General features: G+C 37.1%; 6 protein-coding genes, 1 long non-coding RNA gene and 2 pseudogenes across 8 annotated transcripts; 2 read left to right on the top strand and 7 right to left on the bottom strand.

Annotated features, from left to right (window-relative positions):
• Positions 1-2952: 2952 nt before the first annotated feature.
• On the bottom strand, positions 2953-3514 carry LOC100436283 (interferon alpha-5-like; annotated as a pseudogene).
• Positions 3515-26004: 22490 nt separating this feature from the next.
• On the bottom strand, positions 26005-29246 carry LOC100434796 (interferon alpha-5). Its single transcript, XM_063714116.1, has one exon. It carries the CDS (start codon positions 26868-26870, stop codon positions 26301-26303), a length of 570 nt encoding a protein of 189 aa, XP_063570186.1. The 5' UTR covers positions 26871-29246; the 3' UTR covers positions 26005-26300.
• Positions 29247-52573: 23327 nt separating this feature from the next.
• KLHL9 (kelch like family member 9) lies at positions 52574-56971 on the bottom strand. Its single transcript, XM_009244387.4, has one exon. It carries the CDS (start codon positions 56397-56399, stop codon positions 54546-54548), a length of 1854 nt encoding a protein of 617 aa, XP_009242662.1. The 5' UTR covers positions 56400-56971; the 3' UTR covers positions 52574-54545.
• A 14916-nt stretch (positions 56972-71887) lies between these two features.
• IFNA6 (interferon alpha 6) lies at positions 71888-72457 on the bottom strand. Its single transcript, XM_002819745.4, has one exon. The coding sequence runs from the start codon at positions 72455-72457 to the stop codon at positions 71888-71890; it is 570 nt and encodes a 189-aa protein (XP_002819791.4).
• An 18045-nt stretch (positions 72458-90502) lies between these two features.
• LOC100433301 (interferon alpha-1/13) lies at positions 90503-91365 on the bottom strand. The gene has a single exon (XM_002819743.6). The coding sequence runs from the start codon at positions 91286-91288 to the stop codon at positions 90569-90571; it is 720 nt and encodes a 239-aa protein (XP_002819789.2). The 5' UTR covers positions 91289-91365; the 3' UTR covers positions 90503-90568.
• Positions 91366-97502: 6137 nt separating this feature from the next.
• Positions 97503-124989, bottom strand: LOC129047830 (uncharacterized). 2 transcript variants are annotated; one of them, XR_008509612.2, is made up of 5 exons: positions 124802-124989; positions 124516-124595; positions 102346-102466; positions 101426-101575; positions 98777-99155 (listed from the first exon to the last, which is right to left on the bottom strand). It is a non-coding gene; the product is annotated as an uncharacterized LOC129047830 (long non-coding RNA). The 2 variants fall into 2 exon arrangements; XR_010136462.1 differs by lacking the exons at positions 98777-99155; positions 124516-124595; positions 124802-124989 and adding an exon at positions 97503-97787 and having other exon boundaries at positions 102346-102468.
• IFNA2 (interferon alpha 2) lies at positions 105841-106987 on the bottom strand. Its single transcript, XM_002819742.5, has one exon. It carries the CDS (start codon positions 106916-106918, stop codon positions 106352-106354), a length of 567 nt encoding a protein of 188 aa, XP_002819788.1. The 5' UTR covers positions 106919-106987; the 3' UTR covers positions 105841-106351.
• Positions 124990-131483: 6494 nt separating the features above from the next.
• On the top strand, positions 131484-132548 carry IFNA8 (interferon alpha 8). Its single transcript, XM_002819741.4, has one exon. The coding sequence runs from the start codon at positions 131544-131546 to the stop codon at positions 132111-132113; it is 570 nt and encodes a 189-aa protein (XP_002819787.2). The 5' UTR covers positions 131484-131543; the 3' UTR covers positions 132114-132548.
• A 6246-nt stretch (positions 132549-138794) lies between these two features.
• Positions 138795-143113, top strand: LOC100435535 (interferon omega-1-like; annotated as a pseudogene).
• The last annotated feature ends 1066 nt before the right edge of the window (positions 143114-144179 follow it).

Raw genomic sequence — 144179 nt, 5'->3', positions numbered from 1 at the left:
AGGAGTGTTTTATTTCCAATTATGTGGTCAGCTTTAGAATAAGTGTGATGTGATGCTGAGAAGAATGTATATTCTGTTAATTTGGGGTGGAAAGTTCTGTAGATATCTATTATGTCTGCTTGGTCCAGAGCTGAGTTCAAGTCCTGAACATCCTTGTTAATTTTCTGTCTCGATCTGTCTAATATTGACAGTGGGGTATTAAATTCTCCCACTATTATTGTGTGGGAGTCTAAACCTCTTTGTAGGTCTCTAAGAACTTGCTTTATGAATCTGGGTGCTCCAGTATTGGGTACATATATAGTTAGAATAGTTAGCTCTTCTTGTTGCATTGATCCCTTTACCATTATGTAAAGCCCTTCTTTGTCTTCTTTGTTTTTTTGATCTTTGTTGGTTTAAAGTCTGTTTTATCAGAGACTAGAATTGCAACCCCAGCTTTTTTTTTTTTTTGCTTTCCATTTGCTTGGTAAATATTCCTCCATCCCTTTATTTTGAGCCTATGTGTCTTTGCATGTAAGATGGGTCTCCTGAGTACAGCACACTGATGGGTCTTGACTCTTTATCCAATTTGCCAGTCTGTGTCTTTTAATTGGGGCATTTAGCACATTTACATTTAAGGTTGATATTGTTATGTGTGCATTTGATCCTGTCATAATGATGCTAGCTGGTTATTTTGCCCATTAGTTGATGCAGTTTCTTCATAGTTTCGATGGTCTTCACAATCTGATATGTTTTTGTAGTGACTGGTACCGGTTTTTCCTTTTCATATTTAGTGCTCCCTTCAGGAGCTCTTGTAAGGCAGGCCTAATGGTGACAAAATCTCTCAGCATTTGCTTGTCTGTAATGAATTTTATTTCTCCTTTGCTTATGAAGCTTAGATTTACTGGATATGAAATTCTGGGTTGAAAATTCTTTTAAGAATGTTGAATATTGGGCCCCACTCTTTCTGGCTTGTAGAGTTTCTGCAGAGAGATCCACTGTTGGTCTGATGGGCTTCTCTTTGTGGGTAATCCGACCTTTCTCTCTGGCTGCCCTCAACATTTTTTCCTTCATTTCAACCTTGGTGAATCTGACAATTATCTGTATTGGGTTTGTTCTTCTCGAGGAGTACCTTTGTGGTGTTCTCTGTGTTTCCTGAATTTGAATGTTGACCTGTCTTGCTAGGTTGGGGAAGTTCTCCTGGGTAATATCCTGAAGAGTGTTTCCCAACTTCGTTCCATTCTCCCCGTCGCTTTTAGGTACACGAATCAAACGTAGGTTTGGTCTTTTCACATAGTCCCATATTTCTTGGATTCTGTTCGTTCCTTTTCATTCTTTTTTTCTCTAATCTTGTCTTCACACTTTATTTCATTAAGTTGATCTTCAGTCTCTGATAACGTTTCTTCCACTTGATTGATTTGGCTATTGATACTTGTGACCAATCTTTTTTTATTTCCTTAAAGCATTGAGAAAGTGATTCTTTCATCCAGTTTTCCATTTTATTTTATGAAGGAAGTTTGTCAGGTTTTACTGACATTTAACATAGTACTAATCAAAATTATAATTATTGTAACTTTATACGTTATAATTTTATATTATAAATTATTAAGTATATTAACAACTTTTCAATGCATGAAATCAATCTGCAGACATATATAGTTTCAAATGGATAAACTATGAAGGTAAAATGAAATGTAATCCACATTTTTTTTCATGTCTAACCTTATTTCTTTCCTTTATTTTAAAGGGAAACCTCTCACAACTATTTCTTATCTATTTTGTTACAGGTTTCTCTTCTTTGATTCATGCTTCCACCTACTACAATATGGTTTATACTGATTAATTCTACCAATGCAGCTCTCACTAAGATCTCCACTGCCATTTATTTTTCTGATGTAGTAGACAGTTTTAATCCATATTTCCCCTAAGTCTATTGATTCTTCTTCTAAACACATTTATTTTCAAGACACACATTTATCACCATTATGTCTTTCCTTCACTAATGTGTAGTTTTCCACCTTTGCTTCCTTTGTGTCTCTTATATCCCCTGTCTTTAAAGGTGGAAGGTCCTCAGAATCAATTTTAAGTTCTTTTTTCCTTTACTTTTCTTTTTCCTCCCCACATGACTGCCTCTATTTTTGGGATTTCCATTGCCAGTTATGAACCTTCATTGTATTTCTTGAAAATTGCAAATTCATATATCTGACTGGAAATACACATTTGCAATTATATGTTTAGAAGTCAATTTATAGAGGATATTGCTTTTTTATTTTTATTTCTGGACATGCCTAAATCCATCCTCTTCTACTAGAAATTCATTGCTTTTTTTCCTATCTCACATTATAGCATTTAACATAACTGATATCAATTGAGAATGATGATTATTGTTTTTAAGTTTCTTTCCTCACAAAAATCAAAGGTACATGAGAACAGGAAATGTATTTGTTTTTTTCAATTTTATATCCTGAAGGCAACATACAACATACAGTCTGGTATAGAAAAATCTATTTTGACTTATAACCAATAGTAGGTAACTGAATTGTATAATCTATTTTTTAATCAGGTTAAATAATCAGGCTTGGAGTTTCATTTTAAAGAATAAAATACAAGTTTTCCATAGTAAAAATTTAATGAAAAAAGCAAAGTGATATATTGACTAAATGTAAAGAACATTTATTGTTATATTAACCACAAAATAAAAATACATGATATAGTAAAAGAAGATTTTAAATATTATAAATAGTTAAATAATTATTTAGATAAATAGATAAATAGATCCATCATCATGATCATCTGTAAGGAACTAGTGCCTGTACATCTGAACATGATGTTGCTTAACATTCCTGAAAACATTTTAAAATTTTGATTCAGCTCATGTCATGGATATAGCAAAAATGAGAAATGGCAGAATTCATGAAAGTGTGAGATGACGTATTAATCATGGAAATGATTCTCATTTCCATGTTGAACCAGTTTTCATTCCTTCCTCCTTAATCTTTCCTGCAAGTTCATTGATAAAGAGAAGGATCTCATGATTTCTGCTCTGACAACCTCCCAGGAACAAGGGCTATATTTCTTCTTTGTCAGATAAAGAGTGATTCTTTGAAAGTATTTTCTCACAGCCAGGATGGAGTCCACATTCACCAGGGGAGTCTCTTCCACCCCAACCCTCTGCATCACACAGGCTTCCAGGTCTTTCAGCTGCTGGTAAAGTTCAGTGTAGAATTTGTCTAAAAGGGCCGCATCCCAAGTATCAGATGAGTCCTTTGTGCTGAAGAGGTTGAAGGTCTGCTGCATCTTCTCACGGAAGAGGAAGATAGCTTGAACCTTCTGGAAGTGGTTGCCATCAAACACTTGATAATGGGAAATCAAAGTCATGTCTGTCCTTCAGGCAAGAAAAAGAGATTCTCCTCATTTGTGCCAGGAGTATGAAGGCCCTCCTGTTACCCAGGCTGTGGGCCTGAGGCAGATCACAGCCCAGAGAGCAGATGGACTTGCAGCTGAGCACCATCATGGCCATCAGTAAACTAAAGGGCAAGTCAATTGGGGATGTTTCAGATGCTACTGGGCTGGCTGAGAGAGTAACTCTGAACTTTGGGTTTTAGGTTATCTGAAGACCTTATTTTGTGCATAACCTTAAATAGGGAACACACTAGTGTCTATTTTCTGAATGCCCCCTCTTAATTTCTGTTTCTGTTTTTGTTTTCCTTTATGCTCTCTCTGCAGGCCTGTAGAACAGTTTCTTAACTACTTCTTTTTATTATTACCTCCTCTTCTCCTTCCCCATAGTCTTTTTAGAAATTTCTCTGTAATTCAAATTCCCACTAATATTTAATAACATAGATATACTATATATCTGTTGATGTTCTATGCACACATCTTTATATATAAGCAGTATAAAGTTTAATGTTTTAATTCAATGGAGGGTTAAGAATGACCAAACATTTTAAGCTAAAAGTTAATAGTTAAATTTAAAACCCATGGATATTTAACTTAACTCCATAGCTACATTTTTAAAGTGATTTTTATATAATTTATTCACTTACATAAATTGTAATGTGTCAAATTACATGACCAAATTAACAAGTTATAAAAACATATAATAATAACTAATATAATAAAATACTTAAAGTCATTCAAACCTGCCAAAGACTGTTAAAATTTAAATTATTTTTTAACATTAACTGTTAGTGCACTTAACTTTTAATTTTGCTTCATAGGGGAAAACTTTCGACTTCAGTAGCTGCTAGATATTCATCCAGATATTGTCAAGATTGTTCTCTTTTCAATGCTGAAACAGTTAATGATGTGATGAACAATATCAGTATAATTAAATAATATAAAGTATTTTTAATTCTCAAAGCCCACAGCACATTCAGAATTGCTAAGGATCAGACATAAACAACATCCACGAGATGGCAAATGACAGCACATATGTATGCACTGGACACCTCTCATGATATGACTTTGACATCTAGTAAACCTTGAAAAGTCCTCTACTCACAGCACCCATTTGCCATAGGTTTGCAGCACTGACCTTATATACCTTTTGTGTATCTTCCATGGACTCAATGTCAATGCTTCTCATGTGATACACAAGAATATTCAATCAAAAAAATGTTAAGGGATAAGTATTTTTTCAGATAGAGTTGAGCTTTAGAGGGCCACAAACCATTGAAATAGGTAAGATTTGTTCCTGCTCCCAAGAATTAACTAATTGTTCCTTTGAGAGCAATATCATGCCCAATGAGATTACACAATTGAGAAAAAATCAATTGGATTAAAAAAATTTGTACATTAAAATTCAAATTTCCAAAGAAATTGCAAAGGTTCCAATACTAGTTGATTCTTATCTAACTAAATGAAACAATTTTTTTCCTAAATGTTCATAATGGGAGGTAAATGTGATAACATATATGGGCTGTACAATTGTTTTACATGCCATGCCAGACACCAGGGATCTTTGTTTCTAATTTTCATTTTCATTGAAAGCAAAAGTTGTTACTTTTTGCATCCTAAAGAATGGAGACCAGAAGAAAACAAACGTGTATCTAAATGTGGTTAAAATGTTAAAAGGAAAAAATATCTTAATGGAAAAAAATAATGACGAAATAGAATTTACCTACGTTAATTCCAGTCAAGGTGGAAATTAAAGGAACGGGAAGAGCAGAAGCAAAATTGTGAAAGAGATGTAGATCAAAGGGAGCAAATGGGCATGGGCTGGAAGAATAGTAATCATTCCTGGTCAGGGGTGTGTTTTCAGCTTTGCTGAATCCAACCTTCACAGAGTGTCATGGGACACATACCAACCACAAGAGTTTATACATAAAAAAGGCAAAATTTTGAGAGTACAATATACTCTCTGCATAATAGGTAAGTGATGATGTACCAAGTTCTCCCTTAGTGTATAAATAAACTCAAGACATCAACATTTTTCTTATCACGTCTCTTACAAGAAACAAGGGAATTGATAATTTCAAAGGACACTTTCCCCAACCTAGTAAAGTTTGATAATAAAAATAGTGATTAATAGGAACCAAATAGCTAAATTGTTGAATGCGTTTATTTTTAGTCAGACATTGTTCTTAGCACTTACAAAATTGATGCTCCCTTTACCAATAATGAATACTCTTGTTTTTCATATTAACTGAACATCTACCATGTGTCTACCCCTATTAATTCACTGGCGATATCAGTGACCGAAGAAGACTGATAGGTTCTACTGTTATTCCTATTTACAAAATAAAAAATAGAAGTATAAGTAACTATCGAATTATGAAGCCATTGTTTGAGCCCAAAATCTGACTGAGCCCTCAGTTCTTACATGCTTCCCGGAATATTTCTGGTCATAAGAACTAGAGCGACTTCTAGATTGATCAAAATTTTCCCAGTAGAGTCCGGCCTAGGTAATGACAGGGTCTTTCTCTTCAGCTGTTTGTTAGTCTTCTTCACTAAAATTCCCCATTTGATCATGCCAACATGTTATATTACAATTAAATTGCGTCCCATTTTGCTTACACATTATACTCTAGTTTTGTTTCCTTGAGATTGTATTTTAATATGCTTGAATGTATTTGTCAAACACTTGGTTCATTGCAGTAAATATATTCATAAGCAATTGTTTGAAACCCTACATATTTCTACTCAGTTATTCAAATATCCATAGTGCTTTAGATTTCTACCTGTTTAGTGCAATCCTAATTAAGACTAAGTCATGATCAGGATATTGAAATGAGCTAAATCAGAACTAAACCAAGGTAAGGCACAGAGTTCAGGGAAAGCTCATCTGGAAGGGCTCTCTAAGGAGATTAAAGGTGTGGAAATACAAACACTTCTGGGGAAATGGCAAAATTCCAGTGCATTAGAGGAGGAGGACTGAGATGACAGAAGATTCTGAGTCACCTGACTTTTCAGCCGGTTGATGCCTTTTATGTTGTAGGTCAGCTGAGTTTGCTGCTGTGTTGATTGTGCTGACTTACTTTGAGGAACTGGTAAACAAAAACATTATGCTGACACTTGGTATTACAGTAAGGAAGACTTAATTTAGGACTCTTGCAACAGATGCCAAAAGTATCACAATAGGGGAGAGAGATCAATCTGAACTCAGTTCTGAATATAACAAAGACAGCCTTGGATTTGTAGCCAACAAACAGAATGAGAAAGTCTGTGGATAGAAAATCACTAAGAAAATCCTTGCTAAATCAACTTAACAGAATTTTTGCCAAAGTAAATCCAGGGCAGTCAGATATCTAGGGTATAGGAATTCTCATAAAATTGACTTAGGAAGATTCTTGCTACATCTGGACTAGGCAGAACTAAGAGTGGACTCCAAGACATGGTCTATGCAAAAAGAGAGCTCAGAGGAGCCTGACTAACATTTGGTGAAGAAGAGAGCCTTTCAGAACCCTAAAGGGATAAAGAGTAAGAGACAGAACTATCTTCTAAACACTTAAAATGGCATATGAAATTTTACATCTTTTATGGAAAAATGGGAATTTAATGATGATTTCAATTAATGAAATACACTAGTAAAAATTTAAATCATCTGTATAAGAATTTTGGACTTTTTAACTTTTATTTTGAAACAATTTTAGATATGCAGAGTTGTAAAGGTAGTACAGAGAGTCCCCTATTCCCTTCACTCACTTCTCCTAATGTTAACAGCTTATATAGCCATGGCACAACTATCAAAACTAAGAAGTCAAGATTGGTGTACTAATCCTAATTAAACTTCAGACTTCACTCAGATTTCCTCAATTTTTTATTGATGTCTTTTTCCTATTCAAGGAATCTATCCAGGATCCCATATTGCATTTCATTGTCATTTCTCTTTATTCTTCTCTAATCTGCCATACACACTCAGTCTTTCCTGACTTTCATGACCTTGAAACTTATTAAAGAATATTAGTCAATTGTTTTTGTAGAATGCCCATCAATTTGGATGTGAGTTCATTTTCTCATTATTATATTAAAATTATAGATATAAAAGATGAATACAATAGAGTGAATCTCATATCAAGTGATATAGGAGATATATAATATCAATATGTTGCCTTATTACTGCTGATATTAAACTTATTCACTTGGTAAAGTTTGGATCTGCCTGTTTTCTCTGATACAAAGTTGCTGTTTTTCCTTTCCATACTCTTTATATTGGTAACACGTCACTAATGTGAGCTTACACTCAAAAGGAGGGAAATTAAGCTCCACCCCATGGAAAGAGAAGTATCAAGGACTTTGTTGACATATGTTAAAGCTTCACAGTAATTTAAAAATCTTTTGGAGGGAAATACATTGAGGATATGCAGTTATCCTCATTCTCTTCAAGGCTTTGCTTATTGATTTTATGATTCAACAGTAGATCTTGCCTGTTGCAATTATATTTATGATGTTCTGACTATGATATTCTATTTTCCTCATTCCTTCTACATTTATTATTTGAAATGCTTTTGAAAGATGGAGTTGGCCCTCCTTCCCAATAAATGTGTTTATTTACTCATTACTTATATTAGTATAAACTCATGGATATTTATTCCATTCTTTATGTGATAATAAAATACTATCATTATCTATTGTGTTACTCTAGTTGTCCCAGCTTTGGCTATTGGAAGCTCATTAAGGCTGGCTTCTGTGTCCTTTTGACATGTACCTATACATTTTGTTTTTGCACACTTCATCTTCTGGCACCACAAGATACTCCAGTATCCTTGTATTTCCATGACACAGACCAAGAATCAGTCATTTCTCCAAGACGTATTAATGCCTTTTATTGGAGATTGGTATTTTAGAAGACAAGATCTGAGAGCTACATGTGCTTAGCACTACTAGGATGTCACTGCTTTTAGGTGCTTTCAGTGACAGAGATAAGAATATAAGTAGTACATATATGTATACTAATTTTTTATATACACATACCTATATTTATTTCTGTCCACACCTATATCTAAATAAAGACTAAAACAAACATGAGACTATACAAATATCTTTGATTCTAATCCAACACAATAAGGTTAATTCTAGCCTTTCCATTTTCATTATTTGAAACTTCTTTTTCCAACTCTAAGATACTTGGTTTTTGTTATTTACAATATTTTTACCTATTTACTCAAGTCTAACAATACACATAATGTTTCGGAACTACTAACAGAATTTCTGTGAGAAACAATTCTACCAACTAGCATACAGTGTTTGTGTATAACCCTTTTGTGTTTCACCTTAAAGTATCTAGTCACCACATGGCTGGACAGAGTATTTGTCACTTTCAGAGTGGTTATGTCATACATCAATTACATTAATTTGTCATCATTTAATTCAATCCTGGTATCTACTGCCAATGTGGTTGAGTTTTTAAAAATTTACATACAGTAAAATTCATACCTTTTGGTGCATAGTTCCACAGGTTTTAACAAATGGACAGAATTATAGTTCATTTATTTTTACCTCAAGTTTTCTTGTAACTTTAAAGTTGAACAAAAAGTTTTTACCATTGTATACCGTGAAAATTGCCTTGATATACAGAATCTGTTGTTGCAAATGACAGGATCTCATTCTTTTTATGGCTTAATAGTACTCCATTGTGTATACGTACCACTCTTTGCATATTTGAGATAACAGCCATTTATCAGATATGTCCTTGAAAACATATTTCTCCCAATATGTAGCTTTTCATATTTTCTTGACAGCGTCTTTTGAAAAGCATAAATTTTTAATTTTAATGAAATCCAGTTTACAAATTTTTTCTCTAATAGATCATGGACCATGTCTTTGTTGTTCTATCTAAAGTCATTGCCAAACACAAGGTCATCTAAATTTTGGCTTTTCTTAACATATTTATGATAAAGACAACTGGATCTTATATTTTACTCTGACAACAACTTAGGCACATTCATTGTATTTTCTTTTCTTTCTTTTTTTTTTTTTTTTTTTTTTTTGAGATGGAGTCTCGCTCTGTCACCTAGGCTGGAGTGCAGTGGTGTGATCTTGGCTCACTGCTACCTCCACATCCTGGGTTCAAGCGATTCTCCTGCCTCAGCCTCCCGAGCAGCTGAGACTACAGGTGTGCATCCCCATACCCGGCTATTTTATTATTTATTTATTTATTTTTCTAGTTTTAGTGGAGACAGGATTTCACTATGTTGATCAGGGTGGTCTCAAACTCCTGACCTCAAATGATCTGCCCACCTTGGCCTCCCAAAGTTCTGGGATTACAGGGGTAAGCCACCATGCCCAGTCTCATTGTATTCCTTTTCTTTTAGATAGAGACTGGTTCCTTGAAGTACCTCTTCACAGCCAGCAGGAAATATTCACTTAGCTCAGAGATTTCTTCTACTTTTTTCTCCTGACTTCAATAGGTCTTCAGGTCTTTCTGCTGCTGCTGATATGCAGGGAGGAATTTCCACCAAGTGTCTCATTCAAAGCAGCAACGGCATCCTCTGCACTGAAGAGATTAAAGATTTGCTACAGCACCTCAAGGAGTAAAGCAGTGGCCTCAGCCTTCTGTAACTGGCTCCATCCAGTTCCTTTGTACTGCCCCCAGGAAGTACAAAGTCATATCTGTTCATTAGACAGGAGGAAAGAAAGTCTCCTCATTGTCTCTGAAGCATAAATATTCCCCTGCTGATCAAACCTTGGCTCTTTGGTGGTTCACAGCCGTGAATGCTGCAGGGAGGCCTAAGAACATTGCTAGCACCATTGTTATAAAGATGGAGGAGGCCACTGAAAATCTTGTAGATGCTACTGGCCTGGCTATGTGTGTAGTGTGTGAATCTTGGTCCTCAAGCTCTCTGAAGATCTTTCACCATGTTTCCCTTTTAAATCAGGAACACAATAGTTTTCACTTCTGGAAGGCCTGCACCTGGGACAAGTTTCCAGGATTGTAGCAGAGGTGGCTCTCTCTTCCACTCTTTTCTTACTAGGCATAATGACTCTTTCAGTTGGTGCCAATATTCATTGTGCAAATCCTAGTTATTTTCAGGTATAATGGGTGAGGGAATTTAAATTCCAAAACCAGCATTATTTTCATCTTTTCATGGTACCATCTCACCTCAAAAGTAATTGTCATGTCTCTAATGACACCCTATGTTCTGAAGTGACAAAGTCTAGCTTGATCAATATGCACACAGCCATGCGTCCTGACCTCCAACTCTTCCCGACTCAACCCCCTTTGGCAGGGCATAGGTTACTTCTGTCAGTAAGATATTCCTGTATTAGGTGGTTTCAAGTGTCCTCAAAATATTCCCCTAGCTTTCTTACTATTACCTAAGCACTACCTCAGTTTACTAAGTGTGAATATAACTGAGAAAGTAGTGAGATGTAACCTTATATCCTCCTGATACTGGTATCAGATAGTTTGACAGACTACAGATGACTCCATCAAACAAATATTTTCTGCATTCCCATGCTCTCATTACCAGATATGCAATACAAATCACGATTTATACCTCCACCCATGTGCATTTATCATTAACTCTAGACCCATATACTCAATTGTCAATGAGATTTCTACACTTACATTGTTTTCCAGTCACCTTAGAAAGGATGTCTACTATTTTTTTTCCAACATGATTCATAGCTAAAATTTTTGTTATATATACACATCATTGCCCTTTAGTTCTTTTTTCAGTATTTCTTTTTTTAATTTCATTTTTAACTTTTATTTTAGGTTTGGGTATACATGTGAACACATGTCTACATAGGTAAACATGTGTCACAGGGGTTTGTTGTATATATCATTTCATCACTCAGGTATTAAGCCTAGCACCCAATAGTTATCTTTTCTGCTCATCTCCTTCCTCCCACTCCCGACCCTCAAGTAGACCCAAGTGTCTATTGTTTTCTTCTTTGTGTTCATAAGTTCTTGTCATTTAGCTCCCACTTATAAGTGAGAACATGCAGTATTTGTTTTTCTGTTCCTGAATTAGTTGGCTAAGGATAATAGCCGCCAGCTCCATCCATGTTCTCACAAAAGACATAATCTTGTTCTTTTTTATGGCTGCATAGTATTCCGTGGTGCATATGTACCACATTTTCTTTATCCAGTCTGTCATTGATGGACATTTAGGTTGATTCCATGTCTTTGCTATCGTGAATAATGCTGCAGTGAGCATTTGCATGCATGTGTCTCTATGGTAGAATGATTTATATTCCTCTGGGCATATACTCAGTAATAGGATTTCTCAGTTAAATGGTAGTTCTGCCTTTAGCTCTTTGAGGGATCGCCACACTGCTTTCCACAATGGTTGAACTAATTTACATTCCCACCAACAGTGAATAATTGTTCCCTTTTCTCTGCAACCTCACCAGCATTTATTTTTTGACATTTTAATAATAGCCATTCTGATTGGTGTGAGATAGTATCTCATTGTGTTTTAATTTGAATTTATCTAATGATCAGTGATATTGAGTTTTTTTGTCATTAAAGTGAAAGAAGAGAAGTGATTTTCCACCGACATAATCACCAAGTGTAAGTTCACAAAATATAATGCAGCAAAATTGGGAACTAGGGACTCTGGCAGAGGGGACGAATGAAGGCCAATGTTGAGACACACAAAGGCAGGAAAATGGCTCCATCTTTAGGGTGCTCAGGATGCTCTTTGGCAGAATAAGGGATATTAGCCTTGCCTGAATATTCTACCTAGTTAACAAATCCACTCAGGCAATGAAATGATTGCTTTTAGACACCTAGAATTAAAAGACAGGGGATTAGGTAAGCCAAAAAAGAGCTGCTCTTAATGTAACATTGAGTTTTACTGCATGCTTAATATGGACCATCCAGTGTTCTAAAGTCTGGGACACTAAGGTCCCAGCACTAGGCACGGCGCTGCTCAGCCAGCCTGCTGGTGAATCTGATATAGGTAGCCCAAGGGGCTGTTTTGCAGACCCAAGACCTGGGTGCAGGGCATCCAAGTTGGAAAGGAGGAAGTCAGATTGTCTCTGTTTGCAGATGACATAATTTTACTTATACAAAAACCTAAAAATTTGGGTGCAGGGCATCCAGGTTGGAAAGGAGAAGTCAAATTGTCTCTGTTTGCACGTGACGTAATCTTATATCTAGAAAAACCTAAGGATGCTACCAAAATAACTCTTAGAACTGATAGATGAATTCAGTAACTTTTCAAGATACAAAATTAACATACAAAAATCAGTAGTGTCTCTGCACATGAAAAACTAGCTGGAAAAAAAATCAAGAAGGCTTCCTGATTTTAGTAGCCATAAAAAAGTAATAAAACGCCCAGTAATATGTCTAAACCAGGAAATTAAAGACCTCCAGAAGCTAAACTACCAAACACTAATGAAAGAAATTTAAGAGGATATAAACAAGTAGAAAGAGATCTTGTGCTCATGGCTTGGAAGAATTAATATTGTTAAAATGAGACTACCACCAAAAGCAAAATACAGATTCAATGCAATCCCTAACAAAATACCGATGACATTTTCTATAGAAATGAACAAATTCTAAAAATTTTATGGAACCACAAAAGACCACTAATAGACAAAGAATCCTGAGGAAAAGGACAGTACTATTCAGCCATAAAAGAGAGTGAGATTCAGTCATTTGCAGTAACATGAATGGACATTTATCCAAAGGAAAGAAAATCATTATATATGAGACATCTGCATCCCCATGTTTATTGAAGCATTCTTCCTGATAGCCAAGATATGAAATTAACCTAGTTGGCCAACAACAGATGAATGGATAAACAAAATGTGGTACATATAAAGAACGAAATACTATTCAGCCATAAAAAGAATGAATTGCTGTCATTTGTGGCAACATGAGTGGAACTGAGGACATTATGTTTAGAGAAATGAGGCAGGAGCAGAACATTAAATACTGCATGTTTTCACGCATATCTGGAAGCTCAAAAAAAAGTTGATTTCATAGAAGTAAAAAGTAGAACAGAGGCTACCAGAAGCAAGGAAGTGATAGTGAGAAATTTGTTAACCAATTTCCCATTTAGAAAAAAGAAGTGCAGCTTATGACCAGCACTCGTTTCTTGGGGCAAATGGTAAATGTGATAAAGGACAAAATTACAGCTAGATAGGAGGTTCAGGTCTAGTTTTTTATACCAGGAGTCCCCAACCCCCAGGCCATAGACTGGTACTGGTCCATGGCCTGTTAGGAACTGGGCCACACTGCAGCACAGCAGGAGATGAACCATGAGCAAGCAAGCATTACTGCCTAAGCTCTGTCTTCTGTCAGATCAGCCATGGCATCATATTCTCATAGATCAAACCTTATTGTGAACAGCACATGCCAGGAATCTAGTTGTGTGTTCCTTATGAGAATCTAAGTAATGCCTGATGGTCTGAGGTGGAACAGTTTTTTTCCAAAACCACCGCCTCCCAGTTTGTGGAAGTGGGAAAATTGCCTTCTGCAAACCCAGACCCTGGTGCCAAAAAGGTTTGGAGACCACTATTTTATACCACTGTAGGATATAGTTTACAATAATATATTATATAGTTGTAAATAGCTAGAAGGAGGACACTTGGAGGACTGTTCCCAACACAAAGAAATGATAAATGTTTGAGATGATGGATATGCTAATTACCCTGATCTGATCACTGTACGAGCATTGAAACATCACTATGTTCTGCAATAACAGACACAATTATTTGTCAATTATTAAAAAGAAAAATAGAAATTTAAAAAAATTAATTCAATCATTTCCAACAAACCTTTATTTGTATTACACTCATTGAGTAAAATCTGGAAGGATGAACTATTCTAAACATGCCAACAATCCAAGGTGAAAACCTTATAGAGGGTTGAGACTACTGGCTTGTGTAAAAGGGCCTGTTAAACAACCGAGGAATAGATACGAACAAGGGCAACAAAGTTGTTACAAGTAAATTTAACTGACTGACTTTAAATTCTAAGTAGACAATTTTTTAAAAAAAAATTATAAGGGAATAGATTTGTCCTCCCAATGGAAAAACAAAGTCTAAGGTTTAATGCAAAGAAATATGTTAAAATAAATATTTTTCTGCAAAGAAATATGTTAAAATAAATATTAATCTATCACTTATAGACCCTTGGAAGCCTATTTATTTTTAACCCTTGAGCTATTTTTTGAGTTTAAGAATAAACAAAAAGCACCTAACAATTTTTGGTCTACTGCTAGTACCACCACGTAAGGTCTGACTTATCTCCTTCAGGACTTCACTAATTTATCAGGAGACCTTCTTCAGGCCAGCATGCTGTTCTCATTCCCAAAGATGACAGCACTGTTTCTCACCTCCAGCTCAGAGTGGAATTCATCGTGTGTACTGATAGAGTCCAGTAAAGAATTCTCTTCTGTATCTTTCCATCCAATAGTCGAGTTTTGAGTGCGGAAAGACCTTTTATGACCAAAATGGAAGAATATTATGCAGTTCTTGCACAGAAGTGAAGGGTTTTAAAGAGCTGCTTATCAAGGAAAGTCTGGCTTTAATCCCAGACTCAGCCCAGCTTTCCTACTGTGGTTGATTCACTAGATGAAGGAGATAAGCATTTCCCTGGTTCACACAGCTCACAGCAATCAGAAAACATACCATGCTACCTTTTTGAGGTTAGTAGCCATTTGTCCCCCATATCATTAATGCTTCATTTTTTTTGCCTTGTCAAGTAGAGACCAAATTCACAGAATGTGTGTGTGAAATGTAAGGAGTTGTGACATCATTTTTCTACAACTCAGAAACCTAAGCTTCAATCATTTGATGATATTTAGGTGACACTGGTATAGAACCAGCATGAGTATATAAGGGTACATATCAGAAAGAATCAGTTTTTAATAAAAAAATAAATTTTATTATCAATTTTTTGGATGATTCAAAAGAAAGGAATAAAAGGCGTCCATTAACAAACCTCTCACCTTTGCCCTTCTCTCCTACCCCATACAGAAAACACACTAAGACAGATACACCATGGGAAAAAATAGTCTTTTTAACAAATGGTGTTGGAAAAACTGGATGTGGACAGACAAAGGAATAAAGTTGAACTCCTACTTTACATTATATACAAAAAATAATTAAAATTGAATTAAATGTCTAAAGATAATACCTGAAAACATAAAACTCCTAGAAAAAACCTACAAGAACAGCTTTATAACAATGGATTTAACAATTAATTATTGGATATGGTACCAAAAGCACAGGCAACTAATGTAAAAATAGATAAATGAAACTACATCAAAATTAAAATCTTCTGTGTCTCAAAGATACAATCAAAAGAGTTAAAAGGGCAATCTTAAAAACGGAAGAAAGTATTTGCAAATAATGTATCCAATAAGGGGTAATGACCAGAATCTATAAGGAACTTCTACAATCAACAACATGACAAGTTAACGGGTGCAGCACACCAACATGGCACATGTATACATATGTAACTAAGCTGCACATTGTGCACATGTACCCTAAAACTTAAAGTATAATTTAAAAAAAGCATTTAACTTAATTTTAAAAGGGAAAAGATTTGAATAGACATTTATTTAAAGAAGACATACAAATGTTCAACTAGTATATTTCTATGGTCTGAATGTTCCTCCTAAATTCTGATGCTGAAATCCTAACACTGAGGTGATGGTATTAGAAGGTGGGCATTTTGGCAGCAGATTAAACCATGAGGGCAGATCCCTCATTAATGGGATCAGCGCCCTTATAAAAGGGACCCCAGAGAGCCAACTTTCCTTCCAGCATTTGAGGATACCACAAGAAGACATCATCATTTGAGTCAAGAAATGGGCCCTCAGTGGACTCAGAATCTGCAGGGGCCTGGCTGTTGGACTTTCCAGCTTCCAGAACTGTGAGAAATAAATTTCTCTTATTTGTAAATTATCAAGTTGTTGGTACTTGTTATAGCAGCTCTAACAGACTAAGGTACATATGGAAAGATGCTCAACCTCACTAACTGTTAGGGAATACAAATCAAAATCACAATGAGATAGCACTTCACATCCATCAGGGTGGTTACTATATAAATAGATGATATAGATGTTGATATTGTATAGGTATAGATAGAAATAAATTACAAGAGTTGGCAATGATATGAAGAAACTGAAACCCTTGTGCCCTGTTGATGGGAATGTGAAATGGTGCAGCCTAGTTGCAATGAGAAACAGCACGATGTTCCTCAAAAAATTTAAAATAGAATTACCGTATAATCCAGCAATTCCACTTCTGAGTATATGTCCTAAGAATTTTTTAAATAAGTGTTTGAAGATTTATTTGTACATAATGTTTATAAAAGCTTTCATCAGTATAGCCAAAGGCGGAAGAAACCCAAGTGCTCATCAATGGATGTACGAATAGATAAATAAAATGTGGTATACATGGTATACACATATGATGGAATATTATTCAGCCTTATATGCATTCTATTAAACATAGTACAGAATATTATTCAACCTTATACAATGCAATATTATTCTGCATTATATTATTCAGCAAAATATGATATATACGTATAATAAAATATTATTCAGCCGTATTCTGACACATACTACAACATGAATGAACTTTGAGGACATTACGCTAAGTGAATAAACCAGTCACAAAATAACAAATATTATATTATTCCACTTGTATGAGGTATCTAGAGAAATCAAATTAATAGAAACAGTAGAATAGTGGTTACCAGGGGCTGAGGTGTGGAGGGAGCCAGAAGGAATGTGGCGATGTTGTTAAAAGAGCACAGAATTTCAGTTTTGCAAGTTGGAAAAGTATGGAGATTAGTTCCACAATGGTGGGAATACATTTAACACTATTGAACTGTATACCTAAAAATGGTTAATATGGTAAATATTATGTTAGCTTTATTTTATTTTAATTTTAAAAATATGTAGCAAGGCAACATTATTCCACTGGGAAAAAATGACAAATATAACTTGGCTAAATTCTGCCTAACCAACAGGTGATTACGAGACGAGGTAGAGAGGAATTAAAATTGGACAAGGATGTAGGTCAAAAGCAGTAGATGGGCATATGCTCAAGGAAAAGTCATCATTCCTGGTCTAGGGGCTGGCTTTCAGATTTGAGGAATCCAGCCTTCACATAGTTGAGGACATATCAACCAAGTCAACAGAGTTTACACACAAATGGTAAATTTTTGAGAGTACAGTATTCTCTCTGGATAATGGGTGTTAATCGCACTAAGTTCTTTCTTAGTGGATTAATAAACAGAACAGTAATCATTTTCTTGTCATCACTGTCACAAGAAGCAAGGAAATGAATAATTTCAAAGGATGCTTCCCTCAACTTAGTAGTTAAATAATGAGGAGAGTGTCAATAAGAAGAATAAAATAGCTAAATTCTAGAAGGTGTTTATTGTAAGCCATACATTGTTGTAACACTTACAAATCAGTCCTCATTTTACCCCATTTGAAACTCCACATTTTTCATATTTATTGAAAACTTACCAGTGCTCAGTTCCATTTAGTCACTGTACATATCATTGTGTCTGATGGTTAATTTTAGGTGTCAAGCATGACTGCATTAGGAATACCTAGCAACCTGATCAAGCATTATTTTGGGGTGTATCCCAAGGTGTTTCCAGGGGAGATTATCAGTGCTCTAGGTGGGGAAGATCCACCCTCAATGTAGGCAGGCACCATGCAATCTGCTCTACAGTCCAAAGAAAACAAAAACTCTATCTGTGGGTCTATCTCCTGGAACTGGGATGAACTCTTTCTCCCCTGTCCTTGGACAACAACTCCAAGCTCCCCTACCTGTGTACTCTAGGGCTTAAACCAGAAGCCACCAGGTTCTCAGGACTTTGGTCTGGGACTGAGAGTTACATTATCAGCTTCTCTGGTTCTGAGGGGAGCTTCAGACTTCGAGTGGGCCACACTACCAGCATCCCAGGGTCTCCAGCTTACAGATGGCATGTGGCATGGGAGGGGCTTTTCAGACTTTGTAACTGCATGAGCTAATCCCTCTAATGATATATTTGAAGGATTAGCTCATGCAGTTACAAAGTCTGAAAAGCTTTTTAACTTAAAAAGATTTGAGGGATCACAATAAATGATATAATGTAATTCCACTGATTCTGTCTCACTGGAAAACACCTGAGTAGTGGAAAACACCTGAGTAATACAGTGACCAAAGCAGACAGTGAAGTTTCTATTATTATATCCATTTATAGAAAAAAAAAGGCAGAAGTGCAGGGAGCTATTGAATTCTGGAGCCACTGTCTGAATCCAGAAAATCTGACTGAATCATCAGGTCTTACATACTCCCTGGGAATATTTTGGCCATAAGAACCAGATGTGATTTCTAGACTGATCAGTGCTTTTCCAGTAGAGTCTTGCCTAAGTAATGACAGGCTCTTTCTCTTCAGCCTTTATTCTTCTTCTTCACTGTAAAGTCTCATTTGCTTATGCCAGTCATGTTACATCATGAATAAATTGGGTCCTATTTTACTTACACTTGTTATATCCTACTTTTTGTTTTCCTAAGTATTTACTTCATAGAGCTGAATGCATGTGAAAAATATTTTGTTCATCCCCGTAATATACACAACATACATAATTGTGGCACAGTTATCAAAACTGAGAAATTTACGCTGGTACAATATTACTAAGCTTTAGATTTCAACAATCTGTTATTAATATTATTTTTCTGTTTCAAGAATCAATCCAGGATCCCACATTGCACTTAGTTGTCTTATCTCTTTAGTCTCCTTTAATCTGTAACACGTGACCAGTCTTTCCTAGTCTTTCATGATCTTGAGACTTTTAATTAAAATTGGTCAATTATTTTGTAGAATGTCCACTGATTTGAATTTGTATGGTATTTTCTCATGACTAGATTGAAGTTATAGATTTAAGGGAAGAATACAATGTCATTGCCAAGATGTTGGCCTGCCTGCCTATGTGCACAAATATGTGTGACTCACACAGACACAGAGTCACATGGAGCCTTTTCCACAGGTCCCAGACTGCACATTGAGTCAGTGTGTGAAAGCACCCTAATGCTCTGGCAGGACTCCCTGTCCAGGTATCTTGGTGGCTATCTAAAAAGTTGGTGTGGTGTCCTAGCATCATCAGTGCGACATGTAGCTTGCTTCACATGGAATCACAGTAATTGGAGCTCATTATACCCTTTGAACAGGCTTAGCTGGAATTTCCATTTATATGAGGTTTTATCTGAATGTGCCTTTGATCTTTAAAGATTTCATAATCACCAGCTTCATGATTAACTGTGACAAGTTGTTATATGGCAGACCTTTAGATACTCACATTAATGACTAATGATTCAAATTTGTTATTTATCTAGGTTTCATGTTCTTGTTTCATGGATCCTAATCCTCAGGAAGGGTTCAAATTCTAAATAAGCCTACTCAGTGCAGAGTGCATCAACTGGAAAGAAAAGAAACAGAACTAAACTGCCATTCTCTTCTTCTTCTGAATTAACTAAGTTAAATTAATAAATTTTGTAAAAGTCTTTGCTGTATTAGGAATTGTGATCTTGCAATGTGCATTGCTCTGAAGATAAATCTCCTGCCCAGAGACAGACTTCTGCATAAACAGAAAAGCCTGGTCTCCACAGACTTGGTTGCGGTCTTGGTGCATTTTCGTCATCAGTGGCTCTCTTCCCCTAAAAATGTTTTAATAGCCTCAGAGTAAAATGGAACTGCCATTTATTTTCTTTTTGCTAAGCTAATGTTACATCATTATAACAGGGACATTCCCTCTTATCCAGAAATATTTATAAGAAAAGAAAAACAGCCTTTCATATAAGAGTTTCTGAAAAACCTAGAACTTTCATTCAATGTCTGCTTTAATTTGTGGTTTTGTACTCTTAAGGGGAAATTGATGGACAAAACCCACAAGAGAACTGAGAACAGCTGTATGAAGAGGCAATGCAGGTTAATGAAGAGTGAAGAGAAGAGCACAGTGCAGATTTCTAGAAGAAGAGGAAGGAAATTATTGTGGTATGGGAGTTAAAAATGGGATCCAGAAAAACAGGGAGGAAAGGGGGAAGTGTGCCAGGTCTCAGAACCAGCAAAGGTTGCTATGTATATTTCACTTCAGTTTAGGAGACTAACTTTATATGGAAGTATATTCTGGAATTCTGAGAGCCAGAAAGGGAATGTGCCAGGTGCCAGAATCAGCTAATAAACATCATATATCTTCTGAACTTCAATCTAGATGGTGCTTCTTCTCTCTCAGGTATGTATACAAGCCACCATTTCCTGACTGAATACAAATAGCAAACTTCTTTGAAATAAGGAGGGACAATTTTTCAGCCCCTCCAGATTTTTTGACCGAATTCTAGGTTTTTAGTTTGCCTCCTTTGGAGATCAGTTTCTGAAAGGGAGGACGCAGTTCCTGAGAATGTTATAGAAAGACAAATAATATTCTCTTCTCTAGCTGGATGAAGGAAAATAGGAAAATACCTGCCGTATTTTAAATCCTTACTCTGTGAAGGATACCACACACAGTGCTTTAAACTATATGTGTTCATTTAGGAATAACAACTATATAAATATTTGAACCCATTATATTTATAAAAAACTGAGCTCCTGCAGCCTCTGCACTGTGCTGCCACCACTGCCACTGTGAATGCCTACATGGAGTCCAACACCCCTGCACTCACCAGTGCCCCACTGCAGTCAATGAGCATTTGCCTTCCCAAGCTGCTGCAGCTGCTGACACATGCAAATGAGAAAGGATCCCACTGCCACCACTCTATGAAGCACTGTGGCTGGCACCACCCATCACAGTGTTCTGACCAGTGGTTCAGGAACAAATTAGGCCCCTTCAGCATGGCAGGTTGCTAATCTCCAGGGGCCCCAGAATGAAGCTGCGGGCCTGATAGTAGGCACCCAGAGTAGGATCATGCAGTTCAGGGCTCCTGAGCTGAACCTTGGCCCACTAAAATCCCCATAGATGAAGCCAATTGACTGAACCCACATTATGGCAAAACTAAACCCCAAAGAATGTTAAATAGGATAAAAGAAAAAAAAAGCAATCCAAAGGTTAGCAACTTAAAAGATTGAAGGACCATCAGCCCACAAAGATGAGAAAGAACCAGTTCAAGAACTCTGGCAACTCAGAAAACTAGAGTGACTTCTTACCTACAAACATCCCCACTAGTTCTACAGCAATGGTTCCTAACCAGGCTAAGATGGCTGAATTGACAGAAATAGAATTCAGAATATGGATAGGAATCAAGATCATCGACATATAGGAGAAAGTTGAAACCCAATCCAATCCAAGGAGTCTAAGGATTACAATAAAACAATACAGGAGCTAATAGATGAAATGGTCACTATAAGAAAGAATCAAACTGATTGATAGAGCTGAAAAATACTGTACAGGAATTTCATAATACAATTGCAAGTATTAACAGCAGAATTGACCAAGCTGAGGAAAGAATCTCAGAGCTTGAAAACTGGCTCTTCAAAATAACTCTGTCAGAGAAAAATAAAGAAAAAACAATAAAGAAGAATAAACAAAACTTCCAAGAAATATAAGATTATGTAAAGAGACCCAATCTATGACTTATTGGCATGCCTGAGAGACAGAGAGAGAAACCAAGCAACTTGGAGAACATATTTCAAAATATTGTCCATGAAAATTTTCCCAACCTCACTAATGAGGCCAAGATTCAAATTCAGGAAATGCAGAGAATCCCTGCAAAATGCTACAGAAAAAGACCTTCCCTAGCACACTTAGTCATCAGATTCTCCAAGGCCTAAATGAAAGAAAAAATGCTAAAGGCATCTAGAGAGGAGGGGCAGGTCACCTACAAAGGGAACTGCATCAGGCTAACAGCAGACCTGTCAGCAGAAACTCTATAAGCCAGAAGAGATTAGGAACTATATTCAGTTGTCTTAAAGAAAACAATTTTTAACCAAGAATTTTATATCTGGCCAAACTGCACTTTATAAGCAAAGGAGAAATAAGATCCTTTACAGACAGGCAAATGCTAAGGGAATTTACCACTAAATCTGACTTACAAGAGTTTCTCAAGGGAGTGCTAAATATGGAAAGGAAGTACACAGACTAATGACACTATAAAGCAATCACATGAACAAGTCTGAAAAATAACTATATAACAACATTATGACAGGATCAAATCCACACATATCAATACTAACCTTGAATGCAAACAAGCTAAATGCCCTAATTAAAAGGCAGAGAGTGTCAAGTTAGATAAAGAACCAAAACCCAACACTATGCTATCTTCAAAAGACCCATCTTACATGCAATGACACTCACAGGCTCAAAGTAAAGGGACTGGAAAAAAAATCAGCGAAGCAAATGGAAAATAGAAAAATGCAGGTGTTGCTATTCTAACTTCAGAGAAAACACACTTAAAATTAACAAAGATCAAAAAAGACAAGGAAAGGCATTACATAATGATAAAGGGCTCAATTCAACAAGAAGACCTAATTATCTTAAATATATATACCGAACCTCAGAGACTATTACAAACACTTCCGTGCACACAAACTAGAAAACCTAAAAGAAATGGATAAATTTCTGGAAACATAAACCCTCCCAAGACTGAACCAGGAAGAGACTGAATCTCTGAAGAGATCAAAAATGAGTTCTAAAGTTGAAGTGGTAATAAAAATTCTACAAATCAGAAAAAGGCAAGACCAGATGAATTCACAGATACATTCTACCAGATGTAAAAAAAAAAGACCTGGTAATATTTCTACTGAAATGATTCCAACAAATTGAGGAGGAAGTACTCCTTCCTAACTTATTCTATGTGGCCAGCATCATCCTGACACAAAAACTGGCCAGAGATACAACAAAAAAGGAAAATTTCAGGTCAATATTCTTGATGAACACCAATGTAAAAATCCTTAAAAAAAATACTAGCAAATGAAATACAGCACATCAAAAAGCTAACCCACCACAATCAAATAGGCTTTATCTCTGGGATGCAAGGTTGGTTCAAAATACACAAATCAATAAATGTGATTCATCAAATAAACAGAACTAAAGAGAAAAACACATGATTATCTCAATAGATGCAGAAAAGGCTTTTGATAAAATTCAACACCTTCACATTAAAAATTCTCAATAAACTAAGTATTGAAAGAATATACCTCAATGTAATAAGAGCCATCTATGACAAACCCACAATCAACATCATATTGAATGGGCAAACCTGGAAGCTTTCCCCTTGAAAACTGGCACAAGATAAGGACGTCCTCTCTCACCAGTACTATTCAACATAGTACTGGAAGTCCTGGCCAGAGTAATCAGGCAAGAGAAAGAAATAAAGGACATCCAAATAGGAAGAGAAGTCAAACTATCCTTGTTCATAGACGGTATAATTCTCTACATAGAAAACCCCATAGTCTCTGCCCAAAAGCTCCTTGAGCTGATACACAACTTCAGTAAAGTTTCAGGATACAAAATCAATGTACAAAAATTACTAGCATTCCCATACACCACCAACAGTCAAGCTGAGAGCCAAATCCTAAATGCAGTACATATATACCATGGAATACTATGCAGCCAAAAAAGAACAAGATCTTGTCTTCTACGGGAAGTTGTATGGAGCTGGAGGCCATTATCCTAAGCAAACTAACGCAGAAACAGAAAATCAAATACCACACGTTCTCACTTCTAAGTGGAAGCTAAATATTAAGTTTATATGGACACAAAAAAGGGAACAACAGACACCGGGGCATACTTGAAGATGGAGGGTGGGATGAGAGTGACAATTGATAAACTATCTATTGTGTACTATGCTTATAACCTAGATGATGAAATAATTCATATACCAAATGTCTGTGACATGTAATTTATCTATATAGCAAAACTACACATGTACCCCTGAACCTAAAATAAAAGTTTAAAAGAAAATAACAGTGGTATGTATTGCTTTTTTAATGTAGAAAGTATATTTTCAAAAGAAAACTGAGGCTCAGAGAGATTAAGTGGTTTTCTGAATATCATGCTTACATGTAAGCAGAATGTAATTTCAATGTAAAATCTTTATTGTTATTTACACCTGATGTGTAAGCTTTGTATTCATGATTTCTGTAATAATTATTAAATCTCCTTTTACTACTGAGTTATATGCAACTCTCTGCTGCACTCTGAATTTCTCTTTGGTTCACGTAGTATTTTCAGCTGGTTTTGGCCAAAAGTATAAAGAGATTCATCCAGTTTCCCATTTTATTATTTTTTATTTTTTTACTTTTTTTTTATTATTATACTTTAAGTTTTAGGGTACATGTGCACAACGTGCAGGTCAGTTACATATGTATACATGTGCATGCTGGTGTGCTGCACCCATTAACTCGCCATTTAGCATTAAGTTTGTCATTTTTTCCTGACATGTAACATAGTATTAATCAAAATAATGATAAATTATTATGCAAATAATTATGTTATGATTTAAATACTAAAATATTAAACATATTAACATGACTTGCCAATAGATTGAATCCACAAACTCTATTTTCAAAAAAGAAAAACTATGTACATAAAAAATAATCCACATTCTTTTTCAAGTCCAACCTTATTTACCCCTCCATTTCCATGGCAAACATCTCACAATTATTTCCTACATATGGTTATCACTGATTTCTCTTCTCTGATTCACTCTTCCACCTACTCCAGTATGGTTTGTACTCATTAATTCTGCCAATCCAGCTCTCACCAAGATCTCCACTGCCATCTATTTTTCTGATGTTGTGGGCAGTTTTAATCCACATTTCCCATAAGTCTATTGATTCTTCTTCTAAGTATATTTATTTTCTTAATACATTTTTGTCATCATTCCCTCTTGTCTTTCTAATGTTTAAGGTATTCCACCTCTGTTTTCTTTGTGTCTCTCCTCTTTCCTCTCTTTAATGGTGGAAGGTCCTCAGAATCTAGTTTAAGTCTTATTTTCCACTCTACATTGGTTCCTCACATGACAGCCTCCATTTTTAGGCATTTGGTTGCCAGTTATGATCCTCCAGACTTGTATTCCTTGGATATTGCAAACTCATGTATCTGACTAGCAATGCACATTTGCAATTACATGTTTAAAAGTCAATTTAGAGAGGATAGCTCTGCTTTTATTTTTTTTTCTGGACATGCCTCTATCCACATTCTGCTGAGAGGAATTCACTGTTTTTTTTTTCCTAGCTCACATTATAGCATTTAACATAATTCATATTAATCATAATTATTGTTGTTAAATTTCTTTTTTGGCAAAAATCAAAGATACAAGAGAACAGGAATTGTATTTATTATGTTCACTTTTTTAGTATATCCTGAAGGCAACATAAAACCTGGTGTAGAAAAATCTTCTTTTACTTGAAATTTGAATAAAATAATGATAGGTAACTTAACTGTACCATCTGTTTTTAATTAAGTTCTACAATCAGGCTTGGAGTTTCATTTTAAAGAATAAACAAACAAGTTATTTATAGTAAAAATTTAATGAACAAAGCAAAATAATCAGCTGACAAAACATAAAGAACATATTATATTAGCCACAAAGTAAAGGTGGATGTGATATTACCTGAACAAACATAATTTAAAATAATTTAAATCTTACAAATAAGTAAATATTTAAATAGATTAGATAGAAGATAGATGATAGATAGGAAGATAGATAGATAGATAGATAGATAGATAGAAGATAGATAGATAGATAGATAGATAGATAGATAGATAGAATAGATAGATTGGCATGATCATCTGTAAAGATTTTGTCCCCGTGGAGCTAAAGAAGTGTTGCTCAACACTTCTGAAACATTTGAAAATTTTGATTCAACTCAAGTCATGGATATAGCAGAAATTAATCTTTGAAACAGCAGAACTCATGAAGTGTGAGATGGTGTATTAGTCAATGAGAATAATTTCCATGTTGAACAGTTTTCATTCCTTCCTCCTTAATCTTTCTTGCAAGTTTGTTGATAAAGAGAAGGATCTCATGATTTCTGCTCTAACAACCTCCCATGCACAAGAGCTGTATTTCTTCTCTGCCAGATAGAGAGTGATTCTTTGAAAGTATTTTCTCACAGCCAGGATAGAGTCAACATTCATCAGAGGAGTGTCTTCCGCTCCAACCTCCTGCATCATACAGGCTTCCAGGTCATTCAGCTGCTGGTAAAGTTCAGTGTAGAATTTGTCTAGAAGTGTCTCATCCCAAGTACCAGATGAGTCCTTTGTGCTGAAGAGATTGAAGGTCTGCTGGATCATCTCAAGAAGGACAGAGATGGCTTGAGCCTTCTGGAACTGGTTGCCATCAAACTCCTCCTGAGGAAATCCAAAGTCATGTCTGTCCTTCAGGCAGGAGAAAGGAGAGATTCTTCCCATTTGTGCCATGATCATCAAAGTCCTCCTATTACTCAGGCTGTGAGTCTGAGGCAGATCACAGCCGAGAGAACAGATTGACTTGCAGTTGAGCACCATCAGGGCCATCAGTAAAGCAAAGGACAAGGCCATTGGGGAGGTTGCAGATGCTTCTGGGCTATTGAGATTGAGTGGCCCTGAACCTTGGGCTCTTCTCTGAAGACCTTGCTTTGTGCACAGATCTTAAAAAGGTCACATACTAGTTTCCATTTTCTGAATGCCTTGTGTTACTTTCTACTTCTCTTTTTGCTTTCTTTTATGCTCTTTCTACATGGATGTACAGCAGTGTTTCTCAGTTTACTTTTTTTCATTATTACCTCGTCTTCCTCTGCCACATGTGCTTTTTAGAAATTTTTTTTCCTAACTCAAAGTCCCATTAAATTTTAATAGCACAGATATACTATGTATTGGCTGATGTATCTACATTACAGTACCCATTATCAAGAGAGAATATTGTACTTCTTCAATGCTTTAAAAGCAGTGTAATAGAATGTAAAATAGAATTTATTCAATCCAGGATTAAGAATGAACAAATGAAAATTTTAAGTTAAAAGTTAATAATTAAATTTACGATTTATGGATTTTTAACTTCATAGCTCAATTTGTTTAAGTAACAATGTGATTTATTTACTTATATAAATTGTAGTGTGTCAGATTAAATAAGTAAGTTAACAAATTATGAAAATATGTAATATTGCTTAGTATAATGAAATACTTAAAAATTCAAAATATCTAAAGACTATTAAAGTTGAAATAATTTTTAACATTTATTTTTAGTGTATTTTCAATTTTGCTTCATAGGGAAATTTTAAAAATTCACTAGCTTCTAGATATTGATCTAGATATTGTCAAAAAATTTTTCTCTTCAGTGCTTGACATAATTATTGATGTGTTGAACAACTTTAGTAGAATTAAATAGTAAAAGATAAAGTATTTTTATTGAAACCTCAGAACTCACAACACAGTCATAAATGCTCAGGATCAAACATAAGCAACATCTACAAGACAGCAAATGACAGCTCATATGTATACAGAGGCCACCTCACATGATATGTCTTTGACATCTAATAAATCTTGGAAAGTCCTCCAATAACAGCCACCCATTTGCCATATGCTTGTAGCACTGATCTTGTATACCTTTTGTGTATCTTCCATGAACTCAAGATCAATGCTTCTGATGTTACAAGAAAACCCAATTAGGCTGGGCATGGTGGCGCACATCTGTAATCCCAGCACTTTGGGAGGCTGAGGTGGACAGATCACGAGTCAGGAGATCAAGACCATCCTGGACAACATGGTGAAACCCCGTCTCTACTAAAAATACAAAAATTAGCTGGGCATGGTGGCACGTGTCTGTAATCCCAGCTACTCGGGAGGCTGAGGCAGGAGAATTGCTTGAACCAGGGAGTCGGAGTTGCAGTGAACCGAGATCACACCACTGCACTCCAGCCTCGCAACAGAGCGAGACTCCGCCTCAAAAAAATAAGCAAACAAACAAACAACAACAACAAAAAAAACTCAATTAAAAAGATACTAAGGAATAAGGTTTTGTCAGATAGAGTTGAACTTTAGAGGACCCCAGGAAATAACTTTTACATTCTTGGAAGCAATATTATATACTTAATGAGTATATGCAATGGAGAAAATGTCACCAATTTGATTTTAAAAATATTATTTGTCATGAAAGTTCAGATTTCCAAAGAACCCACAGAGGTTCTAATTCTAGTTGATTCTCTTCAAACTAAAGAAAACCATTTTTGTCCTAAATGTCCATAACATAATGTAAATGTGATAGCATAAATGGGTTGTACAATTGTTTACATAGCATGCAGTATACCAGAGATCTTTCTCATTTTCATTTTCATTGAAAGTAAAGGTTGTCTCTTTTTGAATCCTAAAGAATGGAGACAAAGAGAAAACAAATGTATATCTAAATGTGATTTAAAAAATCCTACAGAATGGAGATACAAAGAAAACAAATGTGTATCTAAATGTGATAAAAGAATCCTGATTCTTTTCTGGTCACTTGGGCTGGGAGATTCTAATCCTAAGTTAATTTGTTTTATTTCCCCCAGCACCATCTCACTCACAAGGCAGTTATAACAGTCAGTAACACTCTTTTCTCTAGCGTGACAATATCCTCTAGGGAGACAATATCTCACTGGGAAAAAAATGATGACAAAATGCAACTTATCTACATTCATCCCAGTAAAGAAGGAGATTAAAGAATGGGGAAGAGGAGAAGCAAAATGGTAGAAGAGATGTAGATCAAAGGGAACAAGTGGGTATGAGCTGGAAAAAAGAGTAATCATTCCTGGTCCATGGAGTGTTTTCAGCTTTGCTGAATCCAGCCTTCACAGAGTCACACCAATCGCAAGAATTTGTACATAAAAAAAGGGCAATTTTTAAAAGAGTACCCTGTACTCTCTGCATAATGAGTAAGTGTTAATTCTCAAGTTCTCCCTTAGTGTATAAATACATTCAAGAGATCAGTATTTCCCTTATTATGTTTTTTACAAGAATCAAGGGAGTTAACAATATTAAAGGATACTTCCCCCAACTTAATAAAGTTCAATAATGAAGATAATGTTTAAAAAAGGAAGGAAGCAGGTAAATTGTTGAAGGTGTTTATTTTCAGTCAGATATTGTTCTTAGAACTTACAAAATTGATGCTCATTTTACCAATAATTAATATCCTCTTTTTGTATTAACTGAACACCTACCATATACCTAGCCCCCATTTATTCACTGGAGATATCAGTGACCAAAGAAGACTGATAGGTTCTACTATTATTCCCATTTACAAAAGAAAAAACAGAAGAACAGTGAGGTATTGAATTTGAGGCCACTATTTAAACCCCAAAATTGGACTCTAAATCCTCAGCTCTTACATGGTCTCTGGGAATATTTCTGGTCATAAGAACTGATTTCTGGATTGGTCAGTGTTTTCCCAGGAAAGTCCTGCCTAAGTAATGACAGGGTCTTTCTCTTCAGCTGTTCTTCTTCTTTACTGAAACGTCCCATTTGCTTTTGCCAACATGTTACATTACAATTAAATTAGACCTCATTTTACTTACACATTATATTCTAGTTTTTTCTTCTTGAGAATGTATTTCCATAAGCTTGAATGTATTTGTAAAATACTTGCTGCGTCATAAGCAACTCTTTGAAACCCTACGTATATCTACTCATTTATTCAAATAGCCATAATACTTCAGATTTCTACCAGTTTAGTGCAAGCCTAAGTAAGACTAAGCCATGATCGGGATATAGATATGATCTAAATCAGAAATAACCCAATAAGCTAAGGTTCAGAGATCAGGAAAAAACTCTCTGGAAGGGCTGCCTAAAAGGATTGGGGGTGTGAAAATGGGAAGCACTTCTGGAGAAATGTAGAGAGTCCAGGGCATTAGAGGAGGAGGACTGCGATGACAAAAGTTTCTGAGTTACCTGACTTTCTAGCTGGCTGATGCCTTTTATGTTGTAGGTCAGCAGAGTTTGCTACTGTGTTGATTGTGCTGACTTACTTTGAGAAACTGGTAGAGAAAAAATTATGCCATCACTTGGTATTACAGTAACAAAGACTTTATTTAGGACCATTGCGACAGATGTCAAAACTATCACAATAGGGGAGACTGGTCAATCTGGGCTCAACTCTGAATATGACACAGACAGCCTGGGATTTGCAGCCAACAAGCAGAATGACAGGATCTGTGGATGGAAAATCACTAAGAAATATGGCCATTGGGAGGGCCATTGGGAAATGAGGGTGCTGCAGGCCTGGGTGAGCTGGGGTCTGTTTGAACATTGGAACCTAGGTTCTCTGAAGACATTATTTCTATGCATGGCTTTCAATAGGGAACATCTAGTTTTTATTTTCTGAACATTTCTCTATATTTATATGTCTACTTTTTGTTTTCATTTACATATTGCATATTAGGCTTAAAAACACAACATCAATTGAGACCCTTAATTTTTGCAATAGAATTTGCACAGTAATCTTCAGGTGTGCCAATCTAAATGTATATTTATCAATTAAATGAGAACAGTCATTGTCATAAAGGCTGAAGTGTATGTAGGAATGTAAATACTTATATACATTTTTTTCATACAAATATTCTTCTTTTCTGTGTCAGGCGAAAAGTTTTCAGCCCTGATCCTAGGTTGCACTATACCCTGCATGCGTTACATAGGCTCTCTCTACCATCTGGGTATCTGTATTTAGTTGAGAATTTATCAGACCAGCTTTGACAATAAACCCTTTAGAAGAAAGAATTGAGTTTTGTCCATTGTTTCATTCATAGCAGATGCTGATGATTATTAGTTAGTGAGCATCTCTGATTTTTCTATTTATTTAAAAATACATTCATGCCATTCCATGTGATTGTGCCTTACTGGAGCCACAGGTCAGGATTAATGTAGAAACAGCCCTTTCTTCCCATCATTTTCTTACTCAATGTCTATAGTGCTCCTCAGGCTGTAATAATACCCCCATCAAGAATCCTGATTCTTCTCTGGTCATTTGGGCTGCGAGATTCTAATCCTAAGTTAGTTTGTTAATTTTCTTTCCCTCCAGCACCACCTCACTCACAAGGCAGTTACCACAGTCAGTAACATAACACCCTTTCCTCTAGAGTGACAATATCCTCAACCCAAACTCTTCCAGATTCATTCTCTGAGGCACAAAGTTTGAACTCCTTTACTAGGGAAAGGTCTTTTTCTTTGAGCCAAAATAATTAATGCTCCAAGATCTTTGCCCTTGCCCTTAGAGTGTTTGTGTGAAGGATTTGGGTTCTCAGTGGTGATCTCCTCCTGTCCAGGGTCTGTGTCCTCAGAGATCAAATGTGTCCACAGTGCTCGGATGTTGATAGCAACTTTCTTTTTATACAAATAGGTAAAGGAAGTATTCAATTGCCATAATTTTAACTTTAGCAAGCAAATAACTTTTATTTTGACAATTATAGCTTTTATCAGTCAACTCTTATTTTCATTTTTCTTTCTTTTTTTTTTTTAGATGGAGTCTTGCTCTGTCACCTAGGCTGGAGTGCAGTGGCGCGATCTCGGCTCACTGCAAGCTCCACCTTCCAGGTTCATGTCATTCTCCTGCCTCAGCCTCCTGAGTAGCTGGGACTACAGGTGCCCGCACCACGCCTGGCTAATTTTTTGTATTTTTAATAGGGATGAGGTTTCACCGTGTTAGCCAGGATGGTGTCAATCTCCTGACCTCGTGATCCACCCGCCTCTGCCTCCCAAAGTGCTGGGATTACAGGTGTGAGCCACCGCGCCTGGCCACTTTCATTTTTCAATACTCGAAACTGTTGAACACTTGTTAGGTTTGACCTTTCTGAGCTGGTCACAGGGGAGTCAAGGTTGATGTTGTCTCTTGTTAGCAACTAATATGACAGAAACTAGTGACTTTCAATTGTTCATCCAGTCAGTGTTTCTTTGGGGTTCTTTGTTCCTGGGTCTCTGCCTTGCTCTAACAGTGTAGGGCAGTTAGGGCCAGGCTATTCTGTCAAGAAGAAATAGCCTTCTTTCTTTTACCTGTACGTGATTTTTTATTTTAATTTTTTGTACTTTTTTGCGCTAGTGATTTCTGGGTAAGATTTTCTTGCTGTTTCTGCATTACATTCTAATTCATGATGAAGTAACAAAAATTAAGGGAAGTAAAAGACAGGCAAAGGGGCCACATTTTTTTTTCTATGATTCCCATGATTTCTGTTATGGGAAGTCACGAATGGAGGAACTGGCTGAAGCTATGGCAGAAGAACATAAATTGTGAAGATTTCATGGACATTTATTAGTTCCCCAAATTAATACTTTCATAATTTCTTATGCCTGTCTTTACTGCAATCTCTGAACATAAATTGTGAAGATTTCATGGACGCTTATCACTTCCCCAATCAATACTCTTGTGATTTCCTATGCCTGTCTTTAATCTCTTAATCCCGTCATCTTAGTAAGCTGAGGATGAATGTTGCCTCAGGAACCCATGATGACTGCATTAACTGCAAAAATTGTTTAAACAATATGAAATCTGAGCACCTTGAAAAAAGAACAGGATAAGAGCAATGTTCAGGGAACACAGGAGATAACCTTAAAGTCTGGCTGCCTGTGGGCCAGGCAGAACAGAGCCATATTTCTCTTCTTTCAAAAGCAAATAGGAGAAACATCACTGAATTCTTTTTCTCAGCAAGGAACATCCCTGAGAAGGAGAATGCGTTCCCAGGGGGAGGCCTCTGAAATGGCCGCTTTGGGAATGTCTGTCTTTTACGGTTGTAGATAAGGGATGAAATAAGCCCCGGTCTCCTGTAGCACTCCCAGGCCTATTAGGATGAGGAAATTCCAGCCTAATAAATTTTGGTCGGACCGGTTGTCTGCTCTCAAACCCTGTCTCTTGATAAGATGTTATCAATGACAATGCATGCCCAAAATTTCATTAGCAGTTTTAATTTCGCCCCGGTCCTGTGATCTCGCCCTGCCTCCATTTGCCTTCCGATATTTTATTACCTTGCGAAGCATGTGATCTCTGTGACCCACACCCTATTCATACACTCCCTCCCCTTTTGAAAATCACTAATGAAAACTTGCTGGTTTTGCGGCTTGGGGGGCATCACAGAACCTGACGACATGTGATGTCTCCCTGGGACACCCAGCTTTAAAATTTCTCTCTTTTATACTCTTTCCCTTTATTTCTCAGACCAGCTGACACTTAGGGAAAATAGAAAAGGACCCACGTGAAATATTGGGGGCTGAATTTCCCCCAATAATTTCAGATTTTTTTTTCTCATTTCAACTTTCCTAGAAAGCAAAACTTGATTGTCATTTGTGGTTTAAAAAAAAAGTACAAATGTCATGAAAATGAAAGGACAAAAGTGCCTTTCTACTGACACATTGCCAGGTGTAAGTTAGTCACATACAATGCAGCAAAATTGAGAGCTAGGGCCTCTGGCAGAGGCGATGAATGAAGGCCAATGTTGAGGCACACAAAGGCAGGGAAATGCCTGCATCTGCCAGAGGCTCAGAGAAGAGCAACTGCTGAATCTATGAACTGCCCTCAGCTTTGCAAGACCAGCCATCTGACTTTTCTGTGAGTTAATCCACATTTTTATTTTTTTGCATAGTATTATAGTATACATTTTTAATTTTTGATTGATACACAATATTTGTACATATTTATGGGATATATGTGCTATTTTGAAACATGCATAAGTCGTAAATGATCAAGTCAGGATATTTAGGAAATCCATTGCCTTGAGCATTCATCATTTCTTTGTGTTGGGAACACTTCACATCCTCTCTCCTAGCTATTTGGAAATATGTAATACATTGTTGTTAACTTTAACAACTGCTATCAAACATTAGAACTTATTCCTTTAATCTAACTGTATGTCCACATGTGACCGGCTCTGAGGAGAAAAAGGAACAGTGACACCAATCACTTCTCAAGAGACAGACAACCAGACCCTAGCTGGTATGACACCAACCCTCTCTGGCAGGATAATGGATATTAATTAGCCTTGGCTGAGTTCTCTACCTAGTTAATAAATCCACTCACGCAATGAAAAGATTGCTTCTGAAAACCTAGAATTTAAGAGAGTGTTAGATGACCCTAGAGATTCTGCTCTTAATCTGGGTAGTAATAATAATCATAATATAAAAATATATTATTGAGTTTCATTGAATGCTTATTATGGACTATCCACTACTCTAAGGTCTTTAAAAATAGTAACTCAGGCCCAGAACATAGGCAGAAAGCTGCTCAGCCAGCCTGAGGATGAGTATGACAGAGGCAGCTCAAGGGGTTGTTTTTGAGTCACAGGACCTGTGTGCAGGGCATCCAGGTTAGAAAGGAGGGAGTCAAATTGTCTCTGTTTGCAGATGACATCTTCTTATATATAGAAAAACCTAAAGAACTTACTAAAAAACTCTTAGAACTGATAAACAAATTCAGTAACATTTCAAGACACAAAATTAACATACAAAATAAATAGTGTTTCTACACACAAAAAACAAACTAGCTAAAAAATAAATCAAGAAGTTACCTGATTTTCAATAGCTACACAAAAATTAATAAAATGCCTAGGAATAAATTTAACCAAGGAGGTGAAAGACCTCTACAAGGAAAGCTAGAAAACACAAATAAAAGAAATTGAAGCAGATACAAACAAATAGAAAAACATTCCATGTTCATAGGTTGAAATAATTAATATTGTTAAAATGTCCATACTGCCCAACCAATCTAAAGATTAAATGCAATCCCTATCAAAATACCAATAATAATCTTCACAGAAAAAAAGATACTAAAATTTGTATGGAACCATAAAAGACCCTGAATAGCCGAAGCAATCCTCAGCAAAAAGAACCACACTGGCAATATCACACTACTGGACCTCAAAATATACTACAAAGCTGTAGTAACCAACACACCATGGTACTGACATAAAAACAGACACATAGACAAATGCAACAGAATAGAGAACAGGAAAATTAATCCACATATCAATAACAACTGATTTTTAATTAAAGTGCCAAGAATACTCACTAAGGAAAGGATAGTATCTTCAATAAATGGTGCTGGGAAAACTGAATACCCATATGCACAAGAATGAAACTAGACCCCCTCCTCTCACACTACACACACACAAAAAAAAACTCAAAATGGAATAGAGACATAAATCTAATACCTGAAACTTTAAAAGTACTAGAAGAAAACATAGGAGAAGTCTAGGAAAAGATTTTATAAGTCAGACCACAATAGTATAGGCAACAAAAGCAAAAATAAACACATTAGATTATATCAAAAAACAAAAGAAACAATCAATAGAGTGACAACCTACAGAATGAAGAAAATGTTTCAAAACCAGTCATAAAACAGGGGATTAATATCTAGAATATACAAGGAACTCAAACATCTCAAAGCAAAATAATAATAATCTGATTATGCAATGGGAAAATGATCTGAACAGACATTTCTCAAAAGAAGACACAAATGGCCAACAAATATGTGAAAAACTGATCAACATCACTATCATCAGGGAAATGCAAATTGAAATCACAATGAATTATCATCCCACCTCAGTTAGAATGGCTGTTTTCAAAACAAAAAACAAACAAAAAATAACAAATGCTGGTATGGATGTGGATAAAATGAAACTATTACACAATATTGGTTGGGATGTTAACTAGTACAGCCACTATGGAGAACAGTGTGGAAGTTCTTTAAAAAACTACAAATAGAACACCCGTATGTTGCAGCAATCCTGGTACTAGGCATTTATCCAAAGAAAAGGAAATCATTTTATCTAAAATCATTATATCTAAGAGGCATCTGCACCCTCATGTTTATTGCAACATTATTTCCAATAGCCAAGACATGGAATCTATTCCCCAACAACAAATAAATGGATAAAGAAAATGTGATATATTTGCACAATGGAATACTATTAAGCTATAAAAAAGAATAAAATCCTGTCATTTGTGGCCACATGGATGGAACTGGAGGACATTATGTTTAGAGAAATGAGCCAGGGACAGCAAATTAAATACTGCATGTTTTCACTCTTATATGGAAGCTAAAGAAACGTTGATCAAATAGAAGTAAAAAGTAGAACAGAGGATACTGTAGGCTGGGAGGGGTAGGAGGATGGGATGGATAGGAGATTTGTTAAAGGATACAAAATTACAGCAATGTAGGAGGCTAAGGTCTAGTATTTTATACCACTGTAGGATATAGTTAGCAATAATATATTATATATTATTAGCTAGAAGGACAGTGACTGTTCCCAACACAAAGAAATGATAAATGTTTGAAATGATGGATATGCTAATTACTCTGATCTGATCACTATATATTATCAGCACTGAAGCATCACTGTATAGTCCATGAATATATACAATTATTATTTGTCAATTAAAAATATAAAAATGAAAAAACTGAAACTTTAAAAAGTCAATTTGATTCTTTCAACAAACCTATTTGTATTATACTCATTATATAACACTTTGGAGAAGAATAACAATCCGGAGGGATAAACTATTCTGAACATGCCAATGATGCAAGGTGAAACCCTTATGGGGACTTGAGATAATTGGCTTGTGTGAAAGGGTCTGTTAGACAAGTGAAGAATAGATATGAACAAGGGCAACAGGTATGTGTTACAAGTCAATGGAACGTATTGACTTTAAATTCTAAGTAGACAGAACATTGTTTAAAAAGTTAAAAGGGAGTGGATTTTTCTTCCCAACTGAAAAACAAAGTCTAAAGTTTAATGAATGATTTCTGCAGTAAAATATGGTAAAATAACTATTAATATATCAGTTGTAGACCATCGGAATCTTATTTTTAACTCTTGAGCTTTTTTGTGAGTTTAAGAATATACAGAAAGCACCCAACAATTTTTATTCTACTGGTGGTACAACCATATCAGGCCTGTCTTATCTCCTTCAGGACCTCACTAATTCCACAGGAGACCTTCTTCAGTCCAGCCTGTTGTTTTTATTCCAAATGATGACAACACTGTTTCTCACCTCCAGCCCAGACCAAAATTCATCTTGTGTAATGGTAGAGTCCAGAGAAGAATCTCTTCTCTGTCTTTCCATCCAATAGTTGAGTTTTGAGCGCTGAAAAGACCTTTTATATAACCAAGATGAGAGAATATTATGCACTTCCTGCACAGAAGTGAAAGCTTTTGAAGAGCTTCTTACCAAGGAGAATTTGGCTTTACCTCTACACTCAGCCCAGCTGCCTACTATGGTTGATTTTACTTAATTTCTAACCCCATACAATTAAAAATCATAAAATAAAACTGTAGCAATGAAATAAATATATCACTAAAATCAGCATTAACTGATAAAATGATAAAAGCATTATTATTTTATCAGAAATGAAGGATGTACTTTTCTTGTTTTTTGGACCCTAATCCTCAGAAAGTGTCCAAATTCTAACTTTAACTGTGCCAACTGAGTGCAGAACGCACCCACTGGAAAAAAACAAAAGGAGAATTGACCCATCAGCGTCCTCTTTCCAAATAACTAAGTTAAATAAATAAATTAGTACATTTTGGCAAAGATCTTCGCTGTCATTAGAAACTGTGATTCTTCAATACAAACATTACCTATATCAGTACTACTGGCATGTCTCTGACCCAGTTACTATTAATTCTACTCAAATAACTGCTGTATCCCTTTTGTTTAATTGTTCTTTCATTTGTTTTATCTTTAAATCAGGCTGCATTATCACCTGAATTATGATATGCCTCGGATTGCATTGGCCCTATGCCTAACTTTCCCTGCACTCTGATGACTTGCTGGGTCGTAGGGAGGAAACAGAAGTTTGCAACGGACACTGGAGTAACCGTTGTCCCTTCCAATACTCTCAGGCTGCTGTGGTATCAGTGTTACCCATGGTAGGGACACTGACTTTGGCCATGCCTCCATGGGAACTCTGTGCTTTCAGCATCCACTTTAATCTTCTCTCTGATCAGAATAATCTTAAATAGTTGATTCAGTGCTCCCACTGGTATTGCTCCATCTCCTGAGGACCTGCTGCTCTTCCAATCAATGTGTTAAGCATCTCTCTCTTCCTTCCAAGTTCTAAAGCTGCTGCTTGCCTTTTCTTCTTCATGTTTCATAATGTGGGCTCTGCTTCTTTCAACAAATGAGAGTCCTGAACCTAGTATAGTCTCTTCCTAGAGGAATCAGAACATAGAAGCACCTAAACAGGGTCACAGATGAGCTCCTGCATTCTTTACCAACACGTTGGGTATAATCACATGGGAAAGATTCTCTCTGTTGACTGTTTTTGTGCCTAGCAGTACTTAACTTCAAGTACTTAACCTTTGCAGTACTGAACTTGCCAGGCAGGGAGAGTCTAGGCATGACCATATTCACTTTGGCTCCTTGATCTCACAAAACCTAGCTGTCTCCAGGTGGCACTGTGCCATGACTTCCTGTATCTCCTCCAAGGAATTCAGGGCAGAAACCAAGGTTCTATGTGTCCTTCTCTAGGGGCACTGCATAGGAAGGGACCTGTGTGAGGCAGGTTATAACAATGCCCCTTGCTGCCAGCTCAGCCACTACCTTATCTCAGTTCTCCAATACTTTAGAATATATAAAAAATTAACTTCTGAATATGATCAGAATATGGCCACAGAGATTTTTCAGGGTAGGATGATAATATGCATGCAATTTTTGCCCACTGAAACGACAAGCAACAAAAAGGAAAATCACATTAAAGAAATAAGCAATATAGAAAATAACCAAGAATTAAAGGGGACTTAATATTTGAAAGTCGTTAAACAATCATACAAACAGAGAGGAAGAGAGAGAACCGGGTATATTAAACTTTTTAATATTTTCCCCTGCTCCTAAACTGAGTACCCCACATTCAGTGGTAAAAGAAAGAGACAAGAGACATATTGTGAAATATAACTGAATTTCCGAGTTTCTCTCCTCTCCCATTTCCCAATTTCTCTCCTCTCCCATTTGAAAAGTGCAATCTGAAGGTTGGGTCTGTAACCTGAGCAAAGAATAAGAAATTCCTCCTAAATTGAAGCCTCTTCCTACTATCTAAGTAATTCTCGCACACACTCCTGATTAACTTCTTCAATTATACTATTTGCAGATCACTTTAATACTTCCCAAATTCTACATAAATAGATACCTTCTCTTGATATCATTTGGCAATAATTGTATCCTCTGATTCCTTTACAAATGTCTTTGCTCTCTTTTATTACTGAGTAAAAGCACAAGGGATGCAAGTCGAGTCATCATTGAAAATAACAGAAAATGTTTTAATTATAAAGTTGGGACATGACCTAAGGAGTGAATGTGTAAAATTAGCAACTTACTATTAAGAAAGAGCTAATGTACCTTAACCAGGAGCTTTTTCTTGATTTCCCTTGTAGTTCTACACCTACATTGGCAGGTTGTACTGATTCCCAGTCTAGCACAAAACATGGAGGGACAAGTCAAGAGGCTGGAGGCAAGGGACACATTCTGACCCTTTCTCTCTCCACATAGCTGCCCATTGTTCAAAGAACATGTGCTTCCTGAATCTGGGAGTGTTTTCTCTCTCTGTGATACAAAAGCTAAGAAAATGGGCTTCTTCCAATATTAGGGTTAATTCTTTCCGAGAAAGATGGCCTTTTACCAATGAACGAAAATCTCCTTCAAGGGAACAGAATTATTTTTTTATTTTTTATTTATTTATTTTTTTATTATTATACTTTAAGTTTTAGGGTACATGTGCACAATGTGCAGGTTCATTACATATTCTTTACAGAACAGAAAAGCCTGCCCTCCATAGACTTGGTGTACGTCTTTGCCAGTAGGTGGCTCTCATCCTCTGTAAATATTTTAATGGCCTCCAGAGTAAAATGGATCTTGCATTCTATTTCCTTTTTCCACAGGGATGGTTACATTATTGTAATGGGGATATTCCTTCTTTTCCAAAACTATTCACCAGGAGGGAAGTAAAAAAAAAAAAAAAGGCCAGTGATTTGGATGTTTCTGAAAAACCTAGAACTCTCACTCAACTTTTGCTTTCAGTTGATGGCTTTGTACTCTTATGGGAAAATTGACAGCCAGAAATCACAATGGAACAGGAAGCAGCTGTATGAATGGCAGTGCAGGTTAATGGTGAGTGAATGAGGAGAGCACCCTGGGATTTCTATGCTGGGGAGGGAGGAAACTAATGTCATACACAAATGAAAGAATGGGATCCTCCAGTAAGTACAGGGGAAGGGAAGAGTGTGGCAGCCATCAGAATCAGCAAAGTATTGTGATTTTTCCATGGCTGAAAATCAAGATAGTCCCATTTCCAATCCCCCTCCCTCCAGAAATATATATATGTATATATATGCTTATATATACTTAAATTTTATGTAACATAAAATAAGTTTATATACTTATATTAAATATACATTACATTTTTAGATTATGTATTTTGTATTTAATATGTGTAAATGTAATTATGTATACTTAAGTATATACAGCTTTAAGTATTATATACTTTTACAATCTCATATAATTTAATATGTGCTTATTAAATTATACTTAACATATTAAAAATATATTAAATTTGTATATTATTAAATATATAAGTATACATAATTTAAGCATATGTATTTAAATACACATAAAGAATATATAGGCCTGGCATGGTGGCTCAGGTCTATAATGTCAGCACTTTAGAAGGCCAAGGCAGGAGGATTGCTTGAGGCCAGGATTTACCAGCCTGGTCAACAGAAGGAGACACCATCTCTACCAAAAAATAAAAAATTAGCCAGGTGTGGTAGTGCACACCTATAGTCTCAGCTATTTGGGAGGGCAAGGTGGGCGGATCACTTGGGCCCAGGAGTTCGAGGATGTAGTGAGGTATGACAGCACCACTGCAGTCCAGCCTGAACAAAAGAGTGAGACTTTTGTCAAAAAAAACCCGAACATATATTTATATATCTTATATATGTTTTTGTATATTTAAAAATCCATATGTAAATATAATGTATAAAAATATGTATACGTTTATATATTTTAATATATATACTTCAATATATACTTTATATAGATTATAACATATATACAATGTTATATATACACATATACAATATAGCATATAACATATATTGTATGTTATTAAATACATTACAATATTTACTTATTTATATGTATTTAAATATGTATATATAAATATGTAAGTGTATATTCTATATATATCTATAGGCAAATATTTATATAATACTATATTCAGTTAGTTTCAAATCACCTTTTTTTTTTAGGGTTGAGTGAGAGTGTTGTAAAGGCTAGGAAAATCGTTTACAAAATATTTTTTACGTGGGCCTAAAAATAATCATCAATGGTGATTTGAAACTAACTGAATCTGAGTAAAGGGATTATTTTATTTATTTATACTATTCACAGAGCAGCCATTTTCTATCACAACTTGCTGAGACACTGGTTCCCTGGAACAAGCTTCATGGGGGCTGTACAATTTTTCCTCTGTGCAAGGCACTACTCTGACAATGGGAACCTGGGCTCTGCTCCTTCACAGTTTTACAGATAGTCCCCTTTCCTAGAGTTTCCATTTGAGGGACATCAACGTGTTAGACCTCAGGAACGTCAGGGGAGCTGCAATCAAAGCTTCTCTTGCTGGATTTGGTTAAATGTGGACTATAGACAGGATTATGTTATTTATTACATTGAAATTAAAGGTAACTATCATTTACCATGTTCAGATTCTCAGCCAGTAATTTGCAAACTTTATTTTATTTCATCTTTGCAATTTCCTATGTGACAACTACTAAAATTGTCTCAATTTTGCAGAAGAGGAAAGGAAAACCTGATGTTGTTTAAGCTCCCAGGAGCCACAGATTTTGTCACCAAGTGGCAGTTTCTACTGCCTCCCAATTTCCCTCTTCATTAGCTTTCAGTTCTTCCTCTTGGCTGCACTGAGCATGCTAGTGTTTAATTAATCACAATCATGTCTTAAATGCCATTCTTTGAATCCGTGGAGGGTAGTCATCACCCTGTTTTACTTATCTCTTAATCTAAATTGCCAAGCCTATTGTCTGTCACATATATGCAGTAAAGACATTTTTAGTGACAGAATAAAGACAACTGGATGACTTAACCCTGGGTTTTCGAGTTTTATGCCACTGTTATCTACAGATTGTAAGCTGTGGCTCTTGTAAAGAAAGGTGGAAGAAATCAAACCTAGTGTATTAGCCACTTAAAAGAGAAATGCAGAGAGGTGAGGAAACACGTATTTCAGTGCAGTTTAAGAAGTAAAAATGTCCAAGATCAAACCTCTAAGTACATTTATTAGAATTTTAAAAGAGACATAGATTGAGACTCAGGTAGGTTGTTATTTCAACACTGAGCCTCATTTGGATGGGTATATCCTATTAGATTGAGAGTTCTGCCATTTTCTGAGTGTGTTTAATTTCCATTGTCATAATACAAAAGAAGTGTTGAGGTCATGACATTATCTGAGACCCATAAATAGAAGAGAAGGTGAACAAAGTGGAAATAAAGTTGAGAAAAGTACAAAAACTGAAAACCCTAATCTGGTTATGTAAGAATCTCACAACAAGAAAGTGCTGAGACAGGTTGGTAAAGACTGGCCTAGCCAGCTGCATCCCACCAATGACCCTGCCAACCTCTTCCCTAGTGACACTGAGGATGACATTCTGCAGTTCTCTCTGCAGCCTTAGCTGTGGCCTAGCCCAGAGCCATGGGCTGCCATAAATAGGTGACCTTCAAAGTTCTGCACCAAATTGGGAGAATCTTTCTTTTCTTCCTGTCTGAAGAACAAGAATGTTTTTAAGTTTCCCCTAGAGCAGCCGCATGGCACCAAATTCCAAAAGGCTCAGGCCACCAATGTTCTTCATGAGATGATCCAGGAGATCTCCAACGTTTTCAGCACAAAGAACTGAAATTCCTCACTGGGCTTGATCAGTAGCTAGAATTTCTGGAGACCTGTTTTGGTATAGGAAATCAAAGAGACCTTGAGCAGAAGGACTCCAGCCTGGCTGTGAAGGAGTATTCACAAGCAATCAGTCTCTATGTGAGAAATAAAGAACACATCTGTTGTGCCTGGGACATTGTCAGACTGCAAATTAAGAAAGGAAAATCAATAAATGCCTTCTCTGTGTTAACAGGCTTATCGGAAATCCCACGAGGTTGGAAAGGAAACTTATATTTAGACCCAGTATCAGTCAATTGGGTCTCATCTACTAATTATGTGGCTTCGAGCTTGTAAATATTCATTCAATTCAAAGACTTTCCTTTCTGCTTCATTTATCAATGTATTGAGTCATTTTTGTAAGACTGTGTTTCAATAAGAAGAAGAAATTGTACTTTTTTGTTTGTTTGTTTTTGACAGTCTCACTCTGTCACCCAGGCTGGAATGCAGTGGCAGAATCTCGGTTCACTGCAACCTCCGCCTCCCAGGTTCAAGTGATTCTCATGCCTCAGTCTCCCAAGTAGCTGGGATTACAGGCATGCACCACCATGCCCAGCTAATTTTTGTATTTTCAGTAGAGACGGGTTTTTGCCATGTTGGCCAGGCTGGTCTGGAACTCCTGACCTCAAGTTATCCACTCACCTTAGCTTCCCAAATGCTGGGGTTGCCGGCATGAGTCACTGCACCTGGCAAAACTGTACTTTTGAATAGGGAGAAATTACATTTTTAGCTTGTAATAATTAAAATTTATCCAACGATAATTGCTATATTTTCAAAATTTATTGTTTATAAATATGGTCAGCTTTGCCTTCTGGTTTCTATTGTTTGGTGAGGATGGAGCGGGTACTTAAATCTTTACAGTAAAAGTCAGGTCTTACTCAAACCCTCAAAGAGATACAAAGTGCCCTTAAACTTTTAATCTGCTTTCAAATCCAAAAGGAACATTAATTCTATTTATTCATAAATCGTTTTAAGTATCTCTGCTCCAGGCAATTTACTTGTCATTGTGAAAATATTGGTAAGTTAAATAAAGACTTTATTTTCTTCAGTGGAGCACTCTTCCTGAGAAGACAGCTCTAAACAATAAGTAGGTAGGTAGGAATCCTAGGGCCATGAAGGAGATGAACAATTCATTATAATAGATTATACCAGCTGAAGTGAATTCAGTTTTACTTATGTTTTCTTAGATAAATCATATCTGATGACTGTTGATTCAGTTTCAGCAGTTGCATGAACTAGAAACTAAAGTGAAATATAGAATCATCCACCTTGAAACTTCAAATAGGTAGCAAATACCTTTTATTCGCTGGCTTTGTGGATGGTGCCAGTTACAATGAAAGAAAGTAGACACATTCTCTGCTTTCAGGGAATGACAGAGCTTCCAGTCTGGTGGGATGTGGGCAAGTGAGCATTTAATTAAAGTAATGCTAATGACTGTGACAGGGAAAGTACCAGATTCTGGAAGCATGTAGGACTTGTTTCTGTCAGGGAAAGCATCCAGGAGAAGTAACTGCTAAGCTGGCATCTCAAGGATCTGTGGGAGTTAACCAAGTAAATGTGTGATGCTCAAAGGGTCAGAAACAGGGAACAGCAGATGTGAATGTGTAGCAGCCAGAGGGCGCATGCAGGAGCAAACAGTGAAGAAGGTTTAGAAATATGTAGAGGTAGAAGGGAGGGAGGGAGAAAGCAGAAGTTAGAATAGGAAGCAGGTGTTGTATTGTAAAAGGCTTTGCAAGCAATTATGGGATTATGATTCACAGAAATGATCATTAGAAATATTGAGATGTTTTAAGCAGTGAATTGATGTCACCAAATACATATTAGAAAAACTCTTACAGCTGCCCTTTGAAAACCAGGTTGGGGTTTGCTTGCACATACTGGTTAGAAAGGTGGGAAGTGGACCCATTAGGACATAGTTATTGTACCCAACGAGATAGGTAATAGGTTTGGAAGGTATTTATTAGGTTGTAGTAAAGAGTAAAGCTGAATGTAAGACTGATGACTAAACAGAGGTGTTAAGATGTGGTGCCTGCTGAATTTTTGGGATGCCATAGAAACAAGCTCTGGACTAAGCCTCCAGATAAAAATATCAAAAATTAAACCAGAGAACTGTCCAGATATAAAAACCCACTGTTGATGATGCTGCTCTAGTAAGAACTAGAAGGAACTTCCATTCTCTGATGCCATTTCTTTTCCTAAAACCTGAACTTCCCACTATAGAAAGCCACCAACTCAGCCAACAAATACAGAAACACCACATAGAGCCTATATCTTCTTGTGGCCACTTTAGGATCAAAAGCTCATGCAGGTGCTCCAGATTGGCAAGTCTTTCTTTGTTCCCATGTCCTATCTACAAGGGAGGCTTGAAATTTACATTATGTTTCCTGTATTGGTGATTTGGTTTTCCATTGATGCATAATTAATCAAAAACTCAGTGGTTTAAAACAACACACATTTATTACCTAACAGTTTTTGTGAATCAATAATTCAAGAGCAGCTTCGGTGGGCTTAGAATCTCTCATGAGTTGCAGTCAAGATGCCAGCTGGGGCTGCAGTTGTCTGAAGGTTCTATTTGGGCTGGCAGATTTTCTAACATGGGTCACTCACATGGCCACTAACAGGAAGTCTCAGCTCTTCATCACAGTCACATGGGCCTCTCCATGGAGCTATGTGGTATGTGCTCACAACATGGCAGCTGGCTTGTACTAGAGGAAGTGACAGAAGAGAGATAAACATGGAGGAAGTGCACAATTTTTTTATGACCTAGTCTATAATTTAAACACCATTGTTTCATTGTATTCATTAGATGGGAATCACTAAATCCAACACATAGTCAAAAGGAGGAAAGAAAAGCGTATGAGAAAATTTGTGAATATATTTTAAAACAACCACAACTAGAATTCATAATGTGAGAGTATCCCTTAATGTAGAAAGGGTGTTTTAGAGATGATGAGTAGGCATGGTTATGATAGATGATGCAACTACAGATAATAAAAGGAAAGTGACTTTGGATTTGGGGGCTGAGTTTCAATGGATCTCCTTGATCTCATAGAGGCATTCCCAAATGGTAGCCATGAACCTGTTGGAAGTGGCTAGACTATCCACGAGGTAAGTGGTAAGGGTGAATGGGAAGTGTAGATATTGCAGCCCAAGAAGTGAACAAAGTAGACATACCAATGGAATCCATAACTTATTCCCCTTGCAGGATAGAGTATAGCTAGTCCAGGGCATGGGAGAGATTATTAATGGAGAGCCAGCCTTGAAAATTAGAAAACTGTTTTTCTGGCTGGGGGCGGTGGCTCACGCCTGTAATCCCACCACTTTGGGAGGCCCAGGCAGGCGGATCATCTGAGGTCAGGAGTTCGAGACCAGCCTGGCTAACATGGTGAAACTCCGTCTCTACTAAAAATACAAAAATTAGCCAGGGGTGGTGGCAGGCGCCTGTAATGCCAGCTACTCCGGAGGCTGAAGCAGGAGAATCACTTGAACCCAGGAGGCGGAGATTGCAGTGAGCCAAGATCACACCACTACACTCCAGCCTGGGTGACAAGAGTGAAACTCTATCTCAAAAAACAAACAACAACAACAAAAACAAAAAAACAACAAAAGCAAAACAAAAACTCTTTTTCCTTAATCTTTGAGTTAATTGATGTCTTCAAGTATGTGTATATACATATATGAAAGGTTTTGTGAAATCTGTGATTTTCTTATCTGGAGAAAGATGGAGAGAGTAATAAAAAATTGAAGTAAACACTGCTTAGTATGAAGAAATAAACATTACACTGACTCACATTAGGTTTTTATACTGAGTATGTTTTGGTTCATGATTTAACATGAATTAGAAATAAGTTTTAATGGATCACTCATTCCTGGCTGGAAGAATGTTTTGACTTCTAAGTGGTAAAGTATACTCCCTAAGTAAGATAAAGCTGTTTGAATCAGTAGAAGTTAGACCTGCCTCCCATCCCCACCACATACGAACATGTACTCTGTTGACTGGCACTTGGTTGAAATGAGGCAAAAAATGATAAACTTCCATTATAAGAGATTGTAAGGCTGTATTGTAATAGCCTTTTGGAAGATGGACCAGTAAAGAGCTAGACATACTCTTTGGACTTAAAATTGGAGAAGGGGCTCTAGACAACAAAACATCTGAAGTTTGGGTTACTTAGTTGCTGTCAACAGCTTTATACACATCTTGTTCTAAGATTGCACAAAATCTAATCTTGCTCCTTCAGTTCTATGTAGAAAAGATATGTGCACTCTTGATATCCTTCAGGAGGCACTATTAAGAGATCACTTGTTATTATACACATCCATCTTGAGGGAAAAAATGCTTGGTTTAAGAGAATATTTTGTTCTGAGACAATAACATGGAGAATGAGGAAATGGGTAGTTGATGCCATTCTTACTGTTCACATAGTCAAGAAATAGGCTTTCTTTGAGCCCATGGATGGCACTAAGAAAAATTTGGATCAGCTGGTCCAAAAGCTGTTTTACATCAAACACATGTATATGCTTATGTGTATGTGTGTCTGGCTGGCCGGGTGAAAATTATGTGGCTATAGCAGTCATGATGTGATCCTCATACCCAAATAAGCAAACCAATATAAAAATTTCTTAAATATTATGAGGTTGTCATATTTACTTATAACTGGATATAATGCATATTACATCCTTTCTTCTGTTGAAAAGATTTACTCTATATATGTCTTTGTGATGAGGCTGTCTGCTAAAAACTAAAAATAAAAATGGTATGGGGAATCCACTCAAAGGAAAAAGCAAGTAGTGGGTATGAATGCTTAGAATCCAGATGAAATGTTGCAGATTTTAAAATTCAATGTATACGAATTTATAAATAAAATAAAGGTCATAGCTATTTAAATCTGTATTTTTAAGTAATATAAAAAATAATTCTTTTTGATCTACCATACCCCCAAAATTACCAAAGGTTTTTAATATTCACTTATTTAATTTATATAAGCTGCCAACTTTGAACTTTCACATGTGCTATAAAAATTTCTGGGTTTTGTTATTACTGTTGTTTTGATAAAGGAGATATATTTTATGTAATCTAGCTAAACAAAGACTTTTAATTTCAACCAGTAGATGGCAGAATAACATTAGCGCCTGGAAAGCAGTTGCTCTGACACTGTTACAGAGGAACGACCTATTCTGTGTACTAGTGCATTTGGCTCATGTACACAATTCAACAGTTATGTGTTCAGTCATCCTTGATGAATATATAAGTCTTTTATTCTAATCATCATCCAGAAATTCAAATATATGCTCAACAACTGAATACTAGAGGATGCAGATAAAGTTATCAAAATTAAGGTGGGAAGAATCTTTAAAAATCCATTTAAAAGTATTTTAATGGAAGGTCTAATGTGGTCATATTAGGAAGCAAATAATAGTATCATGCTGAGATGCCTATTTCTGGCCTATTTTCTGTCACTTATTAATTCTAGAAATATACTTACTGTCCAAAAGGTATGAAACTTGAAAGATCATTTTACTACTTTGCCAAATTGCATTCTAAACTGTAAACCAATTGACGATGCACTCAGCGATATGTAAGAGTCCTTTCTAACCCAATAGTTGAAAACAATTAAAAAACAGACTCTTTTTCAGTATTTGACATGAGAAAAATTAAATTATCATCTCAATAAATTTTACTAAATAAATGAAGAAATGGGTAGTTAATGACACACTGTTCACACAGCGAAGAAATAGCCTTTCTTTCAGCCCATGGATGGTACTAAGAAAAATTTGGATCAGCTGGTACAGAAATCATTTTGTAATGAAGATATACAACCCTAATTTTTTAAGACTCCTAATTAATGAGGAACTTCGTGAACAAGATCAAGGATATTTCCCTGTAACAAAGGAATCCTAAAACTAGAATTACCCCTATTAAAATTACGCATAAGACACAATTTCTCGGTCACTACTATAATTTTGCTGGAAGTATGAACCATGCTTTAATGTTTCATATTAAACTAATAATATGAAATTGGCTTTTATAATATGCAGATAATGGTTAGTTAAGGTGAAAATATGAGAATTGACCAAAAAACTGAAGAATCAATGAGAGTCGGTAGACAGAAAACCATTATGCTAAAACCACATATTTCCTACTTCTACCAAGAGTTCAGAATATAACATAACGAAATCCCATTCAAAGCAGAAATACACAAACACACACACACACACACACATACGTATATATCAAAGACAATTTAACTTGAAAAAAGATCATTGGAAGTGAAGAAAAATACTCTAAATTGATTGCCTATAAGATTTTATGATTTTTTTTGAAAGCATAAAAATTCAGCAAGGAAATGAAGATATTCAAAAAGCGGTTATGGAAAAATTGGATAATTTGAAAATTATTCAAGAAAGCATTAAAAATCACAAAAAAACTAATTCTGCTACCTTACAAAGGAAAAACACTGATTTTTTTGCTCACAGAAAACAAGTGGGCAAATACTTGCTGTAAATAGAGAATAAAGATTAATCTTAATATAGCCGGTTGCAGTGGCTCACACCTGTAATTCTAGCCCTTCGGGAGGCCGAAATAGGAGGATCACTGGAGACCAGGAGTTCAAGAACGGCCTGGTCAACATAGCGAGACCCCATCTCAAAAAAAAATGAATGATTAATCTCAATATAAAAAGGTAATTTTATTAATTTTAAGGAAAATCTCATTCTCATTTTAACTAGAAAGAAAAGCTACTTGAACAGGAGACAAGCAGTAAATGCCACCCTAACATGTCAAGAACTAGTAATCACAAAGCTATAGAGCTATAGGATCAAGAACAAGCAATACCACATCAGTACTATATAACAACCACCACCACCACCACACACACACACACCCCAAATTAAAAAAAACAAAAATATTACCGAAAGGTCAACATACAAAAAAGATGAACACACTTGATCACATTAAATTGAATAAAAAAGTAGAGTATAAAAAAGTATTTATAGCAAATAGGACAATTGCAAAAGATAGGAGCAAATGATTTATGTATGAAAAATACACATGCTCAATAAACAAGAAATTGTAACTAGTAATTAAAGATATGTAAATCCAAACAGTGAAATAACTAGAACTGCAAAGATTTCCTTTGAAATAGTTACTGAACACAGTTCTGCTAAAAATGCATATGGTATAATCCTGGAAATATTTTTTAAGACCCTAAAAAAGCTAACACTATATGATTCTGATTTTACTTAGCATTTATCATAGGGTAGTAGATATGGGCAAAGTTTTATGTAAGAATATTACATCTTGCTTTATTATGGTGAAAATTTATGGTAGACATTTAAATATCTACACATAAGGAAATGGAATAATTTGGCATGTTCATGGAATGAAATATTGTACAGACACTGAACACTTTCAAAGAATAGCCTGAAAATCATTAAGCTGAAGCAAAAGTCAAAAATTATAAAATCCCAACTTTGTTAGTGACAACTATCATTCACTGCTTCTGTGCATATTTTATGCTAATCACTTTATATTATTTCCTTACAAATCTGATATAAATAGAATTATTAATGATCACACCCAACCTGATAGATGTATGACAAAGCTGAAGTTTTACAGAGTTAAACTTACCCCACAATCTTTCAGCAGTTGTTTGTAATCTGTTGAGCTGGGGATGGCACATTTATGTAGTTTTAAAATGTCCTGTAGGAGCTTACTGCCTTTATAGTGAGAACAAAATAATTTTGATTACAAAAATCTGAACATGAGTGAAATGTGTTTGCTTTGCAGGCCAACTACATAAATATTACCGTAAGCAAGTGGGAAAGAAATTTAAGTCTGGATTTATCTGAGTAAAAACGGAATCTGTTTTTCTAAATACATGTGCATTTGATAATTAGGAAAAAAACACCTTATGATTTTTTAATATATACAGCTTTTTAAAAAATAAGAGAAAGTCATGATAATAGGAGTCTTTGGAAGGTGGATTTATTTTCATTATCCAGCTTTTAGCCTAAGGTCTGGCATACTTGAAAAATATTTGACAAACACCTGCACATATGTACATATATATATATATATAAAATATACTGAGTATTAATAGAAATTATCACAGCATGTGGAATCACTGATAAATTACTGTTTGCTTTTATTTTCCTGTACTTTCTATAATAGACATACCAAAAAAGCTAACAAATGTTAATTTTTGAATACTTATCAGAAAAACTAAAACAAGAAATGTTAACAAAATGCTTTATGTGCTTTTAGTTTTTATCCTCTAAATATTTTTCCAGTCTGAACTTTCTTTCAAAAATTGCCAGCTTATGAAAATAAATCTCTTTCCATTTAATCATTTCAACCACCTAAAATTTCTCTCTATAAGGAACTCCAGGTTTAATGAGCAGTACAGGTTGAATATCCCTTATCTGAAATGCTTGGGACCAGAAGTGTTCTGGATTTTGGAATATTTGCATGTACATGACGTATCCTGGGGGAGGGACCCAAGTCTAAACAATATTACTTAAAACTTCAGTTATATTTCACGTTTTAGACACGTAGTCTGAAGGTAATTATATATGATAGTCTTAATAATGTTGTGGATGAAACAAGTCTTCACTGTGTTTTGAGTGTAACCTGTCATATGAGGTCTGGTGTGGAATTTTCTACTTGTGGCATCCTGCTGGCCTTCAAAAAGTTTTAAATTTTGGAGCAATTTGGATTTTTGGATTAGGGTTGCTCAACCTGTATTAGCATAGCATTAGTCACCTACCTGTATGATTACCAAGAGAACTGTCAACTGCAGAATACCGGAAAGCAAAAAAATGAGAGGCAGGGTGTGTGAAGCTGGAGGTGGGGGATGTAGATAGAGCAGTTTACCTGGTAAAGCAATACTTATTTCAACAGGAAGCAACAGGGTCAGACATAAGACGTAATAAAAAGTACTTTTTTTCAATAAAAGGAAAAGCTTGTACAAAATAGAGGCAGGGCAGTACCACTTTGATATGTCAGAATAAGCACTGAAATACTACATAAAAAATAAACCATATCAAAATTATCCCCTAACCCCATCTCTACTAAAAATACAAAATTAGCCGGGCGTGGTGGTACATGCCTGTAATCCCAGCTAATTGGGAGGCTGAGGTGGGAGAATCGCCTGAACAGGGGAGGCAGAGGTTTCAGTGAGCACATATCGTGCCATTGCACTCCAGACTGTGCAACAGTGAGACCCTGTCTCAAAAAAAAAAAAAAAAGACAAATTTGATCTCAAAAATTAACTGAACAGCGTTGCCTTTGTAAAACTACAATAGATTGAGGGAAGACATAAATGCAAGCAAATGCAAGTTAAATTACATTTATTATATAAAGAGATCCTATAACTTGATACGAAAAACAAAGCAACTCCAACAGATAACAGAAGGGCAAAAGGACAGGAACATTTGATCAAAGAAACACAGCTACCCATAACACACAAATATTCAACCTCATTAATAATCAAAGGATTAGGATGCACTTCTTGCTTATTCAATAAAGTTAATAATTTCTAATTTTTCTACTTTTCAAATGTACTCAAATGTGCTATTTTAATAAAAAACTGAGTAATTAAAAAAAAACCAGAAAGTATGAAAATTTCTGCCAATGCAGAAATAATAAAAAGCATTAAAATGAATCAACACTTGTATGGGCAGTAAGGTTCAGACCCCTAGAAGCCAATTCATTTTGCCTTGGTTCCTGAGTTTTATTATGGGATTGTCAATAAAGAGAAAGTTGTTCCTGATTTACACGCTGACAATCTTCCAGGTATAGGGGGTTGTCTGTGTGTGTGTTACACACACACAATGTATATATAAAATTTTTTTCAGGTAGACAATTATTCCAGGAAAGTACCTCTTCAGAATCACTCATTACAGAGAATTCCTGTAACTCCATTTGCTGATAAAAGTCCCATTAAAAATTACCATGTTGTTCTCAACCAGTAGGGATACCTTTGGTATTGAAGAGGCTGAAGGTTGATTTTAGTACTGCTTGTAAGACCATAGTGTTCCAGAGGCTCTGTAGCTGGCTTCTTTGGGAATCTGAAGTTGGTCCTGTCTTTGAGACATGGCCAAAAGCACATTTTTCCTCACTTGATGCAGAAGAAAATGTATCTCCTGCTTGCTCAGATCATAGCCTCGAGGCAGATCACACAGCTCAGGATGCACATGGACTGGAACAGCACCAGGGCAAGCACCCCAAATCAAAAAATAATCATGTTAGGATGACTAAGTTGGGAGGCTGAACTTAAAACCCTATAGCTTTGTTCAGAATATTTTTTTCTTTGCTTTTTTCATTAAGTTTTACTGACCAAAAAGGTGGAAAAAAGAACCTAAATCTTCTGCAGAAAAGCAGTTCTCTGAAACCTGAACTTTACCAATCTGCGTAAAAGTACTCCACAGAAAATACACAAGCAGAAAACAGTAATGTAAGCTTCATCTGAAGTAACGGTTTAGTCACATGACAAATTTGGTTGTTGATTTAGTATGCTGTAGCCCTTATCTATCTAAATTCAGTATGACTATATAGACATTTATTCTCTGGTACTGAATTCCCATTTGAATAGAAACGGCTGCTTTGTGGAAGAAAGAAACTTAAATTTAAAAACAATTTCAGCATCGTTGAAGTGCCAGTTTTCAAATTATGTGTGTGTATACATATGTACATATGTGTGTATGCATGTATGTTTGTACTATGTGTATTTTTTCCTCCTTTCTCCCTCTCTTGCTTGCTCTAGAGAGAGACACCAAATACTGGCTTGGTGCTATACTGTTTTTTCCTAGTTAATATTTTTATTATTTCTGTCTACGTAAGAAACTTCAAATATTCTGAATGCAACCACACAATCGAGTAAGTTGACAGACATGTCAAAAACTATGAAAAGAGGGAGGTAACTAGTATTAATACTTGGCAACCTTTCGTTATTTTTAGGTTAGAGCGGCCTCCCTCTGACATTTTGGAGTCAAAGATGAAAACTCAACTTTGAAGCATAATGGACATAATTACACATTTACCACAGTCATCTACAATTTTATATAACATCACAAAAAGACATCTAAACATTTTTCTACATCTTTTTCATTTGTTAACAGCTATGTTAAATACATTTTCAGAAGGCATTTGTTAGCCACTTGATAAACATACTAAAAGCCATACAAGACAAATAACATCAGTTACCTTTATATCTAATAACTGTACCAATCACTGTAAAAAGATACAACTGAAGGGGAAGTATTAGATCACCCATCATGTACTGCAAAGGTTTTACACCTTAGACCTAAGAATGATCTGAAGGTGCTGAAAGAGGTGATTCTCTAGAAGGTGACCCAGGGTTTTCTTCAGGTGGAAAAACTGTGAGTGTACAGGCTCGAATGCCACCAAGTGACTCTGGAAGATCAAAAACTTTATGCCACTCATCTTTTTCTGGGTCATATTTCTGGACAATTTCTACCATACAACGATTATTCCAAGAATATCCACCAACAACATAGATTTTATTTTCAAAGACGGCAACTCCAACATCACTTTGGCCTCTTAACATTGCGGCAATTGGGGTCCACTGGTCAAGGGTTGGTGAATAGTATTCACAGCTTAGAACATCATCATAATCACTTGTTCCTCTGAAGTGATTGCCACCAATGACATAGAGCTTATCTCCAACTGTACACATGCAATGCAGACCTCTGACTGTAGTCATTGGAGCCTTTTGCATCCATTTATCTGTATCTGGGTCAAAACACATGAGCTCATTTTGGAAAGTGTCATGGGTAATTCCTCCTGAAATATACATTAAGCCTCCATAAACTGTTCCAGCATGACCATAGTGGGGTTCACTCATTTTTGCAACATAGCTCCACTCATTCATTCTTGGGTTGTAACATTCTACTGTGGCCAGTTCACCAGCTGCACTGCGCCCACCAACTGCATACAAATGTCCTTTGAGGGCACTCAAGTGAAAGAATGTGCGCTTCTCATTTAATGATGCAACCTGCATCCATTTATTATACCGAGGATCAAATCTGAAAACTGTATCAACAGCAGTTTTTCCTTTTGTATCATAATTACTCTGACCACCAACTACATAAAGAAAGTTTCCAATGACAGCAATACCATGCTGGTAACGGGGAGCATCCATTGGGGCTAAAGATCTCCATTCTTGTGCCCTTTCATCATACATCCGTAACTCTTTACTGACAACCAGCTGCTGCCTCAAAACTCCTCCTAAGGTAACCAAGTGAGTGGAGTCAGATCGAATGGCAGTTCTATCTGACTGCATCACTGGCTGCATATATGGCATCATTTGGTAATTGCTAGCTTCCAAAAGCAAATTCACGCAGGTATTGTCTGTTCTCATGAAATCTACTGTCTGCACGTAATTGATGAGATCCTGTGGTGTCATCAGTGGAAATCGAATATTCTTCATTAATTTTGCAGCATAATCCATCCGAGGGTCTTCCAACCTTAGCCAGCGACAGGCTGCCTTAAAGAGTTCAAGTTCGGTACAGTGCTTAAGACTATTACTGGAAAGCACAAATGCAAGCCGTTCAAAAGGGAGTTTTAGAAACTCCCCAGTACTCAATAAAGCAGGAAAGTTCTTCAGGATGAAATTATTAACATATTTATCCACTTCTATAAGATTGTAGGTGTTAGCAATTCGTCCAACCTCAACACAGTTATCCAAAGAGACTCCTGATATAAGGAATACTTTACAGAAATCCAAAACGGGTAATATTTGTAAAAAGCTAGCAGCTTCAAGTGTGTCCTGAAGATTGTCCATATTAAGAGAAAGTTTTGCAGTATAAATAAAATCAATGATTTTCTTCAGACCAACCTTGTTCACCCCATGAAGCTTAATGCACATCAAATCTTGTTCTTTCATTCCACCTGTGAACATGGCTTTGAAATAATCACTAGCAGACGCCATCATAGCTCTGTGAACAGGGAAGATTTCATCTCCATCACCTGGTACCAGGGTCACATCACAAAGCAATCCCTCTATTCTAAGCTGATCAAAGCCTTGCAGTACCACCGAACTGTGAGTATTGCTGGTAAAAAAGCGTGTGGTTCCTGCCTTACAAGGCTGCAAATGGGCAGAGACGCCCATTTCGCCGTTACCAAGGGACACTTTCATGTGAAAGCTTTCCTCTTGCACAGAGATACAAGCCGGATAAAGAAGTTATAACCGGAATGTTTTACAGGCAACGAGGTGTCCACAAAGAACAGAAAGCTCGTTTCCTTATCAAGGGAAGGCAGTCACTGCGGCACCCCTCAGGCCACGCCAGTCAGTCATCCACTGAAAATCGCCCTGTAGCAGGACCACAAAGGGCTGTGGACCTCAAATCTGATTATTAGACAGATGATTCATCACCTGAAGGGGGTTAAATGACCTGGTTCACCTCGTCCGGCCTGCGCTGCCGCTCCTTCAGCAGTTCCGCTTCGGGCAAGGAAGAGGCGCCGCCACGTACTGTGGCTACACGGCCCGCTCGGCGGCGGGTCCGGACACCTCAGCGAACGGCCCGCTGCGCCCTCCGCTGTACCTAGAGTGTCGCAGGGGCTACCGGCCTGTCTTTGAGCAAGGACCTGGAACACAGGCCTGGGCCTGGGCTTGGGCCTAGAATACCGGCCTAGCCCCGACGCCGAGCCGCTCCTTCCGGAAAAGCCTAGTCCCAGGATACCCCGGGGTGGGAGCGGCCGTAGCGGCTACTGCGGCTGCGCGGCCTCCAGACCTCGTCAGTGGGCGGGAGGGTGGGGGTGGGAAAGGGGGAGGAAGTGCCCGGGAGGCGGGAAGGGCGAGGGTTGGGGAAGCGGAGCTGTGTGGGGTGGGCGTCAGCCCGGCATCTTAGAACTGCCTTGTATGTGGGACCAAATAGGACAGAATGTGTGCACGTATGTTATGCTGCACGTTTGATATAAGTTTTTCGCGTATCTGAGCTCTTACGTTCCCCAAATGCATAATTTTTCAAAGCTTTACGCTTCCTAGCTTCTGTTTTTTTGAATAACAGTGAAGTGCGGCATTTGTATAAATTGAGAGGAAACCTGGATGCTTAAATTTTTTTTTCCTCTACAAAACAATAATTGTTATCCCACATTATGTAATAGACACCTCAGTTACAATTTTGGTTCATATTTTCAAATTCGTTACAATTTCAAACGCAAAATATTTGTCTTTACTAGATTGTTACTTTATTATGTAAATGATACATTCTAAATTTTTGGCTTGAAATGCCTTTGTTTTCCACAATTTTAAAAATGGCTACATAATTTTCCAATAACTATACATACTATAGTTTCCTTTGCCCATTGTTTGTTCCTGAATGTGTACCTTCTTATCCTCCATTGTTTTATAGACTCAGTAGTAAACTTATAGAATCTGGTAGCAAAATTTTAGCCCTGTTACGGATAATATTTAGTAAAATGCTGATCCAAGACAATATTTCCGAAATATTATCACCAACAATGTTTGTGCCTTTCCCTTCTTCTGACTTTTCCGTTTGTATTTTATTAACTTGCATTTCTTTAATTAGTGGTAAATTTAAATTTTGACATACAAATAAATGTATACTTTGACACAATTTCTTCCATTTTCCAAATTTTGAAGTTTATGTCTTTTAAATCCTTCTAGTTCTTTATGCATATGCAAAGTAAGAATGTAGTCATGTTTTTCTTACACGCTCCTCGTTTTTATGTAAAAGATAGCATACCATGTACACTGTTCTGCATCTTTCTTTTTTCACTTCAAGATCTTCCTGAATTAGTATAGAGGGCTTATTTATATTTTTAAACAATTCTGTTGTTGCCCTCTGAGTTGTTATATCATAAGTTATTTAACCAGTGCCCTATTGATGGGCTGTTCAGCTGTTTTGAATGTTTTCTATTGTTTCCAAGGGATAGCAGCAAAATTCAGAAGGCTTAGACTACCACTGTCCTCCACAAGGTGCTCCAGCAGATTGTCACCCTATTCAACACAAGAGGTTGGTTGGAATGAAACTGGCCTGGAGAAATTATTCACTGAATTTTTATCAGCATTGGGAAGTCCTGGAGCCCTGCTTGTTGCATGAGTTAGGGGTGGAAGGGCTCCCTCGGGCCATGACAACTCCATAATGCTGTGAAGAGCTACTTCCAAGGAATCAGTCTCTATCTGGAAAAGAAAGAATAGAGCCTCTGTACCTAGGAAGTTGGAGCAAGAAATCATGAGATCCTTCTTTTTTTCATCAAACTTGCAAGTAAGATTAATAGCTTAGGAACAGACTTGTGTTTTAATGAAATGATTACTATAGACACTTTTCATTATATTCCCATATGTTTAGTTATTTTAAAAGACTATCTTTTCTGCCTGCATAATGAAATGACCGAATCAAATTTGTCACAATACTTGTTGGTAATGTCAAGCAACTATATGATAAAGCATCCAGTTCTTAGGGGCATTAGCTCACCATGGATGATATTATTAATTTACCCATGTACTTAATTATTCTACTACATTTATTGTATTCAGTATTTTTGCTTGTATGAAATGTTCACCTTTAACACTGTGCTAATTACATTGAAAAGTGTTCACTTTATGTATATTTTGTTTGTTTGTTTTGTTTTGTTTTGACGGAGTCTCGCTCTGTCACCCAGGCTGGAGTACAGTGGTGCGATCTCGGCTCACTGCAACCTCTGCCTCCCGGGGTCAAGCAATTCTCCTGCTTTAGTGTCCCGAGTAGCTGGGACTACAGGTGCGCACCACCATGCCCGGCTAATTTTTTGTATTTTTAGTAGAGATACAGTTTCACCATGCTGGCCAGTCTGCTCTCAAACTCCTGACCTCGTGATCTGCCCGTCTCAGCCTCCCAAAGTGCTGGGATTACAGACGTGAGCCACCACGCCTGGCCCCTCACTTTATATTTTGAAAATTATTCTCTTTATTATTTCGAGTTTTACTTTCAGATCATTTTGCATTTGTTTATTTAAAAAAAAACACACAAGGTCTTGCTCTGTCACCTAAGCTGGAGTTCAGTGGCAGGATCATAGCTCACTACAGCCTCAAACTCCTAGCCTCAAGCAATCCTCCCACCTCAGCCTCCCACACTGCTGGGATTACTGGCATGAGCCACCATACCTGGCCTTACTCAATAAATCAATGCCAAGTTTGGTTTTGCAACCTCAAGTGAAGTTCAGTTCATTCATTCCATTCACACTGTATGAAACACTTGATATGTGACTGTTTTCAGGATAGAAAAGTGAATAAAGGAAATACAGCTTCAGCCCTCTTGAAACTTTTTGCTGAGGGAGAAATAAAACTATTAATCAACCAATTAATTAATTTCAACTCTATCATAAACTCAAACCATAGGCAAAAGAAAAGTGGTTTTTGTCATCAGAAACTGGAAGACTTTAAGCCTTGAAAATTGGATGCACAGTTCTGGAATTTAGAGTGCATGGCTAGAGATATTCATTTGGGAGCTGGGCTATACCTTTTTCCTGAAGGCCCAAGGATGGATGAGATCTGGTAGAAATTGAGTGGTGAATCAGAAGACCAAAACCTGAATCTTGAGGACCTTTACATCTTAGTGTAGTGAACAGAGTGAGGAGCCTGAAAAGAACATTTGAATGAAATGATAGGAGGACATCCAGGAGCAAAATAGGAGGACAACCAGGAGAAAATTGTGATAAGAGGGTGTTTAAGGGAAGAAATGCGTTTAAAACATGATGTTTTACATTTAGGAAAAGAAAGGGCTGGTTTGCCAGAATTAATTTGGCAAAATCCAGATTGGAATATATTGACTAGAGTAAATAGCAGGAGAGGTTGGAGACACAGTGGATGGAAACTTCTTTTAGAAGTTTATCTGTGAATGGAAGAAGAGCAAGAAGGTAGTACCTGGAAGAAAATGTGTGTTTGTATTATCGGATATAATTTTGTAACCTTTCTACAAACTTTTATTTAGGATTGATTTCAGGGAATGGATATAATGGCACAAAGCATATAAAATTAATACTTTATTTCATAGGCTATATTGTCTAACTGCTTATTTAATAATCTAAAATTTCAGGAATAATTGTTTAATAGTTTTTGAGTACTAGTGGGCTATAATGTCTTTCCATTTGCTTCACTTGCTGTTCTTAATTCTATTTAGATTTCATTTTGTGGCATTAATTGTAGTTTTTATTGTTCTTATGAATTATGCTTTTATACGCCCCTCTTAAAAGTATATATAAACCCTTTATGTAGATGTTAGCTATATTCCCTATGATACAACTTTGTCGATTTTGTTTACACATAACTGTTATTTTCCTTTACATTTCTCCTATTGCCAGACAATTGAGACCACGCAAAACTTAAGGAAAATGAGTTTGAAATCCTACTTCTTTCTGTCAAACAAATGGGCTCTCTTTATTAATGTGGATAAATAAAATCCAAATGCTCTTCAGAGAGAGCGTAGATGACTGCTCAGAGAGCTCATTTATCACATTCTTCGTACACCAGGGATGCTAATTCTGCAAAAATACTGAAACCTAAGTAAGGCTGGACAAGGATGGCCATTGCAGTAAAGGCCATCTCTGACCAGATGGGGATACTTCTAGGGAAGTATATTCAGCTGCCATGCAGACAATGTCTGCAAACCACCACGTTGTGAGTTTATTGATTCACTGGTTTCCTATTCTCTACTGCCTATTCATAAAACCCACTCATACTTTGGTAGCATTTTATAAATTTCTCTCTTAGCAGAGATGATATGAGGAGTGATCTGCAGATCAGTATTGATAAGTGATGTCTTTAAGACATCCATTTAGTGAATGGTGAGGGGCAGAGATAGGATTCATAGCTGGTTCTGCCTGTATGTACAGTGTTCTTTTCTCTGTGTTTAATGTATCTAAGTTAGACTTTGTTGTTTGTCACGAATGCAGAATTGAAGAGAGCACTCAATACTAAGAAGGCATTAAAAGAAAACATTGTTTTTCATTTCTTTCATCAGTGTTAAGAAAGAACAGGGAAAGAAAGAAAAAATCTATTGATTATGTGCCATCTATAAAATACATATGTGCCATCTATAAAATAAATAATATGTTACATGTTTTAATCCACCAGTTACAGTGTAAATAGTAATACTATCAAGCTTACTTTATCAATGAAGAAAGCAGGATGCTGAGAGAAAAGGTGATCCACGTAGAGTGCACAAGCGATTGGCAGAGTTAGGATTTGAGTCTAGGTGTGCTGATAGGAAACTTCATGCACTCAGTGGATATCATGTTTCCCCAAGGTTGTGGGCTATCAAGATAGGTTAGGTTCTTCTTTCTTTCTCTTCTTCCTTTCTCTTCTTCACAAGTTACCCTGTTGGAGACCCAAACTCACAGCATCTGCCCTACTCACTCTGTGCTTCACTCATTTCCTCAATTATTGTCTTACCTGCCTATGGCATCTGTCTGGGTCACAGATAGACCTCCTGTCACCTGCATAAGTGCAGTGAAGAACTCAGGTACCGCAAGGATTCTGAGGGGTTGAGTAACACATAAATCTTCAGTCAAGAGACAGGGCCTGAATAGGACTTCTTACAAGTTTAGCACCAACCATGTCCAGAGCGCCTAGCTGGCCTCGCTGGAGAAAAGGATTACTCATGAAATCCTCTTGGTCTGTCTTCTCCTGTCCTTTGTGAAATGGTGAAGAAAATAATAGACCCCAAACTGTTCTCAGTTCAAATCTTCTCCTTTTTAGCTGTGGCCTTTGGGCAAGTCTTTTTCTCTCAGAGATTGATGCCTGCTCACAGGGTCTGAGCCGTAAGTAGGAGGAAGTCAAAAGGTATGTGCAGAACAATCTACAAAGTGCTATGTGGTGGTTAGTGGTTATTTCTCTAAGCACATCTAATTGTATTGATTCAGACTGTTGATCGAGCTTGCCATGCTATTTTAGACAGCACAATTTAGTGACTAAAGGGTATGACTCTAGAGCCAGAGTTCCTGGTTTGGATTCCAGCTCTGCTATTTAATAGCAATATGACCATGGCAAGTACCATGAACATTATACTCCCTAGTTTCCTCATCTGTAATATGGGAAGAATAATAGTATTGATCTCATAGGATATTGTAACAATCAGATTAATAAATACGAAATGGATGAAACTGTGCCTAGCAAAAATAATCACTGCTGTTAGAAGCGAGAGTGTCTATCCCCAGGGCAGAGGCAGAAGAGTTGGTCTTACTTAGGTACTGACTGGCACAGAGCACTAGAGAGGCTTCTAAGTCCTGAGAAAACTGTTTCTGACATGCTGCTACTTTCACAATATATTCAGTGTGTGAGGAACCATGTCACTGTGTGCGTAAGACATGTATACTTTCATTCTGTGTGTTATACTTTCAAAAATGAGTTGCTTTTTAAAAAACAATTTGCTAGAAAAAATTCCTGGAATATCTTAAGACTTCCAAAGACTAGTGGGATCCAAGCCAATACATATATATATTTCATCTATCTAAATAGCTATTATTAACCTGATATCTAATCTGTATTTACCTATCTATATCTATATTTATCTATATCTGTCTATGTGTACATATCAGATCAAAGTTTTTCCAGGGGCTCGCCATTGCTTTCAATGTTGGCTCTACACAAGACAGAAACTTGTCCCCAGGTTCACCTGAGATGGGATGGGGAAGTGGCTGATGAAAAAGTATTGAAAGGCTGTCCTGTTCAAGTGTGCTGAACTCCCTTCATCAGCCCATTCATAACCCTGAATCACAATGTTTGGGATTTTACTCTGAAGACCTCTCTCACACTCAGATAAATTATTTGTGACCTTTGGTTAGAAGCCCTAGGCCCTGCTGTCTCCCCTGACCTGCCTTGCCTGTTCTCTAAATCTAATGATGTTCTCATCTTTTCCAAGTACTCTCATTCCTGATGTATCTGTGTTCCAATAATTAATTCAGAATAATGGAAAGTGATATTTAGGCCCTTTTCTTTACCTTGCCTAATTGATGTCTCTGCTTTCTACGAACAGTGGTAGTAAGTCAGATGTGGGTATATCAATCCTAATCCCCAAAACCACAACATTTTTATTCTTTCCCCAGCACCTCCTCACCCCTCAAGTTAGAGACCACATCTTTAATCTGACCCTCTGGCTTAATGTGCACACAGCCACCTGTCTTCCAATTTAACCCTCCCTAACTCCCTCTAAATGTGCTGGCAGGAGTCAGCTCATCACAATTTAGAAATTTTGGCACATCATTATTGGAAGGTGATTGCTTTTGTCCTTCAAACAGTCAATTGGCCAAGACAACAGAGTGTTGCTGTGATTGAATTAGGTTGTCAGCAGTGATCTCCTCTTTTTTTGATCTGGTACTAACGTCAATATTTTCATAGCCTCCAGATGATAGGAGCAAAAATTTATGTTCAGTGTGTGAGCGTGGGCAGGGGTTGGGTAAATTATCGTTTCCAAAATTTTTATGTTCAATAGCAAGAGAAATTTTATTTTTCCAGATGTGGATTATATCTACATTGAATTCAATTCATTAAATTGCTGAATACTTTTTATGCTTTAAGTTTCTAAGCTGGCCACAGGGGATTTTATGATGATTTTGCTTCCATCAGATTACGTTGTTCTCATTGGTTTCAAAGAACTTCTTGATTTCTGCCTTAATTTCTTTATTTACCCAGGAGTCTTTCCGGAGCAGGTTGTTCAATTTCCATGTAATTGTGTGGGTTTGAGTTAGTTTCTTAATCTTGAGTTCTAATTTGATTGCAGTGTGGTCTGAGAAACTGTTTGTTACTATTTCAGTTTTTTTTGCATTTGCTGAGGAATGTTTTGCTTCCAATTATGCGATCAATTTTAGAGGCAGTGCTACGTGGCACTGAGAAGAATGTATATTCTGTTGATTTGGGGTGGAGAGTTATGTAGACATCTGTCAGGCCCACCTGATCCAAACTGAGTTCAAGTCCTGAATATCTTTGTTAATTATCTCGATGATCTGTCTAATATTGACAGTGGGCTGTTAAAGTCTCCCACTATTATTGTGTGGGAGTCTAAGTCTCCGTGTAGGTCTCTAAAAACTAGTTTTATGAATGTGGGTGCTCCTGTATTGGGTGCATGTATATTTAGAATTCTTAGTTCTTCTTGTTGAGTTGATCCCTTTACCATTAGGTAATGCCCTTAGTTGCCTTATTTTTTTTTTTATCTTTGTTGGTTTAAAGTCTGTTTTGTCAGAAAGTAGGATTGCAACCCCTGCTTTCTTCTGCTTTCCATTCTCTTGGTAAATTTTCCTCCATCCCTTTATTTTGAGCCTCTGTGTGTCTTTGCAGGTGAGATGGGTCTCTTGAACAGCACACTGATAGGTTTTGACTCTATCCAATTTGCCAGTCTGTGTCTTTTAATTGGGGCATCTAGCCCATTTACATTTAAGTTTAACATTTTTATGTGTGAATTTGATCCTATCATCATGGTGCTAACTGGTTATTATGCAGATTAGTTGATGCAGTTTCTTTATAGTGTCCTTGGTCTTTGTACTTCAGTGTGTTTATGTAGTGGCTGGTACCGTTTTTTCCTTTCCATATTTAGTATTTCCTTCAGGAGCTCTTGCAAGACAGGCCTGGTGGTTATGAATTCCCTCAACATTTGCTTGTCTGAAAAAGATTTTACTTCTTCTTCACTTATGAAGCTTAGTTTGGCCGGATAAGAAATTCTGGGTTGGAAATTCTTTTCTTTAGGAATGTTGAATATTGGCCCTCCTCTCTTCTGGCCTATAGGGTTTCTGCTGAAAGGTTCCCTGTTAGTCTTATGGGCTTCCCTTTGTAGGTCACCTGGCCTTTCTCTGTGGCTGCCTTTAACATTTTTTCCTTCATTTCAACCTTGGAGAATCTGATGGTTATGTGTCTCTGAAACCAATGAGAATAAAGAGACAACATATCAGAATCTCTGGAATTCAGCTAAAGCAGGGTTTAGAGGGAAATTTATAGCACTAAATGCCCACATTAGAAAGCTGGAAAGATCTCAAATTGACATTCTAACATCACAACTAAAAGATATAGAAAAGCAAGAGCAAACAAATCCAAAAGCTAGCAGAAGACAAGGAATAACTAAAATCAGAGGAAATTGAAGGATATAGAGACACAACAAAACCTTCAAAAATCAATGAATCTAGGAGCTGTTTTTTTGAAAAAAATAATAAAATAGACTGCTAGCTAGACTAATAAAGAAGAAAAGGGAGGAGAATCAAATAGACACAATAAAAAAATGATAAAGGGCATATCACCACTGACCCCACAGAAATACAAACAACCATCAGAGAATACTATAAACACCTCTATGCAAATAAACTAAAAAATCTAGAAGAAATGGATAAATTTCTGGATACATACACCCTCCCAAGACTAAACCAGAAAGAAGTCGAATCCCTGAATAGACCAATAACATGTTCTGAAATGGAGGCAGTAATAAATAGCCTATCAACCAAAAAGAAAGCTTATTACCAGATGGATTTACAACTAAATTCTACCAGAGGTACAAAGAGGAGCTGGTACCATTCCTTCTGATACTATTTCAAAAAAATTGGACCTTCATGTTAAAAACTCTCAATAAACTGTGTATTCATGGAACATATCTCAAAATAATAAAAGCCATTTCTGACAAACCCAAAGCTAATATCATACTGAGTGGGCAAAAGCTGGAAGCATTCTCTTTGAAAACCAGCATAAGAAAAGGATGCCATCTCTCACCACTCCAAATTCAAAAAAAAATTGGGATAGTTTCAGAAGGAATGTTACTTTGGAATAGTTTCAGAAGGAATGGTACCAGCTCCCTAACCCATTTTATGAGGCCAGCATTATCTCGATACCAAAACCTGGCAGAGACACAATAAAAAAAGAAAACTTCAGACCAGTATCCCTGATGAACATCGATGAGAAGATCCTCAATAAAATACTGCAAACCAAATCCAGCAGCACATCAAAAGGCTTATCCACCATGATCAAGTCAGCTTCATCCTTGGGATGCAATGCTGGTTCAACATATGCAAATCAATAAATGTAATCCATCATGTAAACAGAACTGACAACAGAAACCACGTGATTATCTCAATAGATGCAGGAAAGGCCTTTATAAAATTCAACATCCCTTCATGTTAAAAACTCTCAATGAACTATGTATTGATGGAACATATCTCAAAATAATAAGAGCCATTTCTGACAAACCCAAAGCTAATATCATACTGAATGGGCAAAAGCTGGAAGCATTCCCTTTGAAAACCAGCATAAGACAAGGATGCCCTCTCTCATCACTCCTATTCAGCATAGTATTGAAAGTTCTGGCCAGGGCAAGCAGGCAAGATAAATAAATGGTATTCAAACAGGAAGAGAGGAAGTGAAATTGACTGTTTGCAGACCACATAATCCTATATTGTCTCAGCCTAAAAGCTCCTTAAGCTGATAAGCAACTTCAGCAAAGTCTCAGGATACAAAAATAGATGTGCAAAAATTACAAGCATTCATATACACGAAAAATAGACAAGCAGAGAGCAAATCATGAATGAACTCCCATTCACAATTACTACAAAGAGAATAAAATACCTAGGAATACAGCTAACAAAGGATGTGGAGAAATTCTTCAAGGAGAACTACAAACCACTGGTCAAGGAAATAAGAGGGGACACAAACAAATGGAAAAACATTCCATGCTCATGGTAGGAAGAATCGATATCATGAAAATGGCCATACTACTCGAAGTAATTTACAGATTCAATGCTGTTCCCACTGAACTACCATTGACATTCTTCACAGAATTAGAAAAACCTACTTTAAAATGTATATGGAACCAAAAAGAGCCCATGCAGCCAAGACAATCCTATGCAAAAAGGAAAAAGCTAGAGGCATCATGCTACCTGACTTCAAACTATACTGCAAGGCTACAGTAACCAAAACAGCATGGCACTTGTACCAAAAATGACACATAGACCAATGAAACAGAGTAGAGATCTCAGAAATAAGGCCAGACATCTACAACCATTTGATCTTCAACAAACCTTACAAAAACAAACAGTGGGGAAAGGATTTCCTCTCCAATAAATGAGAAAACTGGCTAGCCATATGAGAAAACTGTAAACTGGACCCCTTCCTTACACATTATCCAAAAATTAACTCAAGATGGATTAAAGACTTAAATGTAACACCCAAAACTATAAAAACCCTAGATGCTGGGGAGGATGTGGAGAAATAGGAATGGTTTTACGCTGTTGGTGGGAGTATAAATTAGTTCAACTACTGTGGAAGACAGTGTAGTGATTCCTCAAAGTTCTAAAATACCATTTGATCCAGCAATCACATTACTGGGTATATACCCAAAGGATTATTAATCATTCTACTATAAAGACACATGCACACATATGTTTATTGCAGCACTATTTACAATAGCGAAAACTTGGGACCAACTCAAATGCCCATCAATGATAAACTGCATAAAGAAAATGTGGCAGATACACGCCATGGAATACTAGACATCCATAAAAAAGAATGAGTTCATGTCCTTTATAGGGACATGGATAAAACTGGAAAGCATTCTCAGCAAACTAACACAGGAACAGAAAACCAAACACTGCATGTTCTCACTCATAAGTGGGAGTTGAACAATGAGAACACATGGACACAGGGAGGGGAACATCACACACTGGGGCCTGTCGAAGGGGTGGGGTGTTAGAGGAGGGATAGCATTAGGAGAAATACCTATTGTAGATAATGGGTTTATAGGTGCAGGAAATCACCATGGCACATGTATATCTATGTAACAAACCTGCATGTTCTGCACATGTATTCTAGAACTTAAAGTAAAATAATTAAAAAAAAAAAACCAAAGAAGAAAATCTAGGCAATACCATTCAGTACATAGGTATGGGAAAAGATTTCCTGACAAAAACATCAAAAGCAGTTGCAACCGAAGCAAAAATTGACAAATGGAATCTGATTAAACTAAAGAGCGTTTGCACAGCAAAAGAAACTATCATCTGAGTCAACAGACAACCTAGGTAATGGGAGAAATTTTTTGCAATCTATCAATCTGACAAAGGTCTAATATCCAGAATCCACAAGGGGCTTAAACCAATTTCAAAAGAAAAAAAAAAAAGCCAAACAACCCTGTCACAAAGTGGGCAAAGGATATGAACAGACACATCTCCAAGAAGTCATTTATATGGCCAAGAACCATATGAAAAAAAAGCTCAACACCACTGATCATTAGAGAAATACAAATTAAAACCATAATGAGATACCATCTCACCCCAGTCAGAATGGCGATTATTAAAAATCTCAAGAAATAACAGATGCTGGCGAAGCTGTGGAGAAATAGGAATGCTTTTACACTGTTGGTGGGAACGTAAATTAGTTCAATCATTGTGGAAAACAGTGTGGTGATTCCTCAAGGATCTAGAACCAGAAATACCATTTGACCCAGCAATCTGATTACTAGATATATACTGAAAGGAATATAAGTTATTCTGTTATAAAGATACATGCATGTGTATGTTTATTGCAGCACTATTCACAATAGCAAATACATAGAATCAACTCAAATGCCCATCAATTATAGATTGTAAAGAAACATGATACATATACCCTATGGAATGCTATGTAGCCATGAAAAGGAATGAGATCATGTCCTTTGCAGGGACAATGGATGGAGCTGGAAGCCATTATCCTTAGCAAACTAACAGGAACAGAAAATTAAACATCACATTTTCTCACTCATATATGGGAGCTGAAAAATGAGAACACATGGACACAGGAAGGGAAACAACATTGGAAGGCATGGGGAGGGAGAGCATCAGGATAAATAGCTAATGCATGTGATGCTTAATACCTAGGTGATGGGTTGATAGGTCCAGCAAACCACCATGGCACACGTTTACCTATGTGACAAACCTGCATGTTCTGCACATGTATCCCAGAACCTAAAATAAAATAAAATTAAATATAGAAAAGAAAAATAAGATTACATTGTAGTAACTACTAAATGTCCCTAGATCAGTTAGTCAGTGCATTTCTACTGAACTTCATGGTTTGTTATTATCTGTCTCAAGGTGAAAATTTAAGACAGTAAGGTCCAGCAATGCTGCTAGATGAAATTAGTCTGCTTTTTTTTTTACTGGTTTCAGCGTCTAAATAATTCATATATTCTTTTTTTATTTTAGTATTTTTCTGGTCAAGTGCTGTATGGCTGCTTCTGAATTACTTTCTGTTTTATCTTAAGGTAAATAACAACATAGGGAAGTACAAATGGAAACATAAAGAGCTCATATCATTATTTTCCATCATTTTCAATACATCCTTTTATTCTTTCTCCAAATTAATGTTTTTATAAATTGTCATTGCATTTGGATATGATGAAGAGAAGGGAAAACAAATGCAAATCTGAATATGATAAACATGAAAGAAGGAAAGTGACTCCCCAGGCCAAAAAATGGTAATAGGAATTTTTCTTTTTTTTTTTTAACCTTTCCACCTACTCCAATACAGTTTCTGCTTGTAAATTCTACCAAGTCAACTTCACTAAGGTCACCAATTCCATCTGTTTTTCTACTGTAGTAGATGATTTCAACCCATAGAGCAGTTTAATGACAGTTAAGATAGTATTAACCAAAATAATGATGTTATCATTATAAATAATTTGATGTCATAATTTAAAATAAATATTAAATATACTAATATGATTTTTCAATACATCAAATCCATGAAATCTATCTATAGACATACATATTTCCAAAAATGGAAAGCTATGCAGATAAAAATTAATTCATATCCTTTTCCAGGTCCTACTTTACTTCTCTCCTTCATTTCATGATGAGGCAGGATAGGTAGTCAGGGAAGGAACGATGTCATCAGGATGTCACAACCTTGGTGACCATACCATCACCACAATAAGCTTCAGCATTAACATTGTAATTGAACTCATTCAAGCAAAGCTGTAGTTCCCCTGTAGAGAGAATGCACATTTTGATTTTACTTGTCCTCAGAATGACCCTTTGCTCATTATAATAGTAAAGAATAAACCCGTGGGTGGAAGATTTAAGATGCTAATGAGACATACAATGTTACAACAAGCATATACAGTTACTGCACATGTGCACCCAGAGGACAACCAAGAACATGCTTACTAGTAACGCCTCTTCCCGCCTCCTTATGGATAATCATGGAAGATTCCCATGAAGGGAGTCTCCCTATTACTAGTCTTTACTTTCTCATCCTTACTAGCAGCCTGCCCTGAATCCTCTCTGTCTCAGGGTGTACTGTCTGTTCTGCACCTAGCCTTCAAAATATTCGTTTTCTTTTTTTTTGGCAATAAATTACTCCATGCTGCATCTCCACTGCCATGTGTCTCTTGTTTAAATTCTTAAAACTAGGAAGACAAGAATCTAGGTCTCACATCAGCCATCAGCAAGAAGGCAAACTTCTCAAAATTGTTTTCTCTATATATTGCCATTACCTTCTCTTCTCTTATTTACCTTCTACCTACTCCTATATGGTTTCTACTGATTAATTCTATCAGTCAACTGATTGATTCTACCAATCAACTTCCACTAAGATCACCAATGCCCAAATTACCAGGCAGTTTCAATCTACTCTACATTTTGCATGAATGCATCAATTCTTCTAAGCAGTTTTAGTCCTTTAAATTTATTCTTATCACTATTCTCTCTTTTCCTTCTAATATTTGGCCATTCCAAATCTGTTTCCATTGTAGCTCTTTCCTCCCTTTAAAGTTGAAAGTTGCAGGAGGAAATTTTCAGTCATTTTGTCATTCTGTAAACACTTCTCACATGACCACTGCTGTTCCTGGAGTTTCAGGTCATGACATTGCTTGAAAATTGCAGACTGAAATATCAAATTGCCAGTGCACATTTGCACTTATGTGTCTACCAGTCAACTGTAGAAGATATCTGCTGCTTTTGTTTTTGTTTCCTGATATGCCTTACTCCAGCTTCTGCTGAAAAAAAAATACTGTTTTTTGGTCTTCTTCTTATATCATTTATCTAATTAATAGATTTAATTATTATTCTTGTTTTTAGGTTTTTTTCCCTACACAAAGAAAGATAAAAGACAGCATGAAGTGTATTTGTATCTTCATCTCTATAACCTGAAGTCAACATACAAGCTGGCTTATACAATATAAATTTGTACTGTACTTATAACTTGAGTATAATAACAATGTGTCAGTGAATTGAACCATACATTTTTAAATCATGTTAGAGAATCGGCTTGGTGTTTCTCCTTAGAGAATAAACAAATCCAAGAAGTTTTATATAGTAAATATTTAATAAACTAAACAAAATAATACATTGACTAAACATAGAAAATATATTTTGTTATGTTATCAACAATATAAAGGTATATATTTCATGCATTTATATGGGCAAAAAATTAAATATTATAAATAGTCAAATAAATATACATTTAATAAATAGATAAATAGATCCATCAGCTTAGTCATCTGTAAGGGACTAGTTCCTGTGCAACTGAACACGATGTTGCTTAACACACTTGAAAATACTTGACGCGTTTGATTCAACTCATGGCGTGGTTATAGCAGAAACAAGAGTCTTTAAAATGGCAGATCATGAAAGTGTGAGCTGGTGTAGTCGTCAATGGGAGTCGTTTCTGTCTTGGATCAGGTCTTATTCCTTCATCCTTAATCTTTCTTGCAAGTTTCTTGATGAAGAGAAGGATCTCATGATTTCTGTTCTGACAACCTCCCATGCACAAGGGCTGTACTTCTTCTCTGTCAGGTAGAGAGTGATTCTTTGGAAGTATTTTCTCACAGCCAGGATGAAGTCCTCATTCTTCAGGGGAGTCTCTCCCACCAACACCTCCTGCATCACACAAGCTTCCAGGTCATTCAGCTGCTGGTAAAGTTCAGTGTAGAGTTTGTCTAGAAGCCTCTCATCCCAAGCAGCAGATGAGTCCTTTGTGCTGAAGAGGTTGAAGGTCTGCTGGATCACCTCATGGAGGACAGAGATGGCTTCAGCCTTCTGGAACTGGTTGCCATCAAACTCCTCCTGGGGAAATCTGAAGTCGTCTCTGTCCTTCAGACAGGAGAAAAGAGAGATTCTTCTCATTTGTGCCAGGAGCATCATGGTCCTCCTGTGACCCAGGCTGTGGGTCTGAGGCAGATCACAGCCCAGAGAGCAGCTTGACTTGCAGCTGAGCACCACCAGGGCCATCAGTAAAGCAAAAGGCAAAGCCATTGTAGATGTTGCAGATGCTGTTGGACTTGTTGAGATGGGTGACTCTGAACCTTCAGCTCTAGGTTCTCTGAAGACCTTGCTTTATGTGTAGGTCTTAAATAGGGAACATACTAGTTTCCATTTTCAGAATTTACTTTCTACTTCTGATTTTGCTTTCCTTTTTGTACTCTCTACATAGGTATAGAGTAGTTTTTCTACCAGTTTTGTGTGTGTGTTTGTGTGTGTATGTGGTCATTATTGACACTCCCTTCTCTTGCCTGCCTCCAGAGTCTTTTAAGAAATTTTTTTCTTAATTGAAATTAAATTTTTATTAAATTTTATTAAATTTTAAATGTTATTAAATTTTAATAACAAATATATTGTATATCTCCTTATGTACTGTAGGTATATCTACTTTGTACACTAAAAGAAAAAGCATAAAGTTTACTTTTATTATTTCTTGATCTGTTAGGAATGGCAAAATAATTTAACTAAAAGTTAAATTTTTAAAAATTTGACATTTAACTTAACTCTGAGCAGCAACTTTTAATTCACTCTATTTATTTATATAAATTATCTCAAACAAATTTGCAAATTAAGAATGTATTAGTAATATACATAATAATACCAATATAATGACATACATAAGTTTCTTAAAGGTAAAAAATCAATTATTTTCTTAAGTTTGAATTTAAGTGTACTTAACTTTTAATTTTGCTTTAAAAAATAAACTAATTTTTAATTTCACTAGCTGCTACATATTCATCCAGAGATTGTCAACATTTTATTCTTTTCAGCATTTGACGTTAACTGTTGATGTGTTGAAAATATTTAGTAGAATTAAATAATAACATATACATGATTTGTATTTAATTCTCAAAGTCTACCTAATACTCAGAATCCCTGAAGCTCAAACATAAGCAACATCTGGAAGAAAGGCAATCACAGCAAATGATGGAAGGAAAGTCCTCCAGTAAGCCGTCTATTCGCCATAGATTTATAACACTGATTGTGCATGTATTTTGTCTGTTTCAACTGAATTCAATGTCAGTATGTCTTGTGTGATACACAAGAAAATTCAATAAGGAAAGTGAACACTAGAGAATAAGATTATGTAAGAATTGAGCTTTGGAGGACCACAAACTATTGTAATATCTGAGAGTTGTTCACACCCCCAAGAACTAATTTCTACAACCTTGGGGGCAATACCATCTCCAATAGAAATACACAGCTTTGAAAATATCATCAATTTTATTTTTTTTGTATTTTTGCATTAAAGTTCAAATTCCTCAACATACATTTATAGTTTCTAAACCAAGTCAATTCTATTAAACAAAAAGAAACCATCTTTGTCCTAAATTCACAACTGGATAAATATTATCATGTTAAGCATTAACTTACAACTCCAATCCTGAGCGCTGTGATTTTTTTTTTTCATAGCAAGTTAAGTTGCCTCAGTCCTATAGATTCCCTCTCTTAAAATGGTAAGTATGGAATCATCTTTGGCAAATCATCTCTTTAGTAACTGGACTCTGTCCTATTGACTGTATTATCCTCAGTACCAGGCCTAGTGTACTTATTCAAGAAATAATTTTTGCTGAAGCAATTTATCATACTTTCTCTTTATACTAGAAGGCATTCATGGGTGACCAAGCTATTTTGTTTCCATCATGGCCGTATTTGTTAGGATTATAACAGACAATGGCTAATATTTCCACTCTACTCTTACTAAGTGTCAATAATGATTATAGAATGTATTGCCAAACCCACTGGATATCTAATTCCTTTAAGGTATATACGGCACTGGGAATTCAAATGCAAGCACAACATAATTTTCAGCCTTTGCATAGCACTATATTAAACTATATTATGACCTCATGTCTAAATTGCCCTCTACATTTTATAATATAAATTAACCAGCCTGGTGTCATAATATCGAGCCAAATGTCCAAACTCAAACTCTCCCTGATTCACACAGCTTACAGCAATCAGACAACAAATCACACTACATTTTGTGGGTAGTACCCCTGTGATCCCCAAGTCATCAATCTTCCACCTTTCCTGCCCTTGTTAAATAAGGCCAACTTCCCAGAATGTGTGTGTGAACTATAAATTGTTGGGACTTCATTTTTCCATCACACAGAAATCTAGGCTTTAACTCATTTGATGATATTTAGATGACAACAGTATAAAATCAACATGTCTATATGAGGATAGAGATGATATAGGATCAGTTTTTTAAAAAAACTAAATGCATTTTAGTATGTATTATTTTTAGTGATTTACTTAAACTCTTTATATCATTAATTAACTTAAACTCTTTATATCATTAAAATGCTCAGAGTTCTGAAATGGCTACAAGAATTTCCATAGTAAATGAACTTTCTTTCCAAAAATGTATCTTGCAAAAATTAATAACTTTTATAAGGTAATCCAGTCAATACACTTTTATTGGATTTTAGAGTTTAACCTAATCATCATAGCTTTTGAATGCAGGACAATCCTGCTTAAGCTATTATTCTTAGTCTATTAAACACTGGAAAAGGACCTTTTTTTTTTTTTTTTTTTGAGATGGATTCTTGCTGTGTCTCTCAGGCTGGAGTGCAGTGGCAAGATCTCAGCTCACAGCAGCGTCTGCCTCCTGAATTCAAGCAATTCTTATGACTCAGCCTCTCAAGTAGGTAATACAGGTGCATGCCACCACATCTGACTAATTTTGGTAGAGACAGGGTTTCGCCATGTTGGCCAGGCTGGTCTCGAACTTCTTAACTCAAGTGATGTGCCTGCCTCGGCCTCCCAAAGTGCTGGGATTACAGGCTTGAGCAACCATGCCCTGCTGGAACATTTTTGTTTGTTTACCTGGATTGTGTTGGGTACTTATGTATATTCCCTTTTCATGTGATATTTTGCTATGCAAATTTGTTTTGCTACTCCTGGACATGTTTTATTTTCATCTTCATTTCATGTCAATAAAAGTATGTAAATATGACAAAAACAACTGAAATGTACAATGTTTCTATATAGTCCTCACAACACCAGGTGTCTTTCTTTCTTATTTCACTTTCCTAGAAAGTAAAAGTGGTCTGATTTCACATCCCAATGCACAGAGACAAAAATAAAACATATGTATGTCTAAATGAGAAAAATTTAAGAAGGAACACAATAGAAATTAGAAAATAATAAATGACACTAAAAAACCAAATATACCAAAACATATACAATGAAGTGAAAGCAGTGCTAAGTGAGAAATTTACAGCCATAAAAGCTTATAAAGAAGAAGAGAGTTCAAATCAACAACTAATATAGTTTGGTTCTGTGTCCCCACCTAAATCTCATCTTGTAGCTCCCATAGTTCCCACATGTTGTGGGAGGGACCTGGTGGGAGATAATCGAATTATGGGGGCAGGTCTTTCCCATGCTGTTCTTGTGATAGTGAATGGGTCTCCTAAATCTGATAGTTTTAAATGAGTCTCACAAGATCTGATCTGATAGATGAATGGGTCTCACAAGATCTGATAGTTTTAAATGGGTCTCACAAGATGTGATCTGATAGTGAACAGGTCTCATAGGATCTGACAGTTTTAAAAATGGGAGTTTCTCTGCACAATCTCTCTCTTTGCTTGCTGCCATCCATGTAAGTTGTGACTTGCTCCTCCTTGCCTTCCACCATGATTGTGAGGCCTCCCCAGCCATGTGGAACTGTAAGTCCAATAAACCTCTTTCTTTTGTAAATTTCCCAGTCTTAAGTGTGTCTTTATCAGGAGCATGAAAACAGACTAATACAACAACCTTACTGTACACCTTAAGTAACTAAAAAAAGAAGTGCAAATAAATAAACCCCTAATCTAGCAGAAGGAAGGAAATAATAAAGCTGGAGCAAAGATAAATAAAATAGATAATAGAAGAGCAATTATTAAAAAAAATCACTAAAACTAGGGTTGGTTTTCTGAAAAGTTCAGCAAAATCAACAAACCCTTACTAGATTATTTTTTAAAAAAGAGAATACTCATATATCAAAATCAAGAATATAAGAGGAGACACTACAGCTGATGCCACAGAAATAAAAGATCATAAAACTATGAACAATTATACTTCAGCAAATTGTATAACCTAGAAAAAATTGATGAATTCCTAGAAACATACAACTTACCAAGACTGAATCATAAAGAAATAAAAATTTGCAATAGACCTATAAGGAGATTAAATAAATAATTAAAAATCCCTGAAAAAAGACAAGCCCTGGGCCAGATGGCTTCACTAGAGAATTCTATCAAAAATTCAAAAAATTAACAGGATCTTTCTCAAACTATTCCATAAGATTGAAGAGGAGGGAACACTTCCAAACTACTTTTATGAATCTTGCATTAACCTGACATAAAATTCAGTGAAGGACATGATATGAAGACTACTACAAACCAATATCTCTGATGAATATTGATGCAAAAACCCTCAGCATAATACTTGCAAACCAAATTTAACAGCACATTAAAATGATTATAGAACATGGCTACATGTGATTTATTCCTGGAATATAAGAATGGTTCAACACATAGAAATAAATCAATGTAGTAAACTCCAGCCACAGAATGAAGGGGGAAAAACCATGATCACTTCAGTTGATGCTGAAAAACCATTTGATAAAATTCAATATCCTTTCATGATTTAAAAAAAGACAAAAAACACTCAACAAACTAGGACTAGAAGGAAATTACCTCAACATGATAAGGGCTATTATATGAAAATCCCACAGTAAACATCATGCTTAGCTGTGAAAAACTACACGTTTTTCTTCTAAGTTCAGAAAAAAGGCAAGAATGCACTCTTACAACTAGTATTTCAAATCCTAGCCAGAGTATTTAGGCAACAAAAGGAAATAACAAGCATCCAAATTGTAAAGGAAAAAGTGAAATGATCTCTGTTGGCAGATGACATATTCTTATATGTTGAAAAACCTAAAGATTACACAGAGAGAGAGAGAGAGAGAGAGAGACAGAGAGACAGAGAGAGAAAGAGAGAACTTATAAATGAATTGAGCAAAGTTGCAGTATACAAAATCAATAAACAAAAATCAGTGGCATTTCTATATACTAACAGTGGATAATCTTAATAGGAAATTAAGAAAATGCTCTCATTTACAATAGCATCAAAAACCATAAAATATTTAGGAATAATGAAAATGGCCATCCTTCCCAAGGTAATTTACAGATTCAATGCCATCCGCATCAAGTTACCAATGACTTTCTTCACAGAATTGGAAAAAACTACTTTAAAGTTTATATGGAACCAAAAAAGAGCCCGCATCGCCAAGTCAATCCTAAGCCGAAAGAACAAAGCTGGAGGCATCACACTACCTGACTTCAAACTATACTACAAGGCTACAGTAACCAAAACAGCATGGTACTGGTACCAAAACAGAGATATAGATCAATGGAACAGAACAGAGCCATCAGAAATAATGCCATATATCTACAACTATCTGATCTTTGACAAACCTGACAAAAACAAGAAATGGGGAAAGGATACCCTATTCAATAAATGGTGCTGGGAAAACTGGCTAGCCATATGTAGAAAGCTGAAACGGGATCCCTTCCTTACACCTTATACAAAAATCAATTCAAGATGGATTAAAGACTTAAATGTTAGACCTAAAACCATAAAAACCCTAGAAGAAAACCTAGGCATTACCATTCAGGACATAGGCATGGGCAAGGACTTCATGTCTAAAACACCAAAAGCAATGGCAACAAAAGCCAAAATTGACAAATGGGATCTAATTAAACTAAAGAGCTTCTGCACAGCAAAGGAAACTACCATCAGAGTGAACAGGCAACCTACAAAATGGGAGAAAATTTTCGCAACCTACTCATCTGACAAAGGGCTAATATCCAGAATCTACAATGAACTCCAACAAATTTACAAGAAAAAAACAAACAACCCCATCAAAAAGTGGGCGAAGGACATGAACAGACACTTCTCAAAAGAAGACATTTATGCAGCCAAAAAACACATGAAAAAATGCTCACCATCACTGGCCATCAGAGAAATGCAAATCAAAACCACAATGAGATACCATCTCACACCAGTTAGAATGGCAATCATTAAAAAGTCAGGAAACAACAGGTGCTGGAGAGGATGTGGAGAAATAGGAACACTTATACACTGTTGGTGGGACTGTAAACTAGTTCAACCCTTGTGGAAGTCAGTGTGGCGATTCCTCAGGGATCTAGAACTAGAAATTCCATTTGACCCAGCCATCCCATTACTGGGTATATACCCAAAGGACTATAAATCATGCTGCTATAAAGACACATGCACACGTATGTTTATTGCAGCATTATTCACAATAGCAAAGACTTGGAACCAACCCAAATGTCCAACAATGATAGACTGGATTAAGAAAATGTGGCACATATACACCATGGAATACTATGCAGCCATAAACAATGATGAGTTCATGTCCTTTGTAGGGACATGGATGAAATTGGAAATCATCATTCTCAGTAAACTATCGCAAGAACAAAAAACCAAACACCGCATATTCTCACTCATAGGTGGGAATTGAACAATGAGAACACATGGTCACAGGAAGGGGAACATCACACTTCGGGGACTGTTGTGGGATGGGGGGAGGGGGAGGGATAGCATTGGGAGATATACCTAATGCTAGATGACGAGTTGGTGGGTGCAGCGCACCAGCATGGCCCATGTATACATATGTAACTTACCTGCACGTTGCGCACATGTACCATAGAGCCTAAAGTATAATAATAATAATAATAATAATAAAAAGAAAAAAAAAAAAAGAAAAAAATGCAAAATATTTAGGAATAAACTTAACTCAGGATGTGAAAGACATGTACACTGGAAACTACCAAATACTACTTAAAAAATTAAAGGTGACAAAAATAAATGGGAAGACATTTACTTGTATCCATCATGGGTTGGAAGACTTAATATTGTTAAAATCTTCATGCTCTCCAAAGTGATATACAGATTCAATGCAATCTCTATCAAAATCACAGAGGCATTTTTAACAGACATAGAAAAAATATATCCTAAACGTCATGGTCTCTCGGTTGCCGAAACAATCTTGAGAAAGAAAAACAAAGCAAGAGGCCTCATATTTCCTAATTTTGAAACATATTATGATGCTACAATAATTAAGGCAGCATGGCACTTGAATAAAAACAGACATATAGACTAATGGAATTAGTTTATTAGTGAATGAGCTTCTCTAGTGCTTTTCTTCTTCTAGGATATATTCATTCAGGTTCATGTGGTTATGCTTCCCTGGGCACTCAAGATTCGATTAATATGGTCAAGGCCCTTTCTTTCATTAATATTTTATTTTTGGAGACAGAGTCTTGCTCTGTCACCCAGGCTGGAGTGCAGTGGCACAATCTCGGCTCACTGTAACCTCTACCTCTGGGGTTCAAGCTATTCTCATGCCTCAGCCTTCCAAGTGCTGGGATTACAGACATGCCCCACCACACCTGGCTAATTTTGTTTTTGTGTGTGTGTGTGTGTGTGTTTGTGTGTGTGTTTGTGTTTTGATAGAGATGGGGTTTCACCATGTTGGCCAAACTGGTCTGGAACTCTTGAGCTCAAGTGATCCGCCCGCCTCGGCCTCCCAAAGTGCTGGGATTAGAGGTGTGAGCCACCCCATCCAGTCCATTATTTTGTTACTGGAGAAATATAGCACTTCTCAGGCTTTACCAATACCCCTAAGAGGAATTCCATTGTTTTTTTTCAGGTGCATGTGGGTGTGGAAATTTTAATATCAAAATAATGTTATTTCCTTAGTATCACATCACTCACAAGGTATTTATCGCATCAAGTCATTCCATAAGTGTAGGCTCATCAAATCCTGATGATTTTAGAACTCTTTTCCCAAGGAGCGCCTTGCTTCTTTGTTGCCAAAATAATAAATCCCCCTGACCCTTGCTCTTGCCCCTAGAGTTTCGTGTGAAGGAGTATTTGCTCCCAGTGGTGACCCCCTCGTCTCCTGACCCAGATCCTAGGTACCAAAAGTCTCAACAGCCCTAGAAGGCTGATTGCAAAGGTTTGTTTTGTCTAAGTAGGTAAGGGAATTATCCTATTGTGATTATTTTATCTTTAGTAGTTAAATAATTTAAACGTTGCCAAGTACAGCTTTTATTCTTCAATTGTTTTGCTATCTTCAACTCTTTTAAACTATGGAACAGTTTTATGCTTGAAATTTCTGAGCTAGGCACAAAAGACTCAAAGGTAATGTTTCTCTTTAGAGGCTCATGTTACAGAAACTGGTGACCCTCAGTTGTTCACCAGTTCAGTGTGATCTGTTAAAGTTCTTTGCTCCTCTGTCTACGTGAAACTTTGATCGTGCAGGGCAGTGAGCCCCCATGCTATCATGTTAAACAGTCATAGCCATCTTTCCTTTACTGATTTGTGATTCTTCATTTTAAATTTAAAGCTCACCAACAAATGAATTTTTAGAACGCCTTTTTAACGTAGTGGTTTACTGGGCAAAGTTTGTCTTACTGCAACCACATTACATTCTAATTCACTATGAAGTCACACAAACAAAGGGAAGTAAAAGAAAGGCAAAAGAGCTGCAGTGGTTTTCTTTATAATTTCCAAATTTTGTGGTTTTCTTGTCTCTTGTTTCAACTTTTCTAGAAAGTAGTACTTGACAGTTGTTTGTAGGCAGAAAGAAAACAGAAGCCATTCTGACTGTCATGAAAGTGAAGGAAGGGAAGTGACTTTCCCCTGACTAATTGCAAAGTGTAAGTTAGCAAAATTCAATGCAGCAAAAATTGGGGACTAGAGCCTCTGGCAGAGTGAAAACATAATGCCAATGTTGAGGTGCACAAAGACAGAAAAATGGCTGCATCTGCCGGAGGTTCTAAGAAAAGCAATTCCTGGGTCAATGGACTGAATTCAGCTTTCCAAGACCAGCTACCTGACTTTCTTTCATATAATTCACATGTGATCAGCTCTAGAGAGAAGGGAGAAGTCACACCAACCAATTCCCAAAAGCCTGTAACCAGGCTGCAGTCGCTAGACAACCAACAAAGCTCTCTGGCAGGATAATGCATATTAGCCTTGCCTAAAGACTCCACCTAGTTAATAAATTTACTCAGGCAATGAAAACATAGCCTTGAGAAACCAGGAATTAATGGAAGAGAATTGGATGATCCCAAAAGATTCTATTTTAATCTGGATGATAATATCAAAAATGATAACACCAACATTTATTGCAGGCCTAATAGGGACCATCCACTGTTTTAAGATTTTCCTTTTTGAGACAGGGTCTCACTCTGTCACCCAGGCTGGAGTGCAGTGGTGTGATCCCTGCTTACTGCAGCCTGACCTCCTGGGCTCAAGCAATACTTCTACCTCAGCCTCCTGAGTAACTGGGACCACAAGCAGGCATGACCACATATGGCTAATTTTTTGTAGAGACCAGGTTTCACCATGTTGTCTAGACTGGTCTTGAGCTCCTGGGCTCAAGCAATCCTCCTGCTTCAGCCTCCCAATATGCTGGGATTACAGGCATCAGCCACTGTGCCAGGCTGTTTTATGATGTTTGGAAATACTATCTCTGTCCTCTCAATAACACTATTTGGATTACACCCTTTTATAAAACTATTGGGAGAGAAATATAAATCTGCAGGGATGAACTATTCTGACCACACCAATCATGCAAGGTCGAAACCTTAGGGAGAATCATTATAATGGCTTGACTGGAAGGACCCATTAAAGGAAGGGGGGGATAGATATGAATTTATCAACCAAGGAGAGACCAGGGCATAAAATCAACAGAGCAGAGAGGGTGAGATGACAAAGGATTCTGAGATCCATTTTGAATGCCAAACATTTGCTCTTGCTTTATAGAGCAACAGGGGGTGTGGTGTAAGTGAATTGAACTAACTGCCTTTAAGTTCTAAGGAAAAGTAGACTAAATATATTCCTTTTTTTTTCTTCCTTTTTTGAGACAGAGTCTCACTCTGTCGCCCAGGCAATGGCGACATCTTGGCTCACTGCAACCTCCGCAGCCTGGGTTCAAGCGATTCTCATACCTCAGCCTCCTAAGTAGCTGGGATCACAGGCACCTGCCACCATGCCCAGCTAATTTTTGTATTTTTAGTAGAGACGGGATTTCACCATGTTGGCCAGGCTGGTCTCAAACTTCTGGCCTCTAGTGATCCGCCTCAGCCTCCCAAAATGCTGGGATTACAGGCATGAGCCATCGTCAACTGAAAAAAATAAATCATAAAATTTAATTAGTGATTTATTCAAAAATATACTAAAAAACTCTATTAACCCATCAACTACAAACTCCTGGAAGCCAACTTATTTTTTACTCTTGAGTTTTCTTATGTATTTAAGAATAAAGAAAAAGCAATGAACAATTTCCAGGACAGCCCAGCAGTACAGGCTCTGATTTTTTCCTCCTTCAGGACTCACAGGTCAGCCTCCCCATCAAACATGTAAACTATAGAGATGTAAGATGTCCCCACCAAACATCTAAACTATATAGCATCTAAGCAGCCTAAGGCTTTCACCAGATGCCCAGCACTTTGGGAGGCAGAGGCAGATGGATCACTTGAGCTCAGGAGTTCAAGACCAGCCTGGCTAACATGGTGAAACCCTGTCTCTACTAAAAATACAAAAAATAAAAATAAAAAATTAGCCAAGTGTGGTGAGGCATGTCTGTAATCCCAGCTACTTGGGAGGCTGAAGCATGAGAATCGCTTGAACCCGAGAGGCAGAGGCTACAGTGAGCCAAGATTGTGCCACTGCACTCCAGCCAGGGTGACACAGCAAGACTCTGTCTCCAAAAATAAAATAAATTAATGAAAGAAAGGGCCTTGTCCATATTAATTGAATCTTGAGTGCCCAGGGAAGCACAACCACATGAACCTGAATGAATATATCCTAGAAGAAGAAAAACACTAAAGAAGCTCATTCACTAATAACCATCAACCTCTGCTTACTATGAAACTATAGAGATCTAAGTTGTCCCCACCAAACATCTAAACTATATAGCATCTAAGCAGCTTGAGGCTTTCACTAGTTGCCCAGTCTTCCAGCCAGAAGAATTGTGAGCCAAATAAACATTTTTTCTTTATAAATTACTCAGCTTCAGGTATTCCTGGACAGTGTAACTGAACCCAGGAACCCAGGTGCAGCTGCTCACCCCTCGAAAACCAAACTCAAGAGATGATAGTTGCTGGGGTCAGGGGAAGCAGGTTCATTAGGAAAGCCAGCAAACTGAGAAGATGGTGGACTAGCATCATAAATACCATCTTAAGACAGTACAAATTTCAGGCTCTTTTTATGTTAAGGGCTAGCAGAAGAGGAGGGCATCAGGATTAAGAGGAGACCTTCAACAGCAGACATCTGGGCACCAGCGAGGGCCCAAGGAGGTTGGAAAATTATTTGTTCTTGGTCAGGTCACAATGCTCCTACAGTCTTTAACAAAACATACTTGTTCATATCCTTCTTCTTGAATACCAGAGTTAGTTTTAAAAACTACATGACTGTTGTTTTTGCACATTATCTCAGTGCTCTAAAATAATCCCAACCTATGTGCAGGAATGGGTATAGGACCCATAAACAAAATGGAGTTCGTTATGTTAGGTATTTTGCTGTCTCACTGCTACAACTACAAAACAAAATGAATGCTTTTAAAGGACTGCTTGCCAAGGCAAGTCTGGCTTTAACTACAAACTCAGCCACATTGCTTAGTATGGTTGTCTTTGGCTCTGTATGGTTGTCTACGGTTGGCATTACAATAGATGATATTTTCCTGTCATAGTAGTAGAAAGTTTTATCAAAAAGTAAATGTTTACGAAGTGAAAATTGTAAGGAACACCTCTTACAACCAAGCAGTTCCAAAGCAAACAGAAACAAATATGGTGGGCTCGCTGAGCACTTTCATACATTGTTGTGCATCTGTATAAGTATCATATGCTTTGTGAATTTTTGTTTTGCAATCATTTGTACTCATTCATTCATTTATTCATTTTCCAATCCACTTATTCCATTTCAGGGTCAAGGGTGGCAGGAACTTATCCTCACAGATTGGGGTGTAAGGTGGAAACCCCCACTGGACAGGAAGCTATTTAATCACAGGGCACATTCAAACACACACACACACACACTCACTGAGACTGGAGAAATTTAGGCAAACCAATTAACTGAACGCGCACATATTTGGGATGCAGGAGGAAACTGAAGTACCTGGAGAAAACTCATGCAGACGTGGGGAGAACTCCACACAGACAAGGCCCTGGTGGGGAGTCAGTTTCTCTCATCAATGTTACAAGGAAATGACATAGAATGAAATGACGTTATTGGGGGGGGTCTTCCTGCGACCCTTCTGTTCAAGAATTGTCTTTGTATTGTTGGTCTTTAAAGGAGGCTGCATCGTGAGCAGAATTTAAGAGATCCCTTGGACTGCATTGGTCCCATGAATAATTTTCCCTGCACTGTGATGACTTGCTGGGTTCTAGGGAGAAATCAAAAGTTTGCATCTGGGAATGGACTAACCCCCTTCCTTCCCAACACTCTGCAGGCTGCTGTGGTGTCCCTGTTACCCATGCCATGGACACTAATGTTGGCCACAGCTCAACAGAACTCCGTGTTCTCAGAATCCACTTCAGTCTTCTCTTCTTCTGGTAAGAATGATCTGAACAATTGACTTAATGCTGCTCGTTGGTATTATTCCATCTCCTGAGTACCTGACACTGATGTCTATGCTTTAAACATCTCTGTCCTCCTTCCACGTTCTCAGGCTACTGCTGGCTCTTCCAGCTTACTCTAGTGCATGATGTGTGCTTTCATTGTTTGAACAAATGAGAGTCCTGTGCCTGGTGCAGTCTCTTCCTGAAGGACTCAGAACATGGAAGCTTCTAAACAGAGTCACAGATGAGCTCCTGCATTCTTTATCAGCTCATTGGATGTAGAGGTATAGGCAGGACTCCCTTCATTTACTGCATTTTGATGCCAGACTGGACATCAGTGGGTCTACACCCCTACGGCTCATGACTCACCTGGCAGGAAGGGTGGAAGTGAGGCAACATGCACACTCTTCCTTCTGGGGCTTGAAAAACAGGACTATCTCCAGAGGGTGCTGCATGGTGATACCTCGCCATGTCTCTCTGGGCACCGGGCACTGATCCCTGCCTCCCGACACCTTTTCTCAGGTGGACTAGATGTTCCTGGGTGGAGGTGGGCCTGGAAGCAGTAAAACCTGTCTCCTCAGTGGTATGTGGGCAGGGCCAGCGGCCCAGTACTCAGTGTCCCCACCACGCCCTCTGCCTAGGTGTCTCGAGACCTGCTGCTGGGTTCCCCAATACTGTAGATTATATATAACAACTTAAAAACTCTGAGATATGAAACGAGATATGGCTATAAAGATTTTTCAGGACAGGATGACAATATGAAGCCAAATCACAACTTTTACTTTTAAAGTAAACATAGTATAAACTATAATATAAATATAATGAAAAATTACCTTAAAAATGTAAGCAGTTACCCAAGAATAGAAGGGGTTCTAATATTTGAATGGCTAATTTGGCCATCACAAAAGACAGAACCAAGTGAATCAAAAAATGTTCCCTTTGTCCTGCCCCTAAACTGGTTCCCTATAAGTGATGGAGGAGGATAGGAAAAATGGTTTAATATGTAAATTATGGCCCTCTAACTCAGGAATAGAAGAGAAACAATCTAATAGTTCGGTCTCTAACCTGAGTCAGACAGCTGATAGTTCCCTGCTAAATTGAACCCTTGCCCTGCTAGCTAAGCAATTGACACCTGCACAATTCACACACATTTTCTTATTACTTCCTTAATTGCAATATTGCCAAGATGCCTCTCTATTCTATCCTGTTGACACCTGTGGCAATCACTGCATTCTCTGAAGTTCCTTTATTTATGTTAGTGCTCTCTCTAACTATTGAATCGAGGTGGAATTGATGCAAGCTCATTCCTTATTCAAAGGGAGAGTAACAATTTTCTCAATTATAAAGTTGACAGAAATGATCTGATAGGAGGAATAAATTTGTAAAACTGACAACTTACTCAAAAGAGTTAATGTGCCTTCAAACAGGAGAGTTTTCCTGATTTCCCTTGAAGTGCCACAGTCAGATGGGATGGCTCTCACCTCCATGTGACCTGCAGTAAGTAGAGGGAGGGACGAGTCAGGAGACCCTGGGAGGCTGCACAGGCTGGAAGCAGGGGACACATCCTGACCTTTTCTCTCCCCAGGGCTGCCCATTGTCCAAAGAGGACATATCCTGCCTGAAGCTGGGAGTATTTTCCCTCTCTAAGATATGAAAATTAAAGAAATGGGCTCATTCTAGTATTTGGGTCAGTTGTTTCCAGGAAAGTTCCTCTTTTTAGCTCTGAAGAAAAAGGTGCTGGAAGGAGACAGATTTATACAGAGAACAAACTTACCCACTGTCTTTGGTCTTGGCAGGTAGGTGGCTCTCTCACAGCGTGAAGTTACCCTTGATACCCACAAAAGCCAGAGAGATCAGGGAACTCAAGGCAAGGGAAAGCAGAGCTCCAGACATGAGAAGGACCTACCCATGACTCTTGGGGCTTCATGAGGAAGACAGGAAACTATGTAGTGGGGTATCTGTGGCTACTTTCTCTCTCTTTTTTTTTTTTTTTTTTTGCATTCTTTGAGGAGTCCCAGGCTTTCTAGAAGTCTTCTCTACATCCCTTTATGTGGTAGCCAGAACTCTGACGTTTCTGCTTAGTAATTTTCCATCCACTGACCACCAAATGCAGAGGCAGGGGCTTGTCGATGATAAAAGAGAGCTAGATGAAGGACTGAAAGTGGCAGAAGGAAGGAGGGGCAGAAGTAAATAGAAGAACAAGTCTTAGAGGAGCCAGACTGGGGAGGTCTTAAGCTTCTCCAAAAGGCCAATGAAGTTTTACATTTTTTTCAGCAAAAATCCTGCCTACAAGAAAGGAAGCAAACAGAGGATTCAAATATATAATTCAAAAAGGCTTAAGTTTACAGAAAACATGTTTCCATGGGATAAACAAGATCCCAAGGAGAAAATCAGAAAGACCCTTAAAAAATGGTAGACTTGATATCAGCTTTAAATTAAGCTAATAATTGAATACAGAGCTCTTAAAATTACTTTAAAACCCCTTACTAGATTTCGGCAAGAACAAACAACCAGTATTTCTAATGTTTGAAACTTTCTTTTTTTTCTTTTCTTTTAAAACAAAGACACCTACCAAGTGACTCAGTACCAAAACCAAGCCTTTTTTGACTTCACCAAGGATGCATAAGACACCTTGAAAGAAATGCCAAGATGCAGTTCTCTCAAAATTCAGAGCCACTTCTAAAGATCGCTACAAGAAAGAAAAATTTAGACACCTTGAGAGCCGGCAATAGTCAATATGTAAACTTTTAATGGGAGCCTCCCACTTTTGGTTTGGCCCCCTGCACACACCGAAGGGCATCCTGACAGGCAGCAAGCCAAGTCAGGTTCTCAGGACACAAAACAGCAAAACGACAGCTGTCTATTGAAGGGAAAGGATCAATAACACATGGGTCCCATAAATCCAAATTTACACAAGAGAACAATTCCAATAAATGATCTTCTCCTGATGACCTGCACTTGGAAAGGAAGAAATAAAGATAAATTTTTACCTTTAGTTCTTGACCAGACACTACAAGCAGAAATTCAGAACTGACCTTGGTAAAAATTCTTACCTTTACTGGCAAGATCTTTATCAGTCTTTTACCAGGACCTCATCAGTAGGTGAGTCAGGTGCTTCAGACATCCCATCTTCATCACCACAACTATAGGGGTAGAAATAGTGTGATCTCTTTCCTTCCTATCAAAAGGGTCACAGCTGACGCGCCTAAAACAAAAGACAGCTTAACAAGAGAGAAGCATAACACATTTATTTAATCATAGTTTTATATAACTACGGAAGCCTTCAAAATGAAGACCCAAAGTACAGGAAAAAACTCCATTTTTATGCTTATGTTCCATGAACAATGAGCAGCTGTGTAGAAATGTGATTAGACAAAAAGGGCATCATCTAATGCTAATATTCTGAGTAGGGGAAACCCAGCAAGGCCTTTCTGGTCAGATACTTCTTGGCCTCTCCATGCACCATTCCTTCCTCTTCGGTATGTGGCAGAGCTCTTTTTGGAATGGGGGTCTTAGTATCTACAATCAAACAAGGCAGGTCAGAGAATTTCTTTATGGCCAGTTCAGTTCTTACACACAAAGGTGAGGGAAAGTTAGAGTCATATTTTCAGATTTTATGGCTGGCTTTGGGGAAAAGGGTCTCCCTCAGGAGATGAGGGGTGACAAACAGGAGGGCAGGAGAAGGCCAGAGAGAAACTTTGCTTCTGAGGCTGCTTCTGAGACCTTCACTTTGGGGTATTATTTCTCAGCCTCAATAGGAGTGAAAATGAGATCCAGAAAAGCTGGGGAAGAAGGAGAGAACTGTGCTGGGTATCGGAATCAGCAAATGCATGGTATGTATATTTCACTTAGGTTTAAGAAAATAAACTCTTCCAGATTTTCTTGTAAGATACCGTATCCTGACTGAATATACAAATCAGACTTATCTTCAGTATGAAGGGTGACTATTTTTCAGTTTTCTCCAGAATACTCCAAGAATTCTGCTTTTTCGATTATTATGTGTTATGGAGATTGAGGAGAGAAGAGAATATTCCCTTTTCTGTTTTCTCATTTTCTTTTTTTTCTTTTTTTTTTTTTTGGGATGGAGTATTGTTCTGTTGCCCAGGGGCTGTAGTGCAGAGGCGCCATCTCTGCCTCCAGGGTTCAAGCGATTCTCCTGCCTCAGCCTCCCGAATAGATGTGATTACAGGTACCCAACACCATGCCTGGCCAAATTTTGTGTTTTTAGTAGAGACAGGGTTTCACCATATTGTCCAGGTTGGTCTTGAACTCCTGAACTCAAGTGATCCACCCACCTCGGCTTCCAAAGTGCTGAGATTACAAACATGAGCCACTGCACCCAGTCCCTTTTCTGATATATATGCACTAATTAAGAAAATAATAACCATATATTTATAAAATAAGAAAATAAGCATATATATACATATATGTTATATATATATACACTATATATGCAAATATATATATATAGTGTGTGCGTGTATATATATATATATATACATATATTCTAGAGGCTGGTCTGCCTGAGATTTAGGCAGAGACACAGATCCAGACCATATTAATCACCATTGTCTCTTTTTGTCCATCCCTCTGTTTCCTTTGTGGCTCTTCTCTTCCTTCCCTTTAAAGGTGGAAGGTTCTCAGAATCACGTTTAATTCCTTTTCTCTCTCTACACTCTCTCCACACATGAGCACTTCCATTTCTGGGATTTTGCTTGCCACATATGAACCCACAGCAATTGCATTCCTTATAATTTGCAAACTCATGTATCCAACTGGCAATAGACAGTTTCTACTACATGTTATATCAGTCAACTTATAGAGGATATCTCTGTTTATTTTTATTTCCTTACCATGTTTCAGTTTACCTGCTGCCGAAAGAAATCATTGTTCATTCCTTTTTCTCCTTATAGTATTTAGGATAACTGATATTAAGTATGATTACTATTTTTAGTTTTATTCCATACAAAAATCAAATATACAAGAAAGTAGGAGGTAGATTTATTGTATTCACCTTTATAACCTGAGTACAACATACAACCTGGTTTAGAGAAAGGTCATTTTTACTTACATCTCTCATATAATAATGATGAGTAAATAAATTATACCCTTTATTCTCTAATCAGGTTGTACAGTCAGACTAGGAATTTTGTATTAAAGAATGAACACATACAAGAAGTTCCTATAGTAAAAATTTAATGAACAACATAAAATAATGAATTGAGTAGGTATAAGGAACATGTTTTATTACACTAACCACAGTGTAAAGATGCACATGATGTTATATGAACAAAAATAATTTAAATCTTATAAATAGTTAAATAAATATTTAAATAGATAAATCAATTCAGCAGCATGGTCATAGTTATAGCAGAAGTGAGAGTCTTTGAAATGACAGAATTCATGAAAGTGTGAGCTGGTGTATGAGTCAATAAGAATTGTTTTCATGTTGGATCAGGTGTTATTCCTTCCTCCTTAATCTTTCTTGCAAGTTTGTTGATAAAGAGAGGGATCTCATGATTTCTGCTCTGACAACCTCCCAGGCACAAGGGCTGTATTTCTTCTCTGTCAGATAGAGAGTGATTCTTCGGAAGTATTTCTTCACAGCCAAGATGGAGTCCGCATTCATCAGGGGAGTTTCTCCCACTCTCTCCTCCTGCATCACACAGGCTTCCAAGTCATTCAGCTGCTGGTAGAGTTCAGTGCAGAATTCGTCTAGGAGGTCCTCATCCCAAGCAGCAGATGAATCTTTTGTGGTAAAGAGGTTGAAGATCTGCTGGATCAGCTCATGGAGGACAGAGATGGCTGGAGCCTTCTGGAACTGGTTGCCATCAAACTCCTCCTGGGGGAATCCAAAGTCATGTCTGTCCATCAGACAGGAGGAAGGAGAGATTCTGCTCATTTGTGCCAGGAGCATCAAGGTCCTCCTGTTATCCAGGCTGTGGGTCTCAGGCAGATCACAGCCCAGAGAGCAGCTTGACTTGCAGCTGAGCACCACCAGGGCCATCAGTAAAGCAAAGGGCGAGGCCATCGTAGATATTGCAGATGCTTCTGGGCTTGCTGAGATGGGTGACTCTGAACCTTGGGCTCTAGGTTCTCTGAAGGCTTTGCTTCCTGCAAATGCCTTAAATAGGGAACATACTGATTTCCACTTTCTTAATGCTTCTGGGTCACTTTCCATTTCTGTTTTTGCTTTCCTTCTTGAACTCTTTACATGAATTTAGAGCCATGTTTCTCAACCGTTTTGTTTTTCATTATTGTCTTCCCCATCTTGTTCCCAGAGACTTTTTAGGTATTTTTTTCCTAATTGAACCCACCATGAAAATTTAATAACACAGATATAATATGTATCTATTTGTGTGCTATATGTATATCTCTATACTCAAAAAGTACAAAGTTTAATCATTTTATTCAATGCAAGTTTAAAAATAACCAAATGAAAATTTTAAGCTAAAAGTTAAATTTAAACTCTATTCAAATTTAACTTAACTGTATAACTAAATTTGCTTATGGGCTTCAATATAATTTATTTACTGATATAAATTGTAATGTATTAAATTACATAAGAAATTTAACAATTTATAAACATTATTTAATGTTTCTAGATAAACATACATCTAAGTAATGAATGCTTACAAATTATTTGAAACTGATAAAGACTTAAAAATTTAAAATATTTTATCATTTATTTTTATTACGCTTTTTAATTTTGTTGCATGTGAGAACATTTTTAACTTCACTAGCTGCTAGATACTCACCTAGAGATTGTCAAGAATTTTTTCTTCAATTCTTGACCTAAATATTGATGTGTTGAACAACTTCAGTAGAATTATTAAAATATAAATTATTTATATTTCATTTCAAAGCCCACAACACAGACAGAAATGCTAAGGATCAAACATAAGCAATATCTATAAGATGGCAAGTGACAAACCATATGTATGCAGAGGACACCTCTCATGATATGACTTTGAGATATAATAAACCTCGGAAAGTACTCCAATCACAGCTACCCATTTGCCATAGATTTGTAATGCTGAACTTTTATACCTTTTGTGTATCTTCCATGAACTCAATGTCAGTGCTTCTCATGTGATACACAAGAAAACCCAATGGAGAGAAAAAATAAAAAAAACTAAGGAATAAGATTTTGTTAAATAGGTTAAGCTTTGAAGGGCCACAAACCATTTAAATATGTAAGATTTGTTCCCACTCCCAAGAACTAACTTCTACGTCCTTGGGAGTAGTATCATATGCAATGAGAATACACAATTGAAAAAACATCCTCAATTTGATTAAAAAATTTTTTGCATGAAAGTTCAAATTTCCAAAGTGCCTTCAGAGGTTCTTTGTTGATTCCTAGCAGACTAAAGGAAACCATCTTTGTCCTAGATGCACATAATAGGATGTAAATGTAATAACATAAATAAGTTGACAATTGTTTACATAGCATGCCAGACACCAGATATCTTTCTTTCTCATTTCATTTTCATAGAAAGCAAAAGTTGTCACTTTTTGCATCATAACTAATGGGGACAAAAAGATAACACAAGTGGCCGGGCACCGTGGGTCACACGTGTAATGCCAGCACTTTGAGAGGCCGAGGCGGACAGATCACCTGAGGTTGGGAATTTGAGACCAGCCTGACCAACATGGTGGAGGTTAAGGGGTGGGAAAGAACAGAAGCAAAATGGTAGAAGGGATGTAGGTCAAGGTAACAAATAAGTATGGGCTGGAAGAAAAGTAATTACTCCTGGTCCACAATGTGTTTTCAGATTTACTGAACTGCATCTTGCAAATATACCAACTGCAAGAATTTATACACACGAAAGAGAAATTTTTGAGAGTACAATATTCCTTCTGGAAAATGGGTCAATGTTCACTGCACCAAGCTCTCCACTATTGGATAAGTAAACTTAGAAGGTCAGCTTTTTTCTTCTTATATTTCTAGTAAGAAACAAGAAAATTGATAATTTCAAAGGACACTTCCCTAACTTTTAATAGAATTATATAATAAAGATAATGCTAATAAGAGAAATGAAATATCAGGCCGGGTGCGGTGGCTTACGCCTGTAATCCCAGCACTTTGAGAGGCCGAGGTGGGCAGATCACCTGAGGTCAGGAGTTCGAGACTAGCCTGACTAACATTTTGAAACACTGTCTCTACTAAAAATACAAAATTAGCCTGGTGTGGTGGTGCATGCCTATAATCGCAGCTGAAGCATAAGAATTGCTTAAACCTGGGAGGCGGAGGCTGCAGTGAGTCGAGATCACGCCATTGCACTTCAATTGTACCCCAGCCCAGGCAACAAGAGTGAAATTCCATCTCAAAAAAAAAAAGGAATGAAATATCTAAATTATGGAAAGTCTTTATTTATTTTCAGTCAGACACTGTTTTTAGCACTTGCATAATCAATGCTCAGTTACCCAATAAAGAATACCCTTGTTTTTCATATTTACTGAACACCTACCATGTACCTAGCCCCATTTATTCCCTAGAGATATCACTGACCAAAGCACACAGTGATAGATTTTAGTATTATCCCCATTTCCAAAAGAGAAAAAATGAAATCCTAGGGAGCTATTAAGCTGTGGAGCTACAGTTTGGATGGAGAAAATACAGCTCTGAAGTCTTACCTCTTACATGCTCTCTGGGAATATTTCTGGACATAACAACCAGAGCTGATTTCTAGGACAATCAATGTTTTCCTAGTAGAGTCCTTCCTATGTAATGACAGGGTCTTTCTCTTCAGTTTCCATTTGTCTCCTTCATTGAAATGCCCCATTTGTCCATGCCAACTTGTTACATTACAATTAAATTGGGCCCCACTTTACTTTCACTTTATATTCTAGTTTCGTCTTCTTGAGGATACACCATCAGAAGCATGAATATATTTGTAAAACCTGTTGTTCACCCCAGTAAATATATTCACCAACCCTGTATATTTCTGTCAATTTAAAATTCTACATAGTACTATTCTTTTAATCAAATATTCACAATGCTTTAGATTTCCACGTGTGTAGCACAAATTTAAGAAAGATCAAGTCATTGTCAGGCTACAGACATGAACTAAATCAGAACTAAACCAATGAACTAAGGCTCAGAGCTCAGGGAGAGCACACCTGGAAAGGTTAACTAAAGGGATTATTAAAAGTGTGGAAATGGAAACACTTCTGGAGAAATGAGGAGAGTCCATGGCATTAGAGGATGAGGACTGAGATGACAAAAGACACTGAGTCACCTGACTTGCCAGCTGGTTGATGCCTTTTATGTTGTAGGTCACCAGAGTGTGCTGCAGTGTTGATTGTACTGCCTTAATTTAAGGATCTGGGAAAGAAAAATTTATGCTGACACTCGGTATAACAGTAAGGAAGACTTATTTAGAAGTATTGAAACAGGTGTCAAAACTATCACAACAGGTGTATTAGTTCTTGCACTACTGTACAGAAAAACCTGAGGCTGGGTGATTTAGAAAGAAAAGAGGATTAATTGGCTCACAGTTCTGCAGACCACACAGGAAGCATGGCTGGGGAGGCCTCAGGACACTTGCAATCATGGCAGAAGGCTAAGGGGAAGCAGGCATGTCCTGCATGACCGGAGCAGGAGGAAAGAAGCAGGGAAGGTGCTGCGCAATTTTAAACAACCAGATCTTGCAATAACTCACTCTTACCATGACACCACTAGGGAGATGGTGTTAAACCATGAGAAACCACCCCATGATCCAATCACCTCCCACCAGGTCCCGCCTCCTACACTGGGGATTACAATTCCATGTGAGATTTGGATGGAGATGCTGACCCAAACCATATCAATATGGGAGAGAGGTCAGTTGGTGCTCAGCTCAAAAATCAGCAAAGGCAGCCTGGGGTTTATACCCAACAAGCAGAATGAGGGGTCAGATAGAAAATCACTAAAAGGAGACATCAAAGGCAGGGGTATCCTTCCTAAGCTGAACATAATTCTTTCTAAAGGCAAGCCAGGGTAATTATATATTGAGTGTGTGGGATGAACAATTTGATCATATATCAAGGGTAAATCAGCTATCAAGCGTGGAAGGATTCTCATAAAACTGACTTAGTAAGATTCCTGCTACAACTGGACTTGGCAGACCTAAGAATAGACCCAAAGGCACAAGCTAGTAAACAGGAGAGTTTGGAGGAGACTGACTGAAGTTTGGCAAAGGACAGAGTCGTTGTCAGAAACTTAAAGGGTAAGAGACAGAACTATCTGCTAGACAGTTACAAGGGAGATTAAATTTTATGTCTTTTGAAAACAATACCATTTAATGAAAGATTTTAATCAATGAAATATATATTTTTAAAATTTTAATCAGTAATGTTAAGAATTTTGGAAGCCTATTCATTTTTATCTTGTATTTCGAAACAATTCTAGACCTATAGAGATTTGCAAAGATAGTACAGGGAGTTCTCTTCCCTTCACTCAGCTTCTCCTAATGTTAACAACTTACACAGCCATGAAACAATGATCAAAACTAAGAAATTAAAAGTGGTGCACTAATATTTGCTAAACTTGGCCAGTCGCTGGTGGCTCACGCCTGTAATCCCAGCACTTTGGGCGGCCAAGGTGGGTGGATCAGGAGGTCGAGATCGACACCATCCTGGCCAACATTGTGAAACCTTGTCTCTACTAAAAATACAAAAATTAGCTGGGCATGTTGGCTCATGCCTGTTGTTCCAGCTACTTGGAGGCTGAGGCAGGAGGATCGCTTGAACCCAGGAGGCGAAGGTTGCAGTGAGCAGAGATCACGCCACTGACCTCCAGCCTGGGCAGCAGTGCGAGAGTCCATCTTAAAAAAAAAAAAAAAGAAAGAAAGAAAAGAAAAGAAAAAAGAAAAACAAACAAAGAAAAAATTTGCTAAACTTTAGGCTTCATTGTGATTTCCTTAACTTTTTGACTGATGTCCTTTTTCTGATTTGAGATTCAATCCAGGGTCCCATATTACATTTCATTGTCACATCTCTTTATTCTCCTCTCATCTATAACATGAGCTGAGTCTTTCCTGACTTTCATGACCTGAAGACTATTAAAGAATATTGGTCAGTTACTTTGTAGGATGTTCCTCAATTTGGATGTGTGGAATTTTCTCATGGTTACATTATAGATTTAATGGATGAATACAATGGAGTACATACTCATTACATCGAATAATATAGGAAGCATACAATATCAATAGCTTATTGCTGCTGATATTAAATTAATCACTTGGTTAAATTGTTGTCTGCCAGGTTTCTCCTATGTAAAATTACTATTTTTCCCTTTCCATACTGCATGTGTCAGAAACATGTCACGAAAATGAGCCCACATTAAAAGGAGGATAATTAAGTTCTACCACATAGAGAACAATGTATCCAAGAATTTGTTGATATATATTAAAACATCACAGTAATTTAAAAATCTTTTGGAGGGAGATACATTGAGGATATGCAGTCATCCTCAATTCCTTCAAAGTTTTGCTCACTTGTTTTATGATTTACCTGTGAATCTTGCCTATTGCAATTATGTTTCTGTGATATTCCATTTTTCTCATTCTTTCTATACTTATTATTTGAAATGTTTCTGAAAGAGTTGGCCCTCCTATCCAATTTATGATTATCCACCCACTCATTTACTTATATCAGTATGAACTCATGAATATTTATTCTATTATTTGGGTTATAATCAAATACTGTCACTATTTTGTTGCTCTACTTGTCCCAACTTTGGCTATTGGAAACTCTTTCAGGTTCACTCCTGTGTGTTTTTGATGTGCACCTACAGTTTTTGTTTCTGGGCCCTTCCCTATCTTCTGATACCACAAGATACCACAAGATACAAGTATAGGGTACTTCCATGCCCTATACCTGGAATCAGTTATTTCTCCCAGAAGTCCTCATGCATTTTATTGGACATTGGTTAAATGCCAATTTAGCTGAGCAAATAATAAATACTAAAAAATAAGAATATATTAATTTTTCAAAATTCTAATCCAGCATAATAAGGTTTATTCTAGCCTTGCCATTTTGATTATTTTAAACTTCTTTTCCCAGTTCTGAGATATCTGGCTCATATTATCCACAAGATTTTACTTATTTATTTAACCCTAGTAATTCATGTAAAGTAGCTCCAGAACAACTAACCAGAATCCCTGTGAGAAACCAATCTATCACCTAAAGTGTAGTACCTATGTACAGCTCTTTCATCTTCAGCCTTACACTCTGTAGTCACTAAATGGTCGGACAGAGTATTTGTCATTTTCAAAAGGCTTATGTCATGTATTCATCACATTATTTTTTCATAGTCTCCATTCAACCTTGGTTTCTGTTGCCAATGCGTTGATTTTTTTTAAATATACATACAGTACAATTGACATCTTTTGTTGAATAGTTCCCCAGGTTTTAACCAATGAATAGAGGCACAGCTTATCTATCTTTACTTGAAGTTTTCTTGTAAGTTTAAAGCTGAACAAAACTTTCCACCAATTTATACCATGACATTGCCGAAGCATGCAGGATCTGATGTTTCTCCTTTAGGTAGTTGTTAGTTGCATTGATGACCCTCTTGAGGTCAGTCTACTGTTTTAATTACAAACAAATATACATCAAATCTCACATATTGCCCAATTTGGAATTCTTGTTGTTCTCCCGGATGATGGAGCCCTCTGAAGGTCTTGTAGAGGATTCTGTGAAGAAGGTGGATTAGAAAACACCAGAACTCAGTCTCCCTATCTAGATAACAGTTGCAATGGCAAAATCTACCTGATATAACTATTTTGGAACTCTGGAATATATTTCAGGCTTGGAACTTCCAGGGGAATTCTTGGATGGTAAATTGTGACTAATTTCAGTCAATTTTAGCTTTAATCACATTAGTATCAACAGATCCTCTACAGTTTTCCACCCCTAGTCTCCATGGCAGGCACCTGTTCCCATGTTCCAAGAGCAGCTTGCACTGGGCTGATGGGAGCCAGTGTTGGCAAAAAGCATACTTTCTCCAAATATCAGGGACCTGTGTCCTGTTTTCTGGTTGCTATTTTTGATCCCCTTTGTGTCAAGGCCCACACTCTCCAGCTGAAGTGACTTCCAAGGTATGAAACAGCCAGCACCCTCCCCATCTCCTCCTTTATTTTTTTCCCCTTTTTGGCAACCAGGCATTAAAAACTAGGACATTCAAGGTGAAAGTTAGAGAGTGACTGCACATGCCTAGGGAAAGGTGAAGACTCAGAAACACCCTGAGAAGACCTTAAGATTATACCTCAGGACAATCTTTACACAGAGACAGCCTGCAACAATCAAATCAAAAACAAAATAATATCAACAACCACCAAAGACTGGGTAAGGGGTTAATCTTATTTCCAGAATTACTACATTATTAGATTTGAATGTCCAGTTTTCAACAGTAAAAATAATCACAATTTTCTGTGTTAATAATACATTAACACATAAAAATATGGCCCATTCAAAAAAAGGTCTCAGAAATCATACCCAAAAAAGATCTCATAGCAAATCTACAAGATAAAGACTGAAGTAACTCTGTTAAAGATGCTCAAAGAATTAAAGGAAGATGTGGAGAAAGTCTGAAAAACGATGCACAAACAAAATGAAATTACCAATAAAGAGATAGAAAACCTGTAAAGAAAACAAAAATAATCTGGAGCTAAAAAGTGAAATAACTGAAATGAGCACTGAACATTTTATTAGAGGGATTTAAAGGCACATTGGAGTAGACAGAAGAAAGAATTAGTGAACTTGAAGATAGGACAATGAAATTATCAAGTCTTAGAAACAAAAGAAAAATGATTAAATAAAAGTGAATCAAATCTAAAGGAACCATGTACACCATCCAGTGGACTTTAATGGGGAGAATCATCATGACCTGTGTCCCCAAATAATTGTAGTTTTCTTCTCATTGTTTAATCATATCATGGCTTTTGAATATCTGTGTTAATGACTAAGTTTTCATTGGCCATTTCCTCTCACTTTCATCTAGATTGCCAAGTATCAAATAGCTTGATGTCCTCCAAATGGCATGGTCCTGCAGTCCTCTCAGTCTATGAAAAATCATGAACATAAGCTTTAGGATCTGTCCTTGATGTTATTTTCTTGTAGCTGCCGATTGGGCTACCAATACGTTACCCAAAAAATGCTAAATCAATGTTAGAAACGTTGTTAATTATGTTCAGTAATAAAAATTACTAAAATAAGCACTGCTTCCTAATAAGACAAGAAAATACATGATAGTCATCCAAATAGAAAAGAAGAAAGTAAAACTTGTTTATGAAAAATGACTTCATCCTCTAGAAAATTCTTCAGATTGTTTAAAAAATATGCGAGAATTTACTGGTCAGTTTGTCTGAGTCAATATACAAAAATCAATAATATGTCTTTATATGCGCAATGAACAATCAGAAATTTAATCTTTAGAATGTCATTTACAATATTATGAAGCATTTAAAATACTTAGGAATAAATTTATAGGCAGACACGTACATTGAAAACTATAAAATATTGCTGATAGAAAATAGATAAGACCTAAACAAATGGAGAGATATATTGAGCTAATGGATTAAAAGACTCAGTAATGTCAAGATACCAGTTATAATCACATTGATCTACAGATTCAATGCAGTATCAGTCAAAATTTCACCAGACTTTTTTTCTGTAGAAATTGACAAACAGATTCTAATATTTATGTGGAAATGCAAAGGAACAAAAATGACCAAAATAACTCCAAAATGAAGAAAAATGTTGGAGATTTATAATCTCTAATTTCAAGACTTATATTACTAAAGTAATCAAGACAGTGAAGTATTAAAGAGAAACAAATGTATCAGTGAAAGACAATAGTTTGCACAAATAGAACCTACACATACTGTTTATTGATTCTCAACACAAGCACAAACAGCCTTCAATTTTTAAAAAGAAAAATTGAATAAACAAATAGTGCTGGGATACACATCTCTATAAAAATGATAAATCTTGACCCATATTTTACAGAATATACAAAAATTAAATTTTGAAATGGGCTCATTCCAGTATTTGGGTCAGTTGTTTCCAGGAAATTTCCTCTTTTTAGCTCTGAAGAAAAAGCTAGTGCAAGGAGACTTATACATAGAACAGACTTGGCCACTGTCTCTGGTCTTGGCAGGTAGGTGGCTCTCTTACAGTGTGAAGTTACCCTTGATACCCCCAAAACCCAAAGAGATCAGGGAACTCAAGGCAAAGAAGAGCAGAGCTCCACATCTGAGAGAAACTACCCATGACTCTTGGAACTCCACGAGGAAGACAAAACACCCCATGTAGCAGAGGGTCTGTGGCACTCTTTTTGCATGCGTCAAGGGGTCCTAGGTTTTTTTCAAGTGTCTCCTACATTCCCTTTTGTGGTATCCGGAACTTTGATGTTTCTGCCTAGTAATTTTCTGTCCACTGACCACCAAATTGAGGAGGCAGGGGCTTGAAGGGTAATGTATCGATGATAAAAGAGACCTAGATAGAAAACTGAAGGTGGCGGAAGGAAGGAAATGCAGAAATAAATGGAAGAACAAGTATTAAAGGAGCCAGATTGGGAAGATCTTGAGCTTCCCAAAAAGGCCATTGAAGTTTTACTTTTTTTTCTGCAAAAATTATGCCAGCAAGAAGGGAGGCAAACAGAGGGATCAAACATATAATTAAAAAGAAGTTTAGGTCTACTGAAGAAACTTCCCACGGGAGAAACAGGATCCCATTTTAAATCTCTTATCAGATTTCAACAAGAATAAACAGCTAATATTTCTAGCTTTTGAAATTGTTTTCTTTTTTTCCTTTTCTCTTTTAAAACAAAGATATCTACCAAGTGACTCCAAACAGAAACCAATTAAGTGTTTTATGATTAACCAAGGATGCATAAGACATCTTCAAAGAAATGCAAAGATGCAACCCTCTCAGAATTCAAAGTCACCCCTAAAAATAGCCAAAAGAAAGATTTAGACACTTTGTGAGCTAGCAACAATCGATGACATGTAAGCTTGTCATGGGAGCCCCCAACACTTTTTTTGGCCACCTGCACATGCCGAAGTGTGTTGTACAGGCAGCAAGCCAAGCCAGGTTCTCTTGACACAATATGAGACAGACAGAGACAAAATAGCTGTCTATGGAAGGGAAAAGGTTAATAACAAATGGGTACTTTAAAGCAAAATTACCCAAGAGTCACAATCCAAGCAAATAATTTTCTCCTGCTATCCTGAATTTGGAAAAAAAGAAAGAGAAATTTATACCTTCCATTCTTGACCAGGCACTATATAGGCAGAGATACAGGAGAACAGACCTTGATACAAATTTTTACCTTTCTTTGCCAACTTTTTGCCAGCTGTCCCAGGACCTCATCGGTAGGTGAGTCAGTTGCTTCAGCCATCCCATCCTCATCACCAGGACCATAGGGGCATAAATGGTGTGATCTCTTTCCTTCCCATCAAAAGGGTCATAGCTGACACCCCTTTAACAAAAGAAATACAGATTAACAAGAGAAAAGCAAAGCATATTTATTTAATGATAGTTTTATGTGATGTGGGAGCCTTCAGAATGAAGACCCAGAGTTACATAAAAAAATTCATTGTAATGTTTAAGTTCAATGAAGAACGGACAGACAGCTGTGTAAAAAATGTGATTAGACAAAAAGGGCATCATCTAATGCTAATAGACTGAGTGGGGAAAGCCAGCAAGGCCTTTCTGGTCAGATTCTTCTTGACCTCTCCATGCAGCATTCCTTCCTCCCTGGCATGGGGTAGAGCTCCTTTTGGAATGGAGGTCTTATAACCTACAATTGAACAAGATAGTTCAGAGAATTTCTTTAGAGCCAGTTCTTACACAGAAAAATAAGAGTAGTATTTTTAGGTTTTATGGCTTACTTTGGTGAAAAGGAGCCTTGGGAAAGAGGGTTTCTAGTTTTTATGGCTAACCTCTAGAGAACGAGGAGTGAGAAACAGGAGAGGAAAAAAAGATCAGAGAGAAAATTTGCTTATGAGGCTGCTTCTGAGACCATCACTTTTGAGTATTGTTTTTTTCTGAGCCCCAACAAAAGTGAAGAATGGGATTCAAGAAAACAGGAGAAGAAGGAGGGAATTCTGCTAGGTATCAGAATCAGCCAGTATATATTATGTATATTTTACTTCAGTTTAGGGAAACAAACAGAATATATTACGAAATATATTACATATATATTTCGTAAGCTACCATTTCCTGACTAAATAAACAAATCAAACTTACCTTCGATGTGAAGGGTGACTATTTTTCAATTTTCTCCAGAATGCTTCCAAGAATTCTGTTTTTTGGACTGTCACGTTCTCGAAGGTAGTAGTTACTGAGTTTGAGGAGAGTGTTCAATATTCTGATATATATGTATAAAATAAGAAAATAACCATATATCCGTAAAATAAGAAAATGATAGCCATATATGTGTATGTATATATCAATTTCTAGATATTCATGTATAGATATATGATGTTGACTGTGTAGCTTGAGGAAAAGATTCAAGAGACCCCTCTGCAGTTGCAGGCCCTCCCTCCCTGCTACCTCAACAATTCACACACACTCTCTGGGAAATACCTCCATGAAAATATGGTACCAATTACAGGAATGCCTCTCAAATTCTACCAAAATCGACACATTTGAATAAACAGACTTCACTAGGTCTCAGAGAATAATAATAATAATATTCTTTTATATTTCTTATCTTCTGTGGGATTTTTTCCCTTTTGCTAACTAGGTACAGTTTTTACTGCTGAGTTGAGGAGCTGTCAAGATTACTATCTAAAGTTACAGTGAGAAAATGTTGATTTGTTAAAATTTGAACTCTGACATTAGGAATGAATCTGTGAAACTTAAGATTCCACTGTCTAGAGTTTAATGCACTAAGAAACATGATATTTTTGTGAATAGTATTAAGTTCCAATCCAAATTGGCAGTTCTGTGTATCCCCAAAAGTCCCAATATATGTGGAAGGGGTGATCCTAGGGAGCGTAGACTGGTCTACACAGTAGGCTGTGGGCAGGGAATACATATTTCTCTGTCCGTATAACTGGAAATCCCAAGGAGTCCACGCCCTGACTGCAGCCAGAAACTCATTCTCTTTGTAATAGACCAAGGGTAAGGAAACATGCTTATGACAGCATGAGTATCTCTTCTGGCCAAGAAGTAGCCTTTTTGCAGCACGTGGATAAATCCCCAGAACTGGTAGAATTTCTTCATAGATCAGCAACCTGCCCCTCCAGTTTTGGTTGCTGCCCTTATCACACTTGGCCCCAGGGGACTGTCTTCCCCTGAGAGGTTTGCAGGAGCCTACATATAAACTGAATTCTGCTTTCTCTTTCCTTTTTGATAAGCTACTATTATGTCACATTTAATGGAGATTCTAGAAAACCCCTTTTGCATGTGTTTCTGTAAAACCTAGAAATTTTATTTCACTTCTGCTTTCTCCTTGTGGCATTCTGCTCCTTAGGGAAGCCATGTGAAGCCAGAACCGCAACAGAACAGAAAGCTGCTCTGTGTGAATGGGCAGGAAAGTCAAGGGAATGAATGACCAGGGTCCCATGGGAAATCCACCTCAGCGAGCAAGGAAACCCTGGTGATATGGAAATGCCTCCTGGAATGCTGAGAGCCAGGGAGGCAATGTGTCAGGTGCCTGGATCAGTAAATAAACATCACGTGTCTTCTGCACGTCAATCTATGTGCTTATCCTCCTGTCTCAGGTATTTATACAAGCCACCATTCCCCGACTGCATATAAATAGGACACTTCTTTGAGATGAGGAGTGACCATTTTTCAACCACTCTACAGTTGCTGACAGAATCTAGTTTTTTCAGGCCGCTGCCATTGGCAGTCACTTACTGAAATGTAGGACACAGGGCCTAAGAATTTTATAGAAAGATAAATATTATCCTCATCTACAGCTGTATGAAGAAAATAGGGAAATACCTATCATATTTTAACTTCTTACTAGATAGAAGACACAGTGGTAGGTGCTTTAAAATGCATGTTTTTTCTAATATTCACAACTACGTAAATATTTTAAACCCAATTTTTATGAGAAAAGTGAGGCTCAGTGAGATTAAGTGGGTTGATCAACACCACACATACATCCAAGCAGAATGAAATTTCAACGTTAAAGTCTTTAATGCAAATTATGAGTGATTTTGTCAGTTTGGTTTTCTGGATTTCTATTACAGTTGCTAAATCTCCTTGTACTCGTGAATTATACACAACTCTTTGGTACTTTCTGAATTTCCATGGTTCGGGTTGTATTTTTAGCTGGTTTGACTAATTTTTTTCTTTCCCTTAAGTATTGAGGAAGAGATTCTCTGATCCAGTTTCCCAACTTAATTTGTGAAGGAAGTTTCCCAATTTAATTTGTGAAGGAAGTTTGTGAAGGAAGTTTTAATTTGTGAAGGAAGTGATGGTAATTTAGTTATTTTTGTATTCATGTAAGATTGTAATATTCATAAAATCAGGAAAAATTACCAAGGAGTATTATAAAAGATTTCTTATCATATCTGGCTCTACCAGAGAATTGCAGTCAAATTGTAGTAAACTAGCATGACAATGGCGCAAGTTAAGTAACTTAATTAAAGCCAGTAATTGCAGTAACCATTATATTATCAATATTAATTGAATATTTTGATGAAAGATTGCATTAGTTATCTATTCCTGCCTAAATAATTAACAAAACTAGGCATCTTACTGATAGTCACAGTAGTATTAATTAAAACTGATAAATTACTATTGTAATTAAATATGCTGTGACTTAAAATAAATATATGAAATATATTAATGTCATTTGCCAGTACCTCAATTACATGAAATCTATTGAGAAAAATATACATTGCAAAAAAGGAAAAACTGTGCACAGAAAAAATAACCCACATCCTTTTCTAATCCCATTTTATTTCTTTCTCCACTTCAGTTCACTAACTTATTTAAACTTCCTCCAATATGGCTTCTGTGTATTAATTTTACCCAATCAGTTCTCACTAAGGGTGCCAATGCCATCTATTTCCCAATTAGTAGGCAGTTTCAAGCCACACCTTGGGCAAATCCACTGAATCCTCTTCTCGGCACATTTATTTCCTTTTGTTTGTTTGTTATTTTGAGATGGGGTCACTCTCCCTCTGTCTCCCGGGCTGGAGTGCAGTGTTGTGATCATGGCTCACTGCAGCCTTGAACTCCTGGGCTCAAGCATTTGTCTTCCTAAATACACTTTCGTTATCCTTCTCTGCTGTTGCCTTCTAATGTACAGCCATTCCTTTGTGGCTGTGGATGTTTCCTTTGCGGCTTTTCTCTCCCCTCCCTTTAAAAGTGAAAGGTCCCCAGAATCATGTTTAAACCTTTTTCTCCCTCTACACTCTCTCCCCACACCATGACCTTCATTTCTTAGCTTTCTCTTATCACATATAAACCCCCAACAATCGCATTCCTTGCAAATTGCAAACTTATATATCTAACTGGCAATCGACATTTTCTAATAGATGTATACTAGTCAATTTAAAGAGAATATCTCTGTCTTGTTTGTATTTCCTCACATGCCTCAATCTACCTTCTGCAGAGAGAAATCATAGGTTGTTCCTTCTTCTCTTCATACCATTTACCATAACTGATAGTTAAGTATGATTACCATTTTTAGTTTTTTTCATACAAAAATCAAATACACAAGAGAGCAGAATTGTATTTGTTAGGTTCACCTTGTTATCTTGAGTACAACATACAATCTGGTTTACAGAAAGTTTATTTTTACTTATATCTTGAATATAATATTGATGGATAAATGAAGTGTAGCAGTTATTCTCTAATCAGGTTGCACAATTAGGCTTGGAATTTCATTTTAAAGAATAAACAAGTACAAAAAGTTTCCATAGCAAAATTTCAATGAACAACACAAAATAAATTTACCAAATACAAAGAACATATTTTATTACATTAACCACTGTGCAAAGGTGCACATGACATAATATGAACAAAAATAAGTTAAGTTTTATAAATAGTTAAATAAATAATATTTTTAAAATATTTAAATAGATAATAGATCAGTCAGCATGGTCATCTGTAAGGGACTAGTGCCTTAAGAGCTGAATACAATGTTGATTAATACTCCTAAAAACATTTGAAAAGATTTAAATCATGTCATGGTCATAGCAGAAACATGAGTCTTTGAAATGGCAGATCATAAAAAGGTGAGCTGACATATGAATCAATGAAAATCATTTCCATGTTGAACCAGTTTTCATTCCTTACTTCTTAAACTTTCTTGCAAGTTTGTTGACAAAGAAAAAGATCTCATGATTTCTTCTCTGACAACCTCCCAGGCACAAGGGCTGTATTTCTTCTCTTTCAGATAGAGAGTGATTCTTTGGAAGTATTTCCTCACAGCCAGAATGGAGTCCTCCTTCATCAGGGGAGTCTCTGTCACCCCCACCTCCTGCATCACACAGTCTTCCAGGTCATTCAGCTGCTGGTAGAGTTCAGTGTAGAATTTGTCTAGGAGGGTCTCATCCCAAGCAGCACATGAGTCCTTTGTGCTGAAGAGATTGAAGATCTGCTGGATCATCTCATGGAGGACAGGGATGGTTTGAGCCTTTTGGAACTGGTTGCCAAACTCCTCCTGGGGAAATCCAAAGTCATGTCTGTCCTTCAAGCAGGAGAAAAGAGAGAGTCTCCTCATTTGTGCCAGGAGCATCAAGGTCCTCCTGTTACCCAGGCTGTGGGTTTGAGGCAGATCACAGCCCAGAGAGCAGCTTGACTTGCAGCTGAGCACCAGGAGGGTCACCAGTAAAGCAAAGGTCAAGGCCATTGTAGATGTTGCAGATGCTGCTAGACTGGTTGAAATGGGTGAATCTAAACCTTAGGCTCCAGGTTCTCTGAAGACCTTGCTTTGTGCCTAGCCTTAAATAGGGAACATACTCGTTTACATTTTCCAAACGCCCCTGTGTTACTTTCTACTTCTCTTTTTGCTTTCTTTATGCACTCTTTACGTGGGTTTTAGGCTGTTTTTCTCACCACATTTTTTTCATTATTGTTTCCTTCCTCTTTTACCCCAGAGCCTTTTTAGGAACATTTTTCTGATTGAATCTCCCATTATATTTTAATCACATATATACTGTGTATCTATTTACATATCCTATGTATATCTCTATTCTATACATTAAATTAAAAGTATAAAGTTAATGTTTTTTATTATTGTAAAGAATGACAAAACAATTAAAAATTAAATTAAAAGGCTATTGACATTTTACTTAACTTGATAACTATATTTTTAGAGCAACTTTTTTGAAAATAGATTTTTGTGGGTACATAAGAGGCATCTGTGTTTATGGGATAAGTGAAATATTTTTATATAGGCAGACAATTCATAATAATTACAGCAGGTTGAATGGAGTATCCAATGCTTCAAACATTTATCATTTCTCTCTGCTACATACATCCTATTTATACTATTTTAGTTATTTTATAATATATAATAAATTATCATTAACTGTAGTCATCCTATTGTGCTATCAAATACTAAATCATATTCATTTTTTCTAACTATATTTTTGTGCCCATTAACCATCTCCATTTTCCCCCGTATGATCCAGCAATCCCACTACTGGGTATTTATCCAAAGGAAATGAAATCAGTATGTCAACAAAATATTTACACTCCCATGTTTATTGCAGCACTATTCACAATAACTAAGATCTGGAAGCAACTTAGGTGTCTAACAGATGAATGGATAAAGAAAACATGGCATTTAAACACAATGGAGTACTACTTAGCCATAAAAAAGAATGAGATCCTGTCATTTGCAACAACATGGATGGAGCTGGAGGACATTATGTTCATCGAACAACATTAAACCCATTGATCTGCACATACCTAACCACACTTGAATCTCTAGGACAAATTCCACTTGGTCATGATGAATGATTGTTTTAATGTGTTCTTGAATTCAGTTTGCTAATTTGTTGTTGAGGATTTCTGCATCAATATTCATCAGAGATATTGGCCTATAGTTTTCTTTCTTTTTAGTGTGTCTTTTTGGTTTTATTATCAGAGTAATACTGGCCTCATAGAATATATTTGGAAAGATTCTGTCCACCTCTATTTTTTTAATAATTTGAGTTGGATTGGTATTAGTTTTTTAAATATTTGGCAAAATTCATCAGTGAAGCCATCAGATCCTGAGTTCTTTTCTGGGAGACTTTTTATTATGGCTTCTGTCTCATTACTTGTTATTGGTCTGTTCACATTTTGTATTTCTTCATGGTTCCATTGTTATATGGTTCCATGAAGAAATACAAAAACCATGAAGAAATACAAGAAACAATTCTTGTATTTCTTCTAGAACCATTCTTGTATTTCTTCATGGAACTATGAAAAAATACAAAACCTGAACAGACCAATATGTTGTATGTTTCTAGGAATTATCTATTTTGTTCAAGTTTTCCAATTTATTGGCATATAGTTTCATGGTATCCTCTAATGATCCTTTAATTTTTTATGGTATTGGTTGTGATGTCTCCTTTTATATCTCAGATTGTATTTATTTGGGACTTCTTTTTTTCTTAGTCTGTGGTGAGAGAAAATGTTTGATATTATTTCACTTTTGTTCTAAATTTTAAGATTTGTTTTGTGACCTAGCATTTGGTATATCCTTGAGAATTATCCATGTGCTGAGGAGAAGCATGTGTATTCTACAGCTGTTGGATCAAATGTTCTGTAAATATCTATTAGGTCCATTTGGCGTATGGTGCAGATGAAGTTTGATGTTTGCTAATTTTCTGTCTGGATGATCTGTCCAATGCTGAAAGTGGGGTGTTGAAGTCTCCAGTTATTATTGTATAGGGGTCTATCTCTCTCTTTGGTTCTAATAATATTTGCTTTATATACCTGAGTGCTCCAGTATTGGGTGAATATATATTTAGAATTGTTATATGCTCTTGCCAAATGGACCCCTTTATCACTATATAATGAACTGCTTTCTCCCTTTTCCTAGTTTTTGTTTTGCAGTCTATTTTGTCTGATATAAATGTGGCTTCTGCTTCTTTTTGTTTGTTTCCATAGGCATGGAATATTTTTCCATCCCTTTACTTTCAGTCTATATGTATATTTATAGGTGAAGCATACTTCTTGTAGGCAATGGATCATTGTGTCTAAGGATTTTTTGTTTTGTTTTGTTTTGCTTTGTTTTTTTTTGAGGCAAAGTCTTATTCTGTCACCTAGGCTGGAGTGCAGTGGCTCGATCGATCTTAGGTCACTGCAACCTCCACCTCCCAGGTTTAAGCAATTCTTGTGCCTCAGCCTCTCTAGTAGATGGGACCACAGGCGTGTGCCACCATGGGGTTTTGCCATGTTGGCTAGGCTGGTCTCGAACTCCTGGGCTCAAGTGATCCACGCGGCTCAGTCTCCCAAAATGCTGGGATTACAGGTGCGAGCCACCATGCACAGCTGGGTGTAATTTTTTTTTTTAAATAGATTCAGCCACTCCCTGTCTTTTGATTGGAGAGCTTAGTACATTTACATTCAATGTTATTATTTATGAGGACTTATTCCTGTCATTTTGTTATTCATTTTCTGATTATTTGATGGCCTTCTCTTCCTTATTTTCTTCCTTTTTGTCTTTCTTTTAATGTAGGTGATTTTCTCTGGTGGTGTGTTTTAATTTCTCCTTTTTATTTTGTGTGTATTTGTTGTATGTTTTAGATTTGAGGTTACCGTGAGGCTTGCATATAGTGTCTTATAACCCATTATTTTAAACTGATAACACTGATTACATAAACAAACAAACAAGCAAAAAGAAAACAAAATATCAAACTTCATTTCCCCACTTTTAACTTTTTGTTGTTTCCATTTATATCTTAACTGTATTGTCTATGTCTTGAAAAGTCATTATAGTTATTATGTTTGATTGGTTCATCTTTCCCTCTTTCTAAATATATGTCTAAATTCAAACTCTCTGATTCACACAGCTCACAACAGACAACACACCATACCACCCTCTGGGGTGTGGTAGCCCTAATTCCCCCAAATCATCAATATTCCACCTTTCCTGCACTTGTAAAAGATGTATTAAATCCCCAGAATGTGTGTGTGAACTGTAAATAGTTGTGACATCATTTTCCATCCCTCAGAAACCTAGGCTTCAAACAATTTGATGGTCTTTAGGCAACATTAGTGTAAAATCAGTCTATATAGAGAGAGAGCAGAAAGAATCAGTTTTTTAAAATAAACCAAATAAATTGTATTATTGATTATTTTCATGATGCAATTAAACTATATTATTAAACGATTAGAATGCTCAAAGTTCTTAAATGGGCACAGGAATTTCTATAATAGATAAACTTTCTTTTCGGAAATATACATTGCAAAAATTAACAACTTTTAGTAGTTTATCCAGTCAGTACATTTTTATTGGCTCAAACTGTTAGTCTGTCAGACACTGAGGAATGAGCATTTTGTCTAAGTTCAATTCAGATTTTGCTGGGAACTTAAGTATATTTACTTTTTATGTGGTATTTGGCCATGAAAATTTGTTTGGCTAACCCTGATTTTTTTATTCACCTTCAGCTTTATGTTAATAAAGGGATATGAATATGATAAAACAAATGGAATATAAAGTATTTCCATATAGTGCTCACAAGACCAAATATATTTCTTTCTCATTTTACTTTTTGTACAAAGTAAACTAGTCTGGTTTTGCATCCCAATGCATAGGGCCAAAAAGAAAATAAATGTCTAAATGAGGTAAGAACTTAAGAAGGAAATCAAGAGAAATTAGAAAATGTCTTGAGATAAATGAAAAAAAGACAACATTACAAAACTTACATGATGAGGTAAAAGCAGTACTAAGTGGAAAATTTTCAACTATAAAAGTTTACACTAAAAAAGAGGAAGAAAGAGCTCAAATAAACTACCCAATTTTATATCTTATGTAGCTAGAAAAAGGAGTGCAAACTAAACCCAAAGCTAGCACAAGTCAGGAAATTATAAAAATTGGAGCAAAGATAAAGAAAATAGAGAAAAAGTAATTTAAAAATTAGCAAAGTAATAGTTGGTTTTTTGACAAGTTTTTAAAAATTGACAAACCCCTAACTAGATTGATTAAGAAAAAAGAGAGAAGACTCAAAGAACAAAAATCAGAAACAAAAGAGGAGACATTAGAGCTGATGCTATAGAAATGAAAAAGAGACTATTAGAACAATTAAATGTCAACAAATTTAATATTGTACAGGAAATGGATAAATTTCTAGAAACATACACATAAAATCTGCTAAGGCTGAATCATGAAGAAACAAAAAAATCTGAGCAGACCTATAACTGGTAAAGAGACTAAATCAATAAGTAAAAACTTCTGAACAAAGAAAAACCTAGGGACACATGGCTTCACTGGAGAATTCTGCTGAACATTTAAAGAAAAATTTACACTAGTCTTTCTCAGCCCTTCCATAATATTGATGAGGAAGGTACTCTTTCAAACTAATTTTATGAGTCTAGCATTATCCTCATATCAAAGCCAGACAAGGACATGACACAAAAACTACTAAAGACCAACATCCCTACTGAATATTGATGCAAAAGTCCTTAACAAAAAACTTGGAACTCAGATTTAATAGCACATTAAAAGTATTATGCATTATGACTAATTGGGATTTACTCCTGGTATACAAAGATGGTTCAACTTTTTTTTTAAAAAAACTCAGTGAATGTCATATACTTCATTAACAGAATGAAGGGGGAGAAACTGTAATAGTCTCAATTGATGCTGAAAAAGCATTTTACAACATTCAAAACCCTTTCATGATAAAAACACTCAACTAGAAATAGAAGGAAATTATTTCAACGTGATAAAGACTATTATATGAAAATCCCACAGCTAACATCATATTCAGTGGTGAAAAACTAAAAACTTTTACTCTAAGATCAGAAACAAAGCAATAATTCTACTCTCACCACTTCTATTTAATGTAGTACTTGAAGTCCTAGCCAGAGGAATTGGTAAGAAAATGAAATAAAAGGCATACAAATTGGAAAGGAAGAAGTAAAATGATCTCTATTGGCAGACAGAATGATCTTATATGTAGAAAATCCTAAAGATTACAAACACACACAGGGATACACACATTGTTAGAACTTATAAATGAAATGAGTAAAGTTAATTAAAATGTACTTCCTGCTTCCAGCCTGTTGTGCAGGTCACAATCTCCTGACTAACCTTCCTTACCCACACTATGAAGTGGAGCTGGAAAAACTCAGCGTGGAAGTGCAGTGGTAGTTTAAATCAGCGGGAAATCTTATAGTTGATAGTGTGTGAAATGTCTTTGTCAACAGTAAATTTCCAGTTTCACAGGTTCATTACAAATATCAGATAATAATATCTGCCTGTATAATTTGAAAATATATTCATCATCACATTAGTCGAATAGAGAGCTCAGGTGTATTTTAAGAACTTGTTAGAGAATTCTACATTGTCAACTGACAGTCAGAGGCTTTTTCATGGAAGCATATGGATGTTGGTAGAATTTGGGAGATGTTACTGTAACCTGCATAATTTTGTATTTGAGGTCATTAATGAGGAGGTTTGTGTGCGTGTGTGTGTGTGTGTGTGTGTGTGTATACATTGATTGCTCAGGCAGCTGGAAGGGACATCAATTTGGGAGCTTTTCTCAAATCATTGTTTCAGATTTCCTAGCCAATGCTTTAGTGTGCTTCCCTGTAAATTGGAGGGGAGGGTCTTAGTAATATTTTAGTAGATTTTTGTCCTTTTTCTTTTCTCCATGACCGCTTCTGGGTGGACCAGGTTAGGAACAAGGGAAAGGCTTGGCAACTATTGAATCTCTGTTTCTTTATTTGATTGTCTTACATATTTCAATTATTATGATCCTTTCTATTCATGGAATGCTATAGAAGATTAGGTATAATATATATATGTGTATATATACATACACAGACATACATATAGACACATGCATGCATATAACTTATACATATATGCATAATTTTACTTACTTTTGTTCATTTTGTTACATTGTTATTTTTAGTGTGAAAAGATTGTCCTAGCTAACTCTGTGCTGTCACTTTGCCCCGAAAATCTCTGCAGCCATATCAAGAGTTATTGACTTTATGCATAGTTGACTCTAGAACAATACAGGAGTTAGAGGCTGACCCCCCTCAAAGTGAAAAATCTGCATATAACTTTTGACTTTCCGAAAACTTAACTACTAATAGCCTACTGTCAACTGAAAGCCTTATCAATAACATAAACCATCAATTAACACATATTTTGTATGTTATACATAATATATATTCTCACAATAAAGCAAGCTAGAAAAAAGAAAAGGAGATCACAAGAAAGAGAAAATATATTTATTATTCTTTAAGTGGAAATGGATCATCATCAAAGTCATCAACACACTAAGCTGCGAAGCAGGAGGAGGAAGGGGAGGGGTTGGTCTTGCTGTCTTGAGAGGTGGCAGAAGTGGAAGTAAATCCACTTATAAGTGGGCCCTAGTAGTTCAAACCTGTGTTTTTCAAGGGTCAACTCCATATTCAAAAGAATTGGAGAACCGAGGCGGTGCTGGCAGCAGCAGAGCTGGGGGTAAGAACTGATCCACTGCAGCACTGAGCCACTCATCCACTCTGGGCTAAGTCTCTCTCAGACTCTGGCCTTTAGCCGCTGAAGGCACATCTCACTTGGGAAGAGGATGAGGAGAAACTTGGGTTGCAACTATGTTGGTCACAAATGTCTTTGCGGAATCAGCGCAGTGTCAGCAGGAAGCAGCTGAATTTGAAGGCAGATACACCTTGACTCTTCCTGCCTGCCAATGCCCTGCCTCACAGTGGACAAGTCTCCATAGATGATCAGCGAAGAACAGAAGTGCAGTAATAGAGGGATCTGCAGTACCAACATTGCCCACACATCTATACTTCACAAGCCAGTAAAGAGATCCAGTAGCTCGCTGTGGATTCGTTTAGGTGCATTGAAGTTCTTATTCCTCTAGGAGGAGATTGCACCAGTCATATGATGCTCATTTGCTTAATAAACAAAAGTGAACATCAAGATCTGTGAAGATGCTCCTAGAGCCAGCAGCAGCTTGAGAACTTGGAATGTAAGAAACTCCCCAAAATATGGTATTCTAAGCTCTTGACTGCAGAGATAGAATTTGTCAAATTTGTTAAAAATTACAACCGTGTTGTTTACATAGAATTATTTTGACAGTTAAGTTCACCCAAATATCGATATTGTGTAAAAGTGTGTGCCCACTATAGAGGCCATGATCCCCTCCTCCAAAGTTGTGTGGGCTGTCAGAACAGATCAAGTACTCGCAAGTCACCCTAGTGGAGCCCCATATTTACAGAGAACCTCTGCTCTGCTCACCCAGTGCCTCACTCCTCCCCATAATTCTCCTCTAATCCTCCTAGAAACTAGGTTATAAACCAATCTTCTGCCACCAGCACTAGTGCAGTCCAGGCTCCCCCAAGAAGTCTGGGAGTTTGGAGTGCATCTCAACATTACGTCCAGAAACAAAGGGTGATTTTCACACTAGTTTAGCACCCCCCACGTGCAGAGTGCTGAGATGGGCCGACTGGAGAGAGGAGACTACAACTCTTAATCCTCCTGGCCTCAGGTTCTGCCTGTTCTGTGGAAAGGAGAAAAAAAATGAATGGTTCTGCCCCGCGCTCAAATTTGACTCTGTTCCTTGCCAGCTGTGGCCTTCAGGCAAATCTCTTCTCTTCCCTGAGCCTCATGCTCCCCACAACCTTCTGAGACACAATTTAGAAAATATGAATGCTAATAGTGAGTGTAAGACCACCGCAAAGTGTTATGTGGATGTTAGTGGTTATTCTTCAACACATCCAATTGTGTTGAACTGGACTACTTTTCCAGCTTTGCAGTTATTTGTCATAGGATTGTTTGTTGGTTTAAAAGTGTGATTCTCTGCAAACAGGGACAATTTGACTTCCTCTTTTCCTAACTGAATACCCTTGATTTCCTTCTCTTGCCTAATTGCCCTGGCCAGAACTTCCAACACTATGTTGAATAGAAGTGGTGAGAGAGGGCATCCCTGTCTTGTGCCAGTTTTCAAAGGGAGTGCTTCCAGTTTTTGCCCATTCAGTATGATATTGGCTGTGGGTTTGTCATAAATAGCTCTTATTATTTTGAGATATGTCCCATCAATACCTAATTTATTGAGAGTTTTTAGCATGAAGGGTTGTTGAATTTTGTCAAAGGCCTTTTCTGCATCTGTTGAGATAATCATGTGGTTTTTGTCTTTGGTTCTGTTTATATGCTGGATTACATTTATTGATTTGCGTATATTGAACCAGCCTTGCATCCCAGGGATGAAGCCCACTTGATCATGGTGGATAAGCTTTTTGATGTGCTGCTGGATTCGGTTTGCCAGTATTTTATTGAGGATTTTTGCATCAATGTTCATCAAGGATATTGGTCTAAAATTCTCTTTTTTTGTTGTGTCTCTGCCAGGCTTTGGTATCAGGATGATGCTGGCCTCATAAAATGAGTTAGGGAGGATTCCCTCTTTTTCTATTGATTGGAATAGTTTCAGAAGGAATGGTACCAGCTCCTCCTTGTACCTCTGGTAGAATTCTACTGTTTATCTTGCAAAATACATGTTTAGAAATTATTTTCTGCAAGATATTTTAAATAATGAGACCATTTTCAGTGCACTCATATATGAATAAAGTACAAAAAAGCAATAAAAAAAAAAAAGTGTGATTCTCGCTTGAACCAGGGAGGCGGAGGTTGCCTTGAGCCGAGATCGCGCCACTGCACTCCAGCCTGGGCACAGAGCCAGACTCCGTCTCAAAAAAAAGTATGATTCTGCAGCCACAGTTCGTAGCCTGGATCCCAGCTCTGACCTTGTAAAATAGCCTAAACGTGTGTTCCCTAGTTTCCTCATCTTTAATATGGGGACAGTTATAGTATTTTTTTCCATAGGATTATTGTAAGGATTAAATGAGTAAATACAGACAAAAGGCATCAAAGTATGCCTACTAAAATTAATTAGGACTGTTAGAAGTCAGAGTAGCTACCCTCAGGGAAGAAACAGGAAAGCTGGTTTTAAGTAGTGACAAGAAGGCAACACTCAGGAGGCTTCTAGGTCCTGAGCAAAATATTTTATTTTTCACACAGGTGTTAGTTTCATAGTGCATTCAGTGTATGAATATTCATTGTGCTATATGCCTAAGATACTCGCAATTTCTGTGTATTATACTTTTTCTTTTCTTTTTTGTTTTTAAGATGGAATCTCACTCTGTTGTCCTGGTGGGAGTGCAGTAGCATGATCATAATTCACTGCAGTCTCAAACTCCTGGGCTCAAGCAATCCTCCTGCCTCTTACCTCAGCCTCTGATTAGCTGGGGTTACAGGCACGTGATAGCACATCTGGCTCTGTTATTTTCTGGTAAAAAATACCACAATATGTGTAATTATATATATTTGTCTGCTATGGTATATAGATTTGTCTGCTATGGCTGTGTCCCATTTGGCCCTCTAAAAAGTTGTTCATGCTTGACCAAGGACAAGATTCAGCTTTTTGAGAATCTGTTCCATTATGGCTAAATGTTTTCAAAAAACTCGTTTTGTAAAAATGTTGTAATGAAGAGTTGATTCATTGTGACATCTTCTTTTATTCCAAAGAATCCTTTTAAAATTGTTTCCATGCATACGTTTTATCAGTAATACAACGTAATCAAATATTAGCACCTCAAAAATACATTCAAAGATTTGTAAAACTCAAACAAAACTTGTGACCATGAAGTTTTGACGTTTCATCATGTTTCCTAAAATAGAAAGCTTACAAAATCTTTCAGTCTCCTAAGTTACTAGATGATGCTTACAGAAGCAATAAAATCAGAGAAACAAAAATGTTAGAAAATTTTTGCAGGTGATTTTCAATATTGTTTTATTTTGTGCAAAAAATAATTAACCTTTTAGAAGGTCCCAGAGTACCCAGAGTATTAGAAGCCCAAACTCTGGAATATTCTCAATTTTAGTTGAGCTTTTCAGTTATTATAGTATTGGTATAGCTACTCATATCATTAGTAATACAAAAGATTCTGAGTCTTATTTGTAAATAAAGTTCAAAATGAGTCATAATGTTATAGGTAATCATGTTAGATATAAACCACTATTGAGAAAGAATATAAAAAACAAAATATTTATTTTTTGATTATACAATATATATAGTCCATTATGTTCACATTAAGAATGATGTTAACAATTGTTTTGACATTTTTAAAATGAAAGAAAAACTTCAATATACCTAGTTCATGAAATTGTTATTAAACTAGAAAATGATATGGACATAAAAATGACATTAGCCAAGTATATGATAAGGAGGCAATGGTGGCAGGTGTACACAAAGGCATAAAAGCCATTATTTCCCACCCAAAATGATTATGTCACATTTGTGCCCTACTTGGTTCATAATCTTATGTAAAATTCTGCATTTGTGAATTAAGATAACTTTTTAAAAGTATTGTACAAAGGGTATATCTACATTTTTTAATTCAACTAGCAGATGGGAAATTATCATGTCTGTATTAACCACTACATTAAAAACACTTAAGGATATCTAGGGCATAAAAATCAAAATCGATGTATTGGCACTTAAGATATGTATTAAGCAGTAAATGATACCAAATGCAAACCTGCATTATGCTGAAAAGGAAAGCATCTTAATGCAAAGAGATTACACATTTTTATGCAACTTATCTATGTGGGATGACATTTTGAACCAAGTGGAAAATGTTAATAAAATTCTCCAATGAAAACCATGACTATACAGCATAAAAAGCTGAATGCTTCATAGAAAGCCCTTGCTTAAAACAAATAGGATTTAAAAGTTCTTATAAGTTGAAATTAATGAAGATAGTTATTGGTTCATGAGATATTGCCAAACATGGTAATGCTCTTAATTGAAAATGAGTAAGCAGAAAAGTAATTTTGAAAGTATTCTGATGTTTGCCTACATTAAAATCAGAAACTTACCAAAAAAAAAAAAAAAAAAGTCCGGTCTTGGCATATTTAAACTTAAAATAATGTGTTTTAATAGTTTTCAGTTTTTTCAACTACTTTGTTGTAGGAAAAAATAACCATTAAAACTTAATAAAATCACCTACATAGGGGCACACATTTTCCTTTTCCCGGGGTGCTCTGTCCACTGAAAGGTGGACAGCACTTTGTAAGCTCGCTTCCTGATTGTTCTTTATTTTCCCCTTTCTCTGAATTCGGGTCTTTCTCCGCAGAAATGGCCCTGAATCTCTAACACAGGCTACCTACGGCACGATCTGATTTTGAGCCGTCAGTCCCCTCAATACACTGGCACATTGGTAAAACGGTCTCGCTAAAATGTTCCATGAGAAAAATGTCTCGGGGGAGGCGGCGGTAGAGCTCTCCCTCTGTAGTCAGAGCCGTGAAAGGCGGCGTTTACTCGCTGCTCACGAGGTCCGCGGACCCTAATCCCCAAGCGCCCGGGCCTCGACTCTGCGGACCCCGAGCGCGGGTCTTCTTGAGGAAGCGGCGACTGCGGGTTAGGGTCGCTGGTGGGTCCGTTACCGCTGGACCGGCGCCCTCTGTCGGCTGTTTGTAACAGCGAAGGGAGCTTTGTGCGCTGTTAGTGGTCGCGTGCTCAGTGTCACTGCTGTGCTGGTGATTGAAATTCTCCGTGTCCTGATCTCTGCTGATGGCACTCCTCACCTGCTCTGCTCTCCTCCATCCTTCACATTTCACTCATCAGCATATGTCATCTTCTATTTTCCCAATCATTTCCCATAGTCATGTAAATTGGAAGCATAAGTATCCTCTCCTTTCCACCCACAAGAGCCACTAGCTCTGTTTTCTACAGGAGTCAATGAAATACTTGTAAGAAACTCACTCTCTGGTCCAGAGATCATAAGTCTCACAGGTCTTGTCTCCCAGGCACCTCGTGAACTTACCGTGATAATTAACTGAGCAACGTATAGAGCCACCTAGGCCATAGTAAATATGGTTATTTTATACCAATAATTATGACGATTATTAACTTTGTTGATTACACTTTAGACTCTCAGAGATAATTACCAACTGTTAATTTCATTTTGCCAACTATATAAAATGGTCAAGATATTTCCTTGTCATTTTGTCAACACATCTACATATTTGTAGGTGAGGCACAAATTTGTGAAAGTATCTGATAATTTGTAATCAATTTGAGAATTGTAGACCATAAAGGAACATCAGTGTATTATAAGTAAAGTGTAAGGCTTTCTAGAAAATAAGTGATGATTCAGTACATGCAATTTGCACAGACATGTAATGCTGTGGGTGAGGAGGTGGAGTTTGGAGTCTGACAAAGTCTAGGTTTTGAAACCTAGATTTGCCTTTTATTTACTAGATTGTTTTAGTTATATACACTCCGTTAGCATGCAGTTTTTTGGTAAATGAGATTATAGTGAGGGGATTAAATGAGTCCCTCAGAAAGGGGAAAATAATTTGTACTTGCTATCATCATCATCATCATCATTTTTGATAAAGACTGAAAGAAGCCTGTGTGATTTGTCTGTCAGGTCCTTGGTGGTCATGATCAGAGCAACATTGAAACATTTAATTAGTAATCAATTCAGGATTAATGTGCCATAAGAAATATAGGCAGCATCAAGCAATGTGTTCTTTATTCTCAAACAAATGTAGAGAATAAAAACTATTTTAATGAAACCTTGCCATATAACCATGATAACCTGAGGTCTCTTCGTCATGAAATCATTCATGTAGCACCTGTAATACATTAGTTAGATTGCGACCCAATATTTCAAGTTTAAATCATATATGACAGACAAAATTATCAAGTATAATTATTAACCTTTTCTCTAAAAGAAGATCTCATATCTATACTCACAAGTAAAATCACAGATATTGAATCAAGGAGAGGAGAGAAATGATGGCCTGAATTTGGCCCCATTTAAGAAAGGCACACAGGTATGAATGAGAGAAAGAAACCCACAAGAAGTAGAAGGAGGCTACAAGAAAGAATATGCAGGTGTTTGGGGAAAAAAAACACATTTGCTCAGAAGGAGCTACCATGATTAGAGTGACTCATGGAGTGAATGGTTAAAGAACATTTAATTTTTATGTTTGTTTGCTTTAGAGACAGGTCTAGCTAAGTTGCCCAGGCTGGAGTGCAGTGGCATGATCACAGTGCATGGCAGCCTTGAACTCCTGGGCTCAAGCTATCCTCCTGCCTTTTTCAAAAAACATAAGTAAAACTGAATTAGTTCCAGCTAGTAAAACTGCCAAAGCGTTTGGTGCATCTTCTTCATAACCCTAGAAAGGGTTTCTACCGATTACTTACTCTATAAGACCTGTTGTCAGCTTTGCCAGAGTGCTCCACTACAGAAATAATACATTTGTCTTATTTACCAATATATTCACTAAATAAGTACATTACTTGAAACAGATATACTCAAATATTTTATGAAGCAATGAAATAAATAAAACCATTTATGTTCTTTTTGAAATTGATGGCAGATTAAAGGTTTATGGACATTTTGTATCTTTTCAAGAGTATGAGTAAGACCCAATATTTACAGTTAAGATTTAACTCCCTCCTACACTCCACAGCAAAAAAAAAAAAAAAAAAAGGCAAAGCTGACCATGTTTATAAAGAATAAAATTTGAAGACAAGTATCATGAGATAAATTGTAATTGTTACAAACTAAAAATGTACTTTCCTTAATTCAAAAGTACTGTACAATTCCTTCTTATTGAAAAAGGCTAACAAAAATGACTCAATACATTTTATTACAGAAGCAGAAGGAAAGTCTTTGAATTGACCTTAAAGCAACAAATTAATAGATGAGACCCAACTGACCAAAATGAGGTTTACGTCTAGGTCTCTTCTCCAAACTTCTGAGTTTTCTGATAAGCCTATTTGCACAGAGAAATAACTTACTGATTTTTACTTCTTAATTTCTGGTAGGACAATGTCCTGGGCACAGCAGCTATGTACTTTCTTTTTCAGATATAGACTGGTCCTTTGGGAATAACCCGTCACAGCCAGGCTGGAGTTCTACCCAAGGTCTCTTCCATTTCCTGTTCCAAACAGTTCTCCAGAAATTCTAGATACTGACCAAGCCCAGTGAGGAATTTCAGCCCTTTGTGCTGAAAACATTGGAGATCTGCTGGATCATCTCATGGAGAATATTGGTGGCCTGAGCTTTTTGGAATTTGGTGCCATCCATCTACTCCAGGAGAACCTGAAAACATTCTTGTCCTTCAGACAGGAAGAAAAGGAAGATTCTTCCATTTGGTGAAGAACTGTGAAGGTCTCCTGCTTCTGGCAGGCTGGGCCAGGTCATAGCTAAGGGTACAGAGAAAGCTGGAGAACATCATCCTCAGTGTCACTAGCAAAAAGGTTGGCAGGGCCACTGGTGGGATGCAGCTGGCCGGGCCTTGTGAGCCTTCACTCAGCTGTCTCAGCAGTTTCTTATTGTGAGACTATTACATAACCAGGCTAGGATTTTCAGTTTTTGTACTTATCTCAATTTTTTTTTCCATTTTATTCACTTTCTATTCTATTTATGGATCTCACATAATGTCATGACCTCAGCACTTCTTTTGTATTATAATGGAAATTAAACACTCCGAAAATGAAAGAAATCTCGATCTAACAGGATATATTCATTCAAATGAGAACCAATGTTTAAATAAAAACCTGTCTGAGTCTCAATCTATTTCTCTTAAAATTCTAATAATGATACTTAGAGGTTTTATCTTAGATGTCATTTTTACTTTCTTTCTTTTCTTTTTTCTTTTTTTTTTTTTTTTTTTTGAGATACAGTCTCTGTCACCCAGGCTGGAGTGCAATGGTGCGATCTCTGCTCACTGCAACCTCTGCCTCCTGGGTTCAAGCAATTCTCCCGCCTCAGCCTCCCAAGTAGCTGGGATTACAGGAACCTGCCACCATGCCTGGCTAATTTTTCTGTATTTTTAGTAGAGACAGGTTTTCACCACGTTGGCCAGGCTGGTCTCGAACTCCTCGCCTCAAGTGATCCGCCTGTCTCGGCCTCCCAAGTGCTAGGATTACAGGTGTGAGCCACTGTGCCTGGCCCATTTTTACTTATTAAATTGCACTGAAATACACATTTCCTCACCTCTCTCCATTTCCCTTTTAAGGGGCTAATGCACTAGATTTGATTTCTTCCACCTTTCTTTACAGGAGCCACAGATCACCATCTACAGATCACAGGGCATAAAACTGGCATACCAATGGTTAACTCATCCAGTTGTCTTCATTCTGTCACTAAAATGTGTTCACTGCGTATACAGGACAAACAATGTGCTTGGCAATGTGGATTCAAGGATAATAAGACAGGATGATGATTGCCCTCTAGGGAGCTAAAGCCAGACATTAAAGACACAATTATGATTAATTAAGCACTAGCATTCTCAGTGCAGCCAAGAGGAAGTACTGAGAGCAAATCAAGAGGGGAGTTGGGAGGCAGTAGAAAGCTCCACTTTCTGACAAAATCTGTGACTCTTAGCAAGTTAAACATCAGATTTTCATTTCCTCTTCTGAAAAATTGAGAATATTTTAGTAGTTGTCATATTAGAAACTGTAAAGATTAAATGAAATAAAGTTTGGAAATTACTGGCTGAGAATCTGAACATGATAAATTATAGTGATGTGGTTTGGCTGTGTCTCCGCCCAAATCTCACCTTGAATTGTAATAATTCCCACATGTCAATAGTGGGGCCAGGTGGAGATAATTTAATCATGGGGGTGGTTTCTCCCATATTGTTCTCGTGGTAGTGAATAAGTCTCACAAGATCTGACGGTTTTATAAATGGGGGTTCTCCTCCCTGCACAAGCTCTCTCTCGCCTGCCACCATGTAAGGCATGACTTTGCTCCTCATTCACTTTCTGCCATGATTGTGAGGCCTCCCCAGCCATGTGGAACTGTGAGTCAATTAAACCTCTTTCCTTTAAAAATTACTCAGTCTTGGGTATGTCTTTAGTAGCAGCATGAGAACAGACTAATACAGATAGTAACCTTTAGTATAAATATAATCTATATAGTTTGCATTTGTGAACTATATAGAAAATACATATATACATACAAGCATGTATTTATAATCTGTATAGTCCATATTCAACCAAGTCCATCCAAGAAAAGCTTTGATTGCGGCTCCCCTGACACTCTCAGGGTCTTGCACACTGGCGCCTCCTAAATGGAAACTCTAGGAGAGGAAATTGTCTGTAAGACTGGAAAATATTTTAAAGAAGTTTATTGTGAGCCAGTATGAGCAACCATATCCTGGAGAAACAGTTTTAAGAGGTCCTGAAAAAGTGCACCCAAGGGGGTTGGGTTATAATTTGGTTTTAGACATTTCAGGGAGATACGAATTGCAGGTAAAATCATAAATCAATACATGGAAGGTGTACATTGGTTTGGCCAGAAAAGGCAAGACATCTCAAAGCGGGGATTTAAAAGTCACAGGTGGGTTTCAGGGATTATTTAGCTGGCAATTGGTTGAAAGTGTTAAGCTTTGTCTAAAGATTTGAAGTCATTAGAAAAGAATGCTTAAATTAAGATAAACGGGTCTGCAATCTGCCATGTGATACTATATGAGACGTTAGAAAGTAAGCCACATTTTACTGGGTTCATTTTTAAAAATCCATTTAAGGAGATTTTATGGTTTGCAGTGTATGACTCAACTCTTGCCTTGCATGGCCTTAGGTCTTGTTTATAATTTGGTATCTTATTGCCACAAAGAGTCTGTTTTGTCTTATTATCTCTCTTATAAAATTAATGGTGGACAGTTTGTGTCCAAACTCCAAAACGGAGGAGGATATAACGAGGCGTGTCCAACCTGCTTCCCATCATGGTTGAGAATTCAGTTAAGGTTTTTAGGGGTCCCATTGGCCAAAAGGAGGCGTGTTCAGCCAATGGGTGGCTTAGTATTTTATTTTTAGTTTTAGTTTATAACTATATATCTATATATAGTAAGTATATGTAGTATATATACTTACATTTTATATATTATGGGTATTTAAATATATACAGATAATTTTATATAAAGTATATGCTGAAATATATAAATATGTTATATATAAGTATTTAAATGTATAGAAACACACATATAAAATAGATCAATATAAAATATATATCCTCTATATGTTTAAATATATATACTTAAATTATCAACTCAAATACTATTTTAATACAATATTAACATTGGAAATTAATGCCTAAACATCCATGATGAGACAAATATCAAAATTTTAAGTAAAGGCAGGAAATGTAAGAAGACCCTGCGGGTCTTACAAAGGAGAGCGGCCACTGTAACAAATTGTGGCAAACTCTACTCAGACTATAAAATTCTTACCCTAGAAAATAAAAAGTTCTGACCTGCTCCTCTACTCCTTGTAGGCAACACTGCTCATTTCTCTTTTCAGCAACACAAGTCAAGGTGGGGTCCTGAAGAAGGCCTTTCAGTAAACCAAAGTTAAATAAAATTATCTCAGTGTCACTGAGTCACCCGAAATGTCAGACATGGCACTTCTCCCAGATAAAACAAAGTAGGGATCTTGAAAGCATTGCTGAGTTTGCTTCCTTTAAAGCTAGGGAAGTAAGATCACAACATTCTTGTTTTGGTATTAAGTATTTAAAATAATGCTGTTGAGTTTTAATATACCTGAATTATGGTTTCAGCGACGTTGGCGTCTGAAGCTGAAAGCTTAGCTCCTGGTACACCCCGGGGCAGGCACGGGCGCCTCTCTCCTTCTGGACCGGTGCGCGGCGTCCCTAGCCCCGGGCGCTCCCAGGACCCGTCCGCTCGCCCCAGGGTCCAGCGTGTCCCCTTCCCCAAGACGTCTCCGCCCCGCGCCCCCGCACAAACGGAATCCCGAAGTTTAAACCCGTGCAATCTCGAGCCCTCAAGTCCCGGAATCAACGGGTCCTTCTGTAAAAACAAGTCTCGCTGAAGTCTCTATGGGAAATAAAGGCTCCAAACCCAGGGGAAAATGCCGAAAATAAAAGGTGCCCTGCTGGCTACCTGAGGAAGATGTCTCAAGGGAGACCACGGCGGAGCTGCCTCCTGAGCAGCAAAAGAGATTTTTTTACTCAGGCTGAAGCTGCACAAAGTTGGCGCGATAAGCCGCGACGACGTTTCCCTGGGGCTGCCAGACGCCCGGAAACTCAAACCTGCGGTTCCCAAATCCTGGGCATCAGGAAAAGCCATTCTGGCGCCTTGCTGCGGCCGTGGTGCTCAGCGCTGGGAGCTTCGCGCTCTTTGAGTAACGGGCCCGCGCCCCCTCGCGGCTGGCTAGTGAATCTCTGAAATCACAGTGGCCTACACCTCCCTAGTAATGGCGGGAGTCAATATGCTTATCTCCAGCGCTGCCTGCTCACTTGGCAGGGACAAGTCTTGGAGCCATGGCTAGAAAACAAGGCAGGAGGAAACCTCAGTGCTGTTCACACAGCTGAAAAGTATCCCCTCTCAATCATGCCTAATGACAGAACCCACTTCAAGTTTTCTAGGAAACGAGGAAATATCACCCAAATCCAGAAGACAGGAGACATCCGTTTCCACCGTCAGCTGCTCCCACAGATCTTCAGCCTCTTCTCCAGGGACGACACACTGGCTGTTTGGCATAATATCCTCCTCAATTAACGACGCTCCAGACTTGATCGCAGTCTGGAACGACTGCAGCTGACAAAAGTAAATTTCTACAAAAGTAGAAAATCTATCTTGTCTTTATTTAGGAATTGCTGTCTGGAAATATTTCCGAAGAATCATTCCCTATGTGAAGTAAAGGGAATAAGACCTCTGTGCCTCGGAAGTTGTCAGAGGGGAAATTGAAGGGTGCTTTACCCTCGTTAACAATCCTCAAAGAAAAGACAGCAAATAAACAAGAAAGTTATTATATATTCATGACTCTCTCTTATCAATTACATTATTGTTTCCTGAGCCAAAAAAGCAATGTCATCTCAGATTTTTTAACCAGCTAGGAAAATCTGAAACCAAAATCAGTAGATTATATCAAAATTATATTGTGTATTACAAATTTATAAAAAATGTTTGCAGAAAAGAACATGTATTAGTTTCTTAAGATGATCATTTATAATTTTATTTATCTGCTTAAATCTTTGAGGGGTATTTGCTGTTTCCAAAATTGGAAATTTAATTTTTTATGGAAAAGTTTTTTCAGGATAGTATTTTAAAAGACTTTGTCAGTTAAGTTGATGAGAGCTGCTGTAACAGATAAATAGAAAACAATTAGTAATTAGATCAATATGCAAATTTACCTTTCCTTCCTATAAAAGCTCAATGCAGGACTTCCTGCTTAGATGAGTCTGGTTGGCTATTCCGGGATCTGAGTACCTTTTATTTTGTGGCTTTGCTATCTTCAACATATAACTCCAAATGTGGCTGTGGTGCTTGAATCTATTTTAGTCAATTGCAAAGGTTAAACTGTGTGGTACATCATGTGGAGATGTTTTCACAGGCCAAGATGTTACAGGGCAAGTATCTCTTCCAACCAAATTAACTTGACCTGGATTTATTCTCATAGGATACCAAGATGCAAAGAAGTTGTGAAAGGGAGTCCAGTGGGTGACTGGTAGGAAAAGAAGGCAAGTTCTTTGAATAAGATTAATCTTCATTTTTATAATATTTGTACAAATGCTATTTTTAGAGGAAAAACAAACCATGTTTTTGCTTGCATATTCTATTAAAAACTCTGTTCCAAAGTCTGATTTCACAATTCAAACTCAGGGAAGTGGACACAGATGTCATTTATTAGAGTTTATGGCATCATTGACTCTTTGAAAGAAATGGTTAAATTGGTTCCCAAAGGCATTGGCTAAAGTTGAAAAAAGGCCAAGAGTATGGGATAAGGCCTTGGAACACGTTGTAAAATTGAAATTGTTTCCTTATTGTCTGAGGAGACAAGGAAACTATGACAGGTATCTCTGCAGGTACTTGAAGACCACTGAAAGAAAAGTGGAGAGTGAGTCTTCCATTTGTCCAAGTCGTTATTTCTCATTCAGATATTCTAATTATTAAAAATACAAACTTGAAAATGATTCTACAAGCAAGTGGCTGTTCTTTCTTTGAATATTCCACATAATTTTCAATGATAACTTCCAATGAAGAACCTTGAAGAATTTACAAATTAGCTTTTGATTTATTTTCCTTTCAAATTATATATCTAATATGTATTGGTAATATTCTTTCCACTAGTTTTATAGTGATTACTCTTTTTCATGAATATTGGCTGAGCTCCTGAAATGATAGGGACTGGGCCAATATGCCAGGGAACAAGACTGGATAAGATGATGTGTCTGCCCATAAGTATCTTATGGAGTCCTGATAAAATATTCTAAAGAGAAAATTGGTCAGATCACTAAAGGTGACATCTCTGGCAGCAAAAAAAGAGAAAATTATAACCATGCATAAAGAAGAATAAGAACACTACCAGGCAAAAACATCAACTAAGGACTCAAAATCCAAAATCATGGTTTTTTCACCTGAAGTAGCACTTTGAATATTACATGCCAAATTTTGGAAATCAAACAGAAATGGACCTCACTATCGCATGGAAAATGGATGGAGATAACAAGAAGCAAATGGTCATTCATCTATTTTTTGTATGAGGAGAATCTTAAAAAAATCACTGGATAAGGTGACATAATTATCACATTATTTAAGACACACCTAAAAAAATGGAAGGCCAAATGGAAGGAGTAAAGGCATAGTTCGCTCCAATTCTATGCCTGTTTTTAGCAAATATCTTTCCACCTATGCAAACACATTATTTTTTTTCCAACCCCATTTCTTTAGTTCTCTCCATATATTGCCCATCATGTTTGCCCAGTTTCTCAAAACAAGTGGTAAAATTAACTCAGCAGAAAACTCTGCTGGCCTGCAACATAAAAGGCATCAACCAGCTGGCAAGTCAGGAGACTCAGAGACTTTGGTATCACAGTCCTCCTCCTATAATACGCTGGACTCTCCTCATTTCTCCAGAAGACCTTCCATTCTCACTTTTAATCCTTTTAGTGAGCCCTTCTAGATGTGATCTCCCTGAGCTCTGAGCCCTAGTTCATTGGTTTAGTTCTGATTTAGCTCATGTCTCTAGCTTGTCATTACTTAGTCTTAAACTTGTGCTAAGATAGAAATCTAAGGCCTTATGGATATTTGAATAAAAGGATAGAAATATGCAGGTTTTTACAGAGTTGTTTATGAATATATTACTAGGGTGAACAAAGAATTTTGCAACTACATTCAAGTTTATGAATATACGTTCTCAAGAAAACAAAACTAGTATATAACATGTAAATAAATTGGGGCCCATCTTTGTTATAATGTAACATATCAGGCATAAACAAATAGGGCTTTTTAGTGAAGGAGAGGGTGAAGGAGCTGAAAAGAAAGACCATGACCTTCTTTATGCAGGACTGTACTAAGAAAACATTGACCGGGGTCTAGAAACCAGCTCTGGGTCTTATGGCCACAAATAATTCCCAGAGAACATGTAAGAAATGAGGATTTAGAGTCAGATGTTTTGGGTTCCAACGGTAGCTCCACAACTCAATAGCTCCCTGTGCTTCTGGGTTTTCCTTTTGTAAACGGGGACAATAGTACAACCTGTCAGTGTCTGCTTTGGTCACTGAGATCTCTAGCAACTAAGTAGGGATGGGCATATAGTAGATGTTCAATAAATATGAAAATGAGGGTATTTCTCATTGAATGAAGTGAAAATAGTTTTTGTAAGTGCTAAGAACAATATCCGATTGATAACAAACATGATAAAATTTAGCAACTTTTTATTCTTCTTATTAGTGTTATCATTATTGTCCTTTTAAGTCAAGATAAGTTTCCTTTGAAATCATCTATTCCCTGGCTTCTTGTTAGATAGATATATTAGTCAGAGTTCTCCAGAGGGACAGAATTAATAAGATATGTTTATGTATAAGAGGGAGTTTATTAAAAAAAAAAAAAAGAGGGAGTTTATTAAGGAGAATTGACTCACACAATCACAAGGTAAAGTCCCACCATAGGCTGTCTGCAGGTTGAGGAGCAAGGAAGCCAGTGGTGGATCAGTCCGTGTCCCAAAACCTCCCAAGTAGAGAAGTCAACAGTGCAGCCTTTAGTCTGTGGCCAAAGGCCTGAGAGCCCCTTCCAAATCACTGGTGTAACTCCAAGAGTTCAAAAGCTGAAGAACTTGGAGTCTGATTTCAAAGGCAGGAAGCATCCATCAGAAAGATGAAGGCCAAAAGACTCAGCAAGTCTACTCTTCCATCTTCTCCTCCCTACTTAATTCTAGCCATGCTGGCAGCTGATTAGATGGTGCCCACAGTGACTGAGTGTGGGTCTGCCTCTCCCAGTTCACTGACTCAAATTTTAATCTCCTTTGGCAATACCCTCACAGACACACCTAGGAACAACACTTTGCATCCTTCAATTCAATCAAGATAACACTCAGTGTTAACCATCACAACAGATAACACACAATATGTTAATCTTCTGAGTTCATCTATCTACTAGTGGAGAACTTGAGATAATTATATTTGTCCATTCTATAGAGAGAATATGGTGCTCTTACAAATTTGCCTTTCTGGTGCACAATGTCTTATGTTTGGCTGATCACCCTCAACTGTCTAGTAAGGCTGAATTCAGTAAAGCTGGAAACATCCCCTTGGACCAGTAATGATTACTTTTCTTTGAGCTCCTGCCCATTTGCTGCCTTTGTTCTACATCTCTTCCACCATTTTGCTTCTGCTCTTCCTCACCCCTTAATGTCTATCTAACCTGGGCTGAATATCCAAGTTATATTTTGTTAGTTTTTTTCTCCAGTGGGATATTACTTCCATTCTTAGATTTTTATCACATTTAGGTATACATTTGTTTTCTTTTTGTTCTCATTTATTGGGATACAAAAAGCAACAACTTTTGCTTTCTGTGAAAAAGGAAATGAGAAAGATATCTGGTATCTTGCATGCTATGTACAACAATTGTACACTTCATTTACTTTATCATACTTAGATATTATTATTTACCTTAGGAAACAGATGGGTTTTTTTTATTTTATAAGAATGAACTAGAATTGGGATGTCCCCAGGTTCTTTGGGAAATCTAAACATTAATGCAAAAATTGTTTTGAAAAATATAATTGATGTTTTCTCAATTGTGTATTCTCATTGGGGACGATATTGTTCCTAAGGATACAAACATTAGTTCTTGTGGTGTGAACAAATTGTAGATATTATATTTGTTTATGGCCCCTCAATACCGAACTCTAACAAAACCTTATCCTTTAGTATTTATTTTCTTTCACTTGGTTTTCTTATGTATTACATGAAAAGATTGATATTGAGTTCATGGAAGATACACAAAATGTATGTGAGATTAGTGCTGCAAACCAATGTGAAATAGATGGTTGTCACTGGTGGACTTTCCACTATGTGCTCAATCTCAGAGTCATACCAAGTGATGTGGTCTCCATTGGCATGTGAATGGGCTGCCATTGCCTGTCTTGGGTAAGTAGCTTATGTTTGATCCTCAGTGCTTTCAAGTGTATCATACTCTTTTATACAAATATTTTTATTTTATGATTAAATTGTATAAAACTTTTTCAAACATCAATACTTATAGCAAGTGCTGAAAAGAAAAATATGTTGACTATATCTGGATGAAAATCTAGCAGTTAGTGAAGGTAAAAATTATTTTCTATATGAAGCAAAACTAAAAGTTAAGTATAATAAATTAAATGTTACAGGAATAATTTAATTTTAAATAACCCCTTAGCAGTTTTGGGAGATTTTTAAGTATTTTTATTTTATTGATATTACATATTTTATATAAGTATTTTTATTATATTGGTATTATATATTTCATATATTATAACTTTGCGTGTTTCACTTGATTCATTAATATTTATATAAGTATATATACTAGAAGTCACTCAGCAAATAACTTTTATAAAGTTAAATGGCAATAGTTTTAAATTTAACTTTTGGCATAAAATTTTTACTTATTCTTAATGCTGCATTGCATAAAAAAGTAAACTGTCCACTTTGTTTTTAAAGCATGGATAGGAATATAGTACATCCAAATATGCACATAATATATCTGTGTTATTAAATTATCAGGAGGGGTTTACTTAGAAAAAAATTATCAAACAGGACTCTGGAGGTTGAGAAAGGGAATGCAGTAATGAAAAGAAAACTGGTTGAGAAACACTTTCCTAAGCCCATGTAGAGAGTACATAAAGGAAAGCAAAAACAGAAGTAGAAAAAAGTAATGCAGTAGCATTCAGAAAATGGAAACGAATATGTTCCCTATATAAGGCCGTGTACAAACCAAAGTCTTCAGAGATCCAGGTTAAGGGTTATCCATCTGAACCAGCTCAGCAGCATCCACAACATCTACAATGGCCTTGACTTTTTATTTACTGGTGGCCCTAGTGGTGCTCAGCTACAAGTCATTCAGCTCTCTGGGCTGTGATCTGCCTCAGACTCACAGCCTGGGTAACAGGAGGGCCTTGGTGCTCCTGGCACAAATGAAAAGAATCTCTCCTTTCTCCTGCCTGAAGGACAGACGTGACTTTGGATTCCCCCAGGAGGAGTTTGATGATAAACAGTTCCAGAAGGCTCAAGCCATCTCTGTCCTCCATGAGATGATCCAGCAGACCTTCAACCTCTTCAGCACAAAGAATTCATCTGCTGCTTTGGATGAGACCCTTCTAGATGAATTCTACATCGAACTTGACCAGCAGCTGAATAACCTGGAGTCCTGTGTGATGCAGGAAGTGGGGGTGATAGAGTCTCCCCTCATGTACGAGGACTCCATCTTGGCTGTGAGGAAATACTTCCAAAGAATCACTCTATATCTGGCAGAGAAGAAATACAGCTCTTGTGCCTGGGAGGTTGTCAGAGCAGAAATCATGAGATCCTTCTCTTTATCAATCAACTTGCAAAAAAGATTGAAGAGTAAGGAATGAGACCTGGTACAACACGGAAATGATTCTTATAGACTAATACAGCAGCTCACACTTCAACAAGTTGTGCTCTTTCAAAGACCATGTTTCTGCCATAACCATGCCATGAGTTGAATCAAATGTGTCAAGTGTTTTCAGGAGTGTTAGGCAACATCCTGTTCAGCTGTATGGGCACTAGTCCCTTACAGATGACCATGCTGATAGATCTATTCATCTATTTATTTACATCTTTATTTAGTTAACTATTTATGGGACTTAAATTAGTTTTGTTCATATTATGTGAACTTTTACATTGTGAATTGTGTAACAAAAGTATGTTCTTTATATTTATTTTGCCTTGTTTATTAAATTTTTACTATAGAAAACTTCTTATATTTATTTATTCTTTAAAATTGAACTCCAACCCTGATTGTGCAAACTGATTAAAGAATAAATGGTACAATTCCTTTATCCATGCTTATTACATTCAAATTGTAAGTAAAAATGAACTTTGTCTAAATTAGGTTGTATGTTGCCCTCAATATATCTAGGTGAACATAAAAAGTACAATTCCTGCTCTCTCGTATCTTTGTTTTTTGTAGGGAAAGAAACCTAAAAACCGTAATCATACTTAATATCAGTTATGTCTAATGCTATAATGAGAAGAAAGAACCAATGAATTTATCTCCCCAGAAGGTAGACCAAGGCATGTGAGGAAATAAAAATAAACGCAGAGATATCCTCTATATGCTAACTGGTAGACATCTAAGTGCAAATGTGAACTGCCAGTTGTATATACGAGTTTGCAATTAATAAGGAATGCAACTGATAGATGTTCATATGCGGTAACTGAAAGCCCAGAAATGGAGGAGCTCATGTGGGGAGTGAGTGTCAAGGTAAAAAATGGCTTCAACATGGTTTTGAGGACCTTCCACACTTAAGAAAGGAAAGAGAAGAGCCACAAAGAAACAGATGGAAAGGCCATCCGAAAAGAGTTATCAGTAGATTCACAGAAGTTATACATTGAAACTGCCCACTACCTCGGAAAAATAGATGGCACTGGCAACCCTTATGAGAGTTATTATGGTAAAATAAATCAGAACAAACCATACTGTAGCGGCTGGAAGTATAAATAAGAGAAGTTAGTGACTCTGAAGAGGGCAAACAAATAGGATGTGATGGGGGAAAGAATGTGAGTTACTTTTTCTGTGCATAGTATTTCCTTTGTTAATTTTTTTTTTCTGGATAGATTTCATGTAACTGATGTACTAGCAAATCATATTAATATATTTAATATGTTATTTTAAATCATGATATATTATTTAGAATTATAATTTATTGTTGTTTTAATTAATATTACTTTGGCTATCAGTAAGCTGCCTAGTTTCTGTTAATTTGTTAGGGAGTAAGAGATAATTAATTCAATCCTTCACCAAAATAATTAATGATGATAATATAATGACACCTGGAAATACTGGCCTCATTTGTTGTTAGTTAACGTGCATCGTCACACTGGTTTACTACAGTTCTTCTGCAGCTTTACAATCCATCTTAATTTCTTGTAGTGCTAGATATAAGTATTCTTTTATGTTACACTTCGGTAATTCTTCCCGATTTCATGAATATTGTGGTCTTATATCAATCCAGAAAGAACCGAATTACAATGGACATAAAGACTGACAAACGTCCTTCACAAAATAAAAGTGGGAAACAATCAGAGACTTTCTTTCTCAATACCTAAGGTAAAGAAAAAAACTGGTCAACACCGAGTGAAAATACATGAACCATGGATATTCAGAGTGCATGGAAGGGTTGTGTATCATTCATGAATGAAAGGAGATTTAGCAATTATAACAGAAATCTGGAATACAAAACTGACAAAAATCACCCATCACTTACATTAAAGAATTTGACACTGAAATTTCATTCTCCTGGGATGTAGGTGTATTGTTGATCAATCTGCTTAATCTCTTTGAGCCTTAGTTTTCTCATAAATAAAATGGTTTCAAAATATTTATATAGTTGTGAGTATTAAAGGAACACATGCATTTTAAAGCACCTACGATAATATCTTTTATCGAATAAGGAGTTAAAATATGGTAGGTATTTTCCTGTTTTTCTTCATACAGCTGTAGATGGTAATATTATTTGTCTTTCTATAAAATTCTTAGGAACTATGTCCTATATTTTAGTAACTGACCTCCAATTGAAGGAGACTAAGAAAATGAGAATTCTAGGGAGGCTGCAAAATTGTCACTCCTCATTTCAAAGATGTGTCCTATTTATATGCAGTCAGGGCATGGTGGCTGCTCCTTTTCCTGAGATAGGAGAAACATCATCTAGTTTGAACTGCAGAAGACACATGATGTTTATTGACTGATTCTGGCACCTGGTACCTTCCTTCCCTGGCTCTCAGCGTTCCAGGATGCACTCTCATATCACCAAGGTTTCCTTGGTCATTCACTCCCTTTATCCTCCTGCCCATTCACACAGAGCTGCTTTCTGTTCTGTTGTGGTTCTGGCTTCATGGTTTCCCTAAATAGCAGAAAAGTAAAAGTAGAAAGCGGCAGTTAAATAAAAAAGACAGTCCCCTGGGACCAAGTGTGACAAGGGCAGCAACCAAGACTGGAGGGCAGGTTTCTGATCCATGGAGAAATCCTACCAGTTCTGGAGATTTCTCTTTGTGCTGCAAAAAAGCTACTTCTTGGTGAGAAGAGATGCTAATGTTGTCCAAGTTTGTTCCTTATCCCTGGTCTATTACAAAGAGAATGAGTTTCCAGGTGCAGTCAAGGTATGGACTCCTTGGGATTCGCAGTGATAGGGACACAGAGGTGTAATATCTGCCCACCCTACTGTGCAGAACAGTCTACTCCCCAGGATCACCCCATCCTCATACATTGGGACTCCAGGGCATAGGTAGAGCTGCCATTTCGTATTGGAACTTAATACTATTCACAGAAACCTCGTGTTTAATGGTGCATTAAACCAGCAGTACAATCTTAATTTCACAGATTTATTCCTAATATCAGAGTTCAAACATTAACAAATTAAAACATTTTCTCACTGTCACTTGGAATAATGATCTTTACAGTTCTTCCACTCAACAATAAAACCCCTGCCTAGCTAGAAAAAGGAAGAATTCCCATAGAAGCTAAGGAATGTGAAAGAATAGCATTACTGTTCCCTGAGAGCTGGTGAGGTCTATTTATTCAAATGTATCAATTTTGGTAGAGATTGAGAGGCATTCCTATAACTGACACCATATATTCATGGAGTTATTTCACTAGGAAGTGTGTGTGAATTGCTGAGGTAGCATGGAGGGAGAGCCTACAACTGCACAGGGGCCTCTTGAGTCTTTTCCTCCGGCTACACACTCAACATCTGGATTTGCTGCTTTCAAACTGGGAGTTGACCAGGGCCTTAGACAAATTACAAAAAATTGTATCGTTTGCAGTCTTCTGTCCTCTAGAGGGGAGGATGGAGAAATTTAGGAGTGACTAACGGGGAGGTAATTGAATCATGGGGGTCGGTCTTTCCCATGGTGTTCTCGTGATAGTGAATAAGTCTCATGAGATCTGATGGGTTTATCAAGGGTTTCTGCTTTTGCTTCTTCCTCATTTTTCTCTTGCCAGCACCATGTAAGAAGAGCCTTTCACCTCCTGCCGTGATTCTGAGGCCTCCCCAGCCATGTGGAACTAACTGTAAGTCCAATTAAACCTCTTTTTTTCCTAGTTTCAGGTATGTCTTTATTAGCAGCATGAAAACAAAGTAATAACATCTTCCCTCTGCTTTCTTTAAGCAGAAGGAAGGGTCTCATTTGGAGTTCTGAACTGTGCTGCCTGGGGTTATGGGAAAAGTGTTGCAAGTACTCCTTTAACCTTTCTTGCTGATGTCTCAGTAGGTCACATGCCCGCTTCCTGTTCACTGCCTCTGAGCCCAGCTCAGCACTAGGACTTGCTTAGGAATTAAAGTCCTTGTGGCCCAGGCTGCCTTTCAAGTTTGTTTAGGGTCCCAGAGCCCTTTACTCCATGGTGGGGAGGTTTGCTGGAACTCAGTCTCCCATCACTGGGATAAGACATTTCCCTCTGGCTAGGGCTGGTTCAAATGCTCCCTCTATGGGCAGGCACAGCTGAGTACAGCCCTGTGCTGCTTTCTGCTGTCAGAGGGCAGCCATGAATTCAATGCAAAGTCTCACATGTACTGTACTCTCCCTCTCCCAAGTGCACAGATTCTCCATGCTATGTGGCTGCTGCTAGGGATGGAGTCAGGGTGGGGATGGCAATTCAAGACTGTCTTTCCTACCCTCTCCAGTGCCTTGTTTAGTGATATAGAGTTAAAATCAGACACTGTGAGTGCTCACAAGATTTTTGGTTCCTTTGAAGATGCTCCCTTTGCATAGACAGTTGTCAAACTTGGTGTTCCTACCGAGAGGGTGGGACCATCGATGGTGCCCTCCATTCAGCCACCTTGCTCTACCCTCCATAATGTCTTTCAAATGTTATAACCTCTTTCATTTTTTTCAGTGCTTCAAAAAAATTATATTCAGGTTGTTGTAAAAGTTTTATGACTTGGCTCCAAACTGTCACCTTGCCCTGGAAATCTCTATAGCCATATCTTGCATCATATCCTGGAGTTATTAACCAGTTATGTGTTCTACAGTAATCGGGAATCAAGCAGTGGGTCTGGAGGACCAGGACAGAGAGTGAAGTTGGAGGGTAGTGAGTGCTGAGATGCCCCACCCATTCAGGTCCCTCTGTAGTACCAAACATTATTTCCCCCTACACTCCCGACCCAGCTGAGGTGCATCTAGTCTACCTGAGAAGGGCCTCAGGGAGCATGGAGAAGCACTCCAGTTCCCATGGAGACTTGGCAAGGGCTAACCATGCAGCACTAGCTGGAGACAGCTAAGTTCTTAGAGCCTTGGAAGCAAGAGTGTGAATATGACCTTGCTTTGACCCCTCCTGCCAGGTGATTCATGAGCTGTGGGGGGTCCAGACCCACTGATGTCCAGTCAGGCCACAAAATGCAGTAAATGGAAGGAAGCCTGTCCCCATACTTACGATGCAAAGAACTAGTAAAGAATGCAGGAGCTCATCTGTGCTTATGTTTAGAAGTTTCCATGTTCTGATTCCCCTAAGAGGAGACTGCACCAGACGTAGGATTCTCATTTGTTTAAAAAAAAAAAAAAAAAAAAAAAAAAAAAACAGCATACATCATGGATACAAAGAAGGTGAAAAAAAGAGGAGCAGTTTGATATCTTGGAAGGAGAATAGAGACGTTTAAAACATTGACTGCAACAGTGGCAGATCCTCAAGAGATGGAACTATGTGAATGAGCAGATGGAGTCAACTGTTCAGATCCTCTGATCATAGAGAGGGAGAGAAGATTGAAAGTGGATGAAGACTGAAGCACAGAGTCCTCTCACAGAGAAATGGCCAACCTCAGTGACTCCAGCATGGGAGACACTGATAGACCACAGTAGCCTGCAGAGTTTTGGAAGGGACAAGCCTTATTCTAGTGCCAGCTGCCAACTGCTGTTTCCTCTTAAGGACCTAGCAAGTCATCACTCCACAGGGAAAATTATTCCATGAGGCCAGTGCAATCTAAGACATCTCTTAAATTTTGGTTATAATGCAGCCTCCTTTAAAACTAAAACAAAATGAAGCAATACCTGAACAGAAGAGACACATCAGGTATTTGAGTATAATTAGCGGCAAGTAGGGCAGAGCCTTCCAAGCAGGACAGATATTAGTAATGTGCATATTTGAAGATCATAATAACTAATGATAGCAAAGACCTTTGTCAATATTCATTTAATGAAAATAATTGAAAAATAAAACATTGGCAGTTTGATTCCCTTTCTTTTCTTTCCAGTTAGTGCATTCTGTGATGAGTCAGCATATTTAGAATTTGGAACTCTTCCTGAAGATTAGAGTCCATAAAACAAACAAAAATCTAATTTAAATAAGTAACAAATTAGAACTATTAGCCATTAATGTATTATATAGCACCCTGTGACAGCCAATCATGAAGCTAGTGATGATGAAATCTTTAGAGAATCAGACAAGACAACTACAAACAATTCATCTCTTGTTGTATAAAAGGAAACTCCAATTGTGCCTGTTAAAGGAGTTATAATGAGCTCCGCTTGCGGTGATTTCATGTGAAGCAAGCTACATCCTGTACTGATGGCACTAGGGCACCATACCAACTCCCCAAATGGCCAAGACACCTTGACAGGATTATTGCCAGAGCATCTGGGTTATAGAGAAAAAAGTGACTGTTTGAGATGCTAATCTGCCATGTGACTCCTGATTAACCCCAAGTCTGGGAATGCTTCCAAGATATCTAGTTAATGCATTACTCTTTACGTAGAAACACCTATTTACTGTAAGTGTTACTTTTCCTCCATAACAAACCTTGACGTTGCAGAAATCACAGACTGTGACACTCTCAGCATTCTCTCAGCCACCTACACCTTCCTTCCAGAGCAGATATACTTTTCCCCAAGATATAACCCCTGGGTCTAGGGGCCTGCAGCATTGAGACCTACTTGTCTTGTTCCTACACAATGACATGTTTCTGTCTGTAAGCTCCCCAGAAAATCACCCTTTCCCAACAAACTAAATTTATCTGTCTTGTTCTTTGGTTTCTGGGCTCCTTTGGCATTTGGGTACCGCTTTGCATATATAGCCTTTTCACGGAATGGGGTCTTTGCACACATTGACTGAATGTGCAGTCTGGGGACAGTGGAAAAAGCTCCATGTGACTCTGTGTGGGTCATACCTGTTTGTGCACACAGGTAGGCAGGCCAACATCTTGGCAATGACAGGATTTTATTTTCTGATTTTGGTAAATGTTTGTAAAATAAAAATTACATCTTTTAAATCTTAAGAAACAGAAACACTATGGAAGTAAGAGGTTGAAAATATCATCCATTTTGATGCCAACAATTGACAATCCTAGATAGCCAAAGACAGCCTTACTAAGCAATGTGACTGCTTTTGGAGTCAAAGGAAGACTCACTTTGGTAAGTAGCCTTTTGAAAGCATTCACTGCTTTGGTGTGGGAAGTGCATAATGTTTTTCCATTTTGCTCATACAAAATTTTTTTTTGGCACTTACAGCTCAACTGTTGGATAAAAAGATAAAGAGAAGAAAAGGATCTTCAGTGGGTTCATCAGTAGACAACACAAAGTCCAGTCTGACCAGGTGGTGAGAAACTGATTTGTCATCCTTGGGAATGAGAACAGCATTAAAATGGAAAATATTAGGTGCTTTTTGCTTATTCAAGACAACTCAAGAGTCAGAAATAAATAGGCCTCTAGGAGTATGCATTTAATGGGTTCTTAAAGTGGTCTAAATGTATTTCATTTAAGAAATCGCTCATTAATTTTTAGACTTTTTTATTGGCAGAAAAATCTGCCTTATATCCATTTAAATGGTCTTTTGTTTACTTTTACGAAAAACTTAAAAGTCAGTCAGTTCAATTCACTCATAGCACACCTACTCTTGCCCTATAAAACAATAGACAGCAACCCATGGGCATTTGAAGTAGAACCCAGAATCCCTTGACAACTTACCCTCCCTGCTCTTCTTATTTCATGCTATGGCCTCTCCTTGGTTCATGAATCTCATATCCAGTTCTGTTTTTTTAATGGACTCCTCCAGACTCACTATTATCTCAGCTTGCCCTGTGGTTTTGACCTTAGGTCTTTGTTCTATTCCTTCAGATTTATATTTCTCTCCAGACAGTTATAAAAATGAGTGTAATGCAAACAGGGTTATTGGGTTAACAGTTTTAATCATCTTAAAACAGTCACAGGCCTATAGTTACAATGCAATAATTTTGGTGTTATCTTTTTTAAAAAATCATCACTATTATAACACAACTAGGAGCAGAATCTTTTGGGAAATCAAATTCTGTTTCTTTGCAGGTTTCTAAATGCCATCTTCTTGTTTCCTGCGTAGATTTATTAACTAGGTAGGGTGCTAAGGCAAGGCTAACATTCATTATCATGCCAGAGAGGACTAGTGTTCTAGCAACTGGGGTCTTGTTGCCAGTCTATTGTGAGTTGGTTGGTGTGACTCCTCCTTTCTTACCTCAGAGGTGATAACATCTGCATTCAATGAAAGAAGAGCAGGTGGCTGGTCTTGCAAAGCTGAGGACAGTCCATTGACCTGGGAGTTGCTCTTCCGTGAGGCTCTGGCAGAAGCAGCCATTTCCCTTGCTTTTGTGTGCCTCAACAATGACATTCATTCTTCCCTTGGGACAGAATCCCTAGTCTCCAATTTTGCTGCATTGAATTTTACTAATGTATGTTTTGCTATTTCGTCAGCAGAAAGTCACTTCTCTTCTTTTACTTCCTGACATACAGGCTTATATTTGTTTTGTTTTTAATATACAAGCAATTGTTGAGGTTTGCTTTCTAGGAAAGTTGAAATGAGAGACAAAAAATCTGAAATCTTGAAAATTATGGAGAAGAACAATGCGGTTCCTTTGCCTTTCTTTTACTTTTCTTTATTTGTTTTAATTCATCATGAATAAGAATATCATGTAGGAGAAGCAAGATATACCTTACCCAGTAAACCAGTACATGAAAAGAATTTACAAAAATTCGGCCGGGCATGGTGGCTCAAACCTATAGTCTCAGCACTTTGGGAGGCTGAGGCAGGTGGATCATGAGGTCAGGAGATCGAGACCAGCCTGGCCAACATGGTGAAACCCAGACTCTACTAAAATAAAAAAAATTAGCCGGGCATGGTGGTGCGCACCTGTAGTCCCAGCTACTCGACAGGCTGAGGCAGGGGAATTGCTTGAACCCAGGAGGTGGAGGTTGCAGTGAGCTGAGATTGTGCCACTGCACTCCAGCCTGGCGACTGAGACTCCATCTAAAAAAAACAAAACAAAAACAAACAAAAAAAAAACCGAAGAAGAAGTTACAAAAATTCAACATGAAAAATCACAAACAAATAAGGAATAAGGAAATAAGGCTATTTCTTTCTTACTGAATAACCCGAGCCTCACTGCCCTGCATTGTCAGAGTGAGATAGATACAGAAAAAGACTCCATTAGAATCATGTTGACTGTATAAAATAACTTTAGGTCACTAGTTTCTGTAAATTAGGTTGTAATAAAAGAAAATATTGTTACTGAATCCCCTGTGTCCACCTCAGAAACTTCAAGCATAACAAGTTCTCAGTGGTTTAAGTAAAGGTCTTCATCAGTAAAAACTGTACTTCGCAAAATAAGAATTACTTGACTAATGAAGGTAAAATGATTGCAGTTGCATAAGTCCTCTACCTCCTTAGACAAAACAAGCCTTTGCTATCAGCATTGGAGGACTGTTGAGACTTTCGATACCTAGGAACATGGCTCAGGAGAGGAAGAGGCCATCTTCACACACACTCTAGGAGCAAAGGCAAGGGTCTTAGAAGGTAGATTATTTTGGTAACAAAGAAACAAGACATTCCTCAGGGGTTGAATTCTGAAGTCATCAAGATGTGGTGAGCCTGTTCTCAGGGAATAAGGCTGTCTGGAAGATTTTGGATTCAGGATACTTTGTGACTCTATAGGAGAGAGTGTTAGTGGATGTGATAACTACCTTGTGAGTGAGGTGATGTTGGAAAACATTATCTTGGAATTAGAATCTCTACACCTATATGCACTTGAAAAACAGCCAGGATTCTTCCTGGGGGAATTGACACAGCCTGAGGAGCACTTAGTCCACCAGTAAGAAATGGTGAAAAAAACAGCAATGTCTGCATTAATCCTGACTTTGTGACCCCCAAGAACCATGGCCTCATGGACCTCAATAAATGCATTTTAGAAGGAAGAGAAATTTCACAGAAGTTCATTCACCAGTACCCATCAATCTCTGCTGTGAATAAAACAGCAAACAAACCCAGTCCTAAAGAGTTTAAATGCCATAGATGGTCTGGTATATCCCTAACTACATACACCCATAGAGGTGAGGGAGTCTGATTTCCTATGTAAAGTATGGAGGGTAAAAATAGAGCCTAGGATCAGGGCTCAAAATCTTTTCCTAGAACAGAAAAAGCAATGTTTATATATTAAAAAATAGTGTGTGCACACGTGCGTGCGTGTGTGTATTTACATACATATATACACTTAGGTCTTTAGGACAAAGATGTTTCTCATGCAATTGATAAATATCCATTTTGATTGACACCTCTAAAGTTTACTAGGAAAATTAAACTTCTATTGCAAAATTAATAGTATAGAGTGATGTTTCTTCTTAGGTCATATGAAGAATAAAAAAAATAATAAAAAAGGGAAATAAGTGTAGAGGAATGCAGAAAATGAAAACTATTTGTTTCCTATTAAAATCCATGCATAGTGAATATCTTGAGAGAATCTAGGTTCCAAGTTACACTCAGACCCCAGCTCCACCAGGCCAGCAGCTCCCTCATTTCCCAGTGGCCTGCCTTCACTCTCTGGCGGTGGCCCTAGTTGTGTGCAGCTGTGGCTCTTTTGGATCTCTGGGATGTGACCTGCCTCAGAACCATGGTCTGATAGGAAGGAAGACTTTGGTGCTTCTGGGCCAAATGAAATGGATCTCCCCTTTCTTGTGTCTCAAGGACAGAAGAGACTTCAGATTCCCCCAGGAGATGGTGAAAGTCATCCAGTTGCAGAAGGCCAAGGCCATGTCTGTCCTCCATGAGATGCTGTAGCAGATCTTCAGCCTCTTCCACACAGAGCGCTCCTCTGCTGCCTGGAACATGACCCTCCTGGACCAACTCCACACTGGACTTCATCAGCAGCTGGAACACCTGGAGACCTGCTTGGTGCAGGCAGTGGGAGAGGGAGAATCTGCTGGGTGATTGGGAGCCCTACACTGGCCTTGAGAAGGTACTTCCAGGGAATCTGTCTCTACCTGAAAGAGAAGAAACAGTGACCGTGCCTGGGAAGTTGTCAGAGTGGAAATCATGAGATCCTTCTCTATATCAACAAACTCACAAGAAAGATTGAGAAGTAAGGATGGAGACATGGAGTCATCTTAAAATAATTCTCATTGACTAATCTGCCATGTCACACTTGCACATATGATCTTGGGTGTTTTGCTTTAGTTACTGAATTGGTTGAGTTAAATTCAGCAAATACTTCATCAGTATATTAAGCAAGTATGTGTTCAAAACATTCAGCTCCAGCAGCATGGGACTCTTAAGAGATGACTCCCCTGATGTTATTTATTTATTTCCATTGTTTTGCATCTATTGTATTTATAATATTTAGATATTTTACATATAACATGTTAATCTTCACATTGTATTAACATTTACAAAATATATTCACCATTTAATGTTATTAAATTTGCAGTTTTGATTTATTAAATGTTTATCAAAGAAAATTTTCATTTTGTTTTTTCTAAAACCTAAGCCAAATTGAAGAAAGGATTGCAAAATTTAATTATTCATACATTCCATTCACATCATATTTATGAACTAAGTAAGTGGCAGACTGTAGAAATTCCTTCAAGTAATACAGGTGACTAGAGCAAACACAGTTTCTGCTGTGTTGGAATTCTCAGTCTAAGAGGGAAGAGACATAAAAACCATACTAATGTGTATATTATTTCAATTATATTAAGTGCTTCAGAGAGAAGTAAAGGAGTATTATGTTCTCACACCAGAATCTTTAGGTGTAAATGATGCTGGGAAGGGAAAAAAAATGGATGTTCTTCCCAAAGCGCCCCGGAGACATGAAAGTGCAGAGGTCTTATTGGCAGTTGGGAATGCTGGCCTAGAATGAACAAACACCATGGGCATAGGTGTTAATTTAAGATTCTTTATTGCATTTCTGGTAATCAGGGCATGGGAATGGATGTGATCACATATAAATAAGGGGAGAAAATTAGATGACGACTAACCTATGTTCTACAGACTGTTAATATTTAAAGGTACAGCAGAGAAGGAGAGTCTGCAAAAGACATTGAGATAGAGTGGCCAGTGCACTTGGATGAAGAAATAAGGAAGAATAAGGGAGAGACTAATGAAGGGAACAGTAATGCTTTCAGGGAAGATGGCGACTGACCTGTCCTAGTGGACCTGAAACACGCTCCACCATTGA

The sequence above is a fragment of the Pongo abelii genome, chromosome 13 (assembly GCF_028885655.2).
Source record: "Pongo abelii isolate AG06213 chromosome 13, NHGRI_mPonAbe1-v2.0_pri, whole genome shotgun sequence".
In the NCBI taxonomy this organism is placed as follows: domain Eukaryota; kingdom Metazoa; phylum Chordata; class Mammalia; order Primates; family Hominidae; genus Pongo; species Pongo abelii.
Note: the sequence above shows the minus strand (reverse complement) of the source record. Positions and strands in the feature narration are given on the sequence as shown.

Coding starts and splice junctions, on each gene's coding strand:
- LOC100434796 (XM_063714116.1), bottom strand. CDS start 26,870: ATGGCCTTGTCCTTTGCTTTACTGATGGCCCTGATGGTGCTCAACTGC.
- IFNA2 (XM_002819742.5), bottom strand. CDS start 106,918: ATGGCCTTGACCTTTGCTTTACTGGTGACCCTCCTGGTGCTCAGCTGC.
- KLHL9 (XM_009244387.4), bottom strand. CDS start 56,399: ATGAAAGTGTCCCTTGGTAACGGCGAAATGGGCGTCTCTGCCCATTTG.
- LOC100433301 (XM_002819743.6), bottom strand. CDS start 91,288: ATGGAAAGTGACCCAGAAGCATTAAGAAAGTGGAAATCAGTATGTTCC.
- IFNA8 (XM_002819741.4), top strand. CDS start 131,544: ATGGCCTTGACTTTTTATTTACTGGTGGCCCTAGTGGTGCTCAGCTAC.
- IFNA6 (XM_002819745.4), bottom strand. CDS start 72,457: ATGGCTTTGCCTTTTGCTTTACTGATGGCCCTGGTGGTGCTCAGCTGC.